This window comes from Malaya genurostris, chromosome 3 (genome assembly GCF_030247185.1).
Source record: "Malaya genurostris strain Urasoe2022 chromosome 3, Malgen_1.1, whole genome shotgun sequence".
NCBI classification, from domain to species: Eukaryota; Metazoa; Arthropoda; class Insecta; order Diptera; family Culicidae; genus Malaya; species Malaya genurostris.
The window spans coordinates 38837476-38981654 of NC_080572.1; the positions used below are offsets into that span (position 1 = coordinate 38837476).

The 144179-nt window shown below is 36.6% G+C and overlaps 4 protein-coding genes across 13 annotated transcripts in view; 3 read left to right on the plus strand and 1 right to left on the minus strand.

The window, feature by feature from the left end:
• Window positions 1-3039: 3039 nt before the first annotated feature.
• On the minus strand, window positions 3040-62529 carry LOC131435313 (peroxidase). Of its 2 annotated transcripts, XM_058603032.1 has the most exons (7): window positions 62261-62529; window positions 36572-36612; window positions 5784-5956; window positions 5345-5718; window positions 4527-5277; window positions 4136-4463; window positions 3040-4063 (listed from the first exon to the last, which is right to left on the minus strand). In XM_058603032.1, exons 3-7 carry the CDS (start codon window positions 5954-5956, stop codon window positions 3641-3643), a joined length of 2049 nt encoding a protein of 682 aa, XP_058459015.1. In that variant the 5' UTR covers window positions 36572-36612; window positions 62261-62529; the 3' UTR covers window positions 3040-3640. The 2 variants fall into 2 exon arrangements, with proteins under 2 accessions (XP_058459015.1, XP_058459013.1); XM_058603030.1 differs by lacking the exon at window positions 36572-36612 and having other exon boundaries at window positions 62261-62526.
• LOC131435314 (uncharacterized) lies at window positions 36659-38398 on the plus strand. Its single transcript, XM_058603033.1, has 2 exons — window positions 36659-37735; window positions 37806-38398. Exons 1-2 carry the CDS (start codon window positions 36782-36784, stop codon window positions 38319-38321), a joined length of 1470 nt encoding a protein of 489 aa, XP_058459016.1. The 5' UTR covers window positions 36659-36781; the 3' UTR covers window positions 38322-38398.
• Window positions 62530-114896: 52367 nt separating the features above from the next.
• Window positions 114897-122224, plus strand: LOC131438029 (vanin-like protein 1). 3 transcript variants are annotated; one of them, XM_058607807.1, is made up of 7 exons: window positions 114897-115358; window positions 115418-115519; window positions 115610-115836; window positions 120494-121284; window positions 121345-121591; window positions 121652-121953; window positions 122020-122224. In XM_058607807.1, exons 3-7 carry the CDS (start codon window positions 115783-115785, stop codon window positions 122189-122191), a joined length of 1566 nt encoding a protein of 521 aa, XP_058463790.1. In that variant the 5' UTR covers window positions 114897-115358; window positions 115418-115519; window positions 115610-115782; the 3' UTR covers window positions 122192-122224. The 3 variants fall into 3 exon arrangements, with proteins under 3 accessions (XP_058463790.1, XP_058463791.1, XP_058463792.1); XM_058607808.1 differs by having other exon boundaries at window positions 115667-115836; XM_058607809.1 differs by having other exon boundaries at window positions 115740-115836.
• Window positions 122225-133362: 11138 nt separating this feature from the next.
• The window catches only part of LOC131435497 (vanin-like protein 2), a 24065-nt gene continuing 13248 nt past the window's right edge, over window positions 133363-144179 (plus strand). The window contains exons 1-2 of one of the 7 annotated variants that reach the window (XM_058603456.1): window positions 133368-133521; window positions 133622-133716. The gene's annotated coding sequence lies outside the window, so the exon portion shown is untranslated. Of the gene's footprint in view, window positions 133589-133621; window positions 133803-134924; window positions 135054-144179 lie in introns of those variants that run through there. The other 6 variants (XM_058603460.1, XM_058603459.1, XM_058603463.1 and 3 more) reach the window with 6 other exon arrangements.

Sequence of the window (144179 nt, forward strand, 5' to 3'; positions counted from 1 at the left end):
CAATTTCTGAGAGTATATCGAGGAAAGACTCCATTCCTCAAGCTAACTCAAAATTGGCGAAAATCGATATGAGACTAATATGCGAGTATGGGCAGTATATGAATCAAATAATTTTTACTGGATTTTGCATTAAACAGCTTTAAAATGGCAGTCCATTGAAACCTACGAGAAAAGTAGATTCCGACCGCAACATCATAGAGCTAAGGCAGTGTGTCTTATTAAATATGTTATAAACAAAGTAGGGCGGGAAATATTCACATAACTTTTCACGTAACTATGATTGATCTTTTTTTAAATGAAGAAAAAAATGTTTTTTTCTGGAAAAAGATGGCAGTTGACAGGTCTGGTCCTAGGCGCGAATCAAAACCATTATTTTTCGGAAGAACTGTTTTGCAATGAAAAAATCTCGTCAACGTATAAACATATTTATGTGAAGTACAAATGGTCGGGTAATCGATCCAAAAAAAAAATTTACCCGTACCCGACCCGTATCCGAGTGAGCGGTAAATTTTTTTACCCGTACCCGACCCATACCCGAGTGAGCAGTAAAAATTTTTACCCGTAACCGACCCGTACCCGATTGAAAATAAAAATTTTTACCCGTACCCGACCAAAAACCCGTCGGGTACGGGTACGGGTCGGGTTTCGGGTAAAATACCCGATACCCGACCATCTCTAGTTCAAATGTCACATAACTACCGAACAGTCCTGCAAACCCAATGGAATCTTCTAGAGAATGGTTCGGTAATTTCTATATTTTTAGTTCTTTTTGGTTAAAATTCTGGATATAAATGGATTTCAAAAAAAAAAACAACACAAATTTTTGTGTTTTTCGCATTAATTATGGTTTCGGCTTTAGCGGTCTGTTAAATAAGAACGGCTGTTATATACTGTGTTTTTCGAATTTGGATATTTTTCTCAGGAACGAGTGAAGAAAATTAGTATCGGCATCATTACCAATATAGTTCCACGAAAATCAGAAAAAATATTCGACGAAGGAGCAGTTTAAGATTGTCGATTACATTTAACAGTTCGGCTGAAAAGTTCGTATCGTTTAATAGAAACACACATTTTTTTTTGCCAAAATTCGTTTTTATTATTCAACATAATTGCCATCAGAGGCGATACAGCGATTATAGCGATCTTCCAACTTTTCGATACCATTTTTGTAGTACGATTTGTCCTTTGCCTCAAAATAGGTCTCAGTTTCTGCGATTACCTCTTCATTGCTTCTATTTTTTTACCAGAGAGCATTCTCTTGAGGTCTGAGAACAGGAAAAAGTCACTGGGGGCCAAATCTGGAGAATACGGTGGATGAGGGAGCAATTCGAAGCCCAATTCATTCAATTTCAGCATGGTTTTCATCGACTTGTGACACGGTGCATTGTCTTGATGAAACAAAACTTTTTTCTTCTTCAAATGAGGCCGTTTTTTTTTATTTCGTCCTTCAAACGCTCTAATAACGCTATATAAAAGTCACTGTTGATGGTTTTTCCCTTTTCAATGTAGTCGATGAAAATTATACCATAACCTTACCGGCCGATTGTTGAGTCTTTCCACGCTTTGGGTTCGGTTCATCGCGTGCTGTCCACTCAGCTGACTGTCGATTGGACTCCGGAGTGAAATGATGGAGCCATGTTTCGTCCATTGTTATATATCGACGAAAAAAATCGGTTTTGTTTCGATATAACAGCTCCAAACACTGCTCAGAATCATCAATTCGTTGTTGTTTTTGATCGATTGTGAGCTCACGCGGCACCCATTTTGCACAAAGCTTTCTCATATCCAAATATTCGTGAATAATATGTCCAACACGTTCCTTTGATATCTTTAGGGTGTCAGCTATCTCGATCAACTTCACTTTATGGTCATTGAAAATCATTTTGTGGATTTTTTTCACGTTTTCATCGGTAACAGCCTCTTTCGGACGTCCACTGCGTTCATCGTCTTCGGTGCTCATATGACCAGTACGAAATTTTGCAAACCACTTACGAATTGTTGCTTCGCCCGGTGCAGAGTCTGGATAACACTCATCAAGCCATTTTTGATATCGGCGGCACTTTTTTTCATGGATTTAATTCTAGTGGTGCTCTCTCATAGAAATGATACGAACTTTTCAGCCGATCTGTTAATATGAGCTGGGCGCCGATATAGCCGAAGTCGATTCGTTCAGCAAGCATCTTTCATAACTTATAAATGAAAACAGTTTTGAGCCGATTTTAGAACATTTTTTCCTTTTTTTTGTCGCTCTAAACGCACTTTTACCCTATAGTTTCTTAAACACACTTTACCCTATAGTTTCTGAACCGAAAGTTGGGCCCGGATGAAATTCAATAGCGTTCTTTGAGACTATAATACCTTTCATTTGAGTTTCCGTTAGGGAGTGTTTGACCACTATTTATTTAATAAACGGAAAATACCACATACATTTGCCTGGTAGATACACCTATGCAATTGCTTTGATGCTTAGTAGCTAATAGTCAACAAATTTTCTTGGGAACTCCGTTCTACGTTCTGAAGCTCATGAATCATTCTTTATTCAAGAAAATTGAGCGCATATTTTTGTCACATACACACACAGACATTTTGCGATCTCGACGAACTGATCCGAATTGTATATGACACTCGGCACTACGGGCCTCGGTCAAAAAGTTGGTTTTCACAGTGATTGCATAGCCTTTTTATATGAGAAAGGCAAAACTTCAAAACACAACTACCTGCATCATAGATAGTTCGTTCTCAAAACGCATTCTCAAAAATACCTCTTCACCTATTTCTCAAAATTTTTCCACGAAAAAATTACAAAATGTTCGAATGATGCTTTGTATTATGCAAAACGTTTGAGTTTATTTTGTTGAACGATAGTTCTGAAAAAAAAATCGCAAGAATGTTTAATGTTTAATGTTTTCTTTTTGTCATTCTTTACCTGATAATAATTAACTGATCAATTAGCTAAAAGAAGTGATTAGATTCGATTCGGACTTACAACCCTGATAGTTTCGTGTGGTTCAGTATACCTCTCCCCATAACCAAACAAAATTTCTTATATTATTATTTATTCACAACAAAACATACGTTACATTTCAACATGTACACTTTTACTATATATATAAAAATAAGTCTAAAGAAAACATAGCACTACTATTAACTAGTGTAAACATAAATGTTACTAATTTCTTTAACGGTTGTTCGAGCAAAATCCGGCACATCATTTGTAACGATTATGCGTTTTTCGCAGTAGCTTTCGATACATTATTGGGTAACTTTAAGCTTCCAGCAGAGTGTTTTGTTTAATATTTCTTTTTCTTTTTTCACAATTGCACTCACAGCAGTATGGCAAACAGTAATCTAACGTGCGGGTAACCTTCGGTTTTTTTCAGATGTAATTCTTTGTTTAAATTTTAGAATTCTTTAAATAATAGTATACATGTTTGAACTTGCTACTCCACAAATACGTTCACAACACAAAGATAATAAGTTCAGTATCACACACGGTTACTCAAACAATACAATAGCGTTATATGAAAACTGGAGAATGGTAGAAAAAATTTATGCAAAAGAAGCGTTTCAAAAATAAAATATAGGAGTAAACTTAATAAAGGTAGTTTTGAGACACACACACAAATTTTCAGTACGTAGCTTATTTCTTAAAGTCGTGATAGTAGTGATGGAACGAGTGCAAGCTGTTATCGTACGACAGATCTTTCCACATGCTCAGATCGACTTCTGGGATCTGTGAGCACGGTACAACCTGATTGTGGGATGATGGTCTCCAGAAGGCTTTGGGTTGCATCGACGCCACGTGGTTACCGTTGTCGCAGAACAAGCGTGCGATGCTGGCCTTACGAATTTCGGCCAACTGTTCACGAGTGAAGGCGGCATCCTTGTCTCCGCGTTCGAAGAAGTACCGATCGGCAACACGGGTACGGTAGAATTGCTCAGTTAAGATGCACAGGAAGGTTGGTCCAGCCAGAGCACCGTTGACGTGAGCTTCCAAGGAGCCTCCCACGGTTAGGTCCACATCGTCAATACTGGTGTATAGAGACTGCAGTTTGGAAACGTCCTACGGAAAGAGACTGAAAGAGTTAGTTGTGTTCCGGTAGATATGTGTAAACGGTAGTAAACGACAAATTACCTGAGCAGAGATAAGATCCAAAAAGTCTTCCCAGGTGTTGGCACGCTTGAACCCGCAGAACTCGCGGTAGTCGTTATAACCGGCCAGACCGTGATCACGGTTACGCTGTACGTCGAAGGCGCGCAGATCCGATCCGAAGGGACGACCACGACGGAACAAGAAATGTTTAATTTCGGCATCGAAATTGATATCGGCCAGTTCCTCGGGTTGGGTAGCGAGACCACGGGTCAGGAAGTCGTAGTTATCGCCTGCTTCGATGATTGATGGCCGGTTGAACCAGTCACTTAGACGGAGGGATCCGGTTGGCTTACGCACCTCAGAGACGAGACTGGAAAAATATCAGTGGTTAATTCTGTGAACCGGTTGGGACATGCAACAAGATAACGCTTACTCAAGACGGCCTTCGATTTGAGAGTGGAAGTAACGGAAGGCAGCAGTAGCGTGCGAGTTCAGAACGGAAGGATCTTGAGCTGGATCGTAATCGTTGATGTAATCTCCTCCCTTAGCGTTGTAGATGAGACGGTTCTTCAGCATGTTCTCCTTGCCGAGGAAAATCGGTAGCCATTCGTAATAGTTAATGTGCTGGTATTGGGCAATATTGATTCGGCGGGCTTCCTGGAACAGCAGTTCGTCATCCCAGTGTGGATTGTACTTCTGAAGTTGGTCAGCAATGCGATTATGTTCACGCAACAGAATGATTTGCAGGATGGTCAAACCAGGATTCTGGTTCACACGTGAATCGCCGGCCAGGTAGCATACTTCATTGCGAGCAGCCATGTCGCAGTCGGTTGTTGCGTTCGGGTTGTTCGGAGGCCATTCATAACCATCGCGCACTACAGTGGCCATACGCCCTCCAGTGAATGAGCGGATACCAGCGTTCTGTTGGTCGGAGTTTCCGTACACAAGCGACAGATCCAGCCAGGACGTAACTGTGGTGAGCTGTTCAGCCGGCTGTGAAGGATGCGACGGGGAGCATGGATCATCGCGGGTAGACAGCGTACGTACGAAGTTAATACACTCGGTTCCGGTTTGGGAGTGAGCTGGATCATGTTCGGGAACGATGATTGGATAGCATGTGGATGGTGCCGTGGACTTTCCAATCAATTTGCCGTCATCGGTACAACATCTTGTGGAGTGTTTCTCTGAAAAGAACAAAAAAAAAGGACAAGTCAGCCGTTGTGGAAATTTTACGAAGTACGAATCACTCACTGGATTGGGTTCCACCAGCCTGCAAGCTCATATCGTGGGTCATGATCTGTCCCCACTGCATGTTGGCCAGAGTGAATTGTGGATCGGGAACATCTTCTTCGCCAAATACGACCAACGAAATGAGACGAGAGTTCGGGAGTTCCTGACCGGTGACCGAGGTGGTTGGAGTTGAGATGCCATCGCCATACTTCGGTGTCAGCAGACGACCGTACGGACGATTTGGTGTACCCCAGGTCGGGTTCTGAAGATTGTTACAGCTACCGTCCAGTGTGCGATAACGGGAGTGGGTGCATGCTGGAGGAGCCGGGCATTGGGTGACCTGGTTGTATGCACTCAGGAATGGGACTGTGTACTTAGTCTTTCCGATCAAAGGTCTGTGGGAAGGCAAGTTGGATTAGTCGCTAGGAGGATTCGAATAACGGTAGATTCGGACACATACGCGAACTGGGGTGAGGAGTGAACGAGGTGCGCCGAGGGAGCGTACAGGGACGATTTGGTTAGTACACGGGCCTGCGGTTGCTCATGATGGATCACGCTGTACGATGTAGCCACGTTGACGGCATCGGTTCGGACGATAGCAAGCAACGCCGACACTGCTACGAACAGCATCATCTGTAATGGGAACACCGAAATGGGTGAAATTTTAATCGCATATGTTTACATATGTAATAGCAATAAACCGAGAAGTTAATTAATCTGTTAATTATTCATTATTCAAGTTTTTTTTGCTTCGACAAAAATATACACATTGAAGCTCTTTTTTTCTGTTTCAAAGCCTCATTCATTACTGAGAGGTCAGATTGGTAATTTGTGTGTGATACTCAGATAAGTAATACTGTCAGTATTCATGATTCATTGATTTCGACCGCATATCGGATCGAGGGACCGAGGTTGACTTAAACGAACCTCAAAAACTTTTTGCGCAGCTGACGATTCCTGGTTCCAGGTTGTTCGTTGGTCCTTTGATTTCTTTCCTTAGATAGGATTTTCTTGTCGGATTTTCCAGGCGTTAGCACAAAAATATTTTTTTCTTGTTTCGAGCTCCATTGGACGTTTGTTTTGAACACGATCTACTTTGGTCAAACTTGCACCAGTCGTTTTCTATAGAAGTGTAAACAAACCACTGTCAAAAATTTTCGATTTTCAACACTAGAGGCGTGGTAGCGACGAGCAAGAGGCGCACCAATTTACTTTTAGTCTGCCTTTTCCATCATAATATCATGTTATAGAAAACTTGGAAAGTAATCTTTTTCAGATTTCTCTTGGTGGGGGATAGCGATATGCTACTGATACGATTAGGGAATCGTGGAATGCTTATGTCAAATCACTAATCCCAAAGAGGTCGGTCGGCAAGGTGACGGAATAGTAGTTGCCATGTGCTACTGCAACTAGTAAATGCATGTTTCGTTTGCGGTAAAGACCGCTTAAGCGGTGAAACGGTAGCACAGTATGCAGGCAGTAATCGGGTGGCTATACGTTCTGCTCCATGCACTACACATTTTCCAGTACCTTTTCAGTCTGGTTTATGCACTTTCAGTGCCACAGTTTCTACCGACCGACGATAGGTAAGAAGGGTTAGCAAGCTCAGTTTGTCAATGGGGTTTGTTTTGATTCATAATTCATTCTGAACTGACACGTATCCGAACAGTGCCAATTCATTGCACCTTCTACTGTCCGATGATTGTCGTTGATACCGTTTGAGTACAGTGGGATTACTGGTCTGGACACGAAAAGTATTATTATGATCCCATGAAATCGTGATTGAAACATTGAAGGGGATTGAGTTTCTTGAAATATGTGTGAATGGAATTGAACGGTCTGTTTTTTCTCTAAGTTGTACAGGTGCTTCGGTAATTGGCTATTCTATTGTATGTTGCATGTGTTTGAGTTGTTTAACTTTCCGTGTTTCACTATTTGTAAACTATGAGATGCGTCTGACGAACTAATTAAAAAATAATACTTTTCATACACTGCATCATGGAATCAGACCCTGTCAGCTTGGAGCGAAATCAGTCTTCAGTTCAACAACGCCATCACACGGAATCACATTCAACATATAATGTCAAATGTATGAGTGCGCAGTGCTGCTATTTTGACTCGCATGAATTTGACAATTCTTTCCCCTAGTTCTATGTGCGAGATTCGATGCGGACTTGACACAGATACTTCTTGCTCTTCAGAAATGGTCATAAGGGTATTTTTATGGGAGAGGATTCATTTTTTGCATTACTAATTAATTCATTCATATAATTGATGAGTATATATGTAATTACTTGAATTTTGTGTCAAACACTGTCAGTTGTCGTATGTTCGAACCCTGACCTGGAAGGATTCGTAGTGTTGGTAGGATCGTCGCACCAGCCATGCTATGGTTCTGTACACTCCGAATCGGCTTTGAAGTCTGTTGAAACAGAAGGTCAAATTCCACTACAGGAATGTCATACCAAGGGTTTTACGAATTCGGGCTCCTACAATTTTTACAATTAGTCATTCATTGCCGTAATCTTCGAATCTATTATTTTCTTCGGATTCTCTCTGCTAGAACTAATTATGGGAGCTACGAGACCTTTACCAGCATGTGTCGCATATTATATGACTGTTTCGGTACATGCGACCTTTATTTATGACGTAATTTTGTCAAGAAATTGTTCCTCGGGTTATTGTTTAATTAGTTTTGATTACTGTCGAAACACTAGATTTAACGAGAAAAGTTTCTTCTAGATGATTGTAATTTGTTGATGCAGGAGTTGCCTGCTGGAGAGAAAGTTCAACAGAAATTCACTCTAGTAAGACTTTCGTTGCTCCAAAATAAAATAAGCTATGTGAGAGAACAGATATTCATAGTAAAGGTTTCCGAAAGCTTCATCTTTATGAGAACTGTAAGTGGAAGCTTTAAGCGATTTCAAGAAATGGATTGATAATCAATCTTCGAAGTACAATTCCAAAACTAGTCTAAGGAGCGGGTAGAATTATTAATTTTCATTTGATAGTGGAAGCCCAAATGATACCCAAAACTCCGCCTCAGGGCAAATTTCGAGAATTGGTGCGATTATGACATCGATCAACCGTTAGTTTTGCCCATTCATGTTAATCATGGCTAGAACTAAACGCCCAAAAGCGATGCTAATTTATTTTCGGTTCGTGATGTTAGTTATTAGCACAGTTAGTAATCATTTGCCAACCGTATCATTACTAGCTCCCGAGCTCCGACCATAATCAGTCTAATCTCAAAACGCTAAACCGATACCCAACTCAACCCACAACATTTCGCCACACAGGTGGTGTATGCGAAAATTTTATCATGCAAATATGCGATGGGTATATAAATAAGCCGCATGAAATAAACCGCGGTTACAAGAGCGGGGTTTTCTTCGGGCATTATTGTTTATCTGCACATATGACGCTAGTATGGATTTAAAACATGTGTTTAAATTCATTTTAACACAACGGGGGGCTCGTCTAGTCACAAACCATGTACTAGACCGTTTTAGTTGTTTGGTCAGTTTGAGTATCTTAGTTTTTATTCCACTGCTACATTTTCATACGGAAAACGCAACTGGTTTCCGCTGGAAATAAAGTTGTGTGGCGTGCATGAATTCGAAGTTCAATAACTCGATTGCTTCCAACCATTCGAAGATATTCGAACAAATAGTATAATTGTTCGCCAGTGCCGTGCAAGATCTAGCAATATTTCGACACCGCGTACTGCCAGATTGTGTTTGGGCATCGAGTAGGAGGTCAAAGAGCGCACGGTTGTTCAGCATCGCTCCGTTGCACAAGCATCAGTTCAGTTTGGTGGACCGTGGACCTCAATCGAAGGACCGTAAAACACCTGATTGATGGTCTCAAATACCTTTCGTTTTCGTTTACCGCGTGACATAGATCGCAATCGACGCGACGCGCGGCTCTCTGAACTGGATCTATAAATGTACTCGTATGAGTCCACTTTGCGGTTCGTTTAACACCTTTCAGTTTCCAAATATATGTCTTCTACTTAATAACCATTAGCAAATTATTACCTTGGTTAGTCGGTTCGATGGTTTGGGCGACCCTTTTGGCAAAACATTTCGCAACATAATGAATTGCTAGCAACTTTTGATTGACTTTAGATTGCAATTTTTCAGATGAATCGTCATCTGTGTTGGTTGTCAAATCGAACCATTTAAACACGAGGTAGGAAAAGCATTTAAACATTTTACAATTGTACTGTTCCATATAGAAAAAATGTCTTCAATTTAAACCACCAGCGATCAATCGTAGACTTGGGTGTAATGTTTTGCAAAAATTAGTAAATTATCTCGAATAATAACATATCATAACTCATACGCACCACTGTGGTAAAAATATTGTTTATTGTGGAGTGGTGGTTATTAGATTATTAAGTTTCGAAGAATGGAACTGGCACTGATTTATTTACTCAATACTAATAGATCCGGTGACGAACAAAGCAATCGGTATGAAAAAATGTATGATTTCAATTAGTTAATGAATATTGGTGGTCAGACTAACCACAAGGTAGTAAGACATACATGTGCGGTGAATAGGAACGTATGCGGTTTGTGCTTAGCTTAGTGGTAAAACCATACACCATACAACCATACATGCATTCAAAACTCGGTAAACTACTGTGTCTGGAAAATGCCCGGAATGTAGTTTTTAAACGAAAAATCTTCATTTATTCTCCTAAATCAATTTCATCCCCTCCAAAGTAATCTCCTCTTGAAAAAAATGCACTTATGTCCACGTTTTTTAACAGTTCTCGAAGCATGCCAGCCAGTCTTTCGGTATGCCCTGTAGTACCTTCTTCGACACGGCTAGAAGTCATACGGAGCCAAATCACACGGTGGTTTCCCGTAAATTCGAATATCAGACGCATCGTGCACGAAAGCTTTTGATTGTGCTTCGAACAAGAATGAAGTTTACATTGTGTATCGCTAGAACAAAAGAGTGACTCAATACCAAAGCAAGAAGCACGAGGACGGGGCGGGTATCTGCGATGTCAGATCTACGGAAAACTCCGTAGATATACGGATCCGCAGACAAAATCTACGGAAATTGAATTTAGTTTAAGGAACGACATTTGTTGAATTTTTGGACGAAAGTTCTCGCGTAAGAATAAATACAATGTGAGACGGCACTTTATAGTGGTGCCAAAACCAATCGTTGTTGGTCCTCAATTCTAGACTCTCAAGATGTTAACCTTCACTTTAATGGTGCATAACGTCTAAATAATATTTCTTATTGGCAGTTTGGCCGGACAGAAAGTAATCATTGTGCACCAAATCACGATAATCGACAAAAACAGTCAACATAACCTCAACTTTTGAACGACTCTGGCGTGACTTTTTTGGCATAGTCTCGGCTTTAGCACGGCATTCGCTCGATTGATCGATTGTTTCCAAATCGTATGAATAAATCCATGTCTCATCCCCGTAATAATGCTTATCAGCATGCCAGAAAACATTGTTCCGCTCGTTTCAACATGACACCTTTTTTCTGAAAAATCTGTGTTTTCGATACCTATCGAGATTTGGCGCGTTTCAGGTCCAAAATATCCTTAAAAATGATAATGACTGACCATTTTGACACGCCAATATCGTCAGCAATATCTCCTATTATTTTTTTGACGTTTTGCCCGTCAGTTGATATAGATGTAGCATGGATGACAAAAGCCAGTGCTCCCACAAAAAAAATAATTGAAAATACGGATATTTTCCGGACATAGCAATATCTCCAAATAACTAGGGGAACGTGCCACTTGAGCCAATTAGTTCTGATTCTGACTATTGTATGCAAGCTCGAACACAAGAGTCAATAAGCGATTGCTGGGCTGTTTGACATGTCTATATAAGCGAATTGCTATTTGGTGATCACTTTACCAAACAACCGTTAAATTTCTTACACACGTTTAGATTTCTACTTGGATGTGTGTTATCTGTGGTAGTATGTTAGAAACAGATATGCGGATTATTAAGTTGCAACAAATTAAGTACTCGTAATCTTCCTTTATCTTTACGCGATGATCGAAAACTGCTTAATTTGGCGACATCGAACGAAGAGTATGGTATAATTATCTTGACTGAAATTTGGCTCAACGATAAAGTTACAGTACAGTACAGTTTACTGTAATGATCGTAATTAATTAATTGCCGGAAAAACACACATGCTATTCAGAAGCACTCAGACTCAGCCCTTGATGTCGCATATTCGATAGTAACACAAGCGGCTCAATTATTGTTTGGCGATTATAATTAATCCGGCTTAGTATAGAAAAGCACTGCTTTCGATCATGCATATGTCGACCCCTCTGGTTCCAACTTCCACACTTTTTGGACTTTAGTGTCGCACTGATAGATGAAATGTCTAGACTCTTGTTCGTCAATAAAGAAGCCTCCATTAACTGCATCGTCTATCAAGTTGCTGATCCGCTGTTGGTATTGACTGGCATCATCCTCCTCTTTTAGTAAACCATGCAACCTTATGCAATCCCCCCAAATGTTGCATCAACTATTCTGCAATATTTTGCACTCCACAACTTTCTCGGCCAAGTGGTAGCAAGGCGTCTTAGTTGAAGGTCCTGAAATGGGTATTTAACTGATTGCGACTCTTCTTAAATTAAAATTCTGTATTATGTTCAGCAGGTCAATGAATACCGAGACTATCTATTTGGTTATTCATTAAACACGAAAAAACTTTCCATCATCTGAACCGGAACCGTGTGTCCTGAGATGACAGGTGGAGCTGGAGTACCAAACCGAGGGGTTGCTTTGGTAACGTATTACTATGAACCATCTGAATGACTGACAAGATTGCAACAAAAATTGCTCACAAAGTTCCGAGCTGGTCATCGTAACATAATTTCCATTTAGATTATTGGACGCCTCTTATATGGGTGGGGGGACACAATAAGTCAGGTGTGCCTCAAGGAAGTAAAGTTGGACCATTGCTATGTGCTTTGTTCTTCAACGACGTTAATTACATTCTTAGATCGAAATGTAAAGTAATCTACGCCGCTCATCCTAAATTGTTCTTCATTATTCGTTACAATTATACCTTGAAATTTTCCCTTATTTGTAAATAGAATCGATGATGCTCTCTTTAACCCACAGAAGAAAAACATTTTCTGGAGCTATTCAATCTCTAGCAACATTAGGCAGAGAGTCGGCTGTCAGGAATCTTGGGATAATGTTTGATTGCGAACTCATTTTCCGAAATTATCATTTCCGGCACACTGCTCCATGTCATTTACTTGAAAGCTCCTCTTTCAAAATCCAAAAATGAACCATTGGTAGCGTCGTTTAATTGCTAAATTAGTTCCTGGTCAAACTCATACAATGATGTTATTTCTGCGAGGATTCATTTAGCGGTTGCGGAAAACCCGTGTTTTTGTGCGATTGTAAATTGTCCCTTGAAGAGTACTGGAAATCAATTCGGAATTGGTGCATAGGTATTCCACTCCGCAATCTGATTGCAAGTGTGACCGGAATGTATAATAGATGATTGCCACTAAACAATTTCCAAGCAGCGGACGGATGTCAAAAAATCAATCAGACTGCATTCAAATTGGCAGCTCGTTGAAACATTTGTTCCTAGGTACGTAACTAGCTTATCTGATTTGCAATTGCTACCATTCGAACCTCTCCTCTGGCCTCATTAGTTGGAGAAAAAGGGTACCTTTGCAGTAGCTCACTTGCATGTAACCTTGGCGGTTGATCAAATGTAGTCAACAGCATATTAGAGTCATTTAATGCGAAAAAAGGCTGTATATTGGATCAATCCATCGGGCGTCATGATCTACAATGCAAACCGCGCCATACTGGAATAATTCAAATGATCAATATCTGAAATTGATTTTTAATGCAGTAAGTGTTTTTACTCCTAGCATTGAAACGCCCAGATGGCGAGTAACCTATAATTGGAATCGAGGTTGAGGCCCAGGTTGACCAGCAGCGTTTTCTTTTTTCTTTGTTTTGTTTTCGTGGGAGTCAGAGTGCGCCTAGTTTTTGGTTTGATATTGGATTGAATCTAGTAAATTGAAAGCTGTTTTTTGTCGTTAGGACAAGGAAGTTATTAGTTGAAAATTCAACTAGCGGAACAAATAAACCCAATCACTTGTTCCATTAACATTGAACTATATACACACTGGCGATCTTACGCACCTTGCCGAACTACGTCCAGTAGTGACAGGATGTGGATTTGACAAAACCCACCCATTCCCCATGGACAGATAGATCACGCCTTTCCGCACACATGCGCTCTTGTACATGTGAACCTTCAGACTTGCAGATAGAAGCAACGAATCGAAACTGGTTTACTACTGCGCTTGCATGAGGCGTTCCACCGCTTCCTCATCTGAAAGAAAATCCATTTTCTGCTTAGTATGCAGGGGCAGCAAGTTCCAAGAAATATTGGGGGCACAAAAAGTTTTTACTACAGATCATTGAGCTTTGCAATATATAAATCATTTTTATAACCTTTAACCTCCCCGTTGGTTAGAGCAAATAAAAAGCAACTAAGTAAAAATCACAAACATTTTCCCTACTGTACCAGTAATAACCAATATTCGAAAGTGGTAAAGTATATCACATTTGCCCCCCCATAGTTGCCGCGCCTGTGCGTATGCCTTCATCGTTGCTATCAGCAGTGACTTGAATGGTGGTAAAAGTGAGGTAATAAAATAAATTAAATGAAACTGTAACGAAATGGTGTGCACCATTTCCAGTTGCCAGTCGGCCAGGCCAAACCAGCTATCGCATTATGAAGTTCACTTTCATTCCCTTGAATGTTGCAAATTCCATTTCGGGACTACCGAGACAGGTCTGGAGTGGACGCGACCGACGACGTGAATCGATGGCCAAGGCAATAAATAGCGCAAGGTCCCGTCTCCGCGGGTGATTCATATCGCTAGGTTTCGTCACGTGACTGGTGCTTGTAATTCGAGGTAACAATGGTACCATTCTGAAATCATCAGTCGTGATGGTAGAATGGTCCAAATGTTTCATGATTTGGATCGTGCCTGGTTGGTGGTCCGTTTCAGCAGATAGAATGGACTAGTGACCTATTGTCAGTCCGGAGGGTGAACGAAAATTCTTCCGATTTCACTGGGACGTAAACGATTCAAGCATTGTCAGGCCCGATTGATTGGGGTTGGTATTGTTGCGTAATTTGCAGCGTTGAAGAGAACCATGCTTAAGAAGTCCAACCGAAGGTCTTCTCGGGAAGTGATCACTGATCGCCTGTGGGTAGCGGTCTCGATTGTCGGTGATTGAGATCTGACCCACATTCATTCTATCTGTTCGCATTGGGTTAGAATATTTGGCTCCGTTAAAGAGATGTGAAGTGCTAAAATTTCAATCAATTTCGATTATATGGAGATCATTTAAATTCGAAGATAAGTTTTCGGTTTAGATAAATTGTGGAGCACGGTGGTCTAGACGATTTAATACAGCATTCAGTTATCGAAGGTTTGAGCCCCGAACTGAAAGGATTCTTAGCTTTATTAGGTACTCTCAGAAGTAACTAGTAATTCAGTTCAATAGGAATGATCAAATTCTACGAATGGCATGTAATATATCTTTTGCTTAGTTTCTACCATTATCAACAAATTTAGCCACTGGAAGTTCCACGATTTATTTTTATCTTTAGACTTTTATCATGCAAAAAAATAGAACCTTTCACAACGGACCATGCACCACGTCGCGATTGTAATATCCGTAACAGAAATGACCTAGCAGCAAAATGTGTATGTGAAGACTTTTCAATTACTCATAATATTTGTTAATTTTTAAAAAATAACTTGCCGCAACCGAAGACATCATATTAACAATATATTCAGCTCTCACATTTCACGAACAAATCATTAGCAGCATCCTTTTTTGCGCACGACGCCCTCATACGAGTCCGCATCGAATCTCGTACATACAAGAGGGCGAGAGAAATGTCAAATTCTTGCGCCCGAGAATAGTTGCACTGTGCACCCATACAATTGACATGATGGCCCTTATTACCGTTCTCACTTCCACTTTCACATTCACTTCACTTACATGTCACTTCACTTGATTTTTCCTATTACCAGTATCACGCATAGTGAAGTGATCACTGTAGTGGAAAAAACTATTTTTTTCTACAAAATGTTGGTGACGGTGATGTTCATAATGACATCGAGTTCATCCAAGTAATTATTTTTGTCTCTGAAGCGACTTCCGTAATGAGAACCTAAATTCACTTCACTCGATTTTCACCGTGAAGTGATACCGATAATAAGGGTCATAATCACTTCACTTGGTTTTCACCGTGTAGTGATACCTGTAATAAGGGCTGATATGTTCAATCTGATGCCGTGCGATGGAGTTGCTGAACTGAAAGTTGATTTCATTCCAAGCAGACAGGATATGTTACAATGCAATTTGTTAGTTAGATGCTGTCAAATCCCTAGACTTATACCATGTTCACATTAGCGCTTATATCACTTGATATACCGAGATGATATGCATATCACGTGGGAGTGTTCACATATGAGCGAAATGATATCGTTTGACAATCAAATTGACATATTGAATGTTCCCGTTAGGAGTAAGATCAATAATCTTGCTTTTCTCTCCTACAATTCAATCAATAATTGAAGTCTTGCAATTAATGGTCTCCGAACGCCAGTATTCGTTGAAAAATTTGAAATTATAATGATTGTTTATTGTCACTCTCAAAGTGACGTTCATAAATGAGTGCGTTCAATGCCATCATCCGTGTTGCTAGTTGCGACTTTTGACAACTCGACATGATATCGTACATGTTATTCCGGATATCATGCCAAAATGGTGATACGCGTTGACATCGAATTGTATGGGATATCAAGTGATATCGCACATGATATCATCGGATATCAATTAAGTATATCCGTATATCACTTGATATCAGCGCTAATGTGAACATACTATTAGATACTGTTAAATCTCTGGAAGCGCTTCTGTTGATGTTTACTTATTGTGAGTTTCAACTACATACTTTAATTTTATTACTGAATCTCGACAGAAAATGTCGAGTTTTGCAAAGTCGAGGGCTCGGTATTTGTGTCAGCATAATGTATCATTACTGAGAATCTCGGCAAACCTAAATTTGTTAACTGTCAATTACTGCCGAACTTGTCAGCAGCCATTTTGCTGTTAGCTCGGCTTAAGCGATCACGATTGAATCATGAATTGCCCAGTCATCAGTAATCGAACATAGGAATGATTTTTCTTTATTATTGTATGAAATAACTATCACACATGCTAGGATTGGAGAAAAGCGGTGTTTTAACAATGCTCATTTTAATTCTGAATTCAAAACACAAAAGCAAGCTTCAAAAGAATACATCACGGCTGAAAACATCTGATTCTAGTGCTCCTCATAGCATCTTCCTGGAAATAAGAGGATATTCATAAGTATGTATGAAAAGTAGATAGTTTTTGAATTTACTTTTCTTTCAACGAAATATAGAAATCATTTTCCTTCATCCAAATTGTATATTTTTCAGCTCCAAGAGAAATGGCAACGTGGTGCTTTACAAAATTAATAGTAGACATTAGATGAACAGATGCCGAGTTTGAGTAAATAGTAACACACTGTTCGAAATATCGGCAAACGGATTTGCTGATTTCGGTATTTTTTTTCAGAATAATATTATGCCTAACTTCGGCAAAACATGCGCTTTTTAGTGATATCAGAATATTACTTGAACGAATTTCGGAAAATAGCACATGGATTACTGAACAATTAGTAAAATGGCGGGTTGCCAATCTAATTCGGTATTTCATTATCTCGAACTTAACAATCGGTTTTAAAAATGCAAAAGCCTTACGTCCCAAATAGGGAATGTATCGAAAATAAGTTATAAACATTGGATGCTACTTATTAAATAGTGCGTATTTTTTTAACATGTAAGCGTCATTTACTTTGATTACAAGTAAAAATTGAATGTTCGAATCATTCATTGCCGGTTTGTACGTCGTATTCAGATTGTAGCGCATTCAATTTAAGACTACATAAAATAAATGTTCGCATTATTGGTGAAACATAAAGGATGTTACCTACAATAAGATTGCGAAAACAGTTGGTATACATCCGATGGGTAGAAGGTTGCAGCCAGAATGCAAGCGCTGGATGATTTTTCTATAGTCGTAGCTTGTTGTTTATATTGAAAGAGTTCTCTCTCCACGAGAGCCTTAATGTTCTTCTGGTGGTTCTTCATGTCACAATTTTGAAAGCTAACTGGAGTTGTATGAGGACATAAATCCGCTTAACTGTCGTGATTTACGTCAAATAGAAACCCATAAATACGTTTTTTGCTGGAATTGTACCCATAAATTACTGGAATTGTATGAGATTATTTCCGTGCATTTTGTCCCTAAGGATTTGAATTCACTGAACTGTCTTGAACTGCGTCCAATAGCTGTCCTGTTGGACCATGATGAAGCAGGAAAAAGTTAAAAATGCAAAGTAGTGGATGAAAATGCGAAAGCGTGAAGCTTTGGTGGGTGGCGTGAAGCGGAAGTGTCGAGACTTTACCAGACAACCTCCAATAATTGATCCAATGTTTGTAACAAAACTGAGTTCAATAAAATAAATAGAAAAGATCGTGACCATCTGAAAATGAAAACCAAAACCTGACTTTTTTTTGCTTTTCAATGGTTGTCTGGAATCTTCCGAGTTATATTCTGGTGGTTTGTTTTGGATCAGGGTCATTTTGCCGAAAGCCGTTTTGCCGAAAGGTTTATTTCGCCGAAAGGGTCATTTCGTCGAGCGCCATTTCGCCGAAAGGGCCATTTCGTCGGTTTTCTCAATAGTCTTCATATCGTGATTGGAATTGAATTGAAATAAAGACAAATGAAAAACGATAATGTTTACTCCCGTTTTGTTGAACTATAGTCGTACTTCTGAAATAATCGACAAAGACTTGAATCTTTTTCATGTTTTTTTTTTATTTCATAATCTTCAGAACGGACTTCCCAAGAAAACTTGTTGACTTTATTAGAGTATGTTCCAGGCATATGGTTTGCGGTATTCCACTCGTTTGAATAGATTGGGCAATCGAAGCGGTTACAGGTTTGTATGTAAGAGACCGCCGCTTCCGACGGCACGGACACTTTTCGCTCCCGTCAATTTTTTTTCGGAAATTGGCTTTCGCTCGTTTTTGTGGAAAATGTAATAAATGAAATTAGTATAACTAAATTAATAAATAAGCTGCCACCACACTCTTCATTGCTAACTCTCCGTAGTTTGACCGAAAATTATTCGTTTAGTTTTTGTATTTTCACCAGGAAGTACATATTAACAAATAGAACGATAAATCTTCTCGGTAGCCGACTACCCAGAGCAATAAACACACGATAATATTATTAGAACATTTACTAACAAACTATCTCTTCCTATGATGCATGGGGGAATGCAGAGGATTCCTAGTTTTGTGGTAGATTGGGCTCGTTAATAGTTTAAATAACAAATTTTTCTAACAAATAACAAAATGACAAATAGCGCGGATATGCTATGCTGTTCTGGCAGTTTCACCAACTTTATATGATAATGGGATGATTTCGGAAAATAGCTTAAAAACTTATTTGGAGACAAAATTGAGTTTCTATCTATTATAGGTCATGTTTTGATGCATTGTTTCAAAAACTAATGAAAATAATTTGTTGGTCAACATACTAGTCAATCTTATACAAAAAAAAAGAGCTGTGTCTGTGCATGATTAGGAGCAAATTTGATTGATCACTTTTATTGTATATGTATAAGTAATGTTTTTAGAATCTTATCCCGTTTTAAAATATATGACACCGGGGTACTGTGCTGCGGCTTAGGTGAATTGAAAATATACAGATACCCTTCATGCAAATTGCGGAATATTGTATCAAACTATCTCCATTCTGAAATACCTTAGTGTTATTGTACATTGCCCTTTTTCAATTTATTGCCAATACTTATCTCGTTTATGTCATCGAATGCCCTCAACTAAATATTTTACTACACTCCAAGACTCGCATGGATATACCGGCAGGGTCGGATATTCAGCCTTCTCGGGTCGTTTGTTTTCAACGCTGGCAAAGAATGTTAACCGTTGCACTGAACTAGACAGACCTGGTTTCATTTGCCGTGTGCTCGCAAAACTATAAAATAACAGAATCACGAATTCGCACCGGTTGGTTTCTAGAGAGAAGGGAGTTCGCTCCTGTCCTGTCATATGCCTCTGGAATCCCGCACAGTATTTTCTGTTATGTCGGCTAGTTGCTAGGTACAAGAACGATGTGTATCATGAATGGATTCAACAACGACACAACTAGGCATTTTCTACTTCTTTGAAATTAACTTTTCATGGGTAGCAGAAATTATGTAATGGACATCGCCATAAGTAACTTTGGAGGCGGACAAATGTAGTCCGCTATATTCTAGGTTGAAAAAATTACTTTATTATTGGAGAATCACGAGAAACCAGACACCCTCCTGTCAGTACGTGACCATAAGTCTACATAACACGTACAGCTCCTTCGGCTCCTCTCCAACGGTTCCGTGTAATCTGTCTTGCTCAAGTGTGCCAGGCATTAACGGTCAATTGCATGCTTATTTTAGTATTTAAATTAATTTACTTTTTCACAGGCTATAAATTGTGCGCACGATTGCCTTACCACTCGATACAATAGTTAAGCCCGTGTAGAGCGGCTGCGCCACTTATGATTTGTTCAAACAATGAGATAGGAATTTCAAGAACAAACAATAACTATTACGGAACTGTTCCTCCGCATTAGAAGCCAATGCGGGAGAATGTACGGGGTTCCGAGTGATATCAGGGCCGTCCAATCCATGAGGAATGAGATCATTATGGCACTTGCAGCCGGATATTTTAGTCCTTGAACGTTTGACGACCATCATTCGTCACAGATGTCCGAAAGTGTTGTGATTTCTCCAGTTATGGTTTCGGTGACTCTCACACAATAACTACTAGAACCGCAACAACAACAACAGCAACGGCTGTATTGTTGTTGTTGATCTTAATCGAACTCGTTTGCGGTTGTCAGCCGGGTAATACCGAAGCTGCGGTGACAGCTTCGGTTTTGCATGCCGTTGGTAGATGGAAGTTGTTAATCGACACTGTATGATCGCGATACTGTCATGAGCAGCCGAAAGAAAAAACCTTTGTCTGCAAAAGTTTCTATATTTTGATAGGCGTTGAGTGAAGTTTGATTGCTCGAGACATAACAATTATTGTTGCAGTTGCTTCGATTACTGTGATTATTTGCGTATGAGGACATTTCGACACATTTGTCGTACAATTCCTCGAAGAAATAGTACCTCTGTATTTCTCATACGTTCAAGCACTCGATTCCTTCGGTCGGCTCATTACACAAGGCAAAGACAACTAGGTAATAATGAACGCTTACAGCTGACCCGGAACGGTATCGCACAATTAATTTGTTTGATTGTTGATTAAACAAACACACACACACGCACGCGCGCGAATTCCGGGCCCTCAACTCAGCAGCCCACTCCGCAATGGGCCATAAACTGGTGCAAATTGTTCACATATAAAGCGCATTCATGGCATCACCATAATACGGTACAGCCACCAAGCATATCACAGATCGTTTAACAATAATGCCAGCGCCCAACGTACCACCCGTTATAATATGTCATAACCCTTACAGCTGACACGCGGGTCTTGTTGTTGGATGACGACTTCAAACTAACAGTAAGACGAAATCCATTGTTGATAAATAAGAATCCAGCAGCAGCCGCCAATGGAGCGATACATGCGACCGTTGTTTGTTGTGGTGAGAAAACAAAAGTCCCACCCAACAACTGACACGATATCTGATCTATGAGTGAAGTGTTTGGTTTGCGCTTAAACCTAAAACAAATGAATACTAGCAATTTGAACTTGATGGTTTAGTACATAGGTACCCACATAGGTCAACTACGCACTGTGAAAAAGTTTCTCGGGAGTCTATCAGCGTAAACATAGCGCGAACCGTGACTAAGCCCTGGTGGTCGTCTCTTGCATTTGTACGTAATCAACTTTTATGATATGAGATAGTGGTACGGTCTGTGAGCTAACCGCTTCCCATCGTCGGCTTAGTGGGTGGTTAATTTCCCACGATTAACTTCGGTTTACATATTTCGTACCAACCCAAAGCTGACGTGATATAGAGTGATATACATTTTAGTAAATTACTTCCTACTTTCAAAATAAATAGGTAGTGGCTTAGCCTAGCTCACCACATTAAAACAACGAGCATCGTTATGTCAGGCGTTTGAATTCCACTACATCAGTATGGATACTGATGCCCACAGATTTACGGCGAATTCACGTTTTCTTTCGATTGTCACGTTTCGGTTTTGGTTTCCATAGCGAACGGTTTGACAGCAATGAAAAATAGACTTGCGTTCGCTGATCCCAGTATGTATAATACCTAGGTAATTTGTATGTGATCAAACACTTCGATCAAGCGTGATTCAATTTCCGACACCTTCGTCATCGTAACCCGCCAGTCAGATGGAAATGCGGAGATAGAGGCAAATTTACCTAGAGTATGAAGACAAATTGGTAGCCCCTTTCGGGTGATTTGTTCCACTAGTGTACTGCACTGTTCCGGTGTGGTGAATGATGAGATTAGCAACACAAGCGGTTTTGCTCGATCACGTGTGGGGGGAATCGGTGTGAAATGGGTGATTTCTGAATGAATGATACGTTACGTGTGCCATCGGCTCTATTCATCATTCACAAAGTGTGTGTGTGCGTGCGTATAAGTGTGTGTATGTGTCAAATAATCTCACTAGGTTTTCTCTAAAACGGCTAAACCGATTTTGACAAACTTAACTTCAAATAAAAGGTCTTACAGTCCCATAAGGAATTCCTGAAATTGCTGGATGATTTTTACAAAAAAGTTTATTTGAGTATACACTAGCATAACCTTTCCAATTTATAAAAAGTTTTGAGCCATATAGAAAAACTTTTTAAGAATTTTTTTTTGATGTTTGTACTTTTATCTGAAAAAGTATAATTTTGAAAAATGGTTTAAACATTGGACAAAAATTGGATTTTTTTGAGAAAAACACGTTTGGCAATTCTTTTTAATTGATTAATCACTCCAACCCTCGAGATTTTACAAAAGCGACATCATTCTGCATTCCCGGAAGAATGCAGAGCGATTAGTAATATGTATGGGATGCCAAACAATCTGCTTTACCGTTTAAAAGTCAATACAAAAAAGATTTATTCACTCAAGGAGGAACGATGAACACCTCTGACTATAGCTCCTTAACACAGTGTGTGAGAATTTAGCTCCACATATACAGATCCAACCATGTATGGAGAACCACAAACCCGGATACGTAGTTGCGTCAATGCCGGACAGTCACATATTAGATGATATAAAGTACCGTAATCGCATTCACACTAATCACACGAATAATACTTAGCACACTGAATAGTAGCCATGTGATAGTTGGGTTTGCAATGTCCAGTGAGAGCTCTGACCAACATACTGCAATGATGCTTGGAAAAATGCAGTATACATTTTGACATTTTCAGATTCAAATCTAATAAAAATACTTTTGTCTGAGCGCAAGTTTGCAAGTTGCGCCATTAGCTGACACGTTTGGATGCAGCCAAAGAACGAATCTTGTGCTTTATCCAACTAGTTGACAGTGGTAAAACTGGCTCAGGACCAACGAAAACATTTGTGTCACTAGTTCTAGCCGACTCTCCAGCCCATTCATTTCCAGTAATACCATAAACAACTAGTAAACCAGTAATATCAGTAAACAACATTTGAAATGCTTAGGTCTTCAATTTTAATCTCGATATTCAATCACTAGATTCGACCTTGCATTATTTGAACTGAGTGCTTTTAAAGCTGCTTGACCAACGGAACGAAAATAAATTCGTTCACCACAGATTCTCTGCACATAGAACTGCATAGATTTCTGCTTGGAACACAGTACAGTATCCACCAAGTGAATGAGATTGATCTAGTTTCGTTTCACGATAGTAGACAGTAGTGCCAGCACGACCATCCAACAGAGAACCGTCCGTATAACAAACCATGTTTCCATCAAGTTGTCGTTCCAAATAACTAGACAACTATTCCTCACGAAGAGAATATCTCCCACACGGAACCACCCGCGATCCCATTTCAACCAGAATATTAGTTGATTTTCTGAATTCGATTGGTTGAAATTTGGTACAACTAATCGATTGTTGTTTTAACTAAACTGTCATTTTTGTTTTTCGATTAGCAGAAACGATGGTTGAAACAACTAATTTAACTGTTTGAAAAAAAAATGCTGTCAATTAGTGAGGACACATACCTTTCAATTTCAACAAATATTTTAGTTGAAATAACTGGTGTTGTTATTGAAACAAAATTCTGTTAGTTGAAAAATAAATCGGTTTTATTTGTTTGTTTGTTTTGAGATCAGTAAAGATCTAAATTCTAAAAAAAATACTTCTGATTCGATCGGAAATGATTGATGTAGAAAAACGTTTTCAATCAGCAAAAGTGCCTGGAGGGGCGAGTAAATTAGCGAAATTATTAAATTTACCTAATATGAGTATTGAAAGATGATGCCTTCAAACGGTTGAACTAAAGTTATGCACTGATAATTTTAGTCAATTTATATGAGCTTGTGTGTATCAACCGCTGGGAATTGGAATTTTGCGACGGCAATTCAAACGCGCCATTCAATCGCAGCGCGTTCTGTGCGTTTGAAACCCTTCGCTCCTGTTACTTTTATAAATTAAATTCATGTCCAAAAGCGTTTTATTGCTAATGCATGAACATCATCATCCGTATCAAACAGCTGGAAGTAAAACAGTCTGGTGGAAGTAAAGCAATGATCGAATTTGAAGCATAAAATTTTTGCGCATACCTGAAAGATTACGAGATGATTTCATCTTAAACAAGGTTAACTTTATCACAACACCGCTGTTAGATAAACACTTGTTATCATAAATTTCTCAAATCGAATGAACACAATTTCACTAAACGCTTTAACCATCGATGTTGTTTTCATTGACATTTTGAAGCGACGCGAACAGATTTCAACTAGAAAAGTTGTTGATTTTGCATTGCAATTATTGTTTTGCTTTCAACTGTCTCCGGCATTTGACAGCGTTCAAAACAACATATTTTTCAACTACTTGAATATATGCAAATCAAAAACCATTTTGGTTGATTCAAAAAGAAATTAGTTAAATCAACTATCGCAAAAATCAAAAACTGCGATATCGCAATTTTATGATCGAAGGGTTCTCCGTGCAGGGTATGTTTAGAAAGGAAAACTGCATGTGAGAGTTAGGTTACTAGGAGCGAGTAAATACTCATCCCCAGTATATGCGAGTTTCGCTAGTAGCATAATCTAACCAGGTCTGAGGCCAGTAGGTCGCGTATAACCACGTGCCTCGCTCTGCGTGTTACATTTTTCTCCATGCTTTCTCGCATATGTGCAAAATGACTCTCGATGGGTCGGGTAGCCAAGAAAGTTTTGAAATTTTCGGTTACAAGTTTGACTACATCACATAAAATCCAATAAAGCTACCGCTTGTTTGGCTGCCTTTCTGGGCCGATTTTATTTCTCTCTCATTTTTCGTTACGTTACCAGGAAACTGGAGCCGAAAAAATGGCGCGTGCACAGAAATCGACTTACCTTCACAAAAATAACATTCACTTCATTTTTTATCGCGACAACGCCTATGTTTTTATGCACTAATCACATCCAAATTAAACTATCTAGGCATTGTCAGGATTGATTTTTGATCCATGCCTTTGAAAGCGAGATATTCAATGAACAAGTTGAAAGTGACCGTTTTCAGCTATGCAATTCTTCCTTCAGAAAAAAACGACTCTCCCGACCGCTAATATCAATGAATCATTCTGAAATTTTCACAGCATAATCTAAACTAATTTTCTAAGAGATTGTCAGACCATTCCTCAATAGATCGCAAGGCTTGCTGTATTCAATCAAAAAGAGTGTTAACGCTAATACCGGTCATCAATATATGATGAACGTCGGCAAAACCATAAGTTGGGAATCCAAGGTCATTAAGCTTTTTAACAAACCATCAGCGACTAGGTTCCTTAAAAGTGGGAATAGTTCACCACCTTGAGGACACCCACAGATACTCAATCTTTCTTATTTCTGCTTGCCGTAGCGATGAGCAAAAATGATTTCGATCCAATTTGTGATACTTAAAGGTATGCCGTGTCAAGCTGCTTCCAGAATTGGGGAGGGTCTAAACGATGAAAAAAATAATAATTTTTGCGATTTTTTTTCAGAATTATCATTCAACGAAATAAATTCAAATGTTTTGTATGATAAAAAGCATCATTCGCACAACACTTCGTAATTTTTCTCGTAGAAAAATATTGAGAAATAAATCGGTGAAGAGGTATTTTTGATGACACTTCTTAAAAATCATGATTTGCGGTGTCCAGTGTATCTCAGCGGTCCCGGGTTGGCGGCTCAATGCATAGGACGCTGGTCTTACAAGCCAGTTGTCGTATGTTCGAGCCCTGACCTGGAAGGATTCTTAGTGTCAGTAGGATCCATAGTACTAACCATGCAATGATTCTGTACACTAAGAATCGGCTGCGAAGTCTGTTGAAAAAGAAAGGCCAAATTCCACAAAAGGAATGTAATGCCAGGACTTTGCTTTGACTGTATCTCAGCGCAAACTAATCAGAAATGTACAAATCAAAGCAGCATAGTTAGAGCAGAAATTTTTCTAGACCCCAACGTTTCTGTTTCATTTTTTTTTAATTTTTTGAATTTTTGGTGGTTGTTCAAAGTAAAAATTACGAGTTTTCTCGAAAACATCCGCCGTTTTGTAGCTGTAAAAGCTCCCCAAAATAACGATAATAAAGAAAACGTCGAGGTCTGGTTTTTTATATGTAGAAAGTGTGTGCAAAATTTGAAAAAATTTGGTTCAGTAGTTTTTGAATGACGATGGACACGAACTTTCAAAACATACTTTCGAGAAAAACGCGTTTAAAATTTTTTGTCTATAAAATCAATGGAAACAATTTATTACTCAAGGGAGCCCGTAGGGCCTAACATTTTCAAAAAATCATATTTTTTCCTTTATAATTTGTTATAATCAAACATTTAAAGAATGTTTTGGCAAGTTTTTAAGTCAAACGAAGCAGAAATCTTGGGCCTGGGTGCCGAGCTCTTACTTCTCTACAGTATGAGATAAGCAAAAGCAAAGGTCCATAACTTCCAGAGTTTTATTTCGATAGACTTGAAAATTTCACAGAATATTCTTGAAATGTTTTACTATAAGAAAATATAAAGAAAATAATAAATGATTTTTCAAAAGTGTTAGACCCTACCCGCCCCTTAAACCAATTTCGAAAGAATATCGTACTTCCATATTCGGAAAATGTACTGTAAAGAAAAATTCATTTTTGGTAGTTTCGTCTTGAACACATTAGTGCAGTAGCGAAAGAGTAAACGTAAAAAGCGAAAACTTTACGTCTACTTAGCGGTTCATGTTGAACCGATAAGTAGTATTAGCAGTTCAACATAAATTGCCAACGCATTGATGATTCGAAGAGGACAGGTTAGAAGAATCGAAGAGAACAGGAAACGAAGATGTTTTCAAACACCTTTCTTGATAGCCATCTGCACTTGTGGAAAACGCAGTGAACTTTTTCATTACAGCAGAATAACTGTGATTTCGTCCTTAACGATTCATTTCTTTCCCTTTCGATTTATTTGAACGTTGCAAAACAAGCATATTTTGATTAGTTAGTTCAACATAACAGCGCTAGTCTATTATTTATTGCCATCTTCTTCTTTAGACACACTGAAAAGTCCCGCTCTATTATTTCATGGGAACTCAACTCAAGTAAAAAATTATGTTATGTTGTGGCAACTTATTATAGACCATTTTGCTTCCAAATTTTGTTGGTAGTCATCGAATAATATTGCACGGAACGACCGAAATTAGCTCTGCGCCTAATTCGTATTACTGTTTTTGAATTAGTTGATTTTAACAACAAAATTTCCAAAATAACTATAAAATTAGTTAAAATTGAGAATTTACTTTGCTGAAAAAACTCTTATTTTTAGAGAATGCGTTTAGTTGGCGAATATCCTGGACACAAACCAGCAATATTTCAATCCAACACGAAATTCTCATTGACAACTAATTTTGTTATTAAAATCAGAAAATTTGTTTCTATTTATCTATCACCACCATTACTGAAGGACAGCACAAAGAAACCAAAACTGAAATGGGTATTATTAACAAGTTTATTAGCCAAAAACTCAAGAGAAGTGTCAAAGCAAAACAATCCATTAAAAGGCTTAAAAGGACAGTCTTATTGAAACTGCTTGAACATTGTTTTGATGTTTTTCGCATGTGTTCGATATATCTTTATTTAAATTTCTTAACCGATATGTAAAAATGTCGTAAACTGTTAGTGGAAATCGTATTTATTCAGAATTTGTGCGCACTTGAAGCGATTGTGCGTAATAATGTTTTTACGCGGAACAGTGAAGTGAATTTCGAATGTTTCACTCTAATTGTGATGAAGTTTTTTTTGTATCTTCAAACCTTCCGAGCTGCGCCGTCCGGTGTACTATTTGTATTCGGTTATTGTTTTCCGAGTGCTCAAAGTTTTCAGTGAGAATGAAGAAAACAGTGATTAAGAAGAAAAAAATTCAAAACGATGTTTACGTTTCGTTTATGTCTTTTTCTCCAATACAACATCGTATTTATACCTGCCAATATAGAAAAGACAACCGCGTCTGAAATTTTTTCGGCAGTAGTGTGCCATCTAGTGGCTAGTAGTCATTACGGTGTTACCGTTTCGGTGACAGGGCGCCATATAGCTGCAGATTGCAGAAGCCAATTCAACCATTCATATTGGTTGAAAACAACATTATATTTCTTTAATTCAACTAAAAAATTAGTTGAATGGAAATGAAATGTGCCATAGCTAAGAAATGACAGCACGTTTAATTTGTGAATTCAAACAAAAAAAATAGTCATTTCAACAAATATTTTATTATTATTAAGGGAATGAGAACAAAAAATCTAAATCAGCAAAAGTAAGATTTTTTTAGTTGTCTCAAGAAATAACTAACTAAAATCAGCAAATCAACTAAATTTTTCGCGAAAATGCTGATTTCGGTCGTTCCGTGTGTAGATAAGATAACAAATCATGTTTGTTTCTGCACAGCTTTCGCATGCTGATGACGCCTAACCCGGGGACTTCAACCGGCAATAAGCGATGAACCTATTGCGTTGCAAAGCACAGCAACGAGCTTGACTTGGTTGATTGTAGTACCTTCTAACCAGGGCCGCCGATAGGGAAGGGGAAAAGGAAGATTAGAACCCCCTTCGGGTCCGGATTTTTTCAGGGAGGCCAGAAATTCGAAGATTCAAAATTGTTTTTTCAGTCTTCATAACATAACAAAATATCAAATATCGAAACAAATTTGGCTCGCGAATTATTTCGTTGAGATAATGTATTTAAAAATCTCTTGATTCGATGATATTCCCATGCAAACAATACTTTTTAATTCTCATGTTGAAGGGTCCGTGATATAGCGGTCCCTCCGGGCCCGAATTTTCTCTTGGCGGCCCTGCTTATTACAAGCATATATATTAAACAAGCAATGTATACAAATGTTTGTAATATCTTTCTGAAGGTTCATCCGTTACGAGCATCGAAAAAGCCTGGACAACCTTCAATAGCGTTTTGGAAATATATAATTTAGATGCTGAAAAAATAATAAAAATAATCGACAGGCAATGGTTGCCGAGTAAAAATAAAAGCTTAATCCTACAAGACGTTAACGACTCAAACCAACAGAGACAAGTGTATGGCAAGTGCAAAAGGCAAAATGTGATTGTCACCTTCGCTTGGTCATTTCAGTCGCCAGATTCAAAATCAAGAGAATATGTGTTCTAAACCCGATCAGATGCACATAACAAAATCATAACACAAGTATATCAACAGTTGGTATGTATAACAATTTGTGTTATTTTCAGATGTTTAATAAATCAAAACAGTTGAAATTTAAAACTTATGATAACAATATAATAACAAAATCAGTTATGATGTTTTATATTCATCTGCAAGATTCACGATAAAGTTAATTAATTGAAAAAATGAGACCTTTCGTTGCTTCATATCGAAATATAATGATCAGAATTTCAAAGAACTAAAATAAGAAACCAGATCACTAAATAAATTATTCATTTAATAAAAAAAATCATTCAACAATTTTGGATTGAAACGATGTTAAAAGTTGACTGTGATATAGTTTTTCTGTGTTAAATTTGCTATCTAATTTATTACAACTGTTGTTATAAAATTCTGCTTTCGGACTTCTGCAGTTATATCAAATTCAATAATAATTGTGATACAAACGTTTCAAAATCTGTTACGATTTTGTTCCCCCTAGAGTCTTATTTGTTATGATTTTTGTTATTTTAACAGCTTACCAGCCAAAAATATTTCAAAATTTGTTACAAAATATTTCTGAAATAAGTTACTCCAGTTGTTTTATTTCTGTTATTACCGTTTGATCGGGAAGAGAAAGCAGCCTTGTCAATACAAGCCATACCATTCGGAAAGCTACGTTTTCAACGAATTCGCGAAATTTGAAGGTCTTTTCCAACGGAACTCGTATGTAGATAACTTTATTAAAAAAACGTGATTAATCCACCTAGCAGTGAGATGATACCTTTTTTTATCAATCCGCATGTGTTTTTTGCATGAATATTCTTCGGTGTTTAAGTTTTCATTACATTATTTTAATGACCGTCGTTTTAAGCGACAATTTGAGATTTTAATCACTCATTACTCTGTAATGTCGAAACTGCAAATACAATCGAATTTAAATCTAGAAGTGTGATAATCGATTAAACATGCCATGATATGTAAGTTCCACTTTAGAGTTTACGGTAATTTAAGGTACTTCCAGAGCCGGTATTCAGGAACCAGCATAACCCAAACCGATTCGTATGGCCATATGACGAATAAATTACAGTTTTGAGTACAACTTTGAAGCTTAATTGGATAAAATTCATTAATTTTTGTATGTATGTATAAAACTAATTAATTTTGTCTGTAAGTTTAATTCAATTTGAATTTTTGTTTCTGAAATTTGATTAGGCTTTTTTGAGAAAACGATTGAGCTTTGAGAAACGATTTTATACTGGAACCGGAATTCTAAAATCGGTATGGCCGAAGTCAGATAAATTCACCTGAATAGCTGTATAGTTTACATTTGTTTCAAAATATTTGAAAATCAGTGAAGACATCTTTGAGAAATCATAGCACGAATTAAATTTTTAGGTGCCTTCTGAATCGACAACTGAATACCACTAAAACTGAAAAAAGTTATTTTTTATCGACTATCCAAATCTGCTAACCCGATAAACCTGATTAATTTATGTGGAATAGACATTTTTATACTAATCACCCTGTATCCCCGAAACCGGAAGTTGGATCTGACTGAAGAGCAAGATGTTTTAAAGAATCTTGAAACTTTTCATTTGCATCTTAGATGATTCTTAGATTTCATTTGAATCTTAGATCGGTTCAGCCATTTACGAGAAGAATGAGTTACACAATTTTGATTTCGTTTCATATATCATCCTGTAGTTTCGGAACCAGAGGTCGAAACCAAACATAATTCAGGAACTTTGTTTGGGAGCATACGAATTTTCGTATGAATCTGAATTTGTAGAAAAGAAATTTTCAGAGAAAATTGAGTGAAATTATTTGTCACACACGCATTTGCTGATCTCGACGAACTGATTCGAATGGTATATGGATGTTATGTTCTTCCAGCATTTATTGCTGTAAGTAGTTTAAAACAATATAATTTAAAAAAAATCTGCCATCATCTGGTTTATATATGTCATATTCGAACGATTATGTTGCCAAAAACGAGCCGTGCTAAAATCGGTCCGAGACAAATTGTCATGAAAAAGGATGCTGTACACAGTCTTTTTGGTACTTAGAAACAATTGTATGTCACAGTATTAAAAATCGTGTTTTCCGTTGCTCCCAAGCATTGCTTTGTCATACAGCGCTCAAAACTCCTACTGCTGGAATAGGGGGAAAAGTCGTTTATACAAAAATTTCGATATCTCCGTTAAAAATGGACGGATTTTAACAATCTATGGCTTGTTGAATAGGTATTATCGTGCGGAATCTAAGTCTGAAAACATATTCTGTTTTCAAGGTCAATTGTGACAGATACTGTCAAAAAACTGAAAATTTTGACATAAAACTTCGAATAACTCAAAAAGTAAACATCCGATCTCAAAACCATTCAATAGCGTTTTGGGTGACGGGGAGACCTTTCATTTGCGACTAGTTTGATCAAAATTGGTCCAGCCATCTCTGAGATCTCGACCTCTTAGTTGACAACACACATACAGACACACACATACACACACACACACACACACACACACACACACACACACACACACACACACACACACACACACACACACACACACACACACACACACACACAGACATTTGCTCAGTTCGTCGAGCTGAATCGATTGGTATATGTCATTCGGCCCTCCGGGCCTCGGAAAAATTTTCGAAAGTTTGAGCGAATTCTATACCTATTTTTTATATATATAAAAAAAGGTAAAACATGTGGAAAGAGATTTGACTTGTTATTAAAGATTTTGCAATAAGTATTGACAACCAAATAAACAATAAATGGGTGAATTTATGAAGGAAAGTCCATAATTATTTAATTGAATCCACGCTCTTGTATAACAGACTGTAGCAGTGACAAAATCCTACACAGAACTTTTATTGCGAGCCTTTGAGCTAGGAATTCAAACTAAAAACTCTGATTGTTAGTAACGTAATTCAGTTTAGTTCCAATTACCTGTTCCAGCAAGATCACATTTAGTTTTGAAGGCAATCCACGTTGTATTAGCATATTGCTTTGAATTTATGTACTGCAGTCGATTAGTCCGTTCTGAACCGAGTGCCGATAACTAGTGATTGTGGCGAATAAATTTACAGAGGCGAACGAGGAATTCCTAGTTTATGCATAAATGCCGCCCACTTGCGGAATTGACATTATTAATTTGTTTTTAGTTACCAAGTAGAAATTTTTGTTCAAAGCGTGAACTCGTCGAAAGTATTTAATTTTTCAGTTGTTAAGTGGTTACGTGGTAGATGAAAAATGTTAGAGGTTCAGCTCATTTTTATTTTAGCAATTCCTATATTAACAAGGATCATGCCAAATTAAAACTGTAATAGTACGTTGAAACCATATATCTTAAATTGTCTCGAGAAGCCAACTACACGTCTGTTTCGCGGGTGAATATCGCATCCCAAACTAAAGACCTTTCGACCGCGCTCAGAACTGCTCATCATGGCGCACAAACATTCCGTGTATTAATAACAACAACACCGCCGTGCGCTTGAAATCTAGAACCAGGGCCCCCCGTAAAAGACCAAACCGAGTATCTCGATTAATTTACGTTCCTTTTCGTGTGGGGTAACCCAGTTACGGCTCGGCCACACGAAGCGGAATTGAGTTTGGTCGCAGCTACGCTAGCCGTTGCAAACATTCATAATTATCAAACGGCATTTTTCTACGCGGCATCGCGGCGAGTTAATTTATCGGGGCTCGTTGAACACTAGGTATTTGACAATTTATTTTTTCAACGTAAATTGTGTACATTTTCGATCGATGCAACGGTTAACAGATACACCAATCGTATATCAACGAATGGGGTTTCATTTTGAAAGTAAAATCGAAAAATTAAGTACATCCATTCCCTTTTTGACACCAAAAACTGAGAACTACAGATTTTTCTTCAGAATAAATTTAGTAGCTCAGGACATGTTCAGGAGTGTTCCAGATCGAGATGCATAATTTGTGTCAGTTTTAAAATTTAAATCTGGAAATTGTAACAAGAAAAACTGGTAGCCCCAGCAGCGTTCTACTCGTGTTTCAAAAATACAGTTTTAAACTTGACTGTTCGAATAAATAAAAAAAAACTAAGACGGCTTGCTGGAGATACGTTTGTTCCAGTTTCAACTCTATTGTAGATCTCTCATATAAATCTTACAGCTGCCGAATTTGCTCTTAGCGAATCAATGATTGGATAGCGCAGTGTACATATCAAGAGAAGCAAAAAACCGTGTAAAAAGAATAGAATGTTTAAAATCTCTTGAAAAGCAATTGTAAATTTGTCAATTTTACACACATAGCTAAAATCAAGGTATAAGCACAGACATCCAAGCTAGCTCAAACTTTTTTAAAAAAGCTGTGTAAAGCATACAAGTAAAAATCTGTTAAAAGGCACCGTTGCACGCATGAATTACCATTGTATGAAAGCTCGATACTGAAAGAGCCTATAAGAGATTCCTGCTACTTTGTGATTACTTTTTAAATCAACCGTTAAATCTCTTACACATATTGGAATGTCTCTTTGGATGTCTGTTCTCTGTGGTATAAGGTTTAATATTCTACTAACAGCTCTAGCTAAAATAAGTGAGAATAAACTGATCCGCACCAAATTGAATAACTGAATTTATTGAGTTTGCTTAGAACAATTATCTTTATCAATTGGCTGTAGTTTCATCGAATACTGAAATTTTATATTCAAAATTGAAAGATATGAAATGAAAGCGTCACAATGTCGAGTTTTGTGTCAAAAAAGCATCATTTTTCGGAAGCTGTTCTTGGGAGTTTTTGTTTTTTTGCATAGGTGTGCACGTTCAAAGTACCGAATAAAACGTACAAACAGTGGTCAGGTTTTGAACACCTACAATCAGTTTTAAACAGATATTCGATATCATTCTGTATTTTCCAAGCTCTAACATTCCACAAATGTTTGATTGATCATTAACTGCGATGTTTTTAACTTCTACAATCTTTAATCCCACGTTGTGACATTATTGAAAGAGTCCCGTAGTCGGGTGATTGTGTTTAGAGTGATATTTAGCCACCCAAGTTTGTGATCGTTCACAAGTTCCAGTTGCTGTAAGATTTTATCTGCTCCACAGACGTAGTCTACTTGTTTTTGACATTCAAAATCATACCAAATACATTAGACTAAAGAGAACAAGCTCAATAAATGCTTCTTGGAAGCGAAATTTTTTGTCATCAAACTGTGAATGATTGACAAGCTTGTTCGCAATCGAAAGTGAAGGCAATAACATGACAGACTAATAGGAGCTGGGAGGAAATCGATCATGTTTATCACTCAGGTGACACTTGGGTGCTGTGTCATTAGTAGAGGTAGCTTGCTGCTCGTTAATTATAGTCGAGCAGGTGGTTGGTGAGTATAGTCCTATATATACGATCACGAACCGGCAGGTTCAAGTGTCAGACGATTATTGTCAAGTGATACTTTAGTCACCATTCATCCGTTACCGTTGCGGTGATTAATCCGACTAATTTTGCAATTGATGGTAAAATGTCATACCCGTTCGAAAGAGTTTTCTTCAGTTTTTCATGAGGCTGCACAAACTTTGCGGTTTGACAGAACAGCATATCACGAATTGCACCTTTGCTCCTGAACCTTCAACCTAATTCGAGTAATTTCTCAATCATCTCAATAGATGGCAGTTTCCCCAATAGCACAAGCTCAACATTTGCTGAACAATAGCATATTCAATATTATCATTAGTTTGAGCAAGGTCGAGTCTTCGGAATAGAGTATTTCCAGATAGTGGTTTGAAAGCCCTACCGTAATTGGCTTGTGGGTCTTTTTTGTGGGGTGGGTTGAAAACTGATTCCTTACCACTCAGTTCTTAGTTGGCTGAGCTACAGAGAACTCGAAACGTAGAAAACGATAGTGACATGAATTGTTTTATGTCAATATCGTTTGTTCGGCTTGTTCAGCAAAACTGGGCAACTACTTCTAAAACTACACAAAAATCAACTATCGGGTCAACGATGTCAACACAAGATATGCCAAGTCTGTAGATTTATCTGTAAATCTGCACCGTGTGCGCAGATATTTTTTCGTCATCAGATTTTTACAGACGTCCGAATATTTTCGCAGATACTCGGAAAATTTCCAATGTTTTTACTGACGGTAAAGAAAAGCTGCTTTTGACTTTTGAATCTTTTTTCAAATCTTTTTTTCAAAATGGATTTCTTTTCAAAATGGAACTCTTTCTTTAGAGTGTTTTGCATTCTACAGACATTTAACATTTTTGACCTGGCATCTCTAGTCAACATACAGCCACTAACATCGGCATTGAACATTGCCCCCATACCCACGTCTTTCGTGAATACTTGAGTAGTTGAGTATAGATAATTGAAATGTGATTTTCTTTTGTTCGATTGTATGCCACAACGAGAATCATTCCATACATAATTTCATCCAATTTCGAGAGCTCGATCAGTCGGTTGTTGGCCAACGTTGGACGTTTTCGTACCATTTCGAACGACAGCAGCGGCTTTGCAGTCTTGGGAAAATCTACCCAAACATAGGAACTCCCCTTCACATGATCAGGCAAATTCGTGAATAAATCAATTTAGTAACGCGTAGGTATGTGGGTACTTTCATTCATTCGTTGTATGGAACCGCAAATATCGAGACTTCCAGTCTGATTTATTGGCAGTTGATCGACTATAGCTGCGGTGATGCGAACTAAGTAATTATATTTTTACTGACTTTGGCTGGCAGTTTCGCAATGAAGCAACTATGTGAACTGTTTATAGTGCTTATGCAATCGACCGGCCTGTAGGGCCTAATCTAAGAGAACCACCGAAAAGTGAGTTGGCGCAGCAATGAATCGGGTAATTGTTGAATGGTTCAATTGGGAGAAGAGTGCTGCTTGTGTTCGGTTCAATGATGTACCGCCGATGTTGCTTATGGAGCTCTTCAGGCCTTTGAGTTTCGGATCTCAAGAAGTGAGTCTTTGAGTTTCCACGGTAGGTTATCGTGTCATTATTGTGACAGAGCCAAAAAACCACGTTGATTTCAAGTGTAACATTGCATCACTAATGCCCCGTTTACACTTCTGCTGGCTGCCAGCATGCTGGTGTCAGTGTACTGCCCTCTTAGGAAAAAACGTTCAACTGTGGTCCAATGATCCAAAGTATTAGACCAACGAAGGACCACCGTTGAACGTTTTTTTCCTAAGAGGGCAGTACACTGACACCAACATGCTGGCAGCCAGCAGAAGTGTAAACGGGGCATAAGATAGGGCGTTTCAATAGACTTACTTGACTAGCCTGAATGGAATCTAGACGTTGTCGTTATGTACCTGAAAAAGAAGAAGAGAAACATTATTGATACATTGATCTTGCAAACATAGTAGGCGAGTTAAAATTTTAGTGAATTTTTTTTCCGGCTAATCTCATTCCAAATTCGTATCATTTTCAAATCAAATCGTTTTCCAACTTGTTCTAAATCCTAAATTCTACCGTTGAAAAATGGCTTCCAATCGCATCTTTCTAGTGGAAATGGTCGTGGAAGAATTGCAAATTTTTTCACAGGACCCAGATCGGGATCCCTCGTCGGAAACGTTTGATCTGACGTCTTCCGAAGTTCGTCATCTGGAAAAGGGTGACTGTTCCGGGGACGTATGTCCTGGACGTTGCGTTCGTTTCCAGCTGGAAAATCTGGCTCGATGCGAAGTTTGCGAAATGGATTTCGGATCTCAAGTGGACATAGAACACTCGAAGCTGGGTGAGAGCTGTATGTTCACACTTGACCGTAATCGGCTGCACGATGAAAGCGTGCCATTGAATTTCGTAATATCTGCATTGGAAAAGTGGAGAAGTGGTCGCAAAAGGACACTCGGCAAATGGCAGCAGCCAGCGAATGACATTTTTGTCAGTCTATCGAGTAATTACGATAACACCAATGGCAGAACTGGATCGAGAACATCGATCGAAACAGCTATGTCCGAAGGTTCAATTTCCAAAGGCAGTATTCCGGTGTCGGAAACAATCAAGTCACTGTATCCACTACACGGAAAGGGTAACATTGTACGTGGTTATGTTATAGTGACTTTGCGAATTTCCTGTTTGGGCTCAAGGATCACTCAGAAGGTTATGTTTGGCACAAAGCCTAATGAATCGGGTTTTACTTGTTTTAAATCATTGGACCAAGAAGACGAAGAGCAATTTATGAAATGTGTGGCCTTTGACGCATCAATTCATCCACATCCGGTGCTCTGTACGGATTGTGAAATTTCTAAAGAAAATTTACCACAAACTCCTCCAGTATCAGTGTCTAGTAGTAAGGAGGCTGTTGGTTCACCCTACGACGAATACACCGCTGAAATGAACGGAAATGCGATCTCGATCAGAGTGGAGAAAAACTGCGAACTCAAAGTCATGTTACCGGATGAGCCGGACGAAAATTGCACCAAAGGTTGTTGGGTGAGTTCCCGGTTTTCATAATTTTTTTCCAGCTATTTCAATGGTTTCCAAATCATCACACCCCATACAGACTTCGTTAACCATGCCGGATGGTGTATATGCCTTGGAAGAACGCTACGCCCAGCGAGAAATGAATGCATGTCGCTTGCCGGTGGTCCGAGGAAACCTCAAATATCCAGCCAAGCAATGGTCGGGGGATTTCATGTTATGCAAGCAGAAGCGACCAATTTGTGCGGAAGATTTTCGCGTGCGTCCGGATAAAATCCGTTCCATTTGCATGCAAACACGTGATCCAGAGAAACCGATACAGGCTTGCGGAGTAGAAATATGCAAGAAAGGTTGGCACGATCCAAACGTTGATGTGTTTGTTCTGAAGTTGGGCAAAAATAAGACCTCTCATGGGGAAGTGGCTCACAATCAAGTTGAACTAGAATTACGGACACCGAAAGGGCCCATGCTGGAGAAGAAACCAAAGGAAACGCGTGGTGTTCAGGTGATCGAAGCAGAATTCGAAGACACCAAGAGACCGGCTAAGGAAGAAACTAAAAAGCCGAAGAAGGCCACAAAGAAGGGTAAAAAGAAGTAAAACCATTGTAAACAGTAATATTAGAGAATGCGTTTCGATTGATAGTCTATTCATTAAAAGTTGATGATTGAACAGCATATCAATGTTTTTATCTTATCGAGCAACTCGTTGAGATTCCTGGTTTCGGGTCATCTCAGCAGTTCGTTACATAATTGCTACTAACCGTCGATGCTGTGACGATCACTGACATTTAACTTGCTGGCTTAATATAAAGAAGATTAACTAGCAGCTTTCAGTTATAGGGCATTACTTCTCTTTTTATGCTTTGCTACCTTTTATGTGTGGGCACAGTTTCACTTTGAATGCAACTATCAAGCCAGTGACAATTTCGAAAACCGAAAAGGTAAGAGGCTTGTTAGAGCGCTCCATTAACGCTTCATTAACATTGCAGAGTAAGGAAGACGATTTGTTGACGAGGTACAAAGTGTAAAGCTGTTGACAGTTAATAATCCACAGCGCACTGCGGGGTTAGTTAATAATCAACATCGCACTATCGAGACAAATTCAATATAATTTGTCGTTTGATAAAAAAATGTCTCCACCTCCAAGACTGTTGTAAAGCTTCGAAAATTCCTACGTGTGATTAAAAAAATTAAATTGATTTTGAACAATTAACTTGATTTAATGCATCATTTGATGGATCTAATTTTAGCATATTGGATTAGAATGATTGATCGATTTTATGATTGAGAGTGATGAAAAAATAACAATAATTTTTGTGTGTATAATTTAAAGTTTATTAAATTTTAAATAAAACTAGTTTATAGGGTAGTATTTACATGTGTAAAATTTCTTCACAGTTTGTCAAAAGGCTATCGAGATAGTTTTTAATTAAATAGTACTTTGACAAAACATTATAGGCGCGGTCGTGGAAAATTCATGCCCGGTAATCCGAAAAAAAAGCCCGGAATCGATAATTTGACCGTGTTTCGTGTGGTAAAATTGTTCAAGGAGATCCAGACGAACCAGCGGTTAGCAGGCAGCGGAAGCAAAGCAAAGAATTGTATCCCCAACAAGAACACAAGGAAGCTTGGAGAATTACTTCAAGCGCAATCCAAACCTTTCGATTCGGGGTCTAGCAAAGTAGGTCAATTTATTCCGTCTGGTTCTTCCAACAGAAAATGACATTTTGTCTTCAAAATAAGGAAGGCGAACCGGACCGATAAACGGAATATGATGGCCGAACCTCACGTCAGGAAGCTGTACCGCTAGTGTTTGGTGCAGCCGAAACGCATCGTAATGGACGACGAGATGTACATCATTTCGGTACGTTTTTTAAATTTTTCGACTGCCCGGTAAAAGTAATTTGTGTAAATTTTTTGATCTCATGCGCTTTTCCTGGTGCTTAAATTAGTATTATTAACTATTTTTCATATGCAGGAGTGATTTGGGAACACTAAACATGAATGGCGGTGTTTTTCTTCTGATCTGCGAAACATTTTTTTACTGTATCGATTGACTTTCATTGGTATTTTTCGGCAAGTAACGACTAGAGATGATAAAGATATGAAAATGGAAGACGGATAGATATTCTAGACAGAATCAGTTATAAACTTAGATCGGAAAAGCTAGACTAGGCTGGTTCATATGTGCTAGATCGGAAGGAAGGAATGAAATTTATTTTACTTTCTACTCGTGGGAGTCGAGTTTACAACCCGAATTCACGAGTATGGTCTAGAAGCAGTTCTTACCACGCTATGCCACTGACGTGTTTTATTCTTAAGGTAAATCGCCTCTTCGGACCAGAATAAAATGTTGATTCTATGCGTCGGGTTGGGAATCGAACCCAGGCGGCGCTATACCCGTTCTCTCGTACTTGATTGATAGCGCACATGGCATCTCGTATTATGATTTTTTTCTAGTCTGGGCTCTGAATTACCGAGCCAGACAAGTCTTGTTAAGGAAATTTTCTCTCAATTAAATCAGATCGAAACCCACGATTTATTAGGCTATGCAAAGTGAGTATGACGATGCTGAATTATGTGATATCCACAATGAGTTTAAGTATTGGGTTAGCGTGTAAAGAGTGTGTGAGAGTGCTGGATGACGGAAGAACGCGATGAGTGGAAGGCCGCGATTCTATACGAGCAGTGGATAATTATTGTGTCTATGAAAATGTCTGTGAATGCTCCACACAAGGGTTTCGAAATATTGTAACCTAGTATGAGAATCATCAAGTTGAATCATCGATCCGATTTTCTGCGATAATTGTCAACTTGCGATTCTCTCTTGGTAAATTCCACGCAGCGCCGATCATTCATTGCAAAATTGTATCTGTTCTTGTAAGGGCCGTAAAATACTCAGAGTAGGAGGTGAAACGAAGAAATGTAGAAATATTCTCTCACGGTTCATGCATTGAGAGGCAGAAATCTTGTAGCATCATCTACCAGATTGACGATGTTGTATACAATATAGAAAAATATCGAGTCGCTTTCTGCCAAATTATCGGCATGGTTCAGATAATAGATTGCGGACTCTCGCTCTCAAATGGACGGGTGATCAGATATTATAATTCTAGTAAGTTGTCTTTGATTTATTCCGAACGGCATTATCATACAGTAAGAGAACTATTGAGAATTTGAAATCAGCTCCCAAAAACTCAATTAACTTCACTGAACCAAGCAAAATCATCATCACTAATGAACCCAACAACCGTTTTCCGTTCCATTGAAAAGTCAGGGCATCGGCTGGTTGTAGATCACAATGGCAATAAAAATCGCCTCATACTGAACCTTCAACAGTTTGTGATCATCAGAAGAATGCAATCATTTTCAACTGCTGTCCGTTTCAAATAACGATTTGCGAACCTTTCAAAATTGTTTCGGCACTTTGAAAGGTCGTACTCGGGGTATAACATTTTCAATTAGAAGATGTTGACTCAACTAATTGACTGAGAGATGTGCCGCAACTATGGTTCGAAAATGGTTGCTCGTGTGTATAAATAGCTTCATTTCCTTGAAACGTTTCGCTTGTGAAATACCCGATTTCCGTATAGAATGCATTTTCCCTGGCAAAACCGATCAGTAATTCTAGTACTTTGCACATACCCGCTTAGAGACAATTCTGTACCCTATTCACCGCACCAGAATGGTTCTCACGTGTTGTTTAACAATTTCTACTCCAACAATCACGCTATCAGTTAGTAATAGCGGACAGCCTCACCGTCTCATGTTTAATCACTGGGGCCGTACCAGCTATCGTTCATTGATAAACGGTGAGATACAGTGGAAAACAGAATTTAAAGGGAGAAACTTGGCATTCCGGCAAAACCTTGTGTATGACCCCAGGCCAGCACTCCTAAACAAACCTCAACGCGTAATTTGAACGTGCCACCGAGCTTGCACCGACGAGGTACATGCTCTTGAGAAAAATGTTAAACGGTACGAACACTTCAGTCTGCATTTGCAACCAACGGTAGTGCGCTGTTTAGACTTTAATTGCACCTGCTAATAGTTGTGCTACTGCTTTCGATCACCCAAACGAACCGTCGTGTCGGCACAGATTTGGTCTGATTCCGAACTGCCATCCAACGAAATGATGGGCCCCATCATGTCAGATAAAGTAATCCCCGTGTGAGAAAAATGCGTTACTTCCCTTCGAACGGTGCCATGTACCCGCACAGTGATGCTGCGTAATCAGCATGCTTCCCTTCGAAGTAGGTAATGCCGATGGGTGAAATGGCACTTTCGTTCAAGTTATATAATTTCACTGCTTAAAACATTTTCAGTAAATAAATACTGAAAAAAAAAGGTTGAATTTCTGTCATTATACTGTGTTTAATTGTTAATTTTTGTGACATTTGTGGTGTATAATTCAAACTTTCAAAGTAATTTTTAATTATACAACAAAGCTTTAACTGTGCGAATACGACAAATATAATGAAAAATGTATCGCAACAGTTTATTGAGAATTTAGGCTTGCTCATAGTCATACGAGTTGGGTCCTTCAATCAATCCATATTTGAGCTGTCAAGCCCATCATTGAATTGCCATTCTCAAATCGAAAGTTTATTGTTATGATTCTCATACCAGAACCGCTGTTTAGTTTTTTCGTGTTAGCAGTCATTCCAACGACACGCCTGCTCACGAACGAAGGCTTGATATTCAATTTGGACTGGTTGCCCCCTTCAACTGCTGTTACTGACCGTTGATTGATAATGATAAAGTTTTATTAGCCACCAGCCCATTGATTTTTACGCCATCATCACCAATTAAGGATTGCTACGTTTATTTTTTTTCGCTTTACTTTTAAGAGCCATGCCTCATTCGATCACCATCGTTTCATCTGTCAAACTGTCAATTACACCTAACACAGTTATCTACTCCGTCGATACATGCAATAGAAACAGTCACCATCCGACGAACCCTGGTTCCTAATAATTGGTGGGGGATAGTGATAAAGACTGTCCCAGAAAGTATGAACGCACTTTGATTTCGCTGTAAATAATTCACAAGTGTTAGATATTCAAATTTTATTCGATATACTGATAATATTAGACTACAACAACAGAATATTATTCTCAACATTTGCTACTTAGCCATTGTAGACTAGCTGGCGCACCTTCTTGCGAACGTTCCTCATTAAATTCCGTACAGACTTCTTGGCAAACAAGTTTTGACACTTTTTTCCAATCTTTTTCGAACTTTTGAATGGTTTCGGCTGCTGAGACATGTTTCCTAAACTGTGCATTCTTTAATGCCCAAAACTCCTCAATTGGTCGAAGTTGTTGTCGAAGGGCAATTTGGTGGTTTCATGTCTTTTGGAATGAAAGCGACATTTTTGGTAGTATACCATTCTACCGTTGATTTCGAGTAGTGGCAAGAAGCAAGATCTGACCAGAAGACAACATGATCCTTGTGGCTTCGAATCATGGGTAGAAGTCGTTTTTGTAAACATTCCTTGATGTATATTTCGCTGTTCATTGAAGCAGTGGTGATGAAGGGTTTCGAAATCTTACCGCAGCTACAAATTGCTTGCCAGACCATAGCTTTCTTACCAAATTTTTCGACTTCAATCGATGTCTCGGACTGGTTTAACACTTGCCCTTCACGCACCGTATAATATTGTGGTCCCGGCAAGGATTTGTAATCGAGTTTTACGTAGGTTTCGTCGTCCATGATTATACAGTTCAAATTTCCAGCAAGAATCGTATTGTACAGCTTTCGAACCCTCGGCCTGATCGATGCTTCTTGTTTCGAACTACGTTTTGGTTGTTTCTACTCCTTATAGGTTCGAAGATTCAAACGTTCTTTAGCACGAAGAACATTTGACTTCGAAGTGCCAACTTTTTGGGCCACCTCCCGAACTGAAACCTCCATCATGTCCATGATTATACAGTTCAAATTTCCAGCAAGAATCGTATTGTACAGCTTTCGAACCCTCGGCCTGATCGATGCTTCTTGTTTCGAACTACGTTTTGGTTGTTTCTACTCCTTATAGGTTCGAAGATTCAAACGTTCTTTAGCACGAAGAACATTTGACTTCGAAGTGCCAACTTTTTGGGCCACCTCCCGAACTGAAACCTCCATCATGTCCATGATTATACAGTTCAAATTTCCAGCAAGAATCGTATTGTACAGCTTTCGAACCCTCGGCCTGATCGATGCTTCTTGTTTCGAACTACGTTTTGGTTGTTTCTACTCCTTATAGGTTCGAAGATTCAAACGTTCTTTAGCACGAAGAACATTTGACTTCGAAGTGCCAACTTTTTGGGCCACCTCCCGAACTGAAACCTCCTTCTTTTGCTCGAACGCCTTCAGTAACGTTTATCCAACTGAGGGTTAGCAGGACCTTTTTTCGACCCGTTTTCGATTTATCCTCAAAGGTGTTATCCTCACCGAACTTCCTGATTGCGTTTCGCACGGCTTTTTCACTTACTCCTACCATTTTTGCTATCTTTCTCAGTGACAGTCCGCGATCTGTGCACCATTTGTACACAATTTTTTGACGTTGTTCTGCTGAAAGTCCACGCATTTAACTAATAAAAACGAATAAACAACTGCACAAGTGGTTAGATAGTAGTGTAAACAACAGGACGTAGCCATAAAAATTGACAGATTCTGAACCATTGCGAAATGGCAGCGGTTTTTAATTGCGTCCATACTTTCTGGGACAGTCTTTAAGACTATTGCGTTGGCCCGCTGCTAACTAAACTAAACTGGTTATCATGGTAGAATTATGACAAATCATTGCCCATTTGAGTTAGTCTTCGGGAAATATCAAATAGTAACAATCTTCGGAAAACAGTCACTAATGAAAAACGGAAAAGTAGCTACATTCAATTTTTTTTTTCGGTTCTTTAACGATATCAAACTAACTAAAGATTATAAGAGGAGAAAGAATATGAAATCATAGAGCCATAGTACTCAAGGAAGAGCAAGGATGTGAAGAATAAAGTGCGGAAAAGTGAGACGTGACAAGGGTCATTTAAGTAAGCAGAAGGCTTCTCGTATCTAAACTTTTACCTTCTACCAGAGGAGTCGAACTTAGGCATCTTAGCGATACGAGTTAGTTCAATCCGAGTCTCTGATATGTCAGAAAGTAAAGGCAAAGGTCGTTTGCCATTTACTGTCCGAACCGGCAAAAGTAAAGTTACGAGAATTTGTCACATTCTGCCCACGACGGTTTCTCACACAATGTGTTTCATTGTGTTGATATTTTCTCATACAGTTAGTTATAACACCGGAATGGAAGATTTGTCCGAAACTATTGCTACATTCAATTTAATTTATTCGATTTAGGTCTATTCAAACCTTTCCGTTCCGGTTTAGGTGCCTCGAGCTCGGTAAAGTAGAATGCCGAGACAGATTGACAACACAAAATTTTGCTGATTGTTCAATCATCTATATTTTGTTTTCCGAGATTCGATTAGTGCATTTACTGATTTTTCGACAAAGTGCATCTTTTTGCCGAGATTTGGCAAGATCTTGTGCTGCACTCATCAGTGATTAACAATTATCCCGAAATCAGCAAATACGTTTGCAGAAATTTCGAAATATGTTTTAGTTTTTGCCGAAATTCGGCTAGACAACTGTCATTTCGGAATTTTTTTCGCTGGTCATTAGAAAAAGATTGGTGGGTAATGTCAGAGACAGAGCTGGATGAAGTGAAAACGAATAAAACTAACATGCTTTTCCATACTTCGGAAATTTTTTCTTTAGTTTGAGTATACCTATTTATATCTATTTATACAGAAATACATGTATGTGGAATCTTAACTAAAATTTGGAATATTGCACGGAACGACCGAAATCAGCATTTTCGCGAAAAATTTAGTTGATTTGCTGATTTTAGTTAGTTATTTTTTGAGACAACTAAAAAAATCTTACTTTTGCTGATTTAGATTTTTTATTCTCATTCCCTTAATAATAATAAAATATTTGTTGAAATGACTATTTTTTTTAGTTGAATTCACAAAATAAACGTACTGTCATTTCTTAGCTAAGGCACACTTCATATCCAGTCAACTAATTTTTTAGTTGAATTAAAGAAATATAATGTTGTTTTCAACCAATATGAATGGTTGAATTGGCTTCTGCAATCTGCAGCTATATGGCGCCCTGTCACCGAAACGGTAACACCTTAATGACTACTAGCCACTAGATGGCACACTACTGCCGAAAAATATTCAGACGCGGTTGTCTTTTCTATATTGGCAGGTATAAATACGATGTTGTGTTGGAGAAAAAGACATAAACGAAACGTAAACATCTTTTTGAATTTTTTTTCTTCTAAATCACTGTTTCTTCATTCGCACAGAAAACTTTGAGCACTCGGAAAACAAAAACCGAATACAAATAGTACACCGGACGGCGCAGCTCGGAAGGTTTGAAGATACAAAAAAACTTCATCACAATTAGAGTGAAACATTCGAAATTCACTTCACTGTTCCGCGTAAAAACATTATTACGCACAATCGCTTCAAGTGCGCACAAATTCTGAATAAATACGATTTCCACTAACAGTTTACGACATTTTTACATATCGGTTTAGAAATTTAAATAAAGATATATCGAACACATGCGAAAAACATCAAAACAATGTTCAAGCAGTTTCAATAAGACTGTCCTTTTTAGCTTTTTAATGGATTGTTTTGCTTTGACACTTCTCATGAGTTTTTGGCTAATAAACTTGTTAATAATACCCATTTCAGTTTTGGTTTTTTGTGCTGTCCTTCAGTAATGATGGTGATAGATAAATAGAAACAAATTTTCTGATTTTAATAACAAAATTAGTTGTCAATGAGAATTTCGTGTTGGATTGAAATATTGCTGGTTTGAGTCCAGGATATTCACCAACTAAACACATTCTCTAAAACTAAGAGTTTTTTCAGCAAAGTAAATTCTCAATTTTAACTAATTTTATAGTTATTTTGGAAATTTTGTTGTTAAAATCAACTAATTCAAAAACAGTAATACGAATTAGGCGCAGAGCTAATTTCGGTCGTTCCGTGTGCAATCTTCATGATACTGTAAGTAAAATAATGGCGACGACTGACGTAACATGTAAAAAATCAAATGAAACCTAATATTTTTAATTTGTAACGCAATATATTCGTACTTTTGTATTTTTAGGTGTACCTTTTGACGTCAGTGTCAAAGTCAAAGTGTCAAAACATAGTTACTAAATTGTTGTATCTGAAACATATAGCAATGTATGAATCATAAATTTAAAAATTTGACTGTTTGAATTTGAAAACTAAAAATTCATAACAATATTTAAAAAAGCATTTTGTATATGTGTGATAAGATATTCGATAATCGTTGTTTAGTCCGAATTGCATATTGTAAAATCTGTATACTATATGGAATCTGCATGCGCATATAAAAAGTGGTATAATACAGATTAATCCTCATAAATGTCAACTCTGATTTCGCCCGACAATGTCAACGTTTTGAAGTGATCCTGTGAGAAAATGTCCAACGAGAGGCCAGAACTTAGAATCGCGAGCATAAATAATAATAACCGTTTTCTTTATTCGTTTGTAGGAGGACAAAATTTGCACTTCAATCATACAAAAAAACCCCGTTTAAACAAACTGAACGAACATGCGCGTGCTGTTTAATAGACGTCTTACCGCTTTTTTGTGAAAATTATAAAAATATGTGAGCCAAACGAAATGCTTGCCTCAGGGGGCTTCGATGAAAATAATGACAGAATAAGAGAGTATATCGTTTCCAAAACCTTTAACGAAACACCGAAGTGACTGGTTTATGGCTTGTTATTAAACACAACCTGTCCTGCCGATTAGAGGGACTTTTGCACAAATAATTAAAATGTTTCGGTTGATTAACGGGCCATTTCATCAAGGCAACGCCGAAGGTCTTCGAAAATTGACTGAGCATTGCTGATTTCCAAAGTTTAATGAAAATTAGATCGGCTACGGTATGCGAGAAACAACCTGCGTGTGGTCCGGGTGTGCAAAAGGGTGACAATTTCTGATTTGGAAAACTGATTCAAGCATAGCCACAACGCGTGTTTTTGAGTTTTTATAACGGCCGAGGATCACCCCAAAAGGCATTGGAAAAATACACTTCTGAATTCAATAGCTGAATTCCATGGCGATATATCGGTTTGGGACTTTACACGTCTGACGGCGCTGGTATGTTTTCAAACTCAATCATTTGCTTCTGTTGTACTATACAAAGTGGGAATGAACTGTAGTGCAATGAATTCGTTCTCACTTTTGTCGTGTACATATTCTAATTTGCTTCGACTCACGATATTGACATTAAAAATTGTAGCATTGCATGCCAAACAACATGGATGTCTGCTCAAAACATTCTCAGACTCCTTCGTACTCGCCTTGGCTAAAGGTTCCTAGTAAATATAAAGATCCAACCAAGGCATACTACGAAGATGTTCCGCCATACCCAAACTATGCTAACATAGATAGCAGCATCACCGGGCTGCAGCTTGTGAATGGTAATTTGACCCAGTGGCGCTACTATCATTTGGAGCCATTGATGACAGGCACGGGTTGAGGCCACCATTAGCGTCGGATACAAGTGGAAACGAAGAGGCGCACGCAAGAGCCATTACATTGGTATTGTTGTTCCATTTGAAAGTGAAACATTTCGCGGCTAAGTTGTACTGGGGCTTCATAGACTGAACTTGAGCAAGGCTGGTCGGAACGATGTTTCGTCGTTTTTGTTTTTCTCTCTGTTCGAAGCTGCAGCCCAAGGCCATAAGGAAGTGGCGCGGAGATTGGCGCAAGTGTTTGTTGGAAATCTGAACAAGTAAGTGAGCACCATCGGGCTTCATCGCCGCACTTCAGGTGTGGTTGAAATGCAGTACGTTCGTTATGAATTGACTGGTTTCCAGAATAACAAGATTTGCTCAATGGCGACACCGGTTGGTGATGGGCACGTTGTGAGAAAGTGTTTCCTGATAGGATTGAGTCGTCTACGTCGGGGAATTCCCGGTTTTGCTAGGTTTGAATAATTTGTGTTTTTTGTGCACCCTAAGCCTTTTGGCAATAGAATGCCAATTACCCTGATAGGGTAAAGTGCAATATAATTAATATCTGAATTTTGCACCTTTAAGCTTAAGGAGCAAGACTCTTCGCAAACGTATGAGTAATGTCAACAATGTGTGTGTAAAAACAAATTCCGGCGCTTCTTTTCCTGATTTTAATCAATAAATCTTCCATAGGGTTGTAAAATATTCCAATCAGTTCACTCTGCTTAAAACTACAATTCAAGAAAAGTGAAAATCTTAGTCTAAAACTCTTCCGTCTTCCTTAAAACTGCTCGAGAAAAATCATTTTATGTCGTTTTTCATTGAGAACACTCGTGGAGTGTTTTGCTCGATTCGTGCAGTCGAGCAATCAAAACAGATGCACTGTGTTTCATTGATTTGCACCGCACGAAAAAAATGCACTTTCGGGGCAATTCGCGGGTAACTATTTTGCACCCGTTTCCTTTTCAGAGCAGCAAGCGTGCAAACCAAACTTTACAAAACCGTTTTATTGATCAACTGTCAGGGCAAAACACTAGCACCGAGCGAGTGGAATCAATGAAATACGACATTAGTTTCAGCTTACTTCCACTGACACATTTGATTAGCAACATAGACATTCCTACATGGATATAATGCGATATAAAGACTTACGTACCTTCTATAAGTAAACCCACAAAATTGGAACCTTTAATTTAACACGCGAAAAGCAATGGATATGGAATGTTGTCGTAAAACAATTCATTTTTCCGGAAAACTGCTTTTGTAACAGAAAATATTTAGTTTTGTTTAATTTATGTAGCGCAATCAAATACAAATGCATTGAAGCAGTGTTGCTAACTTTTTTATTAGGGAATTTAAATCTACATTCATAAAATGTAAGCAAAAAATGAAAAATGGTGAAAAATTGATCAAAACTGATATTCCATCCAAAATGTCAGACTTAAGATTCATTTGAGAATAAATTATTGTTTAAAAAGATTGCTTGAATCTCAATCGTGCAAGCCACTTTGATAAACTCGTTGCACTGCATACATGAATACATAGATCTATGACATACGTACAAGAGGCTTGCACGATTGGGTTTCAAACAATCTTTTTTAGCAATAATTTATTCTCAAAAGAACGTTAAGTCAGATTTTTTAGATGAAATATCAGTTTTGATAAATTTTTCACCAACGTTTGATGGAAAATTGCTTACATTTCATGAATGCAGATTTCAATTCTCTAATAAAAAAGTTAGCAACACTGCTTCAATGGATTTGTATTAGATTGCGCTACAAAAAATAAACAAAACTAAATATTTTCAGTTACAAAAGTAGTTTTCCGGAAAAATAAATAGTTTTACGACAACATTCCATATCCATTGCCTTTCGCGTGTTAAATTAACGGTTCCTATTTTGCGGGTTTACTTATAGAAGGTACGTAAATCTTTATATCTCAATAATTTCCCCAAGAGGAAATCCATATAGGATTGTGTTTGTTGCTAATCAAATGTGTTAATGGATGTAAGCTGAAACTGAAATATTTTTTTTGAGCAGTTTTAAGGAAAGCGGAAGAGTTTTAGACTAAGATTTTCGCTATTGTTGAATTGCAATTATAAGCAGAATGATCCGAATGGTTTATTTTTCAACCATATGAAAGATTTATTGATTAAAATCAGGAAAAGAAGCGCCGGAATTTGTTTTTACGCACACATTGTTGACATTACTCATACGCTTGCAAAGAGTCTTGCTCCTTAACGACATATTCTCCGTCAAAAACACACATCTTCTAAGAACGACATATTCAAGCGTAAAAAATCCTCATTTTTACAGTTGGGTTAAAACAATGAATCTTGTTTTAAACCAACTGTAAAAATGTGGATTTTTTACGCTTCAATATTACATTCTCATGAATTTTGAGGTGTTGAAACATGTAATTTTATATGTCTGCGTAATTTTATATGTCTGCTGGGTACGTTTGAAACCGATTTGAGTTATTCTGTGAAATCCTATCATTTGACAAGTGCAAGAATTTTTGCGAAATGTTCCAAGATTTCGTTCGCATTAAGATAAAAGTTATATGCTCTTAATTTTTCTCTTGTTGGAGAGTGTCGGAAAGTATTTTCTAGAACGAAAACAAATTAGTGGGCGCTACTTTATCACAACGAAATTTTCAATGGCTTGTGTATAACGAGAGTCTCTTTTCATTTTCATGTTACTCATATGATATTCTCACGCCATGTCTTCAACATGCCCGTCATCAATCCGTTTCATTAGTAATTATATTATAAAATCAGAAACCATCGTTTATCATCCTGCAGTATAATTTCAATTCGTGCAAAAAGCTTATATTCATATCCTATAAATCCTTCATAGCAGAAGGTCAGATCGTTTAACATCATTAGAAACATCTAAATAGATTTGCATTCTAACATCCCTTACCTTACCGTGAGCGGCTAGAAGTATTGATATGAGCTGCGCAGGTGGATTTAGAAGATAGATTAAAAAAGAAAAAAAATTACAAGACATCAACATTATGAATGTAATCAGAGCAAAATAAACCGCACCGACGGCATGCGTGTCAAATGCGAAACCGGCTGCTTGTGGTTGATGTACGATACCACTAGTCAGCAAGCTCGGTTCACAGTCTGTCACGGATGGAAGAAATGGTCGGCCGATCCGGCTAGATTATCGGATGAAAAAATAAATCGTGCAAATATTCGCTCTCAACTTCAACACTCGCTCAACGTATGAGTCAATATATCATAAAAATTAATTTGTGCAATTGCCACATTGAATGTGTGTCCGCAGGGCGCTACTGACGAAAAACGGACTGACCAGGGAGTGGGCAGCATCACGAACTGGCCGGCCATTGGTTACCTTTCGGTTGTGAGTGGTCAACATGTCAATCTAGACTTGATTGTCGTTCCCTTATGTAACCGATAATGAATCCAGAAGGGCGCCCTCGGGCGGTGGATCCGAGGCTCATTGGGATGGTTTCCCCACCACTACGATCCGGCGTGAGTATTACTACTTTGATTGATGTACCACCACTGTACCACCAAATAGGTACTCAATCATTGGCTGGAAAATAATCTCATTTGTCGTGTCAATCTAGATCAAGCGTGCGTCGCCAAAGCTCGACTACTCAGAGTACTGTACTAGACACTTTCACGCATATCAATTTGGAATTGAACGGTCAAAAAATTCGCACTTGTTAGATCTTTTTTTCTGTCCCACGCACACAACATCGTTGCAATTACGAAACTAGGACCGCGGTTCAGTGCATTAGTCGTTGCACATTATCAACGGTTGGGAAAATGCAATCGTTTGCCACCATTTCGTATGACTAATCATTATGATTTGGTTATTTTTTTAATTGAATGCCACCTTGCAGGTTTACCTACTATGTTTCTACTGGTTGCTATGGAGAACTAGTATCATATTAATGTCGTTTTCGCTTGAGAAAACTGAAATTGACCCAGGGTAGTTTCATCAAACGAACACTTTTCACGAAACTGTGTTGATTTCGCACCTAGCAACGGAGGTTTGAGCAAACCTGATATTACAACCAGGTTCGAAACTGATTCGATTTTCAATTCAACAACGTTGAAACTATACACGGATCGACCGAAATTAGCTCTGCGCCTAATTCGTATTACTGTTTTTGAATTAGTGATTTTAACAACAAAATTTCCAAAATAACTATAAAATTAGTTAAAATTGAGAATTTACTTTGCTAAAAAAAAACTCTTATTTTTAAAGAATGTGTTTAGTTGGCGAATATTCTGGACACAAACCAGCAATATTTCAATCCAACAACGAAATTCTCAATTTCGTTATTAAAATCAGAAAATTTGTTTCTATTTATCTATCACTGACATTACTGAAGGACATCACAAAGAACACAAAAATGAAATTGGTTTTATTAACAAGTTTATTAGCCAAAAACTTAAGAGAAGTGTCAAAGCAAAACAATCCATTAAAAAGCTAAAAGGGACAGTCTTGTTGAAACTGCTTGCAAATTGTTTAGATGTTTTTCGCATGTGTTACGATATAGCCATATATGAATTTCTAAACCGATATGTGAAGATGACGTAAACTCTTAGTGGACAGTGTATTTATACAGAATTAGTGCGCATTTGAAGTGATTGTGCGTAATAATGTTTTTACGCGGAACAGTGAAGTAAGTTTCGAATGTTGCACTCTAATTGTACACGTCAAATGATGTTTTTTGTATCTTCTAACATTCCGGGCTACGCCGTCCGGTGTACTGCTTGTATGCGGTTTTTGTTTTTCGAGTGCTCAAAGTTTTCAGTGAGAGAGTCGATTTCGCGAAGTCGAATGAAGAAAACAGCGATTTAGAAGTAAAATTTTCAAAAAGAAGTTTATGTTTCGCTTATGTCTTTTTCTCCAATACAACATCGTATTTATACCTGCCAATATAGAAAAGATAACCGCGACTGAAATTTTTGGTAGTAGTGTGCCATCTAGTGGCTAGTAGTCATTACGGTGTTAACGTTTTTTCGGTCACAGAACGCCATATAGCTGCTAATTGCAGAAACTAATTCAACCATTTATGTTGGTTGAAAACAACGTTTTATTTCTCTAATTCAACTAAAAAATTAGTTGAATGGATATGAAGTGTGCCTTAGCTAAGAAATGACAGCACGTTTAATTGGTGAATTCAACTAAAAAAATAGCCATTTCAACAAATATTTTATTATTATTAAGGGAACTAGAATTAGAAAATCTAAATTAGCAAAAGTAAGATTTTTTTAGTTGTCTCAAAAAATAACTAACTAAAATCAGAAAATCAACTAATTTTTTCGCCAAAATGCTGATTTCGGTTTTTCCGTGTAGGTCCGAAACTGGCTTCAAACAAACGGTTTGACAACAGTTAGAGTGGAAACTGGATTTGGTATGGCATCAAGCGAAAACGACATAATTAATCGGTTGCATTTTTCGATCTTTTACACAAATTGTTGATTAAAAAATGTGAGAAAATCTGTTTTGTTCTATTCTACATTTACCTTTTGGGTTTTGAACAAACCTAACAAGGTGGCTAACAATGAGATCCGGAGCTAGTACAGGCTGGTTTGAGGTTAGCATTGAGCTGTAACTCAACTTAATATCGTATAATTGGTTACATTTGCGAGTCGCTGCGGTCTTCTAAAGGACACATTAATAAAATCATTTGTAAATGATCAAAAATGTTGATGTCAGAATGTTGGTTCTGACAAAGTGATAGAGCTAGAAAATGAACTCTCTAACACGAATATAATCTGTTTACCTAAACATATTCTAGTCTAATTTATATATAGATCATTCTACGTGTTTTTGGCAGATTTGGCATTTTGCGGTTCGGGAGTGCTATGCAGTAGAAATGGTCGAGTCGGAAGGATAGGTGAACACTGAGAAAGATTCCGCTAAAAAGAAGAAAAGGCTTTCAGGCAGATGACTAAGTACACTGTTCAGAACTTAATAGGTGTAATTAATTGTAAAGGTAGAGTATACAAATATAACAATTTTGAGGTAAATGAGTTGTCAATTGGTTCTTTGTTACAAATTGGCTAGATTCTGTGCGCATACCATTAGTGGAGTCATAAAGATGTCGATAATAGATTAAATTACTTACAAACGTAAAATCAACAGAACTGTATGATATTATCTGTAACACGGACCCATCCGTTTTGGTTACATCAATAATGCTTTAACAAAAATACAAAATATGTATCGAAATTATAAGACTAACGTGGGTTGATAGCCCTAACAGGTTTATCTTGATTTTAAGTAACATATTAGACAGGACCTTTTAAAATGTGCTTCGTGAATTGACAGCATGTGAAATCAATAATTCTTGCAATCATCTAATTATGAGAAAATCACAGAAAGGTTGGTTGAATGAATAACTTTTTACTTGAAGTAGAAAGAACAAGGCAAGAAACAACAATTGAAATATTGCAATATATCTATAATCAAACCAGGACATGAACTTCAATTGTAACACCAATGAAAGTAATGTTCATTTTATTGGTAATGACCGGCTTTTTCATAATGCTACAGACAAAATTAGCATAATTCAAGACGAAGCAGAGCTATTCAATGCCCTACCGTAGTACCCAACAACAAATTGCAGAAGAAAATCCTCAGCAAAAGATAAAACGAGATAATTTAGTCAGTTACCAGTTGGTTATTATGCTATACGATCCAGCACATCTGACAGAACTAGTCGGAACGATTTTATGGGGTACCTTCGACGAGGTGTTTTTGCAGTTGGTATTTGCATCTGCAGCTGACTAATGATGTGCGATGACGATCAGCTTGGAAATCATACCCGTTTAGAAAATTATAACAGAATGATATTAAAACTATTTCACTCGTTACCTAATATTCATAATTTTCTGATTCTCTCACATTTGATAGCATTCGGTTTGTAACTGAAATTGCATTCCGTCATTGACATGATGTTTTACTCGGATCGGGTGAGCAAATTGTCTTCCTTATGGCCAACTGTCGTTTTAACCATGCTAAATTGATTACCTTCTGACTGAGATTAATGGTCGGTAGTAATCATGCACGAAAGGAGATATGAAGACGAACTACAGCTCATTGACAACTTCATATGCAAAGCTGCACCGCGAGCCGGCTACGACTAATGATGAGAACTCAGATGTAAAAAATGAAAAGCCCAAAGGCGAATTTACTGTTGCTCGAATTATTAGAGCATATCCTATTCTGCCTACGGTCACTCACGTCATCTTGACAACCCCAACGAGTAGATGAATCCCCTAGCAAAGCAAATTATGTCAACGGTTCATGTTAAGAAAAAGAGAGTGTCGGCATGTTGAAAGCTGATTATGAAAGACATAATGAATATAAACATATAATACTCTGGATTACATTGCTGAGCGAAAAAAGGTTTCATGAAACAAGGCCTGGAAATATTTCCTCTTGGTGTAATAATAATTACACGCTGATATGGAGAGTAATCATTTAGAGTAGTTCTCGAAGTTGAACAAAATTTTTCTCTTTCGATCTAACCAATACATTCAACGAAATGTCTGCACAGGCGACCTTCACTGTGAATTCCATAAATCCATAATAAAAGACTTGCTGACGAAAATGCTGATGCACTCAAAAATGATTCACAAGCTTTCACAAACATCATCAGCTATGGAACTCTCGCTTAATTACTCGAGCACTTAGTGTCAACACGGCACTGTCAGAGCGATCAATTGAAGCGATGTATAAACTGTGTAGAGAACTGATGTCGACCTTGATGGAAAAGACTTCGATCGTTTACTAATGATCGTGTAGGCACCAATGTCGTGCATAGTATGAACTTGCAGACTGAAATGTTCAAAAGCTTTCTAGGTTATCGATTTTCGAATGCAGACAACGACGACGACTACTGCGACACTATACTTTTGTTGCACCAACTTCAAGGTCGAACATAAAAGGCTTTCACCAAAATCGCAAAACTAAACTGAGTTGACGACAAAGTTTGAAAATTGAAAGGTACTTTATACGAGATTTGTTGAATAGCGGTTCGGTTTATTCTCTTTCAAAACCGTAACCAATTCAAGTCAGGGTTATATTTTTTCTCATGTCTAAAATTGAAAACAGGTATGGCAAGAGCATTAATCAGGTGTTATCAACTTTTGATCCTCTTTCTCAATAAAACTGTTTATCAAACATATATTTTTCTTCAGTGCAGAGTTTTGTACCGGCCCTCCATCACGACTAGGGCTGCCACCTCGGATGCATCTCTCGCTCCGTAGAAAATTTATTTTGGGGACTAATCCAAAATTTGCTTTTTTCTGAATTTCCGATGTACCGAATCATAAAATAATTGTAATTTAATATGTAATGCAAACGACGTACATGAGTTCTGATTGTACCATATAATTCAAATTTGAGTATGTGTGGCTGACTAGGCATCTAATTACCGGAAAACCAACCATGCATGAGAGATGTGCATTTTTCGCATGTGTGTAAATAACACAATCATTTTGTTCTTTTCGGTCGGGCTTGGCATCTTGCCACTAAGAGAAAAAGAACATGAGTCCTCCCAACGCTCCGTACCTTTATTACTAAGGTTAATCATTCTAGATAAGAAATGTATAAAAACTGCATTCCAATCCTCGGAAAAAATAACAAATAACCTTGTAGCAAATCATTGACATCAAGAGTCTCTGTCTAGAAATAAATTTAAAACCGCTGGGATATTTCGTGATGAAAACAAACATTATATGTTATTCGACTGAAGTACGATTAACACGTTATATGAGGTGACCGTTACAGGCAAAGAATGGCAATGGAAAGGAGCTGTTTGTAACACTTGTTAAAACGCTATGTCAGCTTCGTGAAACGGTTTTACGTCCGGAACGTGTATTCGTTTCAATAACGAAAGCATTAAACTAATCTAAGCTACAGACGAAGTCCCCTTAATGTTGACGGAGGTTAACTAATGGTCTGAATCGTACTTGAAACTGTTTGATGGAAGGTGTTTTATGATGAAAACAAACTAATTTGAAAATGGAAAATGTGCATTTTCTGGTTGTAAGTGTCAGAAAAGTCAATTCAATTTATGGTACATGTTAAACGTAAAACATTCAATACTACCTTTCTTGTTGCGAGACGAGAACTGTTATTTCTTTTTCGTTGTGTATGGGATTATTTTTGAAAATGATACTGACTACAGTAGCATATTTTTCTCTTTATCTCTCTCTCTCTCTCTCTCTCTCTCTCTTTCTATAATCCCTAGAGTAAGGCTTGGCATTGGACTAGCAAATAAAATGTAATTATGTTGTTTAACTAATTCCTAAACGAAAGGTGTATTTTCAACTAAGTGCTTCCTAAAAATCTAAGCTTTACATAATGCAATTACAACAAATTAAATTTCTTCAAAGGGAAAATTAATCTTTGCCTTCTGGAGAAACTTGAAAACAGACGACCAAATGCCACAACCAGAAGTAGACATAAACAAGGCAATTAGGAAACAACTAAAATCGTAACAATCGTAAAACGTATAAGGCAAAAAAGTACGATCACAGATTACATACCGGCGTAAGACACCCGATAGTCAACTTTGCAGCGAAAGGGAAACACTCGTCAATAGCAAAACTATCCAGTGAATGCTGCATAAATTCACCTGCTGCTCTACTAAACTATCGACGGGTATCGGCCACGAACAATGAAGCCAAATCGAATTTGAGCAGTGAGTTGTGTAGAGATGTGTACCGAAAAAGCTCCCAACTGGAAGTTGCTTTCCAATTGCCATTGAGAGGTCTGTTATATCACCACTCTACTCATTACTACTGAGTATAGCGGATAAATTAGCTACTGTCTGCTAACCGAAGTGTCTTCTCAAAGAAAAGATCAAAATTTTTGACAGACTCCAGTTCAGTGTTGAACAAATCATGCATTCGTTGATGAAATGATACACTTAACGATTGCCAGTGTGAGCTGTTTGATTGATAATGGATAATTTAAAACACCTCTTCCAATAATTTCAGATATGACATGACGTGAGCATCGAGAGTTGACTTTTAGACTAGAGTTATTGTCAGGAGAGTGATGACATGTCATCTTTTAACAATTCAAACATTTTCATTTGAAGTTTTGGTAAATTTTGGACAGTTCGTTTGTTTGTTCGGAATGAAACAGACGAAAAATGTGTCCTCTAAACGGAAAACTGTCGTCACTCTGCTTACAGTCACTCTGATATAGTTGGAAAGTAATTTATCTTGACTGGCTCAAGCAGTTCGGAAATTCCGATTAATGAATCAACATTTAATGACCCTGTTATTAATTTTTTCCTTTGTCGGCAGCGAAAACATATCGAACAACATGGTAAGAAACGTGTTTTAGTAGTCTCGGTATTTCCCCAAGAATATCTAAATTTCGAGCTTCCAAAGCTGTGCTTCTGCACCTTGCTTGGCTATGCAACCCAACAATCGGGTTGTTTCTCTGAGTTGACAAAGCTGCAATTGGGGATTTTCTCCGGACAACCGGTTTAACAAAATTGAAATTTGAAAGTTTGTCTTCCTCAATCTTAGAAGTGTTTTTCCCGTTTGAAAACCAGAAGACCATCTGCATTCAAGAGTAATACTGACAGCATGGATAACTGGTTTTGATAGTTCGATAGTTAATTTCAGACATCGACAAATTGGTTTTCCCTAATCTTTACCCTAACCCGTCGGGTTCGTCTTCGGGTTGGGTTTTGGGGAATTAAAGTCGAATTTATAGATGCAAATTCTTATTCCCGAACTCGGTTTTTTCTAAACCCAAACCCGTCTGATTACGGTCGGGTTTCGAATTCATATAAATTAATAATAAACACAATTTTCAATGTTGCTATGTGATATTGCTAATGAATACGTGATAGCTTGAGTATAGTGCTCTTTAGCATGGCCTTTGAAACGTTTCGGTTTTTAGCACGGTTCTTTTTTGGCAACAAAATAAGCGTCGATTGTGACATACTACACAGATAAAAATATTTTGTGAATTTACATTTATTTTCATGCACATATTTGGAGCAGGCAATTGAATGAAAAGTTACATTACAAAACTAAGCGGTTTGTAAATATACAGTCTTGTTCAATGTTGTTCTAATGTAATTTTACATCAATCATGGTTTTAAATCAGATTTTCATTTCAATTGATGTCTATTTCATAGTACTATCGGTTTACATGTCGTGTAAGTTTCATCTTTTCTTTCTGTGTAAGACTAAAGTATGTTGGAAACATGGCAGGTTTTGCCTTTCTCATATAGAAAGGCTACACAATCACTGTGAAAACCGCATTTTGAACCAAGGCCCAGAAGGCCGAATGTCATATACCATTCGACTCAGCTCGACGAACTGAGCAAATGTCTGTGTGCATATATGTTTATATATGTCTGTGTGTATGTGACAAATAATGTCACTCGATTTTCTCTCAGATTCAAAGTAATGGTCTTATAGTTCCAGCTATTGAATTTTATCGCGTTCCGACTTCCGGTTCCAGGAATTACAGTGTGATAAGCACGGAAAAATGAAAAAAATTGTCACTCACTTTTCTCAGAGATGGCATGACCGATTTTCACAAACTTAAATTCAAACGAAAGTTCTTATGGTCTCAGCCTGCTATTGATTTTCATCTCTATCCGACTTCCGGTTCCATAATTACAAAGTAATATGTGAAAATTTATGATAAAATGCGAACATAATTTTCTCGGAAATTTCTTAACCGATTTCCAAAAACTTAGATGCAAATAAATGGTCTTGAAATTCTTCAATTCTTCAGTCCCCGAGAAGTTGATCCAGATCCGACTTTCGGGTCGGGTATTACAGTGTGGTAAGTGAAAATTTTTTATTTTCATGAGGAATTTTTGAAAAGTGATGGCGAAACGAGGTGCAAAGTTTTAGAAAATTTACTGGTAAATTCAGCTGGTTGACACACCTTGTTAATTAGTGGATATATAAATCTACTTTGAAACTATTAGTCCCCGGTTTCTATTTCCTAACGCACCGGTAATAGTGAAGAAAAGCTTTAAAAACTGAACTCATTTCGACTTCTCAGTAACGGTTGAACCGATTTTCACAAATCATGATTCAAACTAACGCTCATAGTGTCTTAAAAGATACTGTGCAATTTCATCCAGATCCGACTTCCAGTGCCGAAATTATAGGGCTTTCAAATGATGCAATATCGGTACGTGCTGGTACGGAAGAAAAAAACGTCACCGCCTACCACACAGCGTACTTTGTTCAATTTTGTATAGCAGCAGGGTTGCCACATTTAAATCTATTTTAACTTGACATAACTGTTTACAAACTGAAAAGGTTACCAGTTTACACCCAAAGAAAGTTATTAATTTTATACAAGTTCGAAAAAAATCTCGATAGAATCTTCTAGTGATGTTTTTGAAAATATAAGTAATATGAGTAAGGTGGATTAAAACAAGTTTTTTAAACTCAAAACCATGGCCAATACATTTTTAAAACTAAACCGATTGCAACTGTTTTCTCTTGCAAATTCTGATATATAAAATATTATGCCACTCTAACATTTTCAATAAAATGCAAATATTTACTAAAAATATTATTGTTCATAGCATTCAATATATGTTTTAAAAAGTCAAGCAGTATTTTCCAATATATATTTTTGTAACTACAATTCGTGATGAAAGAAAGTTTATGCTACTCAAATTGTTCCGAATTTTTTTTTCATCAAATCTTTATATTTCTGTATCTTCATAAAAAGCTCTTGGGAAGTGTATAATATTGTTCTCCCACTAATATCTGGAACATGTGACACTGTCATAAGTCACGAATTTGAAATATAAAGAATACTATAAGTTAGAAGAATTTACCCGATTTCGACAGTTTGAACTATTTGATTTTGGATGCATGAAATTTCCTTTTAAAATCTAAAATCTTATTATTAGATTTATTATTAAACGATCAACTCCATTGAGTATTGATGTATGGAATTCATCTAAATTCGTCTGAGAGTTGGGAGTCATATACTGCGACCTGCTTCCTTCCGAGGTGTTGAATCATCAAACACCCGTAGGACCAAACTCAACTAATTCGTTTAAGGTGGGCATTGAGCGAAAATGGCCAGAATATCACACTGATCACAAGTTGCGACTTAGGTCAAAATCTGCTGCTACTTGTTTCGATCGATATCGAATGCAGAATTACCGAAATACGCTTCACTGCAGAGAATCAAACACTAGCTTGATTAATTCTGCACAGATAAAAATTTTTGGTGAATTTACATTCATGCGCATATTTGGAGCTGGCAATTAAACGTAAAGTTACTTTACAATTCTGTACGTTTCATTATACTTTAATCGCAAAACTGAGCATAAATTGAAAGATACAGTTATATTCATTGAAAAATCAATGCAATCCAATTCTGTTTTGCATCCATGAAAATTTCCAATCAAACTTTTCGATTCAACCCATACCTATTCCATGTTACTACTGTTAATTTACATGTAATGAGACATTTGTGTTTGTCCCTAAATTGTCGAAGCGTTGTGAAAAACCTTGTGGTGGTAATACAAATCCTTTGGGCAATATTTTAAATTAAATTGAATTCATTTCACATAAGAGTTAGAGTTCTATACGAACTTGTCACATTTTACTAAAAGATATTCAGTCTCGCAGTATTCATTCTGAAGTGTGACACTATTTTCAATTGAACTTATTCCAAATAGTTTTCTCAATGTTCCACTTTGATGCACAGATCGGTACATATTGACAGAAATTTTTCACTAGGACGAGATATCTATTTCGAAAGATTGAAACAATAAACAATTCAAGCAAAAATGTTGAATTCTTTAGTAACAGTCCCTTGTTTAGTTGATGTAAGAGTATCTTCTCAATTGTCGTCACATTGCAGATGTTCAAAGAGTTTCAATACTATAGATTTCACTAGAAATAAAGTTGTATCCTGGTATAAGTACACCAGTATTTTATCACTCAACAATCCGCTCACCTTGATCGAAATTTCGTTGCACTGGTAACCACTTCTAATCCAAAATAGTTCTTAAGGCGTCCACTTCAATCTGATCGGACGAACTCACTAGGTCACTTACTGATCACAAACTGTGCCACTACCACGACGCCGCTTGAAAGGAAACGAACTGGAAGCTTGACCGAAAATTCGGAAAATTCCTCGACCCAGGCACTCGGTTGAGCTGCCCAGAATGAACTGTGAACGAAAGCACTTAGTTCAATCTATTTTATACGCGGCACGATTACGGTTTGGGCACCTCGTCGGAGCTTTTTCTCACAGGCAGCTTTTACACTATTACAGGGCAGCCTTTCAGTCTCCGCTCTGCAGCACGTGGTTACCTCCGAGCGGAATATCCCATCACCGCGGCCGACGAAAATGCAGACAAAACATAAACAATTGATGCATAATGCATTTAGCAGCAGGAGAAACGATTCGCACCCGTCGGCTCTCGCTCGATTAACGCGGTGACGATGATGCCGACTACGATGCCGACGACGATGCTGACGTGATGCTATAAAACTATTCACCTGGTGGAGCTCGGTCTCTCGCACTCGTGCTGTCGGTTGCCATAATAAACCACGAGGCTTCACGAACTGCCAGTATATAGGAGCTACGAGATTGAACAGTTACCGACGTGTTAAAATGCTCTTTGGGAGTTACGTTGGTTCGATTAAAGCTTTTGATCGATTTATTATTCAATGAGTGGTAATCTTGTATTGTTGAAAATGATCGTTTAAAGAACATTTATTCTGTACCTACAATTTGGGTACAACAGAGCAAATCTTCGAATAAATATCCCGAAGTAAATAACTTTGTGTGCAACATTGTTTTGCTTTTATCAACATTTTTAAACTGGATTTCAGTCGTCTATTAAAAATTAATTCATTTACCAAAGAGCAATTGCAGAAATGAAGCCGCAGAAAAAAGTTAAAATCAAGTTCAATGGTTTGTCATACACATCTTCAGTATGGTTAATTTTTGGCAAATAGAATGACCGATTCTATTTCGTTCGACCAATTATAGAGGTTTTAACCTTAGAGATATTTGTGGGAACGATTCTACTCAATGAAAAAGCATATTAAATTGAAATATTTACCTGTACTTCAATTAAATAAGCTTTTTTATTTGAATTCAAAAACAAAGTGATTTGTATTGAGATTTCATGTGCAAATCCACTAAGATGCATGTTTAGTTTAGCCTAGATGTGTTTCTCCTTCGAATGTGATATCCCAAACATCTAAAAATACATCCCAGAGGTTGAAATCGAACCAACCAACTATTTCCACCCATAAAATTTTAGATTTTAATTTGCAATAATTATGTTACATACTGCCCGTCGTTTCGACCACTGGTTATGGTTTGAACGGTCCCTAATGCTAACGAGTAAATTTCTAACAGTATAGGAAATCAATACACAGATCAAAATCGACACGTTGGACTGAGGTGTTTTACACTTAAATTTGCCGCATTTAATTCTACATTTTAATTGTAAGTGTAAATCTCTTCAAATCTTAATGGTAATGCATTTAAATTCCATCCACCAAACAGCAAATTAATTCCAAATGTATGACACTGAGTATTCAATTCGCTCGACTCTTATAGACGAATTGTCAGATAAATACATATGAATAGATGAAACTGCTTAGTTTTTCACAGATTTATGTCTAATTTATATGTGCAATGCGCTTATGCATAAGAATTTGCAATTGAAATGTCATCATTTAGATAATAATATTGCAATTATTTGTCAAATATATAGCCAAATGTATCTGTTATATAATTTGAATACCTGATTTTCGTTTTCGCTAGCTAACACTAGCCTCTTGAAAGAATCGAATGATTTAGTTTAGAAATAAACAATTCCATCACCTGGAAACACAAACATTTTATGAGTCATACATAACGCTTGTATATTTTTCCGACGAAAAACAGTACATTTGGCATAAAAATCGAATAAATACAGTACATCGACTTAAAAAAAACAATACACTCTGCAGTGCGAATTTTTTTTTAAATAGTGAAATAAATCAAATTAATTATTACATGATTTATTTTCACCATCTCAATAGTTTTTTTTAAAATTTCCTACAGGAAGAACATTTTTTAGTTCAATTAAAACTAAAAAAATAAACGAAATAATCATCAATCGATATAACCAGCGCATGCGCTTGAGAAAATTACAAAACATGTTTAGCACAAAACTTTTATTTTTTTTACGAGAAATGGATTTTTGAGTTTTCTTTTATTTCAAATCAACTAATATTAGCAAAATAGTTGTTACGCACTCTGATAAAAAATGGACAGTAAAAAGAACACGATAAAAAGCGAGAAAGAAACAAATCTAGTTGACATTTCCAATCTACCTTTTGTCAGGACCAACGAGCCAATTGTTGCTTACATGTGTTTCTATTCGCTACATGATGCTACTGTTTTCTCAGATATTTTTGTATTCGGGCAAATCGGAATTCGATGCATAGCCTTAAAATTCGATGCATAGCCTTAAAATTCGATGCATAGCAGACTTAAAATATTGTATTTATTTTTCGATTTGACAAATGCAGTACAATTGAATGGGAAAATACAGAACAAATTAGAATACAGTATTTTTAAGGGGAAAAACAGTACGCATAATTTGGGTCAGAAATACAGCACAATACTGTAAATTATTATTATTATTAATATTATTATTATTATTTTTATTATTATTAGTATGTTTATTATTATTATTATTATTATTATTATTATTATTATTATTATTATTATTATTATTATTATTATTATTATTATTATTATTATTATTATTATTATTATTATTATTATTATTATTATTATTATTATTATTATTATTATTATTATTAGTTTTGTTGCGGTTTAAGCCTTTTAGGCTATCCGCCATGTAATTAGTATGGCAGATATCAAACAGATCCAGCTTAGCCGTATGAGTGATGCTGGGTGTGAAAGAGTTGCACTTTTGTAATCTGTTTACATTACTTTTGCTGTTTGTGAGTTATAACTCCAAGGATAGTTAGTCAACTGGATTGGTTATATCATCACTGATTTACCCGTAACTGGCTTGTCACAACAAGTGAGATTCAATTTACTTAGCGTGCCGAAATGAATGAGATTGTAAGTTTTCTGTCGGCGAAGAGACCGAGGCAGGAGATCTGACGTAGTGTCATACAATGTTTTTCCGTGCAATGAAATTACGGAACTGGTTCTAATTGATCACAGATTTGCAGTTGTACGTAGGCTGTACTCGAACAGGTTTTGCTGAGGTTGGCTGTGCTCAATGAGTATACCGAAAACCGTTATATTTAATAACATGTTGATATAACTAGTTGTTGAATGTGTAAAGTGTATCATTGATAACAAACGGCCCTTGATTGGTCAGGTGTTATACGGTCTGGTTCAGTGGCATCGAGGTCAAGATCGACGTTTGCCAAAGGGAGGAAAAATTTGTTAGCTCAAATCTGGGATGCGAGATATAAAAGCAAATGCAAATGGCCAAGGTTTTACTAGCCTGCATATTAAGCTTTGATATATGAAAGGGACTTTTTTATCAATATCATAAATTACTAAGCCTACTTTTATCAATTTCATAAATTACTAAGCCTAGTAGAGTAAGCCTCGATTCTCCTAATATCTGGACACACTACTTATTTTAGAACATCGCTCCCAGTGATCGGATCTGAAGGTGTTTCAATAGCAGATTGTCTGAGAGATACTTTTCTGTCAGTAGAAAAAGTAAAATTTTTTTTATTATTCCGATGAATAAAAAAAGAAAAAAAAGTCATTGAATAAATAAGGAAGTACAACGTGAATAGATTTCAACAGTTCAGAATACCTAAATTTGGCTAAATTTAACTAAATCATAAAAAAAAATCAATCATAAAATTTAAACTACTGTAAACTTTTCGCTGCTTTACATACATAAAAAACTAGATATGTTTGCAATAATTAACTTTCGTTTCGGGTGTACCAATGAGTTTTTTGAAATCATACTAATCATTTTACTTTCTATCTGAACTGAAGACTTATGGCCACTATCTATGAGGTAATAGATGGTCTTTCTAATGGTCACTAAATCGTGCGACAAGCATGTAGATGAAGAACTGCCATAAATCGTTCTCCCGGCTGTCAAAAGAGTTCCATCACGTTTCTGCGGTGGCAAGAGTGACAAAATCGATTACGCGGAAAAATGGTTCACTTCAACATCAACAGCAGTGCGATAAATATTGCCATCAAAACCACACTGCATGTTAGTGAAGAGATACGGTCCTGTGTTTTACGATCATTTGTTATGCGGCCCTAAAATATTACACGTGTTTGTTCAATAATTAAGCTATCCACGTAACTCAAGGCATGCGATTCTGTAGACCATGAAATAATCACTATGCTGCTTTGCCCCTACGATAGAAAGCTTGGCCCCTGGGTCAAGGTGAAAAAGGTACATCATATCCTAAAAGTGAAGAAAAATTTTTTAGCAGATCTTGATGGAGCTGGGTCGAGTATGAATTTTGTTACCTCTTCATACAGTGCAGCGCAAATAGTTCCCGTGTTGGATGATTTTTCACTCGGCTTCCTCGGAAATAACCGTGCCAATTTTCATAAACTTAAATTCAAGTGAAAGATTTTATTCGGATAACACTTTCAGTTCCGGAATAACTGGGTAAAATAGACAGAACATTCTACATTCCCATTGCCTTCAAAAATCGCAAAAATCAATTGAAAGATCTTACTATCCCATAGAATACTATTCAACTAAATTCAGATACAATTTCCGGTTGCGAAGTTACAGGCTAAGTAAAAAAATTCAATTTCAAGAGCGTGTTTCTATACAAGGCACTGAAAAAAAAACAAACAAACCAGCCGTATAATTCTTGAATTGTGCCGATCTGATTAGTTCAAAACATTCGATTTCAGAATGTAATTTCAAGACTTTGAGTTATGATTATACCTCTAGGTGGATTATACTGAATTTTTGTGGTTGTTGTTGCTAGAGTTTCACGCACTTTTCTATTCATCATCCTGTAAAATAAAAATCTGCTCTAATTTTAATGTTAAGTGGTGCTCATATTCTCAGAAATCCTTCTTGAGCCAAAATTAGAAGATTTTTTCCCACTTTTCGCACCATCGGTCTGAATGACAGTTTAAAATTTTATACACAATGGTTCCTTTAATTCCTGAATTCCTTTTCTTTTTTTATCCTTTTGAAAATTCTTGTGGTTTATTTCGGAAAAAGTGAGTGGATATGCAGCTTTGTTCACTCGTTACCCTGTAATTCCGGAATCGGAAGTCAGTTCCATATGAAATTCAAAACTATGAAACAAGAGTGACTTTCATTTAAGTCTGAGTTTGTTAAAATCGGTTCAGCATTTTTCGAAGAAAAATGAGTGCTTATTTTGCTCGTATACATACACAGACATTTTGCTAATTCGACGAACTTTTTTTAGTTTTTTTTTTTGAGCGTTTTTTATGCGGTGCGTATCCCCCATGTAAAAAGAGACCTTGTGAATTTTGTCGAGTCGTATCTGCCCGATTTTCCGGACCGATTGAACACGTTATCGTAGCGCAGCAAACGGGTCGTCATCGAAAAATACTGCACTTTTCGCATCGACCATGTCAACCCCAAAAACGCATCGACTTTATCGGACCGATGTCACTCCGATAGAGAACTATCGGACTATCATTGTGCTCCTTGCTTTACTATCTTCTTCACTCTTTTGCCTAAGCGAGCGTCAATCTTGTTCGAAACTTCATCGTATACTTCGTCCAATATTCGAATTTGCTGGTTAAATTTGAAGAACTACGAGGTCTGTTTAAAAAGTTCCCGGAATTTTTTAATTGCGCGCGTCTGGAGAGTCCGGTGGTCAAAATTTTTTTTTATTGTGTTGATACATATGTCCCTAATGTATGGTGAAATTTTCAGCTGTATTCATTGTTTACATTCTGTCTTGTAGCGTCTGGTGTAGACGTGTTTTTATGAGCTCGGCGATTTTTGTTAGTTTAAACAATGCAAGAATTGAAGAGTCAAAGAATTTGTATTAAATTTTGCGTGCAAAATGAAATAAAAGGTAACTAAGTGTGCGAAATGTTACAGAGAGCCTACGGTGAGTCTGCTATGAAAAAAACAAGTGTTTACAAGTGGTATAAGCGTTTCCAAGATGGCCGCGAAGACGTTGAAGACGACGAACACTCCGGTCGACCCAGCACGTCAATAATCGATGAAAATGTGGGAAAAGTGGAAAAAATGATTATGAATGATCGCCGAATCACTATTAGAGAAGTTGCTGATGAAGTTGGCATATCAGTTGGCTCATGCCATCATATTTTTTCAAATGTTTTGGGCATGAAACGAGTGGCAGCAAAATTCGTTACAAAACTGCTGAATTTTGATCAAATTTTTTGGCTAAAAATAAGACTTTAATCATGCCCCAACCTCCTTATTCACCAGATATCGCTCCGTGTGATTTTTTCCTGTTCTCAAAGTTGAAGAGACCCATGAAAGGACAGCGTTTTTCATCGATTGAAGAGATAAAGGCAGAATCGCTGAGAGTGCTACAGAGCATTACAAGAAGTGACTATCAGGGGTGTTTCGAAGACTGGAAAAAACGCTGGCATAAGTGTATTATATCTAGGGGGGATTACTTTGAAGGGGACCATATAGATGTAGACGAATAAATAAATATTTTTTTAGAAAAATGAGAATTCCGGGTACTTTTTGAACAGACCTCGTATATCTCCGAAAGTATTCGTAGTACGACTTCGAAACTTTGTAATTAATAAAATAAAACATTTTTCATTGAATGCTCCTCCTTAAGACCGTTGGTCGGTTCAAAGACTAAGATGAAAATCGATGAGTTTTATTCGAGTTTTGAATTCGTCATATAATACAGCTTTCACCCCAATTTCGATGTGATATTGTTTGACGTTAAAGTGTTGGCATTGGGCGCAGTCTCATTGAGCGTATGCTACAAAATCAATCATAGATAAACAATGGGAAGGATCAACTGCTCTATACTTTTCGCATTTTAACAATGCTCGATCAATATTGTGTAAGTATCTGATGATTTTTTCAAGCGTTTCAATTGCTGCCACGAAATAAAATTGAACCAGAAATGTGGTAAAGACTACGGTGATTAATTACATGATTTTATGGGCCATTTACCATGGACTAAGGAAAACCGAATCGTACGAAAAGAAAAATATATAATATGAAGTGTGTGATTTCTGTGAGCAAATATGTCATGGATGAGACGCGTAATCAGCAAAGAGACGGGTTAATATTCAGGTAAAGAAAAAAAACTTGAGCAGACTCCCAGCTCATAGTCTTGTTCATCTTGGAGAGGTCGTCAATGAGTGATAAATGAGGCACATTAATGGTGAGCTCAGTGAGCGCATACAAGCCGATGTTTATAAAAAGCATGTACTTTCTCTAATGCAAAGCGACGTGCGATCTTTGTTTCACTCGTTTAGCAGGTCGATATTATCTGAGGTCTACGGGGTAAACTGGACTAGGTAAAATGCATGGATACAGCAAAGTACCATGACAAATACCGAAGAAATAACGATTCCATGCCTACCTCCTTTAGCCCCTTGATTAATATAAACCGCCGGCAGACCATGATATAAAGCATTTTTATTTACTCTTGGCCATAACAGTCAAGCATGATATCGCCAGAGAGGAATTATTAAACGAATTGGCTGACTACAAGATGTTATGTGTCACTTAACGTATCAACTGTTTTATGACCAGACGGAAAATCCATTCACTTGGTTTGTTGAAACGTTACGCTTACGGTACTGCTTCGAGTTAACAATCATTTGGAAAGGATATGTTACTAAAGCCGTAAACTGTGTGTAGCTATATATCAACTGTGCTGCCTGCTGATGTACGATCCGCTGAAGCTTAGTCTGGTGATCATATCTTCGTTTGCCAAAAATCAGATATTATAAATTCTACAGACCTAAACAGTAATTTGGTCAGAGCAAACACCAAGCTAACTGGCTTGGCAACACAAAGTGAAACAATGCGGAAAGTTTGTTGTTATTATTGCATTACTTACGTTTGAGCACAGCCCAGATAACATAGTTTACCAAGCTGAGAGAGCAGAGAATACCAATCATTTTTATTATCGTTCAGCAAACCGTGAATTACTATTTGATGATAAGTCCGTGAAGGTTAACAACGTAGACTGCCTGACATAAACTTGCGAATTTTATGTGTATGTTCAAAAACCCCAAAAATCAGAAATGTTTCTGAACCACAACGTATGAAATTTTTTTAAAGTGACAAGTCTCGTGTCAACTGTCATCCAGTAACTATAACGCCACTAAATAATGACACTGTGTTTTTACCAGAAAACTTATCTGACTTCGAAACAAGGATGTCAACGAACTGACATCCTAGATAAGAAGACCACTTATAACAACTTAACTAGAATAATCCAGAAAAGGATAACTGAACTTCACAACAGCAACTGGTAGCAAAAACTTTGACACATTCAAAGCTCCTTAACGAAGATGCTAAAGAAAAAAAAACCCTGTTCTTCCGCTGATGTCACCACCTCTGATTTAGGACTCAACATTGTTAGAGCCGTTGCTGCTAGCGTAGCTGAGGTACCAATCAGGCATCTTGGTTCCAGAGGAAAGTAAAGTTACTGCAAATGAGCTGATAGCTATTGTGAAAAAAATCTGAATATATAAAGTCCCCCAGCTCACTCTCTGCCCTATCCAAGCTGTTTGAAAAGTCAGTACAAATATGAATTCTTGCATTCACCGTTGAACAAGATATATTTCTAGAAGAGCAGTTTGGGTTCCGGAAAGAAAGATCCACCATCTATCAACTCACAATGTTTAACAACGCCATCCAGCGAAACAAATCAGTGTCCAAAACGACTGCCATGGCAATATTTATATTGAAAAGTCATTCGACACGAGATTTATATTGAAAAGTCATTCGACAATGTGTGGCACGATGGCCTGGTGTTTGAACTGCATCGGTACAATTATTAAAAATGATCAAAAATCTTATTAAAACTATCAAAAATCATCTTACATTCCAGGTTTCTCTGAATAATGCACTTTCAGACAGACTTACTATTTCTGCTGGTGTACCTCAAGGAAGTATCCCAGCTCCCATCCTATGCAACATGGGACATTCCACCTCTTCCGGATGGTGGTGTTCTGTCACATTTGCTGATGATACGGCCATTCTTTACAAAGGTCGTGTCATTAATGCTACTACAGACAGGTCTGGGTGTTCTAATTTAATACAAGCTGAAAAATTGTGATCAAAGCAGCGAATACTCAGGTCATCTTGTTTCTGATACGGTGATGAGGTCATCCAATGGTCCGACGTAATTATCTATCTAGAACTCACCTTCGACAGACATCTGATCTTCAGGTCACATGTTGACAAAATTGTTAACAAATGCAGGGTCTAACACTTTTGAAAAATCATTTATTATTTTCTTTATATTTTCTTATAGTAAAACAGTTTCCATCCAATCACGCGCTGACACATTTCCTACTCCACTTGAAGTATCACCGTTCTGGTAGCCAGTCGGAGCCCGCTTTTTCACACCTTCTGCCTAGGTCGATGTCGATTGCTCCGATTCGTATTCATTGCTGGACTTTTCGTAGCGGGTGTTTTCCGGGCGGCTCGTTAGGCCTGTCCCAACCTCTTGTCTCGCCGGAGGGCCATCGTGGGGGTTCCTTTGTTGTCTGCCACCTCATATAACTGACACCTGCCGCAGGTATTTAATTCTGCCTATGGTAGGGTTATTGCGTTATTTCACCAAGAAGAAATCCCTTCGAAAGATTCAGATTGAAATTCTTAAAATGATCTTGAGGCGTCCTACTTGGTTTAGTATGGACATCCAGACACATAAATATTGTACCATTAGATGTCACATCACACAGTATTATATCCGAATTTTGATAACAATCGATGCAATCTTTAATTGTATAAACTTTACGATTTTTCCGTCAACGAAAATTATTGTTACAAATGTAAATATCATAGCTTGAAAACTCAACCTTTAATTTTTTTATTTCAATATGGTACGTGAAAATTTCGAGTTACGATTTTTTGAAATTTCGCGTTTTCGAAAAAAGCCTTTTTTCAACAGCCTATACTGTAATATCTAATAAAGATACAAAAATTCGTCCAAGATATGAAATGTGTGTCTTTTCCTTAGCTTTCAAACAAGCGATTCCATAAAACAACTTTCAAAGTTAATATAATGAAAAAAGTTGAAAATTAATAAACAAATAAAAAATTTCAAACTTGGGCCTATTTTTTTTCTTTTTTTTGCTGAAAAAAGAAACCTTAGGGGTTTAACTCAAGCTTGAATTTTACTGGTTTCGACTGTAACTTGCATTCTGCTATCAGGTGTGACTGTATGCATTTAAATGCTCCTTTTACCAGCCATGCAGATGTGTGCTTCTGTGGCTCAGTCGATTAACAGACGTACTTGCGATCCAATGATTCTCGGTTCAAGTCGAGGCGGTTGCTATCAGTGTTCTTAAAAAAAATGTTTTATTAAAATAAATAGGACGAAAACTTTATTAATATAAACAGGACAATTACAATAAATATATATTTTTTCAGTGGTTGTAGTTGATGACAGCTTTTATCGATTTAGTTATTCGCGACCTAGAAGGAGCAGTACTGCTACCTATGAAAGTTTAATCTGTGTGTGAAGTGAATGTAAACAAAGCAGGGTACTTTTTCACTCAAATTAAATACGAAATTGTTTAAATGATTCCTATTTAGCCATTAGAACATATTGTGCGGTGTATCGTAGCTGGTATTTCGTCAGTATAAATTTCTCTTCTGGCACTAGTAATCTGCATAGGTAAGAAAATATTTGAATTTTTTTGACAACACAACTATCCTTAGTTAATCTAATGCAGCAAACCAGTGCATTACAATACAGAAGAAGGTAATTGAGAACAATTTAAGTAATTTTTTCTCCGAATATTGTAGATCATGGATCTGAAAAGTTGCTCGAATGGGCTTGCAAAAACATTTCCTCACAGTGTTTGTTATGCTGATAAGAACAACAACAAATGCAAATTGTTGAGCCAAATTGTATGTTGTGATTGCTAAAAAAAGGTATCGACCGGGTATATCGATTTCATCATGTGAAATGAAATAAACGATGCACAAACAAACGTGAAATAAACTATGCATAACATAGATTGAACGACTCAGAATCGATCCAACGAAATCTGCTCGGCAATAAATTTCGTTCTCCCAACTAAATTTCAAATATTGTTCTAACTCAAATTCAGACAACTGTTTGTTTTCTGTTCCCAGGTGTGAACCCTACAACTAAACGAGTAATTCTGAGGACTGCTTCTGTACCCGTTGCTTTTATCGATTGTCGTTCAATGCGTGCCTCCAATTTGTTTACTTATATTTTTTTGTATTTAATAAATTTATTCATTTGACAATAAAATATACTTAATGAATAAATCCCAAATGTCCTCAAGCATGATGTTATCGGTTCGGAATATCTTAACGCCGTTCGTTGTAATCTCGTTGGATGTTAATCGTTCTATAGAGTCGAGTTTCTGTAACATATAAAATGTTAATAATTTTGTGATCTCAAATACAGATATTAAATAAACCTTAATAAATGATACAATATAGCCATCACATGTTTGCATGTTTATTTACTGGCTTAGAAAGAACATGAAAATAACCAAGCAGAAAGCTCACTTCTAGTGTAAACTTTTATTGCGTGCGGCTCGACAGTTGGAGAGAATGACTGTAACCAAGTCGAATATAAGACAAATCCATCATTGTAGATCTCTTCTACTCCAACTAACTCAACGGTTTCCTCCGGCAGCGTAGTTGAAAACATCCGACAAGTTCAACACAGTGCACGTATCACCTTTTGAAGGCTTTTAAAGATGAATCGAAAAATGCTTTATTATCACATTTAAAATGAACACTTCGACGAAAAATTTGCACCACAAGTAGAAAACATGCAGTTTTAATGCAATTCAAAGAATTTTTAAAAATAGCAGTAGATTTTCATTCATAAATATTGTTCAGAAATTATGTTTACTTTTTTTCACACACCGATCACTTATTTTATACACGAGAAAATAGACATCACTCAAAGCGATTATTTCTTATTTCTTTACTGAACTAGTATCTTCAAAGTTTTTGAAAAACACTAGTACTTTCACTACACATTTCAACCAGCAAAACTAAAATCGAAGAAAACGGTACATTTGAAAATTTATCACTTTTTGCTTTTGCTTTTTTACTTCCACTTCACACACATAAGCTGTCAAACTCAACTTCTTAGTCGCGAATAGAGAGTTTAACACGACACAGTCAGACAAATTATGTTGCCAAAAAAGAACCGTGATAAAAACAAAGCGAGGCAAAATACTATGGTGAAGAGTACTGTATTCAATCTTTCAATTACTTAGAATCGATTTTATTGAAAATTGTGTCTAATTTTAATTTCAAGCGTCATTTTGTAATGCTTCGTTTAGAATCCCTACTAATGGGATATGGCGAGAAAATCGACTTCACAAACATTTCGATGCCTCCACGCCACATCTGAGATCCACGCCTCTTCATTTGGCACTCTCATGTACACACATTTTCATTTTCATTTTCTCAATTCGTCAAGCAGAACCGATTGGTATATGTCACTCGGTCCACCGGGGCTCGGAAGATTTTTCCAAAATTTCTATACCTATTTTTTATATTAATGATTTATGAGAAAAATATCCAACTACTATTAGGGAGATATATTTATGTTACCTCCCATAACATAATTTTCCAAAGATTGTACGATTATTGCTTGGAGAATGCGTTCAAATTTATTGAATTTGAATCATCAATTGACATTTGTGATTAGGCTAGTGCTCTATGGGTGGATCAACCTGCCAGCACCTTTGTCGTCAGCAACAATAGGCGAATGAATCTTGTAGATTATTCCTCACGCAAGAGGTTGAAGGTTGGTACAGCAATTAAAGAATGGCCAAGGTCATTGCGCTCGCCTTTAATCGATGCCGGATCTAGTAGAGGCGCCTCTAGTGAAACATGAGGTTTGGCTAATGAAAAACACTTCGTTCGATTTCTTTGCTGAGGTAAATGGTCGACGCACAGTGATTTAAAACATTTCAAACACAAAAAAGAATTTTTCGAAATTCTGCTTTGAAATGACCATTTTTCTACTTCTATTAATACATTGATCAACTTTTTGCAAAAGATGATGCATTACATTCAATGCGGAGTATTGACTTATATCTCCTAAAAACAGTCGTTCGCAAAATAGTGATATGCCAATATAGCTTCTAAGAACATTTTCGACTAATAATAATCGAGTTCATCAAAATTATGTCTGACCCATTGTCCAAAGCCAGATGAGTGGGCGAGTCTTTGATCCGTATCGCGATGGTTTCAGCAAAATAATTTCAACTGATTTCGGGTGTGTTTTCCTGCGTCTTCTTTGGTGTGAGGGAGGCTAGCCTGCGAATGTCGATGCGGTACGATCTATAAATGTGAGCTTCAATCGGCGGAAAGTGATCGTGGCTCTACGGTTGGTAAACTGGTTGAGAATGGAAGGCGCGATGAGGGTTGTTGGCATGTGCACGTTTTGGATGTTACCTTAAAGTAGTGAACTTTCGAGACATGAAAGATTTCAATGAGCTAAACTGGGATTGACCTTGCCTGAAGTGCGTGTGCCGTGTAACAGTTGCATAATGATATTTTTGCCTTTTTGATATAGAAAGGTTATGGAATCACTTGAAAAACCGACTAGTAAAATTGGCCCGGAGCCAAGTGTAATATACCATTCGACTCAGTTCATCGAGCTGAGCAATCTCTCTCTCTCTCTCTCTCTCTCTCTCTCTCTCTCTCTCTCTCTCTCTCTCTCTCTCTCTCTATGTGTGTGTGTGTATGTGTGTGTGTGTATGTGTGTGTATGACAAATTATCTCATTAGGTTTTCTCGGAGATGGCTGAACCGATTTTGACAAACTTAGATTCAAATGAAAGGTCTCATGGTCCCATACGGAATTACTGAATTTCATCCGGATCCGACTTCCGGTCTCGGTGTTATAGGGTAAAGTGTGTTCAATATTGCACACCGTCACTTAAACCGGCGAAACAAAAAACGTAAAAAAAAATTCTAAGCTGCTCCCAAAATTACACAAATCGATAGTCATTATCTGTAGACAACTAAACAAACCGATTCCGGCTATCCTGGTTCACCCTCAGTGATGGTTTGACCGATTTCCACAAGTGATACAAATGAAAGGTCTCACGGTCCCATGCGGAATTCCTGAATTTCATCCATATCCGACTTCCGATTCCGGAGTTTATAGGGTAAAATGTGTTAAATATTGTACACCGTCACTTAAACTGGTGGAACAAAAACCGTAAAAAATGTTGTAAACTGGACTCAAAACCGTTATTCGGATACAACAAACCTTTAAATTGTCATTTAGAGTGCGATCTAAAAAATTTATAAAATCTTTAAAATTTGAATAAAAACTAGTAGAGTTTGTACGTCATGTTAGTTTTTGGCCGTATGAACCGATTTCGCTTATACGGGGGGTTCTCGGGTTCCGGTACCGGAAGTGCATATAATAGTGAACCCACTTCGTTTTCTTAAGGATGACCTACACGAGCAAAGCACTGTTTCATTCTGTATGTTATACTAGCTAATGCACAAACAATCTCTTGATTTCTTTAAAAAATCGAAGAGAAAAATTTTAAATAGAATACCACAAAATTATACATGAGAAAGGCATCATTACACCACTAGGTGGATTAAAACAGGTTTTGAAATGTTGGGACTATCCTAAACTGTCTACGCAATCTAAGTGCGAGTGCCGATGTATGCATTACATACATTAGTTTGCCTTTCTCCTCATGGACTATTTGCGAATTATCAGAATCCTCAGTTTAAACCTTGTAATATTTTTAAGATTCCCCCAAAATATTAAAGTGAAGTTCAATTTCCTCATATCAAAGTGAAGTTCAATTTCCTCATAACTCATTTGCACTGCTAAAAATCGACACCTTTTTAAAATATGTTTCTCTAAATACGTTTCAAGTTCTAGATTCACTAACATTTCAAGTACGTTTCATTTGTGCTTCAAATTTTTAGCGCATAAAAGTATTTTTTTATCGTATAAAGTTACGCGGATTACCAAGGGTACCATGAAAAGTGGGAACGCTTATTTTGACTGACTATATCTTAGCCATTTTTAGACCGCTTTCGAAATTTGTTTTGCCATTAGAAAGACAAATTCATTTGGAATAAAATTCATTTGGAACGACGGAAAACCGAATATTCTATTCAGAGTTATTATAAAAAGTTCCAACTAAAGTCTGTTGAAAAAAGAGGGAACGCTTACTTTGGCTGGCCATATCTCAGCTGTTAGAAGTCCGATTTCGAAAATTTGTTTATCATTAGACAGATACATCTATCACAACATAAATGGAAAAGAAAAATTTTCAATTACACTTTGCTAATAAAACTTATGATCAAAAACGTAACCAAAAGTCCAAGCATAAATTATCGGACTTCTAAAAGCTAAGATAGGACCTGCCCAAGTAAGCGTTCTCACTTTTTTTCAACAGACTTTAGTTGGAATTTTTTATAATAACTCTGAATAGAATATTCGGTTTTCTATCGTTTCAAATGGATTTTATTCCGAATAAATTTATCTTTCTAATGATAAAAAAAGTTTTGAAATCGGTCCAAAAATTGCTAAGATATGGACAGTCAAAATTAGCGTTCCCACTTTTTTACCCCATTGGTATTCGGACTCTAAATAGCAAACGTCCATTAGATGTTTTATATGGTTAAAATGCTTGTTTAATCGAAGCAAAACCTTACATCGAAAAGTTTGCTTAAGAATATTTCCATTTTTTTATATTTCCCAGCAAACTACAACTGCTAAAGTTGCATAGCAGAAAGATCTTACAAAAAAAATAGTGTTAGTGTTAGAACTTTTGTTTAGAAAAGTGTTGAATACTTAAAAAAGGAAGAAGGGCATTTTGACCAGCAGAGGCGTTTTGCAATACTTTCCCCTATCAGAAAGTGACAGTTTTTCTGTGTTTATTCTCACCTCTCAACTCCATCCATGAAAATAATCAAGAAATCATTAACTTCGTATTTGAGAATAATAAAAAAAAATTTAATCGCATTGTAGCAATGGGAAAATAACCGAACTGTCATTTGCTGGTACGCCGTTTAAAAGTGCACCATTCAATATTGATTTATTTTTATTTGTATGACTCATAAAATGTTCGTGTTTCGAGGTAATGGAATTGGAGATTACGAAACGAAATCGTTCAATTCTTCTAAGGTCTTGTGTCAGCATGCGAAATGAAAATTGAATATTAAAATTATTGAAAATGTTAACTAATAACTCATATTCAAAATACAAATTATTTAAAAGTTCATATCTAAATAATGACATTTCAATTATAAATTTATATCCACCTCATATGAAAAAGCATTCTACATGATAATTACAGGTATAAATCTGTTAAAATCTAAGCATTTTCATAAGTTCATATTTATTTGTCTGACAATTCGAGTGTAAATGTCGAGCGAATTGAATACTAAATGTCATACATTTGAAATAAATCTGCTGTTTATTTGATGGAATTCAATTGTATTAACAATAGAAATCAATATTAATTGATTTGAATCAGATTTTAAGAGACTTCCACTTGTAATTGAAGTGTCGAATCAAATGCGGCGAAATTAAGAGTAAACCACATCAGTCCAACGTGGTACAGGTCACATTCGGCAACTTGCGATTCGTTTTTTGACCGTCTCAAGGCCATAGTCAAGGCAAAAGGTGGTCATATCGAGCAAAAGTGAATTGATTCTGAATTTTGTATTATTTTTACACATTTTGTACTTTGAATTAAGTAAAAGTAATTTTCCAAACTTTGAATTAAGTAAAAGTAATTTTCCAAACTGGCCTTTTTAATTGGTTACACTTCGAGTGCCGGACCCTGTAATTTTATCAGTATAATTAATCTATGCAGCGATGACAGTTCTACGGAAATATCTTCAGATCTACGAATTTCGACAAATGCCACGGATATACGGATTCGTAGGTGGAATCATGGCAAAATTTTCTGCGACACCCTGCGGATTTGGCTATCAACAAAGCCAATGAATGTTAAACATGAGAATATACTGGAAGTTTTATAAAGAGGATATCCTTTCTGAAAAAAAAATCAAAGAATACCTTTTCTGAAAAGATTGTAGGATTGTATGCAAGACATACTTGAGAACAATTCCATTACAAATTAAACAATTCAAAGGTTTATATAATAAATACAAACTATGAAATAATATTTTAATATTATAATAATGTTAATTTTCGATATATAACCGTTAAACCAAGGGGAGGACGCATAGAACAATGTGCCAATCACACATTAACACAATGCGTTGGCGCATTTATCAATATTGGCACTTTCGTTTTCATACAGTTGCACAGTTGCGGCAGGCAAAGGGCTCAGTTTTGACAAGTAGCTGTTTCATGGGGAACAGCGTGGCACACTTAGACTCACAGTATATCACGTGTTTTTTTAGAGGCACAATATAGTTTGTGTTAAGCGACTCTCCCCTTGCGTTAAACTCATTCCAGATATACACCTGTTGTAAAAAGTCACCAATTACTTTTCAATTCTATTATTTACAAAATTTAGTTTATGCTATTAAGATATCATTTGCTGTAGGAAAAACTGTAAACCTATTTGTGTTCGGGAGAAAAAAAGTACAAAATTATTAATTATATAAACAGTGAATCCATTCAATCGAAGATTGTACATATACTAAGGTCTCTTTTTACACGGGGGTTACGTACCGTGTTAAAAAAATCCGTTTAAAATAAAACCGTATTAATAGCGGAAACCGTGCAAAAAAACCGCATGGAAAATTTGACGTAATAAATCCAAAAACCGTAGATTAGATTATTTGTTTGTTTTGTTTTTGATAAAATGTAACTGTTTTTTCACAATAAAAACAGAAACCTGAAAACCAGCCTGAGGTTACGAGAAGGGTCTAGTCATACTTGATAGAACACATTGGACGTCAAATTAAAATTAGAACACTCAGGAAACACGTTGTACGATAAGCAAATTAATCTAAATGGCTCATGCCTTCTGTTTAATGAATTCGGTTTTCAAAAGAACGATAATACGTACAATTTAGAACGTTCGACTAGAGAAGGGCTGATAATACCACCCATAAACACTTTCACTGCAAATAAAGCTTGAGAATAAGTTTTCAATTCCGAAGGTGCGATGTGTAGTAAACACTAACGATCTTAATAGTCATTTTAAACTAAACTGAGTGGGATGACATGGGTATTGGATGAAGATCTCTGCACGCAGCGACAGAATTAAAAAGGAAGAATTAATAGAGATGAATATGGATCAAATTAGAAAAGATATTACTATGTGTCATGTTGAAGCAACTCATTTCATCGGCCTAAATCATAATACTACTAGAGTTATATCATTCAAATGGGTGTAAAATACTGTACTGCTCGATATGATGAAGAGTTGAAGAGATTAGTAAATCCGACTATTTCTTCAACGCTACGAAATTCTCTGATGATGCTGACATCATACACCACAACTGAGCCGAAGAGACGTTGTTGTGTAGTTTACGACAGGGATTGAAGATCTGAAGGCTGATTATTCATTTTATGGAACGACAGTCAATGATCTCGAGAATTGTTGAGTGAATGATTTTAGTTAACATTCAAACTTTAAATTAGCTCTCATAATCGTTTTCTTACAGACAACCTGTTCCCCTTTTTAAATTTTTTCTCAAAAACCAAATGACATTCACTCATCAGAAAACATGTTAATTGCGAAAACCGCGTAAATAAAAACCGTATTAATTCCGGAATTCGTGTGAAAAAAGCCGTGTATAAAAATATCGTGCGAAAAAAAAACGTGTGAAAAGAGACCTTAGTGTATTTCTGTCGAATTTTACTTATAAGACTTTCAAAGGAGAATAAAGATAGTTCACACTATCAATGATAAAAAAAGAGAATATAATGTTTTAATGCAAAATAAGTATTCCTATTACAGCTTTAAACTGAATTCATTTGCAAGCCACCGTTTCGCTCGTAAACTGAGATTCCAGTATGAACACCATCACATCCACAAATCAATCAATTTTTAAGCATACAATATTGAAGTAATCTTTTAGTTTTGTCATCCATTCGCTCCACTGTCAAACTACTTGCCTCGCTCATAATCAAGCGTTTACTGAACTAAGTATGTGTCGGCGAATATATTTATAGATTCCTTTTCGTGCGATAGTTCGTTCTGTTCATAACGGTCGAGGATGACATCATTCTGGCAAGTGATTGACTCGTGAAAACATAGGTCAATTCAAACCGATTTTTTTAATGGCATACTATTGAAATATAAAAATGACCTACCTCATATGTTTAAATAAAATGTTTCCAAATCAATTGGTAGATAAACTATATAAATTTATCAACAAATGACTGAGTGATAGTGATATGACATTTTAATTTTTTTTTAATGCTAGTAAAATGGAGGAATGGTTTTATTCTTTATTTCCAATAGGTAAAATTTCAAATATTTAATTCTGAGTTTACGAAAGTGATTGAAATAGAAATATTTTCAATTTTTCTTAATTTCAATTCAATTCGGTTAAATGATCTCCGGCGAAATGGTTTTCTTATACATATATGTGAAAATCATACTTTAATGTTGTAACTACTCAGGTATTACTCCACTCGAAGCATTTTACGTTTCAAAATCAAAATAATCCATTTAAATTTGTGTTTTGACGATTCAGCAAATTAAATTATTCTGGAATATTTTGATGTCGATTACAATTTTTCCTCAGAGCTCTCTAAAACTCCTTATCATAAGATAGCACAATAAGCTACTTCATGCACTTTTTAAAATTACCTCCAAAAAGGATTGCCTGCGAAAACATCTTCGATTCGATCAAAATTTCATCGATTCGACCGTATTTCATATTATGATTCCCAATTCGAATTCGATCATCGACCTTCGTTCGAGTTCACTCCAAGAATAATTAATAATTATCGCGAAGTTTTGACATTATGATTCCATTACAATCGAGCTCGTAAACGACTAAACTCGATAAGAAATGGCCAACAGCTATATTGCTATCGTCTTTTCAAATACGTTTCTTTGATCGATAGCATCATAGATTTCCATAAACAAAATCTTTATTCTAATGCATTGTTTTATAAATTATGGTATATTTCGTGCGTTTGGCATATTGTGCTCGAGTAGGACTACTTTTGAAATCATATTGATTGAACGTATTTATGGTATTTATTTAATATAACAAAAGTAAGTCGAAACTAAATTATATTCAGTAACTGTAGTATGTAGTCGAATGTTTTAAGGGTTAAAAAAGTTTATTTATTCAACTTTGTTTCATTTGAGCAATTCCAGAAATGAGTAGACGAAAAATTGAGAAAATCAGAATCGACCTTCTCCGATTTGGATGAAACTTTGCACATGGCTTCAGTATGGCAAACCATAAGTTTTGAACCGATGGAAAGGTCAATCCGACTCACGACTGATATTTAAAAAGGGCGTATGTATTTTTGCATTTCACGAAAATTGCGTTTTTCAAATCGTTGTAACCGTTAATTGTACAAAAATGGCGTTCAGGAAGAAGTTGTAGGGAATTGATTGGGCACTCTTAAAAAAAATACACCGAAAAATTTTTTTGATTTTTTTTCTCAATAATTACAAAATAATCCGAATTTAAAACCTTAAATATAATTAGGAATTATTCATGTACATGTAATAATTGTAGATATAGCAAGCAAATAAACAATTCATGGAAATATAAAAACTGGTGTTATAATTAAATATCTAAGTATCTCAAGAACAGCTACTTTTAGAAGAAAGGATATCATGAACAAATGTATTGCCTTCAACCTGTAGAATAATATTCTACTGTTTAAATGATTATCTTTCAACGAGAACTTGAAATTTCGAATATATCTGTAAATTGTTTTAGCTGTAACTTCTACATTTTTCAAAAGGCACGGATGGGATAGCCATCAATCTGTAGGTTTTAATAACAGCTTTAAAATAAAAATTATCAAAAAAAATCGAAACCCTGATTTGCTGTTAATTTAATTTTTTTGGTTCATTTTAAAATTATTGAGAAAAAAAATCAATTTTTTTTCAGTGTATATTTTTTTAGAGTACCCTATTGATTCCCTACATCTTCTTCCTGAACGCCATTTTTGTACAATGAACGGTTTCCGAATTACAACGAGAACAACTAACTGTTTTAGCCGTAACTTCTTCATTTTTCGCAAGGCACGGATGGGATAGCCATCAATCTGTAGGTTTTAATAACAGCTTTAAAATAAAAATTATCAAAAAAAAAATTAAACCCTTATTTTTTTTATTTAACTTTTTCGGATTATTTTGTAATTATTGAGAAAAAAATCAGTGTATATACAACTTCTTCCTGAACGCCATTTTTGTACAATTAACGGTTTCCGAGTTACAACGATTTGAAAAAGGCAATTTTTGCGAAATGCAAAAATACATACGCCCTTTTTAAATATCAGTCGTGAGTCGGATTGACCTCTCCATCGGTTCAAAACTTATGGTTTGCCATACTGAAGCCATGTGCAAAGTTTCATTCAAATCTGATGATCTGCTAAGGATTTTTGGAATTGCTCATTTGTGCTCTATTTACCTGATAACAACTGGAAATTTAATGAAGACATAATTTGATTGAATCTGATTGAAAGATTTTTGGCATTGAATTGAATCTATATTGACTTTAATGTTTTGTGATTTTCTGCGGTGTAATTGATTAATATTAGTCGAATAACCAATAGTCTTAAAACAAAATATCTATTTCGAAACATTAGGATTGGGTGCGGTTTACACCTCTGGGATTTTTGTTTTTATGGTTGGATTTGGAAAATAATTGATGAATTGTGGTCAAAATTGATCCTATTTGTCAGTTTCCACATGTCGTATCATCCTAATAAAATTTGTATGTGTGCAAAAAAATTCAAATTTTATCCGAAATCGAATATATTGGGTAGATCTCAATCATACACTTGATGACAATACGTGAATAATGTGTTCTTAACTCATATTTGTAAGGTGATAGTTCAAACTCAAGTAAATACAAAAATTTGTCCAAACCTCTTCAAAATATATGAAATATGTCAAAAGCATTACCATCGCGGTATCTCGTGATAAACACGCTTTCATCACACTTCTGAACATACAAAATCGTTCTCATAAGTTGGTATATTGTGTGAATTATGCAAGATTTCATTTCTTTACTTCCAGTATTGTAATGGTGTACCGACGAATTAACGACACATTTTTTCTTACACACAAAATTATAATTAGTCAAAAGAGAGTAAAAATATATTCGCCTGCAGACGTACACACTGTAAGAATTACAATAATTTCAATTGAAAAAACAATGTAAAACTGTAATGGCCGAGCTCATGTGATTATTCTACGATGAGTGAAAAGCGCCATTGATGATTCTACGGCTTACTGCATTAAATCAAAGAGGGTGTTAATTTTAATACCGGTCAAAAATATATGATAATCGTCGGCAAACCGTAAGTCGGAAATCCAAAGTCATTAAGTTTTCTTAACAAGCCATCAGCGACTAGGTGCCATAAAAGTGGGGATAGTACACCCCCTTGAGGACACCCACAGACACTCAGTTTTCTAATCTCTGTTTGCCGTAGCGATGAGCAAAGAAGTCGATTTCTAGGCGTTCCATGTATCCAATTTGTGATACTTGAAGGTATGCCATAACCACGGGATGCTTCCAGAATTGAATTGAAAGACGTTTTGAACGTTTTCAAAGACACCTTCAATATCTAGGAAAACTCGCCAGCACGATTCTAAGTTCTTCTGCATAGTTTCGTTAGTCTAGCATGTTCAGCATTCCACCAAGGAGTTCTTCTAGTAGCTCCCACAATCCGATGTGGCCACGCCTCCTAATATGCTGCAACTATGGGTGAGTTTTTCCAAGTCAATTGGGGTTTCAAATTTTGGTTGGTATCCGTAAAATCTTGTGAAAGAGTTATGTCAAAAATCTCCTTTCTTCCTGCATTGACTATGTGCAGATTTGTAATGTTTACAAATTCCATCATTTCAGTGCCTATTCAATTTATATTTGTGCTGCCCCGAATGATACAGTGAGCAATTACGACACTGCCTATTATAAGCGGCAAACCACTTTTGCAGTAGTATGATACAACCTTTTTGAAGTCATCACTCGGTGAAGGTTGGTTATGCGGCAAATATGCCGAAAAATAGGCACATTTTCTGTCTATGCCATCAACAATCAGATCAACTGAGAAAGCACAAATATCCCGAGTTGTGAGCTCAGATATGAGAGATACATCGAGAGCACTATTTGCAAGTATGCATGATCGAGACATTTCACGTGGATTAGTCATACCAGTCCTGTTAAAGGTAACATAGACTGTGTTCAATATCTTTCCAAAGTAGAAGTTTCCCTTTGAACCAAAGCTAGAGAACCTGCTAGCAGAAGTCTGGATAGATTCATAGTTGCTGTACGTTTATGTTGGAGATTTAATTATTTAAATCCCACGAGTTGCGAAGAATGAAATCGTCAACTGTGCTAGAGCTTCGCTTAACACAACAAGGGCGAAGCCCAAGATATTTCGTTCGCGACTGCATTATTTAGGCTAATGCAGCCATTCAGTCATCGGCACGGAAGTATCATATTAGTATGTCGTTATTTCGTACATGATCTTATAACTATTTCAGATTCGTTTTTATCAGTTAATTACTTTTATTCAATTTAAAATAGCTGGCTATTGGTTGAACTCATGGAAGAGGAAGAAGTTTAACATAAAATAAAAATATAAACTACACATTCAGATGACGTAAATTGTACACTTGCAACAATACATGAAAACACAGATATTTTTTTATCATAATTTCAAAAGCTCATCTATAGATTGTGTACAAGTACGCACCTCAAACAAATTCATACTTTTTCTAATGGGTTGAAAACGTTTTAATTGATTTAAATTAAAGAAATGTAGGGTAACAGATATATTTGGCCACGTCATATATTTTGGCCCACCTAACCAACTTTATGGATTTAACCGATGTTAAGTAAGTAATGTTGCATCAATTTGAAGCTAATCACATTAAATTACCTATTGCGGAAGGGGTTTTCAATGATATTACAACGTTTAGTGGATATTTTTACAAAGTGGACCAAACTAAAATCAATCCTAAAGTGGGCCAAAACACCTCTGTTACCCTAGTCATCTTATTCCAAACAAAATTTTGTGCCATCTTACAACCGCAGTAATACAAACATCTACCTCCTTTTCAGTAGATGAACCGAATAAATGTAATCGAAAATATCCAAACAACAATTCATAGTTTCATTGTTTACGCGATTGCAATGTATTATTATTGGGTTTATTTTATTTTAAAATTTGAGCCGCGCCGAATATCCCGGATTTGAAAGTTGTTTCTTGTACCAGACTGTATAACAGAATGTAGAAAGCTTGAAACAGGGTTGGGTTATTCGCATTACTGCCCGTTGGTAAATCCTATTTTAGAGCAGCACGGAAATTGACCAAAAACATTTTAGTACAAATAAGAACGACATTGGTTTTAGCATAAACAAACAAGTTGCCATATCGTTATGATTCTAGCAAAAAAATGAACACTCGGAAATTGCTACCAATCATATTTGACTCTTGAAGCAGGTGACGCTCTTGACATTGTCCAGAAGTGCTCCATAAATTAAAATATATTTGTGATTTGGTCGCTACTACCAATGCATTTGAAGTTTCTAGCACAAATCACAGGTGCGTAAATATTATTGATCTCATTTCTAACCTAACAGTTCTTCCGTGATCCGGATTGGCATTCAACCGAAGACGATAGGAACGATTGCTCGACAATCGAGGCTAGTGGCGCATTTGTACGAGACATTGTTTTGATCATTATGATTTCATTCCTATTGAAAATGTATAGCACCACGCAAAGCAGTATCGCTGAAAAAAAAAAAAATAAACGCTATTAATTGACGCATGTTAACATTTCGAGCAATAGTAGCTGTTAGCAGTTCTTTGAATTCGATCATGAGGGACGCTCTATCAATACGCTCGAAGGCATACACACTTGAATTTCCTGGCCACTGGTGAACAATTAACTTGGCCTAGAAGAATTGAGGCTTTGCGCAAATATGAGTACACTAGCAAGCCTCGATTAAATGATTTGTCAGAATTAACAACATTTTTTGCGGTCATACATTGTAATCATAAAAACATGATCTTAACTGCTAGTGGTAAAGGTAATTTTGCTCTAGAAGAAATAACCAGCGGGATAAAATTGGTACGTTAAAGGAAAACGCCGCAAAATTACTCATTCTAGATTTTTTTGTTTTGTAATCCTACAAACTTAGGATGAATTGCAGTACAACAAAAGATCAAAATAAGTCATGATTTCGGGACCTTATTCTCATGTTTATAAATATATCGCATCTCAATAAAAATCGTTTCAGAATGTTTTCATATATCAATCGATAGTAATTATATCCTACAAAGGTTTCAGTTAGAAGAAAATTCTAATGCTACTCAAAAATGCGCCGTGTGAAGTATTCGTATTTTCAGATTTAAGGGTTGAGGAAAAGTTGTCATTTGCCCTGATCTGATTTGCACAATCGTATTGCCCATCTTGCAATGTATGAACGGTTTGTAGGGAACGTAATCACCTATTTTGGGACAAACTTTTATCAGAATCATTTTTTTTTTGTAAATCGATTTAAACTTTTTAAAGTCAATTTTTATACTTTATACTTGATAAAGAGTGAACATGGGAAGCTCTGCTAAACTGTAAGTTGACATTAGTCAGTCAGCAGTAGAAAAACATTTTGTTGTTTAACCGAATTTTTTTTTCACCGAATGAGCAATTTCACCGGAAAAATAATTCCGTCAAATACGCATTTTCGTCGATAGGATAATTAAACTTAAATTATTACAGAGATATCATTTATTTTTTAAATATGATGACAATGTTGCATTACATTCGAGTCTAGCGGTTCCTCGAATAAGAATAGCTGCCCGACGTTTCGACCAACGATTTTGGTCTCTTTATGAAAGAAAATATTTTAATTTTCGTATGCCTCCAAAGAACATTTTTGAAAATGTCTTTAGCTGGTGTACAGTGACAAAAAGTTGCTACAAATAGACCAAATATTTCTATTCGTATCATAGTGTCCGTTTTATTATGCAAGCAACCGATCGTGGGCAAATGATTTTCAGACGAAAAACGTTCTAATATTTATTATGATAAAGATTAAAATCAGTGATCGAAACGTCGAACAAAAACAACTGTTCCCGTTTGTTTTACGAAGGTAAAACGTGAAACAATTAAAAACAGTCATGTGCACTATAGCACATACCGGTACCCATGAGGTACCAAAATCCCTAAATGAACTGTTTTCATTTAAGAAACAGCTAATGACGAATACATCGTATTAATATTTCCAAAAATTCAAACTCTTGCGTTCTTCGGGTATAACGGATAAAAAAAACACTATTATTGCGATTTTTTAAAGCTATCGTTTAAAAAAATCAAATATTTCGCATAATAAAAAGCATGATTCGAACAACATTTTGTAATTTTTTCGTTGAAAATATTGAGAAATAAGTCGGTAAAGAAATATTTTCGATGACGCGTTTTAGAAATCATGATTTGCAGTGGCCACTGTATCTCTGCACAAAATTATTAGAAATAAAAAATTCAAGTTACATAGTTATAGTAGGCGTTTTTTTAGGCTCCTATTTTTTTATTTGATTTGTTTTTGAATTTTTTGAAAGTTTTGGTGGTTGTTTAAAGTCAAAACTGCGATTTTCCACGATAAAATCCGCAATTTCGTTGCTGTAAAACCAACCCAGAACAACAAAAACTGAAATGGATAACGTTGCAGTTGGGTATTTAATATGTCGAAAGTATGTGCAAAAAAAGAAAGGTTAAAAAAAGAAAAGAAAGGTTATGCAACCACTGTGGAAACCGACTTTTTTATCGAGGCCCGAATGTCATATACCATTCGACTCAGCTCGACGAACTGAGACAATGTGTGTGCGTGTATGTAACAAAAATATGCACTTACTTTTCTCGGAGATGGCAGAACCGATTTTCACAAACTAAGATTCAAATAAAAGGTCTTATGGTTCCATAGTCTGCTATTGTATTTCATTTGGATCCGACTTCCGGTTTCGGAGTTACATGGTAATATGTGAAAATTAGAGAAAAGGTGCTGCTGTTGATAAACATTTTAGCTATTTTATAATAAGTGCAACCGGAAGAATAGAAGATTGTAAAGCCGGTGTAAAATAAATGATATAAAAAAATTAAAGAATGTCAATAAATTGAAGTTTGTTTGAAAAGTTTGTTTATTTTCGGTTCATTGATTTAATCGAATTAGAGCATGAGATTGTAAGGCTAGGTTCAAAACTGTTCCAATTTGGAGGTCATATTTGTTGCTGGCATACTTCCGCTATTCCGGACATCTGAATCCGAATCCGAAGAATTGGAAATGGTGATTGAAAAATGCAAAAAGGATCTCATTCACTTTTCTTCAAGATCGATTTTCACAAATTTATGTATGTTCAAAGGAAAAGTCTTACAGTTTCATACGGAATTCCTAAATTTATTGTGGATACTACTTCCGGTTCCCGTACTACAGGGTAAACAGGATTTGTAGAGTTTGTTAGATTAAGTCCGAACAATGAGTTATATTAGTAATATGAGAAAGGCAACATTACACCACTAGGTGGATTAAAACAGGCTTTTTCGATAGGCTTGCATATTTGACAAATATTGTTTAAATGTTTTACTATAAAAAAATACGGAGAAAACAAAAATGATTTTTCAAAAATGTTTTCTAAAATTTACTTTCTTCATCCTGAAACGAAAAAAAATATGCACAATAAATTCACTAGAAGCTATTTCTCAACCGTTAACTCGTCTACATATACCTTTTATATCAGCAAATACTGATCGAATGTTTGACTGTGCATTCATAACCATTCTCAGCTAATAACATACCAATCATTTTTCGCAAATGTTTGAAGTGATTTCAAACTGCCAATCACCACTTTAGAAAGTAGGCTAAACGATGTAAAACATCATGGGAATATTGAAAAAGCTTGCCATTCGTTCCGTTGTTGCAGGCGCCGGATGATTTTGAAGAACGCAACATGCCGAACGGTTTGGTGAACAAGTCACATGAACAGACGAACTGTAGTTACGACATCATCGTAATTTCGCCAATCGACAAATGGGTGACAATTGTTGCTGTCGCTTATGGCTCGTGTAATTCCTCATACGTTATCGAACCATAGGTAGGTGATATGGATGGTTGACCACGGGTTCAAGTTTTTACCCTCAAGTGAAGGCATCGCTGCGTAAACTTTGTTCGGTCGCTGTAACAAATCGAGGTGCTATTGCAAGCGACACTCAGGTGACAGTTTTGAAAGCCTCGTTCGTCGAATCTGAAATGTACATTTTCTATTGACGCTAAGCCACTTTTTCAACATAAGTATTAAGCATTGACAATGACAACGGTGATTGCAGTTCCATTCGATCGAGTGTTTGATAGAAATATGTAAAACAACATAATAGTCAAAGCAATACATTCTCACTAATTTGTCACTAGAGCGTTTAGTAGAATAATTCCACTAGAATAATTAACGATCAAGTGACAAATTAGTGACAATGGCTACCAAGTCTAGTGAGTTGAACAGGTTTTTAAAGTTAAAGAAATAAATTGTGGGAATATCTAAAGATATTGAATTTTTTGTAATTATTCCCATATGCTGCAGAATAAAGAGTGGGAAATCAATTTTTAAGAATATTCTGTGTAGAATTCAGAATGAAATTTCAAGAGAATTTTTAAAAAGAATATATAGCATCCAAAGCGTAAAAACTTTGTATTATTATATCCATCATTTAAAACTAGCAAAACAATACAAATTTTTTTAAGTGAAGTAAAATTCGCTGAACATTGTGAATTTGAACGCAAACCAATTCTCTTTCATAAGAAATCCAACCTCCAAAACCTACGGTACAATTTTGAGAGGACTTCATAGATAATCGTTCATTTCAAATTTCACAAACGACCATACAAATCTTCTCAATCTGTAGCTGAGTTATGCTATTTCTTCCAAAGTTTCTTGAACGAATTATCATAGACATTGAAACAGGTCTAAATTACGGTAACCTTTCTTTTTCACAAATAATTGACGCAGCCAAAGTCAATTATTTGTAAAAATACTCCATTTGAAAATCAACAAAGTATAAATGAAAATAGTAAAATAATTGCTCAAAAAACTTGTTTTTTTTTATGTTAAAGCTGACAAAGGGAAACAAAGGCGTTATCATAGAAAAAGGTGATTATGACAATCTAATAACCAAAAATTATCCCGACGAAGATGCGACACCCTTCCAGAAATGATTAGAAAAAGTACATAAAACTCTCTTCGAATGTAATCCTAACTTCGATATCAACCTCAGTCGTCTCTAAGTTCCTAACTCTTCTTTACCAAAAATCAAAGGATAACCAAAGGTTCACAGACTTGGTAACGAAATAAGGGAAATTATTTCTTCAGAAGGAGCCCCTACACAAAAAATCTCCAAATGGCTAGTGGGAGAATTCAAAAATATGCCGAAAAAGTTTCTCAGTAGCTAATACGCAAGAGTTCGTTACTCAACTTCAGAACTCAGGTGAAATTGAAAATGACGAAATAATGATATCTTTCGATTTGAGATGGTCGACTAAGCATTTTTTCAAACCCGACCGAAATTAAAAAACTTTTACCCGTACACTCAGGCAAAAAATATATGGAATTTCATAATGATTTCGTATGGTTTTTAGCCACAAGAATATCGTAAGCGAATCATAAGACCGCCTTATGAAATCACGAAAATTGGAATTCCAATAAAACGCCTTATGAAATTAATACGAACTTTTTAGGAATATTGTGCGAAATTTCTATAACAAACATAACTTCTCTCATATATTGTGGAGTTCATAAGTTGTTCGTATGAAAACTATTATAGTGATAGATGAGATGTATGTTGCAGAGGTATATTGTTCATATTAATCTTATGAAATTATGATTTTGGTGATTTTTGATGCATCATAAGATTTGCCTTATGATTTTCACTACTCAATTTGCTTGAGTGTACCTGATCCGAACCCGAGATTTTTTCTTTCATCCAAACCCGAACCCGTTAAAAAAATAAAAATCTTCACCCGAACCCACAAACATACCCAAAACCCGACCATCTCTACTTTCGATGTAACCGCCTTAGTTCAGGCACCCCTGAAAAAGTCCTGGCCCGGGGGGATTCCACTCCATTCATCCTCCCTTCTCGGTGGCCCTGCCCAAATGTATCAGTAAAGGGTTCTCCAACAAAAAAGTAGCAGTTTGTATGAAGGCAAAGTAAGGACCTATCTTAACCTAACTCGGCTTTGCATGGATGTGAGTTATTTCAAATTCAGAGGTGAATGTTATAAGCAATTACAAGAGGCGCCAATTGAAAACCCGCATTATTCATGACAAACCTCGAAGATCTTTGAAAAAAACAGGGATTATTAACTAAGCGCTTTAACCTGTGAAAGGAAAAAAACAATAGTTTACCTTTCCTAAATGTTCTCATTGTACGGGAGGTTATCTTTTCGAAGTATATAGGATGCCAACCAGTACAGAGCAAGTAATACCAAACACTTCTTACCATTCCCATCAACACAAAATGGCAGCAATTCACCATATGTTTCATAGAATGCTAACCTTACCCCTCAGAAAAGATGCGGCAACGGGGAAAAATTTTATTTTCGAAATTGGAAAGATCAATGGATATCCGGAGCACTCAATCCACACAATCCTTGATAAAAAATTAAAATTGTTGAAAAAACAAATTTGTTCCTTACAAATTTGATCCCCCTATCAAAAAATTTGAAAAGAATATCGGTGGACTTCAATACAAACATGGCACATCTATCCTATCGGTTGATACGAATCTACCTATTTCCGTTCCATATAAAAGGAACCGCATTGAAGCATTCTTACAATTGAAACATTGCAACATTCTTACATCTTACATTGCAGCATTCTTACATCTGATACACTGATGATGAATGTATAAAATATTTGAAATACGTAAGTATCTGTAATGTTACGTTTTTTATACATACATGTTTAAAGTGTTGTGAGATAAATTCTGTTTTTGATGATGAAAATTTCCCTGTTGATGAAGGAATCTGTCAGTATCCGTGTTAATTCAGCTAGGAGTATTGTTTTATTAATCAAAATGTTTAGTATGAATTTACCCTTCAGTAGTTCTTCAAAGAGGTTCTATTAATTAGTTGGTGGTTTGAAAAATAGCGTGAACTTGAAGAATTCTGTGAGAGAGAGAGTAATGTCGTCTTCAAGCTTATATGCATCAAATCGGCAACCGGACAATGCTTGAGGTGCTTTCCCATTCTACTGCAAGTTTAATCGTAAGAAAAAGCATTCGGTAATAAATCGCAAATATCCTGTCACCTTGCGATTGCATTAGACATTTCCTTTGCGGTTTCAACGGAAGTTGGACCATACAAATAAAATTATTGCAGAGCAGGATGAAAAAAAATAACGTACCAGTAAATCGACGTCAACAACTTATACCACCATTGCGCTACTGAGGAAGGAGATCTCCGGTTGACCATTGCGACTGAATTTAATTTATCATCAGCCATTGTACGGCAACACGTTTTTGATTGCTGAATACGAGCCATTTTCGTGATGATTTAGCATTTTGAGCAACGGATTTCTGGAACACATTGATTTTGATAAAAATTGATACGTTTCGGTTCATTTGACTCGATGCTTTAATTAACGGGTGGCAACTAAAATTTTGGAATTTTTTCGAGGCCTGTATGCTCGAGCTCAACAAACGAGCTCAGAAAAAAAACTAAGAGTGTGTATGTGTTAGCTCTCTTCCTCCTCTTTCTGCTAGTATTTTCTGTTTTGTTCATGCTTGCTCAGTTTGGCTCAAAATGCCGTCGAAACAAGAAGTATTTCACGAGTGCATTGTACAGTTCTACGAACTGCACAGATATCTCGACAAATAGTATACGGTACAACATTTTAAAAGCAAAAATGTTGTGGCTTCAACAGTTTACAATTTTCTAAGATGCCCAACAACTGCTCGCAAGGGAGGTAGTGGAAGACTAACCAAAATTATGGACGCAAAAGGACTTCGTTCTCGTTCTCGTGTTTTCAACAACAAGGATTCACTGAGTCAAAGGGATGCCGCAAAAAAGCTCTACTGTTCTCACCAGTACATCTGCAAAACATTGAAAACACTCGGAATAAAGTACCGAAAGAAGACACGAGCCCCGGGATATACTGACGCACAGATTTCAATGCTGAATTCCCAATGCCGCTGGTTGATTTAAAAATTTTCCGGAAAAAAGTTTTGTTTTGGACGACGAGAATTACTTCCCTCTTTCGAAGACGCAGTTTCACGCAAACGATCGATACTATTCAACGGATAGTTCTACTGTACATCCGAACATAAAATATTAGTTTATACATAAGTTGATCCTGTACATTGTCATTTCCCAGAAAGGCATTTCTAAGCCATGGTTCAAGCCATCTGGGTTGGCAATCAATCAAGATGTGTACCAGAACGAATGTTTGTAGAAAGTTTTGATCCCGTTTTTTCAAAAACATCATGCTGATGGACAATACGTGTTTTGACCGGATAGAGCGTCCGGATCGCATTGCGCCAAAAAACACAATCGTTCCTGAATACCCATTCGATCCCATTTGTACCCAAAAACCACAACCCGAAAAATATACCTCAGTGTCGCCTAATTGAAGATTTCTTCTGGGTTTTGAGCTCCTTGGTGTACAAAAATAACTGGAGAGCAACGAATTGCTAACAGTTGATTGATAGAATCAAGAAGATTCGCCGAACATCCGAATACGGACCGTTTTTAAATGTTCACTGATTTTTTCTCAACAATGAACAATGTATCCTTAGTTTCAATAAACCATATCTTCTCCTAGTATGTTTGTCTTTTTTGACAGCTTGAGAAAGAAATTCCAAAATTTTAGTTGCCACCCGTTAATATTGTAAATAAGATTAGAATCTGCAGATAATAAAATGGACTGTCACTGATTACGTTTCAACAAATATACGAGAACGGTTATTCTTAAAATGATTTAGACTTACCTATACCTAGCTAAAACTGCACAATTCAACAAAAATGTGAGTTTTTTCAATTCATGTCTCAATCCGAGAACGGCTGCTGGACGTTGTGAAGAGTTGGTGCTGTTAAATGATGTTTGAGCTCGTTTCCAAATCCAAAGCGACGACTTCCTGTTTATTTATTTTGTATGAACATCCTTAGAATATGAGTGAATAGATGACGGAAAACGATGTTCGAGGTCGTTCCGAGATCTAAAATGATGACCTCCGGTCTATTGATATTTCTTGATTCTCCCTACGATATGCGTGTTTTTGGACCGGGTTTGACGAGTACATGCCCGAAAACGATTTTCGATGTAATTTCTAAGATCGAGCTAGCGACTTCCGGTTCCTTGATTTTTGCTTGAAAATTCTTATAATATGCTATCTATCTGGAATTCTGAAATGATCTCAAATTTTTCTCCCCGGCGAACTACCGAAAGGTTAAAGCCGGGAAAAAATGATGTAAACAAAATCTCAAATGTCAATTACCGGTATGCATACTTCAAATTCGATTCGAAATTGGGCATATAAAGATGCTTTGCCAAGAATATCAACGATTAGGATATCGCCGTTACCACCATTGCGCTACTGAGGAAGGAGATCTCCGGTTGACCATTGCGACTGAATTTAATTTATCATCAGCCATCGTACGGCAACACGTTTTTGATTGCTGAATACGAGCCATTTTCGTGATGATTTAGCATTTTGAGCAACGGATTTCTGGAACACATTGATTTTGATAAAAATTGATACGTTTCGGTTCATTTGACTCGATGCTTTAATTAACGGGTGGCAACTAAAATTTTGGAATTTTTTCGAGGTCTGTATGCTCGAGCTCAACAAACGAGCTCAGAAAAAAAACTAAGAGTGTGTATGTGTTAGCTCTCTTCCTCCTCTTTCTGCTAGTATTTTCTGTTTTGTTCATGCTTGCTCAGTTTGGCTCAAAATGCCGTCGAAACAAGAAGTATTTCACGAGTGCATTGTACAGTTCTACGAACTGCACAGAAATCTCGAAAAATAGTATACGGTACAACATTTTAAAAGCAAAAATGTTGTGGCTTCAACAGTTTACAATTTTCTAAGATGCCCAACAACTGCTCGTAAGGGAGGTAGTGGAAGACTAACCAAAATTATGGACGCAAAAGGACTTCGATCTCGTTCTCGTGTTTTCAACAACAAGGATTCACTGAGTCAAAGGGATGCCGCAAAAAAGCTCTACTGTTCTCACCAGTACATCTGCAAAACATTGAAAACACTCGGAATAAAGTACCGAAAGAAGACACGAGCCCCGGGATATACTGACGCACAGATTTCAATGCTGAATTCCCAATGCCGCTGGTTGATTTAAAAATTTTCCGGAAAAAAGTTTTGTTTTGGACGACGAAAATTACTTCCCTCTTTCGAAGACGCAGTTTCACGCAAACGATCGATACTATTCAACGGATAGTTCTACTGTACATCCGAACATAAAATATTAGTTTATACATAAGTTGATCCTGTACATTGTCATTTCCCAGAAAGGCATTTCTAAGCCATGGTTCAAGCCATCTGGGTTGGCAATCAATCAAGATGTGTACCAGAACGAATGTTTGTAGAAAGTTTTGATCCCGTTTTTTCAAAAACATCATGCTGATGGACAATACGTGTTTTGACCGGATAAAGCGTCCGGATCGCATTGCGCCAAAAAACACAATCGTTCCTGAATACCCATTCGATCCCATTTGTACCCAAAAACCACAACCCGAAAAATATACCTCAGTGTCGCCTAATTGAAGATTTCTTCTGGGTTTTGAGCTCCTTGGTGTACAAAAATAACTGGAGAGCAACGAATTGCTAACAGTTGATTGATAGAATCAAGAAGATTCGCCGAACATCCGATTACGGACCGTTTTTAAATGTTCACTGATTTTTTCTCAACAATGAACAATGTATCCTTAGTTTCAATAAACCATATCTTCTCCTAGTATGTTTGTCTTTTTTGACAGCTTGAGAAAGAAATTCCAAAATTTTAGTTGCCACCCGTTAATATTGTAAATAAGATTAGAATCTGCAGATAATAAAATGGACTGTCACTGATTACGTTTCAACAAATATACGAGAACGGTTATTCTTAAAATGATTTAGACTTACCTATACCTAGCTAAAACTGCACAATTCAACAAAAATGTGAGTTTTTTCAATTCATGTCTCAATCCGAGAACGGCTGCTGGACGTTGTGAAGAGTTGGTGCTGTTAAATGATGTTTGAGCTCGTTTCCAAATCCAAAGCGACGACTTCCTGTTTATTTATTTTGTATGAACATCCTTAGAATATGAGTGAATAGATGACGGAAAACGATGTTCGAGGTCGTTCCGAGATCTAAAATGATGACCTCCGCTATTGATATTTCTTGATTCTCCCTACGATATGCGTGTTTTTGGACCGGGTTTGACGAGTACATGCCCGAAAACGATTTTCGATGTAATTTCTAAGATCGAGCTAGCGACTTCCGGTTCCTTGATTTTTGCTTGAAAATTCTTATAATATGCTATCTATCTGGAATTCTGAAATGATCTCAAATTTTTCTCCCCGGCGAACTACCGAAAGGTTAAAGCCGGGAAAAAATGATGTAAACAAAATCTCAAATGTCAATTACCGGTATGCATACTTCAAATTCGATTCGAAATTGGGCATATAAAGATGCTTTGCCAAGAATATCAACGATTAGGATATCGCCATCTTGGATATCAAGCCCGTACAGTGATAGTTTTCAAAGGATATAGATTAACTGGAATACTCATATCGTAGTGATTTTCAAGAAATAACAGTAAACCGGAGTACGCCATTCTGTAGTTTGAAATTATGACATCTACTCATCAAATCAAATCTTAAAATATCCATGCTGGTTTTCCAGAAATATCGATTGACCGGAAATCGTCATCTGGGATTTCGGAACAAAATATTTATATTGTAAGGGATTTACTGGTAGTAAACCAGAATTCGCCATCTTGGGTTTTGAAACGACCTCAAATATCGTTTTACAACATATACATATCAAATCCGTTCTGAAAATTCACACACTGTAACGGTTTTCAAAAAACATATGGTAAAATTTTCAGTGGTATGAGATATCCAGAAAAAGCTCAAAGTTTGGTATGAAATTCCAAACACATGAATTGAACGAATCATCGCACAAAGCGCACACATAGAAAACCGACACATAGAAATACGGAATATTTTCAATGATTGAGTGCGACACGTTATGTTCGCTGGTCAAACCTCTTCAATACTCAGATACATGGTAGTTCCCATAGTCAATACGAGTAGTAAAAATACACTACTACTTCATGAGCCGACGAATCCTATCAGTTATTTTTATGATTTATATATTACTAGACATATGTTTCAGATACAACAATTTATCAAATTTAACTTCTCAAAAGGTACCCCTGAAAATACAAAAATACAACTATTTTGCGTTATAAATTGAAAATATTTGAAAAACTGATTTGAACTGATACACTGATAAAGGTTGCGAATAGCACATCGAAATACTGGCACCTGTGTCTGTTACTATTTCGAGACATTAGTGGCGAAATAGTAGATTTTTAAATATAGTTTAATTAAATATAAAGGAAAAATAATAATATTGGTTTTCATTTGACTTTTTGCCTTTCTCATATGGAAAGGTTATGCAATCACTTGAAAAATCGACCAGCAAAAATTGGCCAGGTGTCATATACCGGAAGCACCAGAAATAGTGGTCTATTTTCCAAAATTAATCTCATTCACTTTTCTCATCGATGGTTTAACCGATTACAAACATAGATTATCACGACATCTGATTCCGGAATTATAGGGTAAGAGCAAATTCAGCAGCTGCAAGATTCATATGGGTGGTCTATAATATAACTAAAACTGAAACAAACGTATCCCCAGCAAGTCGTTTTAGTTTTATTTATTTTTTCTATATTTGAAACACAGATAAAACGCTGCTGGAGCTGCCAGTTTATTTTGTTATAATTTCTAGATTTAAATTTTAAAACTGACATAAATTATGCATCTAGAACTAGAACACTCCTGAACATGCCCTAAAGTGTACTGAGATTTTTTACCCTCACGTAAAGAGGCGAAGCAAAAAACGTAGAATAAATTCTAAATTGGCCTCAGAACTACTTAAAACGGTAGCCATTATCAGTTAGCATCCAAACAAACCAATTCCGGCTATCCTGGTTTTCGGTTTTTGATTAACGCTATGCTAAAAATTGATTTGGCTCACTTTGCTCAGAGATTGCAGAACATATATTCTCAATCTTATGGTCAAATCAAAGGTATTTTGGTCCTACCAAAAATTACTGCATATTTTCGGATTCAACAAAAATTTACATCGTTGTACGGTGTCAAAATCGTAGAAAATCAAAATTTGAATAAAAACTAGTAGAGTTCGAACGTCATGTTAGTTGAGTAACTACAATAGTGATACTCACTTCGTTTTCTCGTGGATGACCTAACCGTTTGATAACTGTTTCATTCTGTAGGTTATACTAGTTAAAACACAACAAATCTCTTTGGTTTCTCCCAAGAATCGAGGAGAAACATTTTGAATAGAATACTACAGTATTACACGGAAAGACCGAAATCAGCTTCTTGGCGAAAAAATTAGTTAATTTTCTGACAACTAAAAAAATCTTACTTTTGCTAATTTAGATTTTTTAATTCTAATTCCCTTAATAATAATAAAATATTTGTTGATATGGCTATTTTTTAGTTGAATTCACCAATTAAACGTGCTGTCACTTCTTAGCTAAGGCACACTTCATTTCCATTCAACTAATTTTTTAGTTGAATTAGAGAAATAAAACCTTCTTTTTCAACCAACATAAATGGTTGAATTGGTTTCTGCAATTTGCAGCTATATGGCGCTTTGTCGCCGAAAAAACGTTAACACCGTAATGACTACTAGCCACTAGATGGCACACTACTGTCGAAAAAAATTTCAGTCGCGGTTGTCTTTTCTATACTGGCAGGTATAAATACCATGTTGTATTGGAGAAAAAGACATAAACAAAACATCAACTTCTATTTGAAAATTTTTCTTCTGAATCGCTGTTTTCTTCATTCGACTTCGCGAAATCGACTCTCTCACTGAAAACTTTGAGCACTCGGAAAACAAAACACCGGGCGGCGTAGCCCAGAAGGTTTGAAGATACAAAAAACATCATTTGACATATACAATTAAAGTGCAACATTCGAAACTAACTTTACTGTTCCGCGTAAAAACATTATTACGCACAATCGCTTCAAATGCGCACAAATTCTGAATAAATACACTTTCCACTAAGAGTTTACGTCATTTTTACAAATCGGTTTAGAAATTTTTTATGTGGATATATCGTAACACATGCGAAAAACATCTAAACAAAGCAGTTTCAACAAGACCGTCCTTTTTAGCTTTTTAATGGATTGTTTTGCTTTGACACTTCTCATGAGGTTTTGGCTAATAAACTTGTTAATAAAACCAATTTCATTTTTGTTTTCTCTGTGCTGTCCTTCAATAATAATGGTGATAGATAAATAGAAACAAATTTTCTGATTTTAATAACAAAATTAGTTGTCAATGAGAATTTCGTGTTGGATTGAAATATTGCTGGTTTGTGTCCAGGATATTCGCCAACTAAACGCATCGTCTAAAAATAAGAGTTTTTTTCAGCAAAGTAAATTCTCCATTTTAACTAATTTTATAGTTATTTTGGAAATTCTGTTGTTAAAAACAACTAATTCAAAAACAGTAATACGAATTAGGCACAGGGCTAATTTCGGTCGTTTCGTGTATATATGAGAATATCATTGATATGAGAAAGGCACCATTGCACCACTAGGTGGACTGAAACAAGTTTTACATGTTATACGTTTTATATTGTACGTCGGTCGTCGCCATCATTTTACTAACAGTATCATGAAAAATACAATTATTTCAAATTGTTGGTTAGATTCGAAGTAAATATATTTCGTGTTCACGTCACATCCACTTATGTCTTATTGGGGATAACTTGGGTATAAACCTAGTTGTAATGGATGTTTTTTTACGATTTCCAAATGTGTTCGGTTTAGCTCAGGTCTCCTCTATATCATCAATATATATACGGTGGTGGCCGCATCCTTCTGTCTATGTGGGTCCGCGGTATACGTATGGAAATTATTGATCAACACGATCGGAAAGACTCAGAGTTACGCAAATCGAATACATCGTAAAAAACCCGTTTCAATCCACCTAGTGGTGTAATAATGCCTTTCTCATATAACTCATGTTTTCATTAATATTACTAAGGGATTCTTTGAAAGACTTTGCTTTGAATATTGAATAAGAACAAAATAGTTTATGCGGGCATACTTCGGCATAACATTTTTAATTTTTAACAGTGTTGACTCAAGTTAATAGGAATCCTTCGTTTTTTTGCATTTCTGCTCTAAATACCGTTTGAAACTTTTAAACACATCTCACTCTGCTATTCCAGAACCGGAAGTGGAATCCCAACAAAGGTAAAAAGCAATGTATTTTTATAGACGTTCACACTTTTATTTGAGTCTAAGTTTGTGAAAATCGACTTAGCTGTTTTTGAGTAAATGAAGAGAGTTTCGTTTGTGTTTGAGTTTGCGGAATTTGGTCTATCCGTTTCTGAGAAATTTCAGTGATTTCCGGTTTGGAGTACACGAGCACTATTCCGGGTACTGTCGGAATTAGGAACGGTGATCCGGTATACCCAAAATTAATGTTTGGTCATAAACTAACCATACCTGACTAATTGAAATAATTAAACTAACCATACCTGACTGATTGAAAAAGATTTTTCCATGTCGTGTATAAAAACACGTTCCTGAAAATGAAACTTTTATGCTTATCAGCATGTTATTCCGGAGCCGGAAGTCGTATCCGAATGAAATTCGGTATGATAATCATACACATACATACATACAGACATTTTGCGTACTCGACGGTTTTTACAGTAATAACATAGCCGTTCTCTATTAGAAAGACTTCCTACCTACTTGAAGATTTCTGCTGTTAATTTGTGGACCCATACTTATGCTTTTTGAAAGCTCATTGACAACAACAAAAATAATACCGCCGCAAGGTGATTGGATTGATTTCATCACGAGACACCTAACCTCAAACAGTTTAATCCAAACATAAAAATTGTTGTTTTCGTCGCAAAATATTTGACTCTAAATTTTCACGAACATGGCACTGCTCGTACTTCATTCTTTGCGTTGCATTGACCGACTGACGTTCGTGAAAAAATTTATTTTTATTATGTTTATTCAATTAAACGCGAACGAGAAGAAGCCTACATTATACCAGCGCATCGGCGCCAAGTATCAAGATCAAGATTGTAATTAATTTTCGGCTGCGAAATGTTGTTTCAAGGTAAATTCTGTATTTCGACCTTTGGTTCTCCATTAGTTCCGACAGACCGCAGTGAGAAGATCATACCAAATTGACGAAAAAGTTCCATATTTGAAGGTTTAGTAAAATTTGAGGCAGTTTTATTGAAATTTAGTTCGCAAAAAGTCTGCCGAACTTTCATAGTACAAATAGTAGCAGAGCTCAACGTCGATTGGCCAATGCAGGAGTTAAACCCATAAGCTCGGGTTGCTAATTTGATTAGAGTGTAACCCATCACCTTTCATCGATGAATCTATCATTATGTCAATCATATCGCAGTATTACCTCGACTTTTCATCACGTGTGTCCTCATTTTTATCGTTGTGCCGAAACGATTTCGACAACCTTTGGCTCGCATGTGCCACTCATTCAATCCCTTCTTTCAATCAAGTGGACCGATAGAGCATGGCGGTGCCTCTCAAATTCGTCATGTTTCAGCGGTCACAGGCCAACTTGATTTAGATTTGCACAGGTAACCGTATCTTCAAATGCGCGTGCGTACGTTTGGTCGTTATAACTGTATGTCTTGGAGAAAATCTTCACTTAGCCGATGACTGCCGAACGAAAAGCAACCCTTGGTAGCCAGGAAACAGACAAGGAACAATAATCGTCATGCTGCGAACAAGTTAAGAATTTGCCTTCTGTTGCAATCTGCTGGGCTGAACTGGTGATTCGGAAACAGCCCCTTGGCAGGTAGTTTCGAGCTGCGCAGTAATGACAAAATCATAACCATCAAGTGTAAATCCAAGTGTTGGTCTTTTCTCGGACCAAAAGTAAGCGACGGAAGGTGGCCGAATGTGTCGAAACATGGTGCCATATAACGAAGCATAGATAATTGTAGGTTGTAGTTACTTCCAACATCAACATTTGATTCTATCATCGAGTAGTTTTTAATTGGCAGGTGAGCGATATGGATCCGGCTACTGTGATGGATTCGGTTCGGGGTGCGGTAATACAAATAACGTCATATATTCTTTAGCAAATGCAGGTTGTGTACAAATTCACTTCGCATTAACATCAAGTTTAGTTTCGTTAAGAAAACTTGTGTAAAAGTCTTTCAAATTACTACTGATTACTTTATCAGTTTATCTTTTTTCAACGATAACGCGCAAAAATTTGCTGCAATCTGCGAGTTATACGACAGAAAAAACCTATTCAAATCGTAAATAAACTACACGAGTCCCGTACATCATTTTCCACTAGAAACCTCTCAGTCTCCCGATAAGATTTTTTTAGGTTGCCATATCTGTCATTGATATTCTATTCATTTTTCAGCTTGATACCTGGACATTTATTAAAGTTACGCTGTATTCAGTACATCTGCGATTGTGCGTGTTCTCGATTTTGTACAATTTTCAAAATGAAGTTGAACTTGCAACAACGAGTTTGCATTAAATTTTGCGTTAGAAACGGTTTCAGTAGAGCGACGCAAATGTTAAAAGAGTGTTTCGGCAACGATACTTTGAAGAAAACAGTCGTTTATCAGTGGCACGAACGTTCAGAAGAGGCCGTGAGTCTGTGAATGATGATGAAAGAAGCGGTAGGCCATCGACATCGAAAGCTGTCGAAAAAAAATCAATAGAATCAACCATGAGTTCCTCCCATAAGGCCAGAACGTAAACAAGGAGTATTTTTTGGGCAATTTACCGAAAAAGACCAGATTTGTGGGCAAACAACTCGTGGATATTGCACCACGATAATGCACCGTCACACAATGCCACCGAATTCACCTGATTTGGCTCCCTGCGACTTTGTTCTATTCGATCGAGTCAAGAAACCGCTCCGTGGAACGCGTTTCAGCACCCGAGATGAGATAATGGAAAAATCGCAGATGGCTCTGATGGCCATACAGAAAACTGATTATAAATAAATATTTCGAGGATAGCATTAAGCGCTGGCATGAGTGTGTTGCAGTCGATGGAGAGTACTTTGATTTTTGATTTTTTGAATACATTCCGGGAACTTTTTGACAACCATATTCTGAGTTCTACTGCTGACACGTGTCGGTAATATTCAGCACAAAATTGCCACTTTGCTTAGGCTGAGCTCAGTGGCAGGCTAATAACCTTATATAATAGAAATGCAGCAATTTTGAAAAAGCGTCAGTGAGATTATTTTACCACAGAACACTGCACTGTGAAAAAAGCCAAATGGTTGACCGACATCGCAGGAACCAAACTAATAGGTTCAAGTTGCACGTTCTCCTGGTTATTTGAAGATTTATGCATTCATGCAGTGTGGCTTGGGATGTGTTGAACACACACATCTCTGCTATTCCATTTTGCTGTCCCCCTGGGAAAAGTGTAAGTTAACAGTTTCTGAGCCAGACATATAAGCATTACCACTCCTGATCGTTGCTTAATATGGGGGAAAGCTCATTCCTTTTAATATCACTATAGTGATATTCCATGCTGAGATTTTCTCTAGAACATATGTACATAATGGCCTTTATTAGCGGTATCACTTCACGGTGAAAATCGAGTGAAGTGAATTTAGCAGAACCGATACGGTACATGTTTTCCGCAATACCGGGATGGTGGAGTATTATCGTCAATATAAACAGCAGATAATATTAACATACAAGCTATGATAAAAAGTTCCAGTACTCATTTCGTATACTAAAACCATTGGTTAGAGTAAGTTCTGCTGCCTCTGTTCGTGCCACTGACTCAAACGGTAATATGGAAATACGTGCATTCGCTTCACGTTTTCGCTTTGCTTAATTATTGCACAATTGTCGAGCTATTTTTTTCAGTGGTACTGTTTCTTAGAGCCGAATCAAAAGTATTGCTAATTGAAAGTCGAGTTATCTGCAAAACAACATAGCAACCATGCTAACGTGATGACTATTGGTACGATAGCCTTATTTAGTTGAATTTTTATACAAAGAAGTAACAGGAGCACTTGTCTGGCGAATCTTACAAACACAGCGAACACAAACAAGCGCCTGTTACTGCATACTAAGTGTCGTTTAATTGGGTTCTGGGCACATAATCTTCGTTTTATTCGCCTTGATACCGTCATATATAGAAATACCCTAATGAAATTTAAAAAAAATCCTGTTTTTACTCTGTAAATCCGTAAGCTGATCTCAGATCCTAATAAAATTCAAAATATTCGACGGGACCATGAGACCTTTCATATTTATCGTGAAAATCTGTCCTGACGATTGAGAAATAATGGAGTTTCTGAAAATATTCGTTTATCTAAGCGTTATCAAATTGATATAGAACAATCCTATAACAAAAACTAGATTAATGCACCTAGCAGTGAGATGATACCTTTTTTTTTATCAATCCGCATGTGTTTTTTGCATGGATATTCTTAGGTATTTTAGTTCTCATGACATTATTTTAATTATCGTCGTTTTAAACGGCAAATTGAGATTTTAATCACTCATTACCCTGTAATGTCGTAACTGCAAATCGTATCGAATTTCAATCTTAATATGTGACAATCGAAGATGTCGAAGTAAGTACCGCTTTAGAGTTTTTCGTCATTCTTTATGGTACTTCCAGAGCCGGTATTCAGGAACTAGCATAACCCAAATTGATTCGTATGGCCATAAATTAATACACCAAACAATTTACATCTTCTTTATCTGTATGAATTTTAAAAAACTCATCATCCTGTAATTTCTGAATTGGATAAAATTAATCAAATTTGTATGGGACCATGAGTCCTTTAATTTGAGTTTTTGTTTTTGAAGTTCGATTTGGAAGTTCGGTGTAGCCGAAATGAGTTAAATTCTCCTGAGGAGTGTGTAAACATCTTTGAGAAATTGTATTGCGAAACAAATTTTTGGGTACCTTCCTAATCGAAAACTGAATATCGCTTAAACTGAAATAAATTTATTTGGTAATCGACTATCCAAATCTGCAAACCCGATAAACCTGATTAATTTATGTGAAACGGACATTTTCTACTAAACACCCTGTATCTCCTAAACCAGAAGCCGGATCTGACTAAAAAGCAAGATGTTTTATAGGATTTAAAGACCTCTCATTTGAATCATAGATGATTCTAAGATTTCATTTGAATCGTGAATTGCATTATTTTAATTTCGTTTCACGTATCATCCTGTGGTTCCGCAATCAAATGTCGGATCCAAACGTAATTCAGGAACCTTGTTTGGGAGTTACTACTTTTCATATGAATCTGAGTTTGTAGAAAACGGTTTAGCCATCTCCAAGAAAATTGAGTGAAATTATTTGTCACGCACGCATTTGCTGATCTCGACGAACTGAGTCGTATGGTATATGAAAGTTATGTTTTTCCAGTATTTACTGCTGTAAGTAGTTTAAATCAATATAATTATGGAATTACTTTCAACTCGAAAATGCTGATATCATCTGGTTTACATATGCCATATTCGAAAGATTATGTTGCCAAAAACGAACCGTACTAAAATCGGTCCGAGGCAAATTGTCATAAAAAAGGATGCTGTACACAGTCTTTTTGGTACTTAGAAACAATTGTACGTAACAGTATAAAAAATCGTGTTCCACGTTGCTCCCAAGCATTGCTTTGTCATACAGCGCTCAAAACTCCTACTGCTGGAATAGGGGGAAAAGTCGCTTATACAAAAATGTCGATATCTCCGTTGAAAATGGACGGATTTTAACAATCTATGGCTTGTTGGATAGCTATTACCGTGTGGAATTTAGTATAGAAACATATTCTGTTTTCAATGTCAAGTGTGACAGATACTGTCAAAAAACTTTGACATAAAACTTCGTATAACTCAAAAAGTAAACATCCGATCTCAAAACCATTCAATAGCGTTCAGGTTGACAGGGAGACCTTTTATTTGCGACTAGTTTGATCAAAATCGGTCTAACCATCTCTGAGATCTCGACCTCTTAGTTGACAACACACATACAGACATTTGTTCAGTTCGTCGAGCTGAATCGATTGGTATATGACATTCGACCCTCCGGGCCTCGGAAAATTTTTCTAAAGTTTGAGCGAATTCTATACCTATTTTATATATATATATATATATATATATATATATATATATATATATATATATATATATATATATATATATATATATATATATATATATATATATATATATATATATATATATATATATATATATATATATATATATAAAGGTAAAAACGCATTCTCTCTTCAGTAACTAATAATTTTATCATTGCGATTAAAAAAATCGTGAATAATTCTTTGAGACTGTCTTTAGAAGAACCGAATAATTAAAACTCTTCGATGTTTAACAATGAAGATACGCAGTGTAACGTTGAAAAAAATACCCACGTGTGTGACGAACGGCGCTCGAACAAATCGTCAAAAACAGCTCTTGTTGATTTAATTGATTGTTTCAGTGCCGATTAGTCTATTTTAATAGAAGAAAACACCGCAATCAGTTCTTTTGGATGAATTTGCTATTCCTTAAATGAAACGAATTAATAAATCTTCTTGATGTTTCACAACGGATGATATGATTTGATTTCTTTCGAATGAAAACGGATTTTATAGATTTTCGGAACTTTTTTCTTATAGCAACGAATCAAGATTGATGTAGCTACGTTACGTCTGGAGATGTTAGCATTCAAAACATTATTACTTTTTTCTTTGAAATAAATCATACAATTTTAACCCAAGGTCTCAATTTACGCTCTTTATATATGTATATATGTATTCATGTATGCTCGTATATGTGCATGAATGTGTATGTATTTATACATTAAAAGATTGACACAGTAGATGTGTATATGTATAAACATATGCGTATATATGTGCATATACGTTCATATACACTGAAGTCTTTTTCTATGCGAGTTTACGTACCGCATAAAAAAAACGCATAACTCTGAAAATTCGCATAAAAAAAACGCATAACTCTGAAAATTCGCATTAAAAAACCGCATAACTCTGAAACTTCCCATAAAAAAGACCGCATAAAAGACAACCGCATAACTCTGAAAATTCGCATAAAAACACTGTATAATTCTGAAACTTCGCATAAAAAACCGCTTAACTCTGAAAATCCGCATAAAAAAGTCGCATTAAAAAACCGCATAAAAAAGACCTTAGTGTATGCATACATATATACATATATAAGGCGCGTAAATTGAGACCTTGGTGTATCAATATGAATATAATTCGAAAAATGCACCCTATTTTCGTTGTACGTATTCTATTCTAACACAATCCAACGAATTGTTATAGGTCCTGGAGTGGAATCATGTAAGGTGGTCATCTTACGTGATTCCACCCCTGTTTGTCTTCAATTACACCGGACATTAACTTAATAAGCCACTTCTCACAAAAATCAAATTACTATCAAAAGTGATAACTAAATTGCCATCACCTTCAGTTTGACAAGTAGGTGATTGATTCGTGGTGACAATCACCTTATGTCATCCCAACATTTGATAGTGATGTTAGCCCTCTAGCACTGGTGACAGAGCTTGGTGATTATCACCTTACATGATTCTAAATTTTCAAAAGTGATAATCATTTGTTGATAATCACCTTACCTGATTCCACCCCTGGGATTGACCCAAGCAATTGCCGCAGAAGCTGGATCTGCACTGAAAATCCGGGAGTAAGATCGAACCCAGTAAAAGAATCAGGTCAGGTCGGATCAGTTTAAGCTCATTGGCATTGAAACCCGGTTCGAATCGCGCAAACGGCATAAGATTGCATCTGCCGAAGCACGACAAGCCTGTGATAGTTTTCAAAGTTACCTCTTTTTTTAAATTTGACTACCGTGCGACATAGGGATCCGATTATTTGCGTGTAGCAATTTTCCACAAACCCAAATCAGACATTGGTCAGCTCCACCAGTGACCACCTGGGCGTTCAAAGTAGCAATTCTTGCTTCTTAATTCACCCTAAACTTACACTTAGCTTCTGATGTGAAAAAAAACATCGGTTCAACTTGAGAAGCGGTCGGCATACCTCTGCGAAATTTGCATACCAAAGGTTCAAATAAGTGGTTTGTGAACATTACGAAACAGTGGGACCAGATCAGAAGGAAAGACCTCAGCAAATCATTGTTGTTGCGGTGATCGATTTTTGTCCGGTTAATTGGAGTTCATGGTGCCACCAGGCATGTCGTGTGTCATGGATGACTAATTTGAGACCTACTTATTCGTAGTGGAACGCATGGAAAGTTTATGTTTTGATAGATGAAGATGGATCCTAGCAAATTTACGATTATCAAACTTTTGCTTCTTTCGCTCTTGTAAAAAACAATTACTCTGAAGCTGGCGCAACGAGCGCCCAAAAATAAAATGCCTCCTGGCGTTTTTTCGCATAATTGTGTTATCTTTTGGAAAGTAGGTCGGTTTTTACCTCTGAGTTAAACGAAGACTATTGAACCTGCTAGTGAAAAAAGTAAAAATGACACATTTATGAGGCACTTGGTTTGTTTTTCGAATCATGCGAGACCTCGGACAACTGAACCAACAAGGAAAACGCATTAAAATAAAATTAATGTGCATTCAGCTTACTACAGTAAACCTGTATGCACGCGCAGGGTGACCACGTTCACGTCTTCCTAATTTTTGCGGATGATATAATTTGGAACGTTGAAACTGACGGTTTGACAGCTTACACAGGTGAGCAACATTCGTTGGAATGATATGTTGGCCGATCTACGCGATCATAGTGTTGAGCTGAAAGCTGGTTTAGTCCAGTATACCATGTAATGTGATTTTACATCTTATTAGATGCACATAAATGGAGCGTCGCAGTTCACGCAAATTTACGTCGAAGAACATTTAATATTATGTCTAAGACTCCATGACATGAAATTCATTGAAATAAAAAAAAAGAATACTGATAGCACCACCGCGACTTGAACCGAGAATCATTGGATCGCAAGTACGTCTGTTAATCGACTTAGCCACAGAAGCATGCATCTGCCTGGTCGGTAAAAGGTGCATTTGAATTCATACAGTCGCACCTGCTAGTAGAACGCAAGTTACAGTCGAAACCAGTAAAATTCAAGCTCATCTAGCATTAAGTCATTACAAATAAAATTTGCCGTCATTTGACAAATTAGGTCCTCATTAATTACATCGTATGAGGAATTAAGTCACCTGTAAAATTCAAAATTTTTTAGAGTGCAGGACTTCGTTCCGAGAGGGACCCTCACCTAAAAAAACAATGTTACTGATGATTGGGGGGTTCGGCAAAGCAACCCTTGGAACTTTTTTTTACTCACCAAATTGATCTGCCTAGAGCTGGAATCGAGGAACCAGCTCACTAAACCAACGATTGGGGACGGCAACAAATTTTGTCACGAATAATAGGATACGTCACTGGGTATTCCTACACACATAAAAAAATTGAATTTTACAGGTGACTTAATCCCTCATACGATGTAATTCATAAAGACATAATTTGTCAAATGACGGAAAATCTCATTTGTAATGACTTAATGTTAGATGAGCTTGAATTTTACTGGTTTCGACTGTAACTTGCGTTCTGCTAGCAGGTGCGACTGTATGAATTTAAATGCACCTTTTACCAGCCAAGCAGATGTATGCTTCTGTGGCTCGGTCGTACTCGCGATCCAATGATTCTCGGTTCAAGTCGCGACGGTTACTCTCAGTATTCTTTTTTTTATTTCAATGAATTTCATGTATGGAGTTTTGGACACAATATTAAATGTTCTTCCACGTAAATTTGCGTGAGCTGCGTCGCTCCATTTATGTGCATCTAATAAGATTATTTAAAGTTTTTTTAAGTGTGTAGCATTGTGTTCATCAGCAACATACTTGAAAACGAAATTAGAAAGCCTTTCATTTAGCAAGTGGAGTAAAAATTACTCAAGGCTCGGTGAACACTTTTACTGATTAATTCCATCTCTTCCATTCGGAACGAATAAAGCGAGTGTGCTTCTTGATGGAATACTAATGTAATACTAATACGATTTCAATTTCTTTTACCCTTTTATAACAGTTCAATATAAGAAAATACAAAAAACAATCGAATTCAACGTGATAATAAGATAGCCCAATGATTTGTGATGGTATTGGACGTTCTCGCGTTCGTTGGAGGGCTGTATTTAGATTCTGCCACAACACAGCTACTTAAGAAAAATTACGTTGTACCGTTTTCACGCAACAAATTTGTATTGTTTAAAACAATAAAAGAACTAGTTGTCCATCACACAAAAAATATTGTTGTTTCAACCAAATGTTATTTCAAAAACACATTCATTGTATCCCACCTGTTTTATATTGTCACTATATCAACGATAACCTTCGTTAGAAATATCCAGAATACATATATTTATTAAAATATTCACTTTGACGTTTACAATAGTTTGAAGGGATTCACGTGAAATTTTATTTGAGTGCAGCTATAAAAAACACTGCTACACTGCTGAAAGTCAGCACTTTTTAAAATGTGTTTCTCCCCACATTGCAGTTTGAAATGAATTCCGTATCAAATCCGAGCTTCAAATCTATGAAACCAGTATTGAAGTGTATTTATTTTGGGAATCCTAAACGCAAAAAAGCCGGGTATAAATAAACGATATAATCAATCAACATCGACTCAAAACCACATCGATTCAGCAAGAAGGCAATGCTCTGTGTTTCATGGGATCTGAAAGGTGTGCAACGCGTTGGCTGAGTTGATTAGTTTGCTTGAAAATACAAACATTTCCATTGGCATGGTAACCATAAACTGCCAGAAACTTAAATTTGAACTCCAATGGAATTAATGAAATGATAAAGAAGTTTCATGTATGTAAGGTCACGCAAGGAATTTATTACGCAAAGAATTTATTAGTTGAGATCTGACATCTCGATACTCCACGCATGTCCAAACGACATGATCAATATCGCGATAACTTTCGCCACAAGCACAATGATTAGTCTCGAAAAGCCCAATTCGAAGGAGATGTGCATCTAACGTGTAGTGATTGGACATGAGTCTGGACATCACACGAATAAAATCCCTACTCACATCCAGTCCCCTGAACCATGCCTTTGTCGATATTGTAGGGATAATTGAGTGCATCCACCGATCCAGATCATCTTTATCCCAAGAAGCTTGCCAGCTGGCAAGTGTTCTTTGGTGAGACGCGCTATAGAATTCGTTGAAAGCAATCGGTCGCTCATAAATTTCACCCTCAATAGCACCACGTTTGGCTAAGCTATCGGCTCTTTCATTGCCTGGAATGGAGCAATGAGCTATTGTGATTTGATAATTATTATTCAATATGACGTTCAGGCACTGTTTTATTTTGCCTAAGAAAAACGGTTCATTTTTTGCCAGCAGCGTTTGAGCGAATGGCTTCAATTGCACTCAGATTATCTGTGAAAATCTATAATGAACTGCTGCTAACTCTGCTATATAAACAGATGCAGATTCTTGAAGCCTGAAAACGAAACATTATTGTTGAATATACCAAACCCAGTAGCCTCTTCAATTCGCGATTCGTCCGTGTAAAACATTTTCTCAGAGTCAATATGCCTGAACTTACTTGAAAATATTTTTGGGATTTCAGTCGAGCGTAGATGATCCGGGATTCCACGCACTTCGCGCTGCATGGATGAATCGAAAAATAAAGTTGAGTCAGGGGCACTCAGGATGCTGACACGGATAGGAATATATCTTGAAGTGTTGATTTCCTGTGACATACGGTTAAAATATACTGTCATAAATCTTGTTTGAAATTGAAGCTCGACTAATTTTTCGAAGTTTTTAATAACCAGGGGATTCAGTACCTCACATCTTATTAGCAGTCACGATGAAAGCTCCCAAAAACGATCTTTCAATGGAAGAACTCCCGCCAAAACTTCAAGACTGTCGAATGCATGCAGCCGAAAGGAAATCGCAAACAACGATATTGAATTCGCTCAAGTTTGATAATATGAGAGTTTGCAGCGGAACGAAAGCAAACGCATCCATATTTCATCACTAAAAGTATCGTTGACTGATACAATTTTATTAGATCTTGCGGATGAGCATCCCACCAAGATCCTGTTATTGTTCGAAGAAAATTTACTCTTTGTTGGCATTTTGTTATCAGAAACCTAATGTGTCCTCCCCACGTGCATTTGGAATCAAACCAAACCCCAAGGTATTTGAAAGTCAAACCCTGTTGGATCATTCTTCCCATCATATGAAGCTGAAGCTGCGCGGGATCATGCTTTCTTGAGAAGACGACCGGCTCTGTTTTCTCCGCAGAAAAAAGTAACTTGCATCGGCCGGAAAGATGTGTTTATGTTTTCAGGCAATGGAATTATGGATCGTCAAACAACATCATGCAATTCTTGCACAATAACGGTTTTTTTATCAGTTGACAAAAATGAAAATATTTAAAATGAATCTAATTTTCTTGAAATGAATTTTATTTATCAACTTATATAAAACTTAGTATCTAACTGATGACATGTCAACAACAAATTCTTAAACATTTTTGTAAGAAAATATATTCTTCATAAGAATGAAGTGCAAAACCTGATCATCAGTTTATGTGCACTTATCTCACAATTGAAATGTAAACAAAAAGTGTAATACTTTTGGAATAAATCTGCGGTTCATAAACATCAAGGGTAGTATGTTTAGATTTGAATATAATTTCCAATAAATGAGATTTGCAGTTTTTACACTTGCAATTAAAGTGTCGAATCATATGTGGCGAAATTAAGTGTTAAGCACTTCAGTCGATTTACATCAGTTTAGTAAATTGTAATTACCTCTGATTAAAACAAAAAATGTCGTTCGTCAGTGTTCATCACTTTACAGTGTAAACACACACTAAAATATAGATGCTATTCCGTGATCGTGCATATACCGGCTTCTAGCATCTCTACGGCCAGTTGAATAGTCAAAATGATTTCGGAACGAAAGCCACGCGCTATAGTGACACACTGACTGAATTATGTTCGAAATTATACCCAAACAAGTGAAACACATATCACAAAGTGCAATCTATATGAAGATTACTTTACATTCCCTAACAGACTTGATCGGTAAACTGTTCGATGATTTCTTGCTGGGAATCAAGGAATGGAACGTTTCAATAAACCACATTAAAAAATCAGCCTTTGACGTAAATAGCTCACATCCCTTCAACAATAGAAACATATGATAGTGTGATAACCCATAACAATAATAAGGTTGTTTTCGCCTGTCATTATTCAATACAACTTCAGTCGAGTGTAATGATAATCGCGAGTGCAGCAAACGCCAGAGTTATCAGTCAGTTGTTAGCACAATGTAGACGTCGTCAGTTGATTGTCTCGAAAATTTGAATCATTCGCGATTTATCTTATATTATTGTGATAATAATTAAACAGTGAGTATATTAGAGATAGTGACCCCAAGCATTTCCTCTTACTTTTTGTATGTACTTAGACTGAATTATATTCCACGGATTCAGAGAGATTAGAAAAAAAAGCGATTTTATGCTGCTAGAACCGACCGATTCCGGTTATTTACTGGCTGTTATCATTACAGGTAGGTTTATTCATCTACACAAAACTTAAAATACAAACCGTGCTAAAGATTAAATTCCAATAAAAGCCATTGTATACATATCGTTTTCAGATTTTTCTCTAAAGTTTACGAAGTGACGCACCGATTCATTCAAATTTCTCTTTACAGTCAATGTGTGATAAAACATTTGCGAATTCGGTGTTTCATTTGTCTGGCTCAGTTTCTAATCGTTAGTATACAGGTAAAGACCTGTTCTCTTTCTAGACCACTGAAGCACCACTGAAATGGAAATAAAGGCAGCTGTATTTTATATCGCTTATTGTATTGTACTCGTGCAGGTAAGAGCCGTTGATGTCATATTATTACAAACACAAAGCTTCGAAATATTAGTGGAACAATATTCAATTTACTTGAATTCTAGAAAATGTTTCAAAAATTCGATGTGTCTAATGATCATGATAACAAAGCCTTGCCAAAATTAGTGTTATAATTCTTACGGATATGTGTAAATACTAGCCATATTGAAAAAATAATTATCATTCAAACTGATTCCACAAAGAAACTCACTTCCTAAATTAAAGTTTTCAATGCGAGGAGCAGCATCGCAAGACTTTTAATGGGTATGGATAAATATAAGGTTGCATTGTATGGATAACTATAAAATGGCATAGTTAAATTTAACAACGAGGCCATTTCAATTCAATATTCAATTCTAGGTACGTCGCAAAATAAGAACAATTTTCTAGCATTGGTTATAGATATTTTTAAACCATTTTTAAAATATTCTACAAAACGACTTCTCCGGATATGAAAAGTGAAGGACTCGAGTCCTGTCTAAGCGTTAATTGTTTTTCGCAAATTTTTAATTCTGCTGTACGTTTCGTTATTACTTTTCCAATCTGTTTCCCGTTGGACACTGAAAGGAGTTAAACTAAGTTCAAGATGACTTTACGCATCACCAAACAAATGAATCGATAGTTTATATTGATTTGAAATACTATTCCGTAATTTTAATTTTCTCTATGAATACGTTCTTTTTGTTACATAAATTTTTCTTCGCCTACGCATCTATAGGGGACAGGAGGGCAAGACGGGGTATGCTTGATATTCTTTTTGGTTTATGGTGCCAACCAGTGTTGCTAAGCTCGCTCATATTGTGCAGATAATTCTCACTCGTGTGCCATCAATATATCTAAAACTCCCGTGTGAGTGTGCTCCCAATGGTTATTTCCATCCTTCATTTTGTTATCGCAATGCTCATCTGTGAGTGACGATGAAACACCGAGCACTCGTATCGTGCATATTCCACCGCTCATTCATTCGTTGGCCAACTCGTCGGCGTGCACACTCTTACTTACACTGTTCCTCATAAATACTCGCACTCTTGCTCCCACTCGTACTTTTTGCCGTTTTTTCTATGCGCGGAGGATTAATATGCAATCTGATCAAGCTCGATCATGCTGTGATTAGAAGCAAATATAATGACAACAAAAAAGAAACAATAACAAAGCATGTTTCATGCAGCAGTTTCAAAAATATCCATACTTAACATGAATTTCATACACAGAGGTAACAGGAGCACAGTACTCGGCTAGAGAGAACACAAACAAGCTTTCAAACCAGCCCGGTGGCAAGAATGCCAAGTGCTATTGTAGCCAACATTTCGGACGTTCGGCGAGCGATCAGACATAATTTGAAATAGAGCGAGGTGACTCGCAGCAGTAACCCACTCGCAGTAAGTGTTTACTCCTGCTGACTCTCACTCATCGTATCCAAAAGAAAACACCACTCTTGTTTAAAATGCACCTTTTTGTGAGTGACTCATAAGCGTGCGCGGAGGAGTGCGAGTAAAATAGAATACGCCTCGCACTCGCTCGAGAATGTGCTTCATGTACAGGGTTCTCGCTCTATTAGCAACACTGGTGCCAACTACTGAAAAAATTGGAATTTCGTTGTGAAGTGCGTCTTTCGAAATTTTTAATCCCATGTGAGTTATCTCAATCCACATTAAAAACCCTATTTTAATCCGCCTAGTGGTGTAATGATGCCTTTCTTATGTTACTTTTATTTTCAAAAATTTCATTAGAAAATTCTGTCGAAAACTTTTTTTTTTTAAACTCGAATAAAATTTTTTTGGGTAAGGATTTTAGTTCACTTAGAGCCGTAGTGAGAGTGAGGCAACTAACGTGCAAAACATGATGGAATTGACAAAAGTTTGTTGTATTTAATTTCTATCAAAATATATTTTCTTACGGACAATATTTTCTTACGAATTTTTGCGGGAAAGCTAATCAAAACAGATAAAGTTTCATATTAGTATTCTACAGTTACAAATATCTCATGAAAGTGAATCTCTACATCCATTTTGAATACAGAAACACCATTCAGAGACGACCATAACAATTATTTTTTATGAGCAAGAACGCCCTCTTTTCGCACACCTTCCAAATTGCAAAAAAGGGTTTCTAAGAGCGAAAAATTTCTCTGATTTGTACGTTCTGTACAGAGCGCATTTTAAAACATTAGCTTCTAAAAAACGGGCATTTTTCGTGACTGATTTACCCACTTCCACCAAAATTTGAATCTTTATTTTCTTTACAGGATTGCGAATTCAAAATACGAGAAATAAAACCGTGAAAATAGTGGCCAGATTGCAGCGATTCGAAAAGATAAAACCTTACATTTTTGATAATTCGTGGTCGAAACATCAATTTTTAACGAACAATGTATAATTTTCCCTGTTTTCTGAATCCTTCTCACGTCGTCCTCTAACAGAGACGACAATTTCGTATACAAAAGATCACTTTGCCTTTCGCATAGTACAGACGCGACTATTTAAACAAAGCCTTTTTACGCAATCAAAATTCGTATTGGATCGATTTGCAGTCTGTACAGTTCGTTAACGCCGTGCATCAATCTAAGAATTTGTTGCATGTTGCCGTTCGCTTTGCATGCGAGGCAATAATTTTTGTCGGTTCATGCCGGTGTCGCAATTAAGTCGAATCCGAGAACCTCTCATCACCAAAATAAACAAACTATCAGTACTTGTCATGAAATTAAAAGAATTAATCAAAGGTATTATAAGTACCACAGGAACACAAAAGATAACAGCTACCTAAATGTTCAAAATGGCCGAAACCCTGGCAATGACGGTATTGTGTTAGGTTCGAGTTTCCATCATGCAGCTCATAATTTTTTCATCGAACTAAATGCTCAGTACGAAATGCTTTGAAATTGCAGGCGTAGATTGTTGTTGGTTTTGTTCTGTGTCGCTAAATTCAGAAAGCATATCGTTTATGTTGTGGAATGTGAAATTTTCTATCATATACCAAAAAATAAAAAAAAATTAACCGGTTAACTGGAACAAAAATCCTGACTAGAAGGTTTTTTGTTTTCCTTATATGCACTATATTGGGCTTATTCCAAGACCCGAAAAAACGGGGAATTGAAATCGACAATCGACTTACCACCCTGATAGCTCGTTTGCTTCTAAAATTCTATGAAATGACGTATACAGTCGTATTTCTTTCTGCTGGATTGCGTTTTAGAAAAAAAATGAACGCAATTATTTTTTAATCTCCGCCATTTTTTATAAACATATCCAAAATTATTTTCTATCAAACGCAAGAAACGGAAAAAAGTTAAAAATGAACTGTTTTGAGATAGTTTTGCTCATAAATTTAGTTCAGAAAATGCTAAACTCTAAAAGATGTTCAAAGACATCAAAAACGAGAAGTGGGAAATGAAAAGAAGTGGGAAATGAAATTTGATTTTTTTAGGAACACCCTAAGTTGCTCTATTAAAATAGTTGTAATACCAAACCGTTAGAGATGGAACAACAATGGCGATTTCGACAAATCGGTTTTCTACACTTTTGCATTTCATAGCTCTAAAGTTTGAGGCTTTGCCACAAATGTTTTTGTTCCCTTAAATTGTGGATCCGGATCACTGTGCATTGATACCAAGGCTGTACGAAAAAGTTTATTTGACAAGCAATAACTTCCATGTTAAAAGTTGAAGAAATGTTCAATCTATAAAAAGGAATGGCACTTTTAAATCCGAAAAGCCTCCCACAATATGGATAGTCTCAATCGAGACGAACAATGTTAAAATCATTGAAACTTGAAATCATGATTGATGTAAGCCATAGAAGCCAATCGCGAACGGTTCAAAAGAACTAGTTCTTCTGGAAGAATGATTGAACACAGTTCTTTGATTAAGAACGATAGTTCTCGAATCTTCTGAAAAGAAATAAAAGAGATTGAATTGTATTAATAACTGTATATTTCGAAACGGTTGAAGATTTTAACAATGCAGTGGAAATTGTATATATTTAGCGACCTTTGAAAAAGTTCATAAAAGTGAATGATTTTAATTTTAAATAGGTTCAAAAAAGTTACTGACTTTCCATTTGAAGAATTTGTTACCAGCGGCTTAGTATAAATATAAATATTTGCTGTCGAACGGTTGCAGAAACATTCAAAAGTGCCGAAGAACGAATTGACGGTTCAGAAGAGCTAGTTCTTTCGATAGAACTATCAAGTTCCCATCTCCAGTAAACCATGTTTCGCACAAAGCAAATACGTCGTAAGGCTATGCACTAAAACTTTGAATGAATCATGATCCTCCGACAAACCCACTGAAGAACAGTGATTGAATCATTCATATTCACGACGGATACAAAAATTATCCATCTAATCCAGCTATATTGGGAGAAATACTGTTGGGGGCTCTTTAGGGGTTCAGAAATGTTTAATGCTATGAAAAACCACATTACAATTTCTGAAAATTTTAATAATCCTGTTTTGGTTTGTGAAATGGAGCCCGTTGTTTTTTTTTTCTTGTTCCGTACAAGTAGTTTCTGGCTTGGTTTGTACATTGAATTAAATTGTAAAAGTTCAACTTGAAATCATTTGTGATTGTTCAACATTTAGTATTATTTCTAAGCATATGATGATTAATATACAGTGGTAAATCACTAATACTCATTCCTAGGCATCTATTCCTTCGGATGATCATTACTGGGCTGGAGTAGTAGAGTTTAGCTACAAAGATAAAGACACCGAAGATGCGTCTGTTAACACAGCCAAAAACCTAGAACGATATGTTCAGATGATCAACTCTTCTGAAACGGATCCGGTTGATATTATAGTATTCCCAGAATATGGATTGAACGCAATTGAAACTGCTTCGTTTGTTCCCGGTGCTGATGAGAAAATCGCTCCCTGCAATAACTTCGAGTATGAGCGTATCGTTCAGGATCTGTCTTGTGTGGCAAGAGCCCGTCGGAAATATCTGGTAGTCAATCTGGTCGAGAAGGCCGTTTGTCCTGAGAAGGAAGACACTAGAAGATGCGCAGCTGATGGACTATATCACTTCAACACCAACGTCGTATACGACCGGAACGGAGTCGTCATTGCTCGATATCGGAAGTACAATCTTTTCGGCGAACGAGGCATAAACACAACCACTTCGGTAGAAACGGTTCGCTTTGAAACGGATTTTGGAGTTCTGTTTGGAACATTCACTTGCTTCGATTTGATGTTCGATCAACCAGCTTTACAACTGATTCGTGATGGAGTAACAGACATAATTTTCACAACTATGTGGTTTTCAGAGCTACCCTTTCTAACTGCTGCTCAGATCCAACAGGCGTGGGCCTTCGAAAATAATGTTAACTTTTTAGCATCGGGTGCAAGCTATCCGGAAATTGGAAGTACCGGAACAGGAATATTTGCTGGAAAGCGTGGTAGAATCTTGGCAATTATGAATCATCAAGCAGATGTGTAAGTAACTGTTGATTATTGGTTCCTTTTTGTTCAGATGCAATATTTTATATCGTTTAGCAAACTTTACGTAGCCAAAGTGCCTAAAATAGATAGAGCGGAAGCTGAAATCAATCGACAACCAGTCGTTAAATACAATCCATCTGAAATGAAGAATCTTAAGCTGAAGCGTGACCAACTCGATACCTACGAAACTGTGAATTTGCCCCTGGAGAGCAGCAATAACTACACTTTAACATTATGTCAAACATCACTTTGTTGTAATTTTACTCTCAACTATACTGTTAACCTACCGGTTTCCAATCAAGTGAGTTGATTAAGCATTGTTTTTTTTTTGTATATTTTACTAATCTACTGTATTATGTAGCAATTCTACCGCTACCGGTTGGCAGTGAACAACGGAGCCCGCACATTTGATGGCTTTGCGGACGGCTTTATCACCGCTTGTGCCATCTTCGCTTGTACTGGAGATAATCTGGAAACTTGTGGAGCCCGTTTCGAGAATTCCAATACTACAGTTAACGCTATCCAGTTCAATTCTATCGATTTGCACGGAGTTTTTCCTGGTGATGACGAAGTCTTTCTGATGCCGAACAGTGTCGACATGAGCATTCTACCGTTGGAGGTGGATGAGTTCCAGTATAGCGAACGGAAGTTCCTTGAAGACACGTAAGCCATGTTTGGGTTATTATGCAGATGTTATTTTTTTAATAACTTCTTATACACACATTGCAGCAAGACTTTTAAGGAAATTCGTCACACTTTGATCAGTCCTCGGTCCGATCTCTTTACATTCGCTATTTGGGGTCGTCAATTTGTTTCAACAAGCAGCGGTGTAGTGCTACAAAATACGCTAGTATTATTTGTTACTATTTTCTCAATCTTATTTGTAAAGCTTGCATTTTAATAGCATGATTTCAAAATACATTCTGAATTATTATTTTGGTTTTATTGTTCTGACAAAGTCAACATTCTTTTTGCGGAATTGTATTTCATTTCAACAGACACCTCAGAAAATTCTTAGCGACCATATTGACACTAAAAATCCTTCCTGGTCGAAAATCGAATATACGGAAAATTGCTTGCTAGGTTTTAACCCTATGCATTTTCCTATCACAAATTCAGAGAAAGTTTGCTCGAGAAAGTCAAATGAAACAAAATTACTCTGCTGGTATCATTATCGTCAATCACCAGTAAGCCCAAATACACGAACTCGTCAACCACTTCGATATCGTCACCATCTATGAATATTCGTGGTGGGAAACTTAGTTTTTCTTCTTCAGAGTCTCTTCCTCTCATGTATTTTGTTCTCGACGCATGTACAGCCAGTCCGATACATCTAGCTTCGGTTTTCTGTCCGATGCATGTTTCCATCATCTTCTCAAAGTTTAGTGTGAAGCCAAAAAGCTGTACGGACTTGCGGAACATCGTAGGTGTCAAAATCTCGCTCTTCGAATCACAAATCCATAAACAATATTAACCAAGAAACCAGGAAGTCCATCACCTTGCCGTAGCCCTTTACAATATTCGAAGGGCCTCTTATCAACGTTGCTTTGACCATGTTTGTGCATAATCTATCATAGCTGATCTCGATTGACTGTATCCTATGCCGCTTTGAAGTCAATGAATAGGTTGTGCGTGGGTACATTGCGATTGCTCGGTAGTTGCAACAATTGTTCACTCTGCTACAAATCATTAGAAACGGATTCCCATTCTATTATTCCTAATCTCGTATAATGCCTTCACTGATGGAATAATGGGTGGGTCGCTCAAAGTACAAGGCGTTGCAATACTCGTCCAGTGGTCCCAATTATATCGAAACACGCATTTTTTTCTGTTTGGACTTCAGGGGTTGATTTTGGAGCTATCATGTCTTCAAAAAAAATTCTGCTTGGTACAGTCCGCTCCTTTTGATACAATCAAAGTTGTCATTGATGCACCTACAAGTGAGTTAAAAAAATTTACAAGATATTAATATACGAGATAGAGAATTTATTAACATCAAGTTTTTTTTTATTATTAATTTTTAAGCCTACTCGCGTACAAGCTTGTAGGGTACAAACTTGAGCCATATTTTTGTTAGATATAAATAATTTTTTTACTATTGAATCTGTTGTCATCCCTTTCGTAGGGGGAGAGGAGCTTCCATTTCCATCTAGCGAGGATTGAGTGGCTTTTTCCGTGGCTCATCATATCATCCATTATCGCATCGTCAGTGTCGTGTGTGGGTGGAAAGAATTTCTCCGTACTGCGACATATTTTCTCCAACGAAATAATCACTGGCCTGCTGGGGAAGGTCATGTACACGTACTTCTATGGAATCGTCCACACACAGAGATTTTGTATGTAACATTGTCATACTGGACACTGTGCACTTCGTTGTTAATCGAAGCGAATACAATTGCATCTCTTTCACGTTTGAACATAATGTACACAGAGTTAGCCTTGTTCAATTGAATCTCATTCACATCATCAACGTCTAAATCCATTCGTTCTTTAAGTAGGATTTCAATTCCTTTTACTGCTGATCTAGCTTTGCAGTGTTTGGAATCAATACAAATTGAATTTGGTCTTGTAGGCCAAGTTTCAGGCATTTGTAAATTCTATTTGTCCATGTCGTATGTTATACTCTATTATTCACTACATTGTAATCTTTCTATCGTCTCGATCGTAAGCAATTTTCGACTGTGTCGGATGAGAACCGAGCACGAACTGACCTTTAGTGTCAAGTTGTAGACCCTGTTAAAACAACAAAATAATCCGAAGACATGAACTCTTTAAAATGCATTGCTGTAGAGAATTGAAGCATTGTTTATTGGAGACCCCCAAAAACCATCCCAGTTTTTTCCACCATTACTTTTTTCAATGATTTTTTTTTGAATTTTTAGATGTTCTACAAATATATTTTAAATTATCAAAATAAATATTTTTGTCGACGGTTTCATGTTTTTATGTTCACAAACTAGAATGCTTTTTGACAAATTATTTACAATATACTGCATATTTAAGTATCAATATCTTGATAATGTAGAAATATATAGAACCAATTTTTACAACGTCTGAAAGAATGATCAAAACACTATTGGAAAAATTTATTGTCGCAACTTAAATTCGCAAAAAAAATATATGGAGAGACATTTTCAAATAAGTATGTCCTAACATTCCTCAATATATACAGGGTAGCGCAAAGAAACCTGACATATTTTGTTCTCCAGTTACACTGGAACCAAACAAGTAATGGAGAAATCCAACACGGCATTGAAAAGTAGAAAAATGAAGGTTTATTTTCGTCTAGCAGTTTTCCTTCACGGAGCACTGGAGTGTCGCTCACCGCGTTTTTATTTATAACTCGTTTTTGAAGAATCAGTCGTACTTTACAACTATACAAGTTGAGTTCATCAAAGCTATTTTCGAAGGTATATGTTACCGCTTAAAAAACTTGCTTGTGCAACTTCATCACATTGGCTGACTAAAATGTATACATACAGTGAGTATCATAAATATATCATAGAATCAAATAATTATTTGATAAAAAACGTGAACTATTTCTAATAGCAAAAGTTTTTTTCTTTAAACATTTACTTAAACGTATTAACAGTTATTTAGATAGAATAAATAATATTATTTGACACCCTTTTTATATCACCCACTGTTTTTGCCTTTCTCATATAGAAAGGTTATGCAATTACTTGAAAAACCGACTAGTGAAAATTGGCCCGACTCACTTCATCGAGCTGAGCAATGTCTGTGTGTGTATGTATGTGTGTGTGTGTGTGTGTGTGTGTATTTATCAAATAATCTCACTAGGTTTTCTCGGAGATGGCTGAACCGATTTTGACAAACTTAGATTCAAATGAAAGGTCTTCCGGTCCCATACCTGAATTTCATCCGAATCCGACTTCCGGTTCCGGAGTTATAGGGTAAAGTGTGTTCAATATTGTACACCGTCACTTAAACCGGTGAAACAAAAAACGTGAAAAATTTGATAAACTGGTCTCAAAACTACATAAATCGATAGTCATTATCAGTAGGCAACTGAACAAACCGATTCCGGCTATCCTGGTTCCCGGTATCCGGTTCCGGAAGTACCGGAAATAGTGGTCATATATACCAAATGAATTCTCACTCACTTTTTTCAGTGATGCTTTGACCGATTTCCACAAACTTAGATTCAAATGAAAGGTCTTCCGGTCCCATACGGAATTCCTGAATTTCATCCGGATCCGAAGTTATAGGGTAAAGTGCGTTTAATATTGTACACCGTCACTTAAACGGCGAAACAAAAAAAGTAAAAAATTTCCTGAACTGGTCTCAAAACTACACAAATCGATAGTCATTATCAGTAGGCAACTAAACAAAACAAAACAAACAGTAATGCAATCGTTAGCATACGAGTATTATAAACTCATTTAATAAGTAGCACGATCAGTACTAAAATGCAGGACAGCTACATCACGCGCTACTTGAGCACTGTCAGCCAGTGTCAGGCACTGTCAGCTTAGAGAGAATTTCAGCTACGCCATCACACGGTATCACATTGAACATATCATGTCAATTATACACTCAGGAAAAAAATGAATTTCCTAATGACATCGTATGGTTTTAAGCCACAAGAATATCGTACGCGAATCATAGGATCGCCTTATGAAGTCACGAAAATTGGAATTCCAATAAGTTACTATTTTTGCGCACACGAATTTGACATTTCTCTCATCTACATGCGAAAAAATCCCGGTTGTTTAAATCAACAAAACGATTAGTTGTCCAACAAACCAAAAACATAGTTTTTTTTCAAACCTAGATATCTTAGATTTAAACGAAATATGCTTGTTTTAAACTAGAATATGGTTGTTTCAAGCAATTGTATACAAAGACACATTGGTTGAATCAAACCAGAAATTTTATTGTCACTATATAAAAAGATTCGGAATTTATTTATGTTTTACTTCTTTTCGCGTGTACTTGTGTGTACGAGATTCGATGCGTAATCAGTAATTTATATTTATCATGCTGTTGAGATCAGTTACAATTATCCGACATTTATTTATGTTTACAATACTTTTTTGCGTGTATTTGTGTGTACTAAATTCCATGCGGACGAATATTTTCTTTGCGAACCGCTCGAAGAGTAATCAGTAATTAATATTAATCAAGCAGTAGAGAATAGAGGATGATTTTAATGAAACGAATCGTTGGGATACATGTTCTTGTTTGTTTTTTTAATGCATCATGCTGCTGATGACCATAATCCAACTTTATAGTACAGAACAAATACTGAAATCGAAAGTTTGAGAAGGTGTGCGTCACTGTGGATCACTGAAAAAGGTCGTGTTTTGAATGCTAATGACTTATACTTTATTCATGCTACTATTGGCATTGTTATTCTACTTATTTCTATATATATATATATATATATATATATATATATATATATATATATATATATATATATATATATATATATATATATATATATATATATATATATATATATATATATATATATATATATATATATATATATATATATATATATATATATATGAATTGTCCAAAACAATTTCCTGAACTGGTTGGCAAAAAAAACTTGTATTTGAATCAGTACCGTTCAAAAATAATCATTTTCCGAACTCTCCCCCGCCACTATTTTTGACTTACTTCACAGAAAGCGGTTTGACTCACACTGGCCGTTGGAAATAAAAATAAATGTCTGACTGTCGCATCGTGCAGAGACGACTTCATATACATACCAATAACCCATATATTATGGTGTCTAGCAGACTCAACCGAAACCAATCTCGGAACCGCCAGTGTCTTAAATCATCATCACGTCAATTTGCCAAACAACGACTTAGGTTGGACTACACTGGCATAGCGACACAGACTCGAGTGTAGGAGTTACGCAGTCGGAATTGGTAATTGAAGAGGAGCATCCAATTGTCTGTAGCTTGGACAAGCGGAAGCGCCACTATACCGGAATGGCACACGACATGACAAATTGGATTTTAGATGAACTCAGAACGATAGCTCTGATTAGTGTGCCTCAACAATTGTCGGAGAAAGATCGAAAACCGCGGTAACAGGAAAATAATTGCCTATACATTTCATAGCTGGATACAAGTAATCTAAAAAAACCGACGGTTAAATATCCGCGTGTTATGGCATATTGACGAAGATGCTATTGTGACTTCTCAAAACCAAAAATAAATAGATACGTCACTGTCTCATTATCATATGTTTAATCTAGAGTGCCTATAACTACATAGAGTGACAACAGCTGTTCGTTTGGAATGACAGCTTTGTTCAAAACGAGCAAACAACCTGTCAAATACGATGTAAAGCTAATGAAACTGCCAACATTGCCTATAAATGTTTTGAACTGTTGCCAACATTACGGATGAGATGTCGTCACTCTGGTTTGATCCATTCCACTTGTAAAAGATCGATTGTACAATGGGCAATATTAAAAAATGAATGTTTATCGTATATAGGATTCCCCAATAAAAACAAATGTTCTTCTACAGCCAAAATCAATAAATCATTTCTTTTTCAAACTTCATTCGAGCCAATCGACACGCTTTACCGCTTACTGGCTTAGATGAGAGAAACTAAGAAAAATGCAGTGTAGTGAACAATAAATTTGAATTGAAAAGCGCAAACCTAACGAAAAAAAAGGCTGTTGGTCGGTTTCTTATTCGACCTTCGTTAATAGAAATAGAAAATTTACTTATGTAGGTAATGCATATCCACCTAAGGAAAATAATTGAGATACAACTAAACAATAGTAACAGTGCAATATACATTCAAGCCGCATCTGAGAGCAAGCCAAACAATTTTTTAGCTTACAACAAAAAATACATACTCATAGAATAAAAACTGAATAATTAAATAATATATAAAGTAAATATAATTTACTATTGAGTAGATATAAGTCTTCTTTCAGTATATTTTGGCGAGTGCCTTATGCAAACTACTTAGGTTGATAAACGGAACCCCGGAATTGAGTGGAAAGTGCTCAATATTAGGTGGTTTGCGGTTCCTGGTACACTATGAACACATTTTCTTAAGGATAGTTAGTCGATTTTCACAAACTTAGAAACTAATAAAATATCATATGTTAACAAACAAAGTTCCTAAATTTCATCTGGATCCGACATCCGGTTTCGGAATTACAGGATGATATACCTAACACAAATGAAAATAATGTCTTTCCATTTTCTCGGATATGGCTGAACCGATTTACACAAACCTAGATTGAAATGCAAGATCTTATGGTACCATACAAAGTTCCTGAGTTTTATCTAGGTCTGACTTCCGGTTCCAGAATTACAGTGTAATATGAAGCAAAACAATGAAAAAAATGTCACCAGCTTTTCTCAAAGATTACAGCACCACTCCGAAATATAGCTTGTTTGTAATGTACATAACAATTATTTTAGCGTTTGAAAATAATTGATCTCCAATAATGTTTCTAATTCCAATTCTTAGTACGCTTCCTTTAAAGGTTCTAACTTCTTGAACTACGCACGACAATTTCTCTCATTTGAAGAGTTATATACAACGTTCAAACGAAGAAAGGGAGCTTGTATTTTTTCAACTCTTTTTTGAAAATATTATTTAAAATAACGAATGACAGTTTGTTGGTAATACCATCGAAACACAAACAAGTTGAATTAGAAATAAAAATCTAAAAAATTGTCAGACTTACGGCCCTTTACCCAACGCGATTTTTATCATAGAACATGTGCGATGAACACTCTCCAAAGTGGATCGCCAGAAATCAAAAAATAAAAAAATATTGCAAAATGGATTGTGGAATATTAGAACGATTCGTTTTCTATAGTAGGCAAAAAATTGTAGATGAACAAAATTTGTTCAAGTACACGAGTTTGTAAATTTCAATTTGTAAAATATGAACATCGGTTTGAAAGTTTTTGAGATATTTGACAAATTGAAACAATGCGCCTCTTAATTTTTTTTTTGCAATATCAGTTTTGCTGTTTATATCAGTTTTGCTTTCATTCGGAACGGAACGTTTGACACGCACAGTTTCATTTTTAGAAATGATCAATGCGTCAAACTTTTGCTCTTGCATTGCGAAAATTCAAATTACTCGCACGCCAAGTTAATAAATTTTTTTATTGCGGATCGATCAACTGACACCAACATACTAAAAGTATTCGGAGAACGTTTGTCGACAGTCAGGAAAACTGGATCAAGTGTGAATTTACAGTCGAAGGTCGCAAACACATCGATAGGAGTAGCCGACATTTACTTAGAGACCAGGCCGTCAAATAGGACATGTATGTGTAACAGTGTCTGAAATAACGTGTTTCGCATTTCCACAAGTAACATAACTGACCCGTTCTTTTTTGGGAGGATATGACATCATGCCATTGCCATCTCATGTTTTATGGTGATTCTGAAAAAAAAGTATTCGAGTACCAGTGCTGGCATTTAATACGACTATTTTTACGTTTCGTCTTAGACTCATCAAACCATTAACAGTTTAAGTTGAATTATAGTAGTTGTCTGCTATCTCAACACATTCGGAAAATAATTTTTGAATCACCCTAATACCGTCTATTTCCAAAGAAGGTTAGTTCGACACTGATCACTTGTTCTGAAGACAGCATAGCTCTAAAGTAGAAGGCTAAGCCACAAATAGTGATGTGCCCCTAAATTGTAGATCCGGACCACTGTTCATTGCTTTATACACATCTTGATCATCCTTCTGACAATTTATGGATATCACGCCAATAGAAATTTTTGACTTATTCGAAGTAATCGAAGTGCTGCTCAGTCAATACGTGGCCCATCGATGGAAACAAATGGTAGTTGAAAGGGTCCAAGACTGGCGAATACGGCGTGTGGGGCAGAAGCTCCCAATCAAGTGCTTTGATTGTATCCTGAATCAGTTTTTTTTCGATCAGTTTATTATTCAAAATAATAATTTGTTGTCTGTAGCGATAAGTATTGACAGTTTCACCAGATTTTAGAAGCTCGTGATACATAACACCTTTCCCGATCAGATGCACATAACACGAGTATATCAATAGTTGATATCTATATAAATTTGTGTTATTTTGAGATATTTAACAATGGAAAACAGTTGAAAATTAAAACTTATGATAACAACATAATAACAAAATCAGTTATGTTGTTTCATTGTCATTTGCAAGACTCATGATAAAGTTCATTAATTGGAAAAATGAATTCTTCCGTTGCTTGAAATCGAAATATAATGATCAGAATTTCAAAGAACTAAAAGAAGAAACCAGATCATTAAACAAATTATTCATTTAATATAAAAAATCATTCAACAATTTTGGATTAGAACGATGCTAAAAGTTGGCTGTGATATAGTTTTCCTGTGTTAAATTTGCTATCTAATTTATTACAACTATTATTAGAAATTTCTGCTTCCGGACTTCTGTAGTCATATCAATATCAATAATAATTGTGATACAAACGTTTCAAAATTTGTTACGATTTGGTTTCCGCTAGAGTCTTTTTTGTTATGATTTTTGTTATTTTAACAGCTTACCAGCCAGAAATATTTGAAAATTTGTTACAAAATATTTTTGAAATAAATTACTCCAGTTGTTATAATTCTGTTATTACCTTCTGGTCGAATCGATCTGGTTTTGCAGTCGATGTTGATGGTAGTCTTGGATTAGCATATGTTTTTATCCGTTTAGTATTCGTAAAATAAATCCATTTTTCATCGTGAGTAACAACTGGAAGCAAAGCTGATTCTCTTTCGTGTCTTTGAAGTAATATTTCACTAGTAATTTTTCGGATTACCATTTATCTTTCATTCAATTCATGTGGCACTTCTTTTCCACCATTTTTAACTTTCCCCATAGCTTTTAAACGTTCAGAAATAGTTTGTTGACTAGAAGTATTATCTTCATTCCAATATTGCTTGCGATTCGGCGTCCTAAGACTTTTTTGATGGTTTAATGGTAATTATGTATTGCTATGTCAATATCTGTAGAATTTTTGAAAATAATTTCATGATCCACATGATTTTCAGAGTATTCGAACCAATTAGCTCTATGATAATTGAATATAGAACTAATTGGATTAATTAAAGCTTCTTTGGAAACTCTGAATGATACAGGAAGATGATCTGAATCAAAGTCAGCATAAGTAATCAGTTCAACAAAAGTACGACTTTGATCTGTTAGAACCAGATTAATTGTAGAGGGGTTTCTCACGGAAGAAAACAGGTCGGATTTCTGGGATAAAGAGCTAAAATGTAACCAGCGGAGAGTTGACTATGAAGTATTTTTCCTTTCCGGTTATTTTGCCTACAATTCCATTAGACATGCTTTGTATTTAGATCCCCTGTTACAAAAAAATTAGATCGATATCTTGTGAGTTTTTGCAAAACGCCTTTAAAAAATTGAATTGTTTACCGGTGCTTTGGAATGGCAAATATGCTCCAGCGATAAAATAAATTCCATGAATGGTTTTAATTTCGATTCCCAAGCTTTCAATCACTGTAGTATTGTAAGATGGTAAAATTCGATGTTTAATTTGCGTCGGATAAAAATGGTAACTCCACCACCCATTCCAGTAAACCTATCAAATCGATGAACCACATAATGTGGGTTGCCTTGATTTGTTTTGATTTGATTTGAGAAATTTTTCTGTCACAATAGCAATTGAATTCTGTGAGCTTTGAAAAAATTTTAAAAGTAATCTTTACTCGATTCTAAGGATCGAGCATCCCAATTCAAAATATGCAAATAATTATGCAACATTATTGTTGAATTTGAAAAATTCATTTTAATATTATTGGCAAATTGCCACCACCCAACTTGAAATGCTTCGAAAAGTGATGAACTACCTAAAAGATCAGTTTTTTTCAAATGATAAAAACTGATCTTTTAGGTAGTTCATTTTATTTTCCATTATTTTGCATGCATTCTTGTTTGACCAATTTTTTAACATAACCTTGAAATCCGAAACAGACTCATTGAACGGTATCTTTTTTGCTATATCTGTGAAGAGTAAGAATAGTCGCTTCTCTATAAAATCAGATCGTTTTGTATACTGAGCCAAGTGACTCATGAAATATGAAATTGAAAGCCACATAGTAACAAATTGATCCTGGACATATATTTAAAATCTGCTGGCATTACAGACATCAACTAAGTACACGCAAAGAACAATGTTTCTTACGATTAATCATCAATTTGTCGAATTCACTCGCAACAAGCTAATTACATTTGTATCGCATCGATGCCCCTTGTCTGGCATACAATGGCTGTGTAACAAAACAAATGATCGATTGAAGAACAAATCATCATTGTTTGCCGAATTGTTGTTTGGCCGCAGCCACCCGAAACTGCATGTCCGTGACCACCCTCGGGCGGTGTTATTTGTGTATCCACTTTTTAATTGATGTGTGTTTCTGCAATCGAAATTTCACTCGGACACGAACGACACATGCTCACCGACGTTATACATATAGAAGCAACTCGCGTGTACGCTGACCAATGACTTCATACGCTGTTGGTAAAAATTACCACTTAGCCAGGGGACGTATATTCTCGATCGTCTGAGGCAGCTTATCTCGGGCCAAGCGTTGACAATGCGGCGTGATAACAATAATAAATTGTTGCTGACAGCTTTTGTTTTCTTTTTTTTTGTTCAGTTTTAAATGATGCAGATTGTCGCATTTTTTTCTATAATGGTTATAAACCACCTATCAATATTACACTATGAAGAGGAATTCTTAAGAACTCGGTACTCGCTGAAAATTAACCTTAATAGTAAACACAAAAGAAAAGTTTACCCTTCCCGTCTGTTGCTAAATGTCATACAATATTAACAATGGTTCTCCTGCCATTTATGTAACGATATATTCATACAATATGAAGAATAGTGTAAAATCCAGAAAGTTTGCAAAGCACACATTAAATATTTACTGATTCAATCACGAAAAAGGTATCCTAAGTAAAGTCATGAACTCGAATAGCACTGGGTGGTCGAATAGTGCGCGAAAAATAGCAAAACATGATATCCGATCGTCGGGTTTTCAGTAAGTAGAAGCTACTGCATGCATTGTGGTTTAAGAAGTATGGTGACGGATGTGAGAACTGATTGCCTTCTGCTGTAGAAATTATACGAATGTTTGTTGGTAGTGCTTCAAGAAGAAAAGAGAAAAGCAACAACGTATGCACGGTTGCGATTGATTGTCCAGCAGGTCTTCAGTGCAGCCAGGTTCATACACCGGTTAAACTAGGTGGATTTGTTGTGTACCGATCCAATTATACCGCAGCAGACTAAGGTTGTAACCACCGTGTTTACATGTGTGTTCTAGGCACTTTTGGTGTAACTGATAATAAGTCAAACGACAGTCCGTTTTGCATGTCTGTCTGGGAGAGAGTGTCAGTGTTTCAATCAACCTAGGTAAAGGTAGTTGAACATTTAAATTCATAAAGTGGCAGTGTGATTTGGTGATCGACCTAGTTGACATGAGTGATAACGTATATTTCTAATCAGTAGGATAGTTCCAATAATTTCTTATCATTATTATATTCATTGGTCAAATATTTAAACAAAGATTTTGGTGCAGCGGTCGACCTGTACTGATCCGAATTAAAAATACTAACCGCAAAATATGCTAACCACCGACCACATAAACGAAGAAGACTGTGCATATTTTGCAGTTCGGCAAGCAAACAAATCATACTCGCTGATTTAGTTTTCTTGTTTGCTTCGTTTCGTTTCAAATGTTATGTGCGCTTGTGAGCTGGAAATTTCGGATCCGGTCAAGTCACATACTTCCCACCCTACCTACCCACATAGAACAGCGAAAATAAAACGCCAACACAGATCAAGCATGCGCCACGCCATTCCTTGAAAGCTACTTTATGATGATGCGTCGTATCTCCATAACGACCGGTGCCTTGCATTGCAACCATTCCTGTCTCTTTGTGGTGTACGCATATTGTTTATTGAAAAATTCAGCTAACTCTTCTGCGACCGCTGCGCTGCTCAAGAGGCGAGCTCAAAACTAATGTCGTTTTTCATTGAGAACACTCGTAACAACTTCGAAAAAGTGAGATTGGGTCTAGGGGAGGACGCTTAGAACAACGTGTCAATCACACATTAACACAGTGCGTTGGTGCTTTTATCAATATTGGCACTTTCGTTTTCATACAGTAGCACAGTTGCGGCACACAAAGGGCTCAGTTTTGACAAGTAGCTATTTCATGGGACACGGAGTGGCACACTTAGGCTCACAGTATATCACGTGCTTTTTAGTGGCACATTATAGTTTGTGTTAAGCAACTCTCCCCTTGGATTGGGTGCTGTTTTCAAATCTTAGTTTTTATGGATGAGATCAGAGATTCGTTGATAAATTATGGTCAAAGTTTATTTTATTCGTCTACACATGTTTCATCATCCGAATCAAATCTGTACGTGAAGTGATAATTTCAAATTTCATCATAGATTTTGAAGTATATAGAACATTTTCAATTCATAAACGTATGAATTGAAAATGCTCTATATACTTCAAAATCTATGATCTATGACAACACGTAATTAATCATTTTTACCCATATTGTTAAGGTTTTACCATCTGCATTCGTTCAAACTGGAGGAAATTCAAAATATCGTCCAAAATTTTTAAAAATACATGGGATATGACAAAAGAATCTCCATTACGCTATCTCGTGAAGACCACGTTGATTAGAGTCTTCAATTGGTTGTCGACTAATACACAACATATTCTACTTTAGGCTCAGGTAGAAAACAAATGGATAAGTTAGGACACAACAATAATTCAGACACGGCATTAGATCTTGACAGAGTATACTACGATAATGCTACATATTGTAGAATTGATTTTTTTTTTTTCATAAATACGTTTATTTCATAGGCAATATACATAAGTTTTTCTTCGCCGTGGCATCTACAATACATAGTACTTTAAACCTAATACATTTCGAATATCCTATTAGTATGTTGGTATTCATTAGTTAATCTAAACACTGTTTTTATCAAGCGAGTTGCTATTATAAATTACATTAAATGAAATACATTTATTTTGTACATGATCTTATAACTATTTCAGGTTTGTTTGTATCAGTTCATCACTTTTATTTAATATAAGATAGCTGGCTATTGGTTGAGCTCATGGAAGAGAAAACAATCTAACATAAAATAAAATTTAAATTGGAACTCCAATGGACTTAATGAAATAATAAAGAAGTTTCATGTAAGGAACGTCACGACAAGCAAGAATGTCGCGAACTGGGACATTGGATAGTCTACCTTGGGTACGCAAGGAATTTATTAGTTGAGATCTGACATCACGATACTCCACGCATGTCCAAACAACATGGTCAATATCGCGGTAACCTTCGCCACAAGCACAATGATTAGTCTCGGAAAGTCCAATTCGAAGGAGATGTGCATCTAACGTGTAGTGATTGGACATGAGTCTGGACATCACACGAATGAAATCTCTACTCACATCCAGTCCCCTGAACCATGCCTTTGTCGATATTTTAGGAATAATTGAGTGCATCCACCGACCCAGATCATCTTTATCCCAAGAAGCTTGCCAGCTGGCAAGTGTTCTTTGGCGAGACGCGCTATAGAATTCATTGAAAGCAATTGGTCTCTCATAAATTTCACCCTCAATAGCACCACGTTTGGCTAAAATATCGGCTCTTTCATTGCCTGGAATGGAGCAATGAGCCGGAACCCAAACTATTGTGATTTGATAATTATTATTCAATATGACGTTCAGGCACTGTTTTATTTTGCCCAAGAAAAAAGGTTCATTTTTGCCAGCAGCCTTTGAGCGAATGGCTTCAATTGCACTCAGACTATCTGTGAAAAGAAAATAATGGTTTGGAGATAATGTGACGATTATACTCAAACTATAATGAACTGCTGCTAACTCTGCTATATAAACAGATGCAGGTTCTTGAAGCCTAAAGGAGACCGAAACATTATTGTTGAACATACCAAACCCTGTCGCTTCTTCAATTCGCGATCCGTCCGTGTAAAACATTTTCTCAGAGTCGATATGCCTGAACTTACTTGTAAATATTTTTGGGATTTCCAACGAGCGTAGGTGTTCCGGAATTCCACGCACTTCGCGCTGCATGGATGTGTCGAAAAATAAAGTTGAGTCAGGGACATTTAGGAGGCTGACACGGATAGGAATATATCTTGAAGGGTTGATTTCCTGTGACATATGGTTAAAATATACAGTCATGAATCTTGTTTGAGATTGAAGCTCAACTAGCCTTTCGAAGTTATTAATAACTAGGGGATTCAGTACCTCGCATCTTATTAGCAGTCGCGACGAAAGCTCCCAAAAACGATCCTTCAATGGAAGAACTCCCGCCAGAACTTCAAGACTCATTGTATGTGTCGAATGCATGCAGCCTAAAGCAATTCGCAAACAACGATATTGAATTCGCTCTAATTTGATAATATGAGAGTTTGCAGCGGAACGAAAGCAAACGCATCCATATTCCATCACTGAAAGTATCGTTGTCTGATACAATTTTATTAGATCTTCCGGATGAGCACCCCACCAAGATCCGGTTATTGTTCGAAGAAAATTTACTCTTTGTTGGCATTTTGTTATCAGAAACCTAATGTGTCCTCCCCACGTGCATTTGGAATCAAACCACACCCCGAGGTATTTGAAAGTCAAAACCTGTTGGATCATTCTTCCCATCATATGGAGCTGAAGCTGCGCGGGATCATGCTTTCTTGAAAAGACGACTAACTCTGTTTTCTCCGCAGAGAATTCGATACCAAGATGAACAGCCCAATCGGACAAGTTATCTAAGGTATCTTGCAATGGTTTATGCAGATCAATAGCTTTGGGTCCAGTAACTGAAACTACGCCATCATCTGCCAATTGTCTTAGTGTACATGGGGATACTAGACAGCTGTCAATGTCATTTACGTAAAAATTATAGAGGAGCGGACTGAGGCAAGAGCCTTGCGGTAGACCCATGTAGCTAATTCTGAATGTTACCAAATCGCCATGTGAAAAATGCATGCGTTTCTCTGACAAAAGGTTGTGCAAATAATTATTTATAACCGCGAGTCCATGTTGGTGAAGCTTGTCTGAAAGAACATCAATGGAAACTGAATCAAATGCTCCTTTAATGTCTAAAAATACAGATGCCATTTGTTGCTTTTGAGCGAAGGCAATTTGGATGTCAGACGAAAGTAATGCAAGGCAATCATTCGTCCCTTTATTTCTACGGAAGCCAAACTGAGTATCTGACAACAAACCGTTCGTCTCGACCCAAGTGTCGAGACGTCGTAGAATAATTTTTTCGAACAATTTTCTGATGCAGGACAACATCGCGATGGGTCTATATGAGTTGTGATTGGAAGCTGGTTTCCCCGGCTTTTGAATGGCGATAACTTTCACTTGCCTCCAGTCAGGTGGAACAATATTTTGCTCAAGAAGCTTGTTGAACAATTCCAACAAACGTCTTTTTGCGAGGTCGGGCAGATTCTTCACCAAGTTGAATTTAATTCTGTCCAACCCAGGAGCGTTATTGTTACAAGACATGAGTGCTATGGAAAATTCCATCATAGAAAAGGGGCTATCAATGGAACCATTATTTGAAAAAGATTCCCTAATAATGCTATGCGTAGGAACAGAATCTGGACAAACTTTCCTCGCAAAATCAAATATCCATCGGTTCGAGTATTCCTCACTCTCATTTCCTACGTTACGATTCCTCATTCGTCTGGCCGTATTCCAAAGAGTGCTCATTGAGGTTTCTCTTGACAAACCTTCGACAAAATGTCTCCAATAGCTACATTTCTTGGCCCGAAGTATGCTCTTGTACTTGGTTTCTAAAGTCAAGAATTTTTCAAAATTCTGAGGAGTTCCTCCTCCTCGTTTTAAAAACGTCTTGAAGGCATTTTGTTTCGCGTGCTTAGCATCTGAGCACTCTTTGTCCCACCAAGGGTTTGGAGGCCTTCTGTTAGACGATGGACCAAGAAATCGTTTGGTTTGGGCTTGTTCTGCGGCCTCCAGAATCGAACAAACGAGGAAGTCATATTCTTCAAGTGGGGGGAGCTCTTCCATTGAAGTTAAGGCACTTGAAATATTACTTTGGTATTTAATCCAGTCAATATTTTTTGTCAAATCATATGGAATATTAACTGAATTAGCAATGCCTTTGTTACTGCTAATTGAGATGATGATTGGTAAATGATCGCTACCGTGTAAATCAGGAAATACTTTCCAGGTGCAATCTAGTCGAATTGAAGTCGAGCAAAGAGATAAATCTAATGCACTTGGACGTGCAGGAGGTCTTGGGATCCGTGTCATGCTACCCATATTTAGTACCGTCATGCTAAAATTGTCGCAAATATTATATATTAAGGATGATCTGCTATCATTGTAAACGGAACCCCACATCATTCCGTGCGAATTGAAATCTCCTAAAATCAAACGTGGAGCAGGAAGGGCTTCGACAATTTCATTAAGCTGTCGTTGTCCAACTTGAGCTCTTGGAGGAATATATACTGAAGCAATGCAAATGTCCTTTCCTTTAATGTTTATTTGACAAGCAACAACTTCTATACTAGAAGTCGAAGGAATATTTAATCTATAAAAGGAATAACATTTCTTAATTCCTAAAAGCACTCCACCATACGGAGAGTCTCTATCGAGACGTATAATGTTAAAGTCATTAAAACTTAAGGCTATGTTTGATGTAAGCCATGTTTCGCACAAAGTAAATATATCACATTTTTGATTATGCAACAAAACTTTAAATGAATCAAGTTTTGGCATGATGCTTCGACAATTCCACTGCAGGACAGTGATTGAATCATTTGCGGCGGATGATAAATTATCCATCAAATGATACAAAACCTGAAAGAACTGGCCATTGAGCTGATAACTGTTTCAAAAAAGTTCTAGCTATTGGAAGGAATGCCGTTATGATAGTCTTTAGAGGTTCAGAAATATTGAATGCTGCGAAAATCCATTCTACAATTTCCGAAAACTTAAGTAATCCTGTTGGTGAATGTGAAACGGAGCCCACTGGATTATTGTCTTTCCTTGAGCTAGTTTCTGGATTGGTTTGTGAATTTGACAAACCAGGAGGCACAGTTTTTGGTTTTAAATTTGGCTTTTTAGCTTTAACACGGGGATCTTTTTTTGAAGATGTAATTTTAGGTGTCTTTTTAGGTATTTTGTGGTTTGTTAATCTCCTCTTAACAGACCCTTGAGGAGTGACAAACGAGGTATCTTCACTATTTCCGTCGGAGTCAGATTCCTCTGGCTCCATAAGATTTGAAAAACCGTTTTCGGTTTCCAAGGGGGAGACATGTATGACCGTTTTAAGCATTTCTGCATATGTGCGCTTAGACCGTGCTTTTAAAGAAAGCTTCATTTTGTCTTTACGCAACTTAAATGCAGCGCATACTGAAAGATCATCATGAGGTCTCTCCCCACAATAAACACATTTTTCAACATTTTTATCGCAAAGATTATCCTTATGAGGCCCTTGACATTTGATACATTTGGACTTATTACTACAGTAAGTAGCTGTATGCCCGAATTTTTTACAGTTCGTGCAATTCATAACATGCGGTACGAAAAGCCGAACAGGAAGACGAATTTTATCGATATAGACATGGCTAGGCAACGCAGATCCGGCAAATGTTACACGAAACGAATCTGAGGGACGATACGACTTTTTTCCATCGACAATAGATGCTGAGTACAATTGCTTGCACTCGAGTATCTTAACTCCCTCAAGCATGGAGTTTTTAAAACGACCAACTCCATTTTTAAGTAAATCATCGGCCGTCAGACTTGCTTCAGTCACGACACCGTCAATTTCCACCTCCTTCGATGGAATGTAAACTCGATATTCAACAGAAAATAATTTACAGGTTACAATTTCGTTCGCCTGTTTCAAGTCATTGACAACAACTCGAATTTTATCTCTATTAACTTTACATATTTCTTTAACTTCAGAGAAATGTGATGTCAAATCCTTGGTAATTTGCATCAAATTTAAAATCTTTTCTTTTTTTCGAAGATAGACTATCCATGGCCCAGTGGTACCCTGTGGATAATGTTTAGCCCTCGGAGTATTTAAACTCTTACTAGTATCCGGAATCGGATTCGGATGATCTTCCATAAGATCATCCATTACATTAAATTTTTTTGTAAATTAATAATACCAAAATAAAAACTTATGTTTAGTAAAATTTCAGATATAAGAAATAAAAAATAAATTAAATTAAATCTACCTTGTAGCTGATGTCTCTGTTCCTTTATCGTGAAGAACGACGTGAAGCTCTTCCAACGATTTCCAATTGGCAGTCTTCTGCTGTTTCCAATTGGCAGTCTTCTGTCGTTTACTGCTATCTCAGTTGCTCTGCCGTCGTTGTGAACACCACTGCACTTGCTGTGCTGCCTGTACCTGACCCCAGGTACAGTGCTTTTGCTCTTGGTGGCGATCAAATGCGATGCTTGCAGTGTAGCACCTCGCGATATATGCCGTCTCTTTTGATCCTACGCAGCGTACAAATTCTGGTACCTGGTAGATCAGCACTGGGTTGCTTTAGCACCTTTGTGCCTTTGCACCCCTTCGTCTTCGCACCTTTATGCGATGGCACCTCTGTGACTCGTCACTTCTATGCTCTCGCACCTCTGTGTTTCTACACCTCTGTGCGTATGAACGGGATGGCCTTCGTTGCTAGCTTTCCAGTCGGGAAACGCCCCGAATATTACGTTTGCTATGGGCAGTTTAACTACCTGAAGCTTAGAATTGTCTCGGTATCAGCCGTTAACTCACGAGCCAGTACAATCGAAACACAACCTCTTCGCTTGAATGGTTTTTACTGAATGATTGTAGAATTGATCGCCTGTGTTTTTTTTTTGTGAATAGTAAATCGACAACAAACTGCATTTTTATGGTGAAACATATATCTGTACACCGGAAATTTTCAAGCACCTTCGAAAAAATCTCGGTTGATTTTTCAATAGGCCGTATGAGCAAGTGATAGTTTCTCTTTGTTCATTTTTACTTTCGATTATTGTGACGTCTTTCTTGAATTCTACAATTTTGTTTGAAAGCCGAAGGTTTCGGGTATCATTTTATATAAAGAGTTGTGTGAAAACCGCTTGGTAATTAATAGAAGAGTAAGTAAACAAAGAGAAACTGTCACTTGCTCTAACGGCCTTTTGAGAAATCAGCCGAGAAATGTATTTTGATGGTTGTGTTCCAATTTCTGTAAAAATAACATTCTATTGTTTTTAATCCATTATAACCCGGATGTTTTAAAATTTGAATCGAGTGAGCTGATAGTTCCACCATATTATGTGTTGATGATCATGGGAAACACAAAACCGCTGTTAGGAATTTTTGTAAATATAATTATCCCACCGTATGATATATCATACACATCAAATTTTGCACTGTTTCACACATTATTTCGATCTTAAATAGATATAACTTTTTCAAAGTCTCTGCTAATGTTTTGTCACAAGAAGTATTAGCACATAATTCGACCAAAAAATACAAATCAATATACGCCTTACCTTTTAACGGGAGCGGGTCATTTCGCCGAAAGTCGTTTCGCCGAATGCCTATTCGCCAAAAGTCGTTTCGCCGAATAGGTCATTTCGCCGAAAGTCGTTTCGCCGAAAGGGTCATTTCGCCGAAAGGGTCATTTCGCCGAAAGGGTCATTTCGCCGAAAGGGTCATTTCGCCGAAAGGGCCCGCCGTCGGAAGCGGTGGCCTCTTGCATACAAACCTGTAACCGCCTCGTTTGCCCGGTCTACTCAAAGCTAGGTTTCTTTGCTTTAGTTAGGTCCGGACGAGCGGTAGCGAGGTCGGACAGCACACGAATCAAATCGATGTGGCGAAGCCGCATCAGATATTTTTTTATTTAGTAAACGGAAAATACCACATACATTTGCTTGGTAGATACCTATGGAATTGCTTTGATGATTAGTGGGTAATAGTCAACAAGTTTTTTTGGGAACTCCGTTCTGAGGTTCATGAATCAATCTTTATTCAAGAAGTACAATTGGTCAACAAAACGGGCGTTAACAAGGATAATTTTTTTTTTCAGCAAGGATTTTTTTTTAACGTTAACGTTATCATCTTTAATTTGTCTTTATTTTAAAACGATTCTCATTACGATTTTAAGACAATTGCAGGAATCGGCGAAATGACATTCGGCGAAGTGGCCTATTCGGCGAAATGATCCTTTCGGTGAAACGGCTTTCGGTGAAATGGCTTTCGGCGAAACGGCTTTCGACGAAATGGCTTTCGGCGACATGACCCTGATCCCTTTTTAACTACCATTTCTAGTAGTCACTAGGTCAAGTATTAAAACACATTAAAATGTGAGAAACACACTGCAGTTTTAACATACAAAGAAGTTTTACAAACAACAGTTTTAACATACAAAGCAATTTTAACATACAGAGAAGTGTAGTTGTCTGTTTTTGTTATCGTGAAACTGTTGGGTATTGCAATTCTACAGTAAACATGTTTTGTAAAACAGATATTTTTCATATGATTTTTAATGCACGTGTAAAATCTAAAAAAAATGTTTCCAGTATTTTCCAATATGGCATCGATAGTAACAGTGCACACTTAGATTTTTTTACCTTTACCGACATTTGAACAGCCGAGTACTCGGCAAACATTAAAACCACTGAAATTCTCGGCATTTACCGAGATTTTCGGTTTCGAGAAGTCTATAAATTACCGATATCTTCGTCGCTTTTGGAAACAAGTTACCGAAATTAGCGGTGTTCAGGCATGTGAGTTAATGCCGAGATTTTAATTATGTTGGCTATTGAACTAATAGGCTCGGAAATAAAAAAAATCCTACTAATAGGCTCGAAAATACAAAATCCATATAGTCCTATGCTCCCATATAAGGTTTCTGAATTTCATTTGGATCGAACTTTTGGTTCCGGAACTACAGAATATATGTAATGAAATGAAAATAATGTCACTCATTTTGCTAGTAGATGGCTGAACCGATTTCGTCCATCTAACATTCAAATAAAATGTCTTATGGTCCCATAAAAACTGTTTTTAATGGAGTTATTAGTGCAAAAATTTCACATAAAACTTTTTTCAGTTTTACCGGTATTCGGTTTTCGATCCCGGAAGGTACCAAAAAATTTTATGTTGAACGCAGTACGATTTTTTAATATGGCTAGACTGATTTTCGCAAATTTCGAATCTAATGTAATGGTTAACAATTCATTAGGCGAATTTAACTGACTTCGGCTACACCGATTTCCGAAAGTATCGGGAATAGAGAAGCTAAAAGAAGGCCAAAAAAATTTAATAAACAAAAATTCTTATTAAAATAAGCTTTTGGTTCCTCACAGAATTCATGAACATACGAACTAGTTTTGGTTATGCTGGTCTCTGAATAATGACAAAAACTTTAAAGAGGAATTTCTATCTTCGATTCGTCTTGCAGTTCCAAAACTTCAAGGCAATGAGTGATTGAAATTTTAAACTGTCACTTAAAACGACGATCATTAAAATAATTACAGGTAAACTAAAAACATCGAAGAATATTCACGCAAAAAAGTGGATTGATAAAAACTATTAACTCGCTGTGGATTAAGCACGTTTTTCAAATAAACACTACATACAGTCTGTTATATAAAAGCATGGTCACGATTACACGCGATCGGTATGCTATTTGCATGCAAGTTTTTGATCTGATAAAACAATATTCAAAAGTATTGCCATGTTGAGTCTTTTAGTATTTCGGTCAGTATGTCGTTCAAAAAGAACTCAACGCTAAACAAGATCTAACCGCTTTTTCAATGGGTTGGTTTTTAGTGTGTACACGGCTAAAAAAATCACATA

Bases quoted from the DNA above. Each gene is read 5' to 3' on its own strand.
- LOC131435314 (XM_058603033.1), top strand. From the start codon at position 36,782: ATGGCTTCCAATCGCATCTTTCTAGTGGAAATGGTCGTGGAAGAATTG. The intron at 37,736-37,805 runs GTGAGTTCCCGG...CACCCCATACAG, and splicing joins ATTGCACCAAAGGTTGTTGG to ACTTCGTTAACCATGCCGGA.
- LOC131435313 (XM_058603032.1), bottom strand. From the start codon at position 5,956: ATGATGCTGTTCGTAGCAGTGTCGGCGTTGCTTGCTATCGTCCGAACC. The intron at 5,719-5,783 runs GTATGTGTCCGA...GCCTTCCCACAG, and splicing joins CACTCCTCACCCCAGTTCGC to ACCTTTGATCGGAAAGACTA. The intron at 4,464-4,526 runs GTAAGCGTTATC...ATATTTTTCCAG, and splicing joins CAAATCGAAGGCCGTCTTGA to TCTCGTCTCTGAGGTGCGTA.
- LOC131438029 (XM_058607807.1), top strand. From the start codon at position 115,783: ATGGAAATAAAGGCAGCTGTATTTTATATCGCTTATTGTATTGTACTC. The intron at 121,592-121,651 runs GTGAGTTGATTA...TGTATTATGTAG, and splicing joins ACCTACCGGTTTCCAATCAA to CAATTCTACCGCTACCGGTT. The intron at 121,954-122,019 runs GTAAGCCATGTT...CACACATTGCAG, and splicing joins CGGAAGTTCCTTGAAGACAC to CAAGACTTTTAAGGAAATTC.